This window comes from Martes martes (assembly GCF_963455335.1).
Source record: "Martes martes genome assembly, chromosome: 8".
NCBI classification, from domain to species: domain Eukaryota; kingdom Metazoa; phylum Chordata; class Mammalia; order Carnivora; family Mustelidae; genus Martes; species Martes martes.
Window position 1 is genome coordinate 100510433 of NC_137895.1, and position 141126 is coordinate 100651558.

The following is a 141126-nucleotide window of genomic DNA, read 5'->3' on the forward strand; positions in this document are numbered from 1 at the left end:
GGACGTTTGTTTCCAAATATAAATATTCTTTGTTTTAAAATTTTTTCCCCAGGATAGGGACACCCAGTGGCTCAGTGGGCTAAGCATCTGACTCTTGATTTTGGCTCAGGTCATGATCTCATGATTGTGAGATCGAGCCCCACATCAGGCTCCATGCTGAGCATGGAGTATGCCTGGTTCTCTCCCCTCTGCCCCTCCCTCTTGCTTGCACACTCTCTTTCTCTCAAAAAAAAAAAAAAAAAAAAAAAAATCCGGGGCGCCTGGGTGGCTCAGTGGGTTAAGGCCTCTGCCTTCGGCTTGGGTCGTGATCTCAGGGTCCTGGGATCGAGACCCGCATCAAGCCCCGCATCGGGCTCACTGCTCAGTGGGGAGCCTGCTTCCTCCTCTCTCTCTGCCTGCCTCTCTGCCTACTTGTGATCTCTGTCTGTCAAATAAATCAATAAAATCTTTGAAAAAAAAATTTAAAAATTTAAAAAAATAAAATTTCCCCAGGATCAATACCCATCTTTATATGGCTCTTGATACAGTTTCTAATAAAACCAGGGAGAGCCAGATGAAAACCTTTAGAAAGCATAAGCATTGGCAAAACTACCATAATCCTCCCATGTAATTCAGAATGAAAACAATACCAATTACATCACACTCCATATTTCCCTTTATAGTATTATCGCTAGTATGAAAAACGCATGATTGTTAACCAGTGGTCTTTCCTGCTAAACTTTAAGTTCCATGAACACAGGGACCTTGTCTATGTTATTCACAGTACCAGGCAAATATTAGGTGCTCAATATTATTGGACAGATGGATGGGTAATCAATACACCAAGGAGAATTTGAGAGACAAAGAGGAGGAAAACTGTTAAATACCTGTCCTTCAAACACCAACCCACCTCCCACACCCCAACTTCACACCTGGCAGCGGAACTCACACCCAGATCAGCTCCATTTATTCTTCGTACAAATTTTATTCATACAGTTTTATTTTTAAATCATTTACACATATTCATACAAAGAAAAATAAATTTCAGGATGGAACCTTGGGACCATGGTAGTTTAAAAAAAAAAATCTCTCTGATCATTAGCTACTGAAGACAAGGCAAGAGGCTTAGCAGTCATTTCTGGGGGTTAGTGTATCTCCCCATGCAGGGGACAGTTGAGAAGAGTGTCCAAGCTGCTCCCTCAGTCTTCACCTTGTGGAGGTAATATGGGGGGAGGGGTTTTTCAATGCTTTCCCCTAGAAACATTTCAAGAAGTACAACAAAAGGCTTATGGTAACTGCCTCTTTGCTAGGAATTTGGCAAGACTGTCATTTCGGAACCAACTTTCTAGAAGACTTAGCTCAGTTCCTACCCACAGGCCTTTCTGAGAGGAGGGTTGGCTGCACTCACCACACCCCCAGGCCACCTGCTCTTCCTCCCACCAGCGCCCTTGATCTGACCCCATCTGGTCCCTCCTAGGCTCATTCCACAAATACACCATACTCCTACCCTACATACAAACACTCTCTGTACAACTGACCCCAGCAACTCCTCAATAATGACGCCAGCAGCACCGCATGCAGCATTGTACCCAGAGAATCTGAACTACAGCCAGGAGAGGTCCAGGAGCAAGAGAACTATGAGCAGCCCTATCAGCTCAGCTTTGCTGAGCAAAGGAAACATTTCAACCCAACAGGCCAACTCCTAACATCCTGTCCCAGGTGGAGTCATCTCAGAGGTGGATGGTAGAAGAACCTACCACACAACTGACCAAGAAAGCTGTACTATTGTCAGTTCCCAGTAAGTGGGGGAAAGGACAGACATTATGAATGTGGTAGACCCTATCAGACATGGCAGCTGATGACAACAGTTACCCTAGATCTTCGGGTCCTACCAAAAAGCAGCACCAAGAAAGGGCATGATGAGCAGAGAGATCTGGAGCTCAATGTACATCCCTTGAATTACCAAGGGACTCAGAGATAACACAGCTCATTTCCTACAGTGATGTAGGAAGAACATGGACTAGCCCCCACCCACTACATTGAGGCAGCTCCTGAGGGGCCACACCGCTTGTGGTCATCAGCCCACCCCCTTAGTAGGCCCATTTGGGGAGAGGGAGTCATGTCCAGAGCAGGGACCCCTCCAAGCAGACACTCACAGGGCAGCCCATCCCACTGTCACTGGGGCAGGCCAAACATAGCTAGGAGGGTGGGCAGATCCCGGGCATCGGCTGCCCCGTAGGCATCGCTCTGGCCTAACATGGACAATGCCAAACGCAGGGTGCTCCAGATATTCTCCGACATGGCACCCCCTTCGCCCCGAGGGCCCCGGCTTTTCCTCTGCATGTTCAGGGCCTCCAAAAAGTGTTCCACAGCCTCCCTGTGGGGAAGAAGAAGGAGAGCTGGTAAGCAGAACATTACTGGAAGGAGGCAGATCAGCTGGCATGGGGAGAAAGCTGGGGCTGGTTAGTCAAACAGAGGATCAGAGAATGAGGAGCTAGGGCCAAAGGCAGGGAGAAAGAGTTCATTCACTAATTACTCCCTAGATGCTCTCACCGGTGAGCTCCGAGGTTGATGCAGCTGATGCCCAAGTTATAGCGGGACCGTATATAGCCAGGCTGTAGCTCGAGGGCCCGACGGTACGCAGCTACCGCTTCCTCACTCTGGTTTCCGTTGGCCAGGGTGGCCCCTAGCTTATTCCAGAGCAAATAGTCCTGGAATAGAGATGGGGAAGGAGTAGCGACAACAGTCAGGCTCAGATCCAACTCTGCCCATCCTCCCCGGGTCACCATTCTGTTTAGCTAATACATGTTACTCTCCCTTCCTTTCTTCTCAACTGTTCCCAGCCTTCTCCGCCCAATTCTCCCAAGGCAATCAGTATATGGAACGGAAGCTCCCGTGACTTCGAAGGTCCCAACAAATGATCCTTCAATAAGATGCAATCATGTGCTATTTCCATTCCTCCCCTGAGGCTCACATTGGGACGAACGCTGAGGGCAGCTGTAAAGCAGTCTACCGCCTTGTCATACTCCCCACTCAGGTTGAAAAGGACTCCTAAGCCACACTGCACATCCGGGTCAATGGATGTAGGGTCCAGGCGCACAGCAGCCAAGAAGAGCTCTTTCACTTCAAGAAAGAGGGAGCTAGATAAATAGGAAAGAAAAAGAAAAAAAAATGCAAAAATAGGTGGATGGATGTGTCTATATTCTTACCCTTCCAAAATAATTCCTTAATTCGTCACGCATATCCCCAAGATTCATCAATCTATCAGTCATCCTCCTACTCTCAAATTTCATTTTAGAAATGGGTTTTTCTGTTTCATCCCAGCACTGCACCATAGAATGCAGACCTCCTTCAAGTGCATCCCAGGCTTCCCATTCCACTCTGAGGTCCTTGATTATCAATCTAGCCAGGCTTCCAAAACCAAGGCCCTCCTTCTACTGGAGCTCAGGTTATCATCTGTCATCCCAGGAATCCTTCACTCACTCGGACAACAGAGACCCGAGGATGCGCTTGCTGGGGCCCTGTCCTGACCCTCCAGCCCCTTCTTCACCACGCACGACCAGATGGGCATAGGCCGGTGTGTAGCGCAGCCAGTCTCGCAGGGTTTCACAGGCCTGTCGCTGCAGGGACTCGTTGGTGAAGCTCACGGCCAGCGCCATCAGTGCTGTCCGGTTATCGGGCTTTAGCTCCAGACACCTGTTCAGACAGAGTGGGCAGAGCTGGTATCCGCAATGATGCTGGAATATAGTCATAGAATGCAGAGTCACAATGGCCTCACCTGCCAAATCCCTCAGATTAAAGACACAGAGGACTCCTCTACAGGGGTGTTATTGAAATAAATTACAGATACAAGAAGGAGAAGGTTTTAGCAGCCAAGGAACCAGTGAGGGTCCTACATACAAAATTAAAGCTGATGAAGGAATGGAACAAGATATCTCCAATTCACGCCAAACCTTAAGAGTCTCACCACAAGAAAACACTCTTGCTAGTGACCAAAAAGAAGACAATAATTGGGGTCTGGAATCCTATCATTCCAAAGGCTATTTACAGAGCCCAGGAACCACCTCACCCCACCGTTCATGTACTCACTTCCGCAGCGCACTGATGGCTAAGAGTTCCTGTTCATTCTCTGCCTGGGTGGTACCCAGATACTGCCAAGCCTAGAGAGAAGGTGTCAGATTCTATCACTGCATTCACCTTTCCAACCTCTCTTCCTCTGGCTGCCCCCACTCACCCTCTCACTCCTACTACCCCATCCCAGGCCATCACCCAGGCCCTAATCCATCTGCACGACTCTGTGGGGCTTCCCTCAAAACTGACGGGAAGTGGTCTCTCATATGAAGTCAGAGTAATGCGTCACTCACTTCCATGTGCTTAGGATCCTGCTGCACGGCTGCCTCAAAAAGCAGCACAGCGTTTGGCAGGTCCCCCTCCTGAAGTCGCCGGAGCCCCTCCTCAAAAGGCTGGGGGTGGTCACGCAGGGGGTTCTCCTCCTCAAACTGGTACCCCTAGAGGGAAAGGAAGCAAGTGAAAACCTAAGAAAGAGCCATCACAGTCAAAGCACCGGGATGGCACATGACAACCAGGACAGAGGTGGAGAAGTTAAAGGCCTCCAAAAGGTATCTGAATTAAATACGGGCAAATTTTCCATATTAGAAAGGAGATCATCTACGACCGCAGTAAATCCATTCAGTAACATGCTCATGCTGCTATCTCCTGAAAAGCTAATAGTCTACAAACTCTGACCCACACTGGGAATAAGCCAATTTTAGGAAGTCCTTATAGGCCTGTATTTCCACATCCTTGATTCTCACCACTGGACAGAACACATTTCTTACAGGATCTGCTTAAGATAAGCAGATCTTATGAGATCTTACCTTAGGAGATAAGCTCTCCTTAGCTATTCAAAGGGCACTTCCTATTTTCCTGCAACAGTATGAAAATGAATAATGGAAATGCAATTTGGAATGAGAGGCTGTACCACCCAGATGCCACTCTTACCCAGCTCGCAGAATCACTGTGTGCATGACTGGATAACATGTGTTCAAGCACTCTAAAAATTTTAGTTGTTCACTAATTTCACTCTTAGAAGCTACTAATATTAATCTCTATCTGATAGTAAATGAAAGCTAGATCCCAAAATCCTGATGGCAGAAAATGCTTCAGAAAGACAACATTTTCTCACTGAGGATTTCTCATTTGAGGAAAGAATTATGATGCTACGTGCAAAGCTCTGTCTACTGGTATTTCATATCAGGCAAAGAGTAGTAATAATAAGATAAAATGGGAGTCATTAGTAAGCCCCATGACTTGGGACAAGCAGATAAAATGTTCTTTTGGGGGAGTAAATGGTTACCAACACAAACACCACACCAGAATGAAAAGAAGATGCAAACTACCAGGCAGAGCCCTTCTAAAGGCAGCTAAGGACACGTAAGAATGAAACCATACATAATACAGACAAGAGCAAGGCCCCTTTTCACTATTACTGTGGAACTCCTAAAAAAACTGCCAACACTTAGACCTTATCAGCCAAGTTCTAAACCATGATAAGCGATCAGATGTAAATTATTTGTGATGAACCAAAATTACATAATTACAATGGAAGTCTAAAAAACAAGACATATTATAGGAGACGGATTAAAAATAAACATATTAAAAGTCTATGCATGTTGAGAATAGGTAATGTGCCTGGGATATCTCTGTACAATATGAAAACTTAGAAGGTAGAAAATTACCCTACACCAGGAATCAGCAAGTCTTTGCTGTAAAATGCCACATAATAAGTAAATAAATATTTTGTCACAACTACTCAACTCCACCTTTGGAGAGAGAAAGGAGCCACAGATAGGTAAGCAAATAAGTATGACGGTGTTCCAATAAAACCTTATTTATAGACAGCAAAACTTGAATTTTGTATAATTTGCACATGTCACAAAATAGTACTTTTCAATTTTTTTCAACCATTTAAAGCCACTATCACCTCACAGGCCAGGCAAAAACAGGTGACAGGCCAGATTTATCGCAGGCCATAGTTTGCTAACCCCTACTCCAAACTACCAGTTTACCAAATTCAACCTCAATTCCTATCTATCATCGATCCACGCCTTAAGCCACCCTGTAGGAAACAGAGATCACTGTCATCTATGACACAGTTTCATAATGAAATTAATTCCTACCTCTCAGAGCTACTGAGAGTATCAAATAAGAATATTCATCCAAGTCGTATTATCAAAAAGCATAAAATAGGGTGCCTGGGTGGCTCAGTGGGTTAAGCCTCTGCCTTCGGCTCAGGTCATGGGATCGAGTCCCGCATCCAGCTCTCTGCTCAGCAGGGAGCCTGCTTCCCCCCCTCTCTCTCTGCCTGCCTCTCTGCCTACTTGTGATCTCTCTCTGTGTGTCAAATACATAAATAAAATCTTTTTTTAAAAAAAGCATAAAATACTATTCATAAAATAGGTACTATCCTGAAAAGACAATGTAACACATCAAGGCCATCAGATTGCAACCACAGGGTTCCCTAAGTGCTCCCTCGTCTGTGCTATCTAGCCTCCTTGCCATTTTATCAACTGCTGATCAGAGAGGAATTGTTCACAATTAGAATACGTGCACAATGGGAACAAGAATATGCTGGAGGAAGCTTCAACAGCCCGCCAAAGAATGCAGCATGAGCTTATGATCACTGCTGCAACCTAAAATGTCTAGCCTGAGCTAGTCATTAGGTCTGATCCATTGTCTGGTCTACTCTGAAATCTCAAAGGATCACACAGCTTCTGCTCTTCTACTAAGAGTCTGTCCCATCACAGAAACTTCTCTTTATGCTAAAAGAATACACTATCTGGGGCGCCTGGGTGGCTCAGTGGGTTAAAGCCTCTGCCTTCGGCTCAGGTCATGATCCCAGGGTCCTGGGATCGAGCCCCGCATCGGGCTCTCTGCTCAGCCAGGAGCCTGCTTCCTCCCCTCTCTCTCTCTGCCTGCCTCTCTGCCTACTTGTGATCTATGTCTGTCAAATAAAGAAATTTAAAAAAAAAAAAAAAAAAAGAATACACTATCTGCTTGAGGTACACATGTTAAGTTGTCTTGAAAATTTAAGGACCGTCCAGTAAAAAATAGTATTTTTCAGAGACCCGTGAATTTATAGAACAATCAGGGTCAGAGTCACATTTAAAAGCAAAAAAAGCACTACTGACATATAATTCAGTAATAGTTAGAATAATGCCAGATAAAATCTGAATCGTTCATTATTAGTGAGTAACAAAGTAGAGCACATTTCTGTGGAACATTAATGCAAATATTTCTAGTCCTACATCTGCAATATCTCAAGGTATCAATGATATCAAATAGGGTTCAAAAATCTAAAACCATAAGTTCTGAATTTAAAACTTTATTAAAAAAATTATATTCCACTATTCATACAAAATCAGTGCTATATCTATATTTATCAAAGCACAGAAATTTCACCTAAAATTTATAATTTGCCATTTGTAAGCTAAGAGGACCTATGCAACTTACCAAATTGCTAATACAAATTAATAAATGTATTATCTCCAGGTATTACCAGTATTATACCAGGTATTACCTTGAGTTCTTCCTCCTCAGAATTCTATAGAAGAAACTCATTATGGCAAAACACAAAGCAGGATCCAAGAAGTAAGCTGTTTTCTACTAACAGGATAGCTCATAAAAAATCAAACTGCAATAGTAAACAAAACCCTGTTTTTCCCAGTACTAAGTTTTTCATTGGCTTTAAAATGCTAACCTTTTTAAAGTTATCCTGAACTTCACTCTTCTTTATCTTTGCACACACAGCTCACTGATGTCAAGATCTACCTCCAGCATTCAGCTGCACATCTCAGGCCCTGGTTTTAGCGCCAGAATCCTTTCCCAACCAGATCTGAGCTGGGAAGAGGCATCACTACTCACCTCCTCAGTTCCTGTTTTGCTTCTTTCAAAACCCAATAATTCTCTCCCTTCCCTCTCATGCTTCAACTTAGCAGTTCAATTATTAACCACATCCCTAAATACCCTACAACCTCAAAGTACATTTTTTTCTACAGTAATACCTCTGAAATAGCATACGCTTCTAAGTCTAAGTCTATGCTATGTATGAAACTAGATTATCTTTAACCAATGACTGGCTGGGAAATTTTCCTAACATTTTATTTAATATAATTCTTTGCAAACACCCCAAATTGGAACACATGGTCAGTACTTAGAGAAACAGATCAATTTTTTATAATAATTTTTTTAATTTTAAAATAAATTTGTGAGTTAAAAAAAGTAAATAGATACTAAGATGTGGCAAAAGAGACATAGTCTACCAATTACTACTCTCTACCAAAGGAATTACACCGATCCCCCAATCAACCTCCAAAGCAGAGCTCCACCTGTGATCTGAATGCATCACATGCGAATCTCTGTCATAGGTATTACATCACCGTCTTATCATAATTTGACAAGGACAGTCTACTATTATTAATCTGTATGTTCTAAGAATAAAGCATACCTTCAATTTCTAAAGAGGAGTGAGATAAGGGAATGATTCAGATTTCCTTTCACAGAAAGGGGCTCAAGGAAATAATTACTTGCAAGGAAGCACCCTTCATTCAGCATGAGAGGAGAAACAACATAACAAAGAAACCCTGTGATCTGAGAACGGAGTTCCTACCTTATCGTAGGAAGCAGACGTGAGGTCATCATAGTCAGAAAGCCAGGGGTGAGCCTCAGCGTCCCGTTTTGCCATCTCCTCCAACTCTGCCTGCAACTTGTCCCAGAAATCGACATCAGACTGTAAGGAAGGGAAGGCAGGTAGAAAAAGGAGATCCATCATGACCACCCCACTCCACCCTCAGCACCTCTAGGATGGCTTCCCTACGGCAGTAAATCCTAAATGTCAAAGCGTCTAAAAGCCTCTGGATCCTACCCCCAGATTCCAATCCTTCAGTGGAAGGTGATGGCCTGGGACTGGCATTTTTGACAGTCACCCACCCTAGCCCCGGCAGTTCTGACACAGAGTGTCCAGGAACACTACAAGCATACAATGTTCATCATCGGTGATGCTCACACGCCAACTGTCCAATGGAGTGTGTTCCCTTGAGGCGTCTGCTCCTGTGCTACCTGCTCTCACCTCTATAGCTGACTTGGCTCGTTCAAACTCCATATCAAGGGCAGCTGTGTTTACTGGTCTTGTGAACTGGTCAACCCAGGCCTCTGATGTACCCTGTGACAAAGAAGGATGGTCATACCACCACCAACTTTCTACCCACTGAACACCCACTGAACACCAGCAACCTGGACACTTCTGAGGACATTCTCAGACTCTCTTTCCCACCCGCTCAGGACCTGGATGCTACCAAGACACATTGGCAATAAAATCGCTTCCCCGTCTGGGACCCCTGAACACTGAACCCGAGGCCTGGGGCACCAGCTGGCTCTGAAGTGGGACTGGGAAGTGACAATGTCCTACCTGCTGCTGTATAAACTCTGCTGCCCACTGTTCTGCCTGAGCTCGGCCCGACCCTGCACCGGACTCCAGGGACACCTGCCCCTCGCCAATCTGCCGCACGAATTTCAGGAACTGGGGCACAGAGACACACAGAGGCCACTTGGGAGAGGACTTCCAGGTGTGAGCTCTCAACCATGCCCAAGAGACGCCTGCACTTCCCCCTCCCCCTGACCATCTCTAGCTGCAGACAAGACTTGCTAAAGACCCTGAAAAACGTCGAGAGCAAAAAGAAAGGGATTTCTGGCCTTAAAAATTTGAGAAGACACAGAAAAGCGAAAGGGTTAGTATGCAAGGAAATGAGGGAAAGGATGTTGGAAGGAAGAAGAAGGATCCTAAGTCTCTGTTCTCCAGACAGAAGGAATGGACTTCAGATCTTATTTCCTTCTCTTTAAACTGGGTTAAGAGAAGCTAGACTCTTGACTTCCAAGACCAGCTCTGCTGGGCAAAGCAGCAGTGGGATGTGGCTCACCTCGGAGTTAGCCAATTTCGGGTCATCAACCTTGGCCACAAAGTCACTGGCTGTGTGCTGCAGGTCCTCCTCGGGATGATATTCATCATACCTAGAACAGGTAAGGACAAACCAGTTCCACACACTAGTCTGACACCACCTTCCCCACACTACTCCCTACTCCCAGCCCATGGCAATCACAGTTCCTGAGTCCCAGGGCGAGGGTGGGGGGTGGGGAGGGGGGTTCCACTCTCTCATTAAGGACCTACAAATTCCAAGTTACATTAAAAAAGGACACCTGGGCAGAAGTGGCAAAGCACTAGCTACATTCTTTTATCCTTCCCTTTCCCAAATACCCATTTATAGAGAGAAGGAATACAGCAGTAGCCTCTAAAGTAAAGAGGGGACAGGGTGCATAAGCTAAAGTTATGAACTTCTGGTTAAGACACAGGATTCTTGACTCAACTGGATGTGAGACAAACTTCTAGTGTAATAATACAAGTGGGAACCTTAACACAGAAAAAGAGAGGACTGCAAGTCGGTTTGAGAATGTGGATGGAGGAGGTGAGGGAGGCTGGGAAAACCATCTAGTACTCCTTTCACAGGGATCCATCCAGAAAGAAGTAGCTGGACTCACCAGCGATCTGTGGCAGCTGATCCCTCAGGCTCTCCCAGCCACAGCTTCTCCTCTGACTGTTCCAGATACTCCTCAGCCCAGCGAGCAGGGGAAACAGACAAAGGATCTGCAAGGAACAGACGTGGAGAAATCACACAGGGCTCAGGGAGGGATCAGGGAAAGGGAGAGTACGACACATACTCTTACCCAAGCCAAAGCAGATGAGAGATCCTACTGAATACCTCAGAGATTCCTGGTCAAAAGAAAACACTACTGAATTCTCAATACACAACCTACTTCCAAGGGGCCTGAGGTGGAAGTTTATGGAGCTGGAAACAAGAGAACAAATGAGGAGACTCAGGAAAGGAGGACAGACCAAACCTTTTTGCTTGAAGTGTCAGAGACTTCAATAAGAAATAGCGGGTGCTGAGGGCCTCCACCTTCCTCAAAGGTACTGTGGCCAGCTCTTAAGGAGCTACAGGAGAACAGAAGAGCCCCTGCTTCTTAACCAAAGCTCTGGTGCGTTCCAATCGACAGAGTTCACCCTCTCCCAAGAAAACAAGCCTCATGTTTCATCTTAATACAACTACCTAGAGACTCTGAGAAGCAGAATGCGTGGCTAGAATTTAAAGATACGTTGGTCCACTCTTCCCATTGGATGTCTGTTCCATTTTTTTAGCTGAGATGGAACATGCAAGCATGAAAGTACATACAGTGCACCAAATGTAAGCGTGCTGCCTGATGAACCCCGACATGAGTGCGCTCAGATCACCGCCACCCAGATCAAGACGCAGGAGGTTTACTGCTCTCTCACAGGCTCCCGCAGACCGCCCCTCCCCCAGGAAAAAACACTAGTCTGACTTTTGATTCATTCTGAGGGCTATGTTTTTAAGTGTAATTCCAGAAACTGTCTCAGAAGCTCTAGTGACAAAGGGCATCACTGCAACATCATAATAAACACACCAAGGTGACAGATCGAACGAGGGCGCTGAACTCTTTCTCAACCTCCAGGACTTTGTCCTGAACTATTCCAGGGCCAGAAAAAAAAAACCAAACTAAAACAAAACGAAAGCAGTAAGACATGGTTCAAAGGTGCCCTAAAGAACAAGTAAACACACAGAAGTCAGGAGCCTCGGTATCCTTTCCTTCTGCTCTGCATCCATACCTTTCCACATCAACACTGAAGTGCTCGTCCTTTGTCCCCAATTTAAAGATCTGCCATTGCTTTTAACACTGAGAAGGCAGGTTCATCCTCTCAGTATTAAATATGTTAACAGAACTGTCTATTCTATTTACCGAGACTTTGCCTAAACAATTTCAACAAAGTAAACCCAACATCTGAGAAAGTAATGTCAAAATCTGAAAAAAAGGGGGGGGGCGGCGATCCAGACTCTCAAAATACACTTAATTATAAATAATAAATACTACTAATATAACAAAAGATGTGGTTGATGATTTTTTTTTTGATCAACCTCTTAACTTTAAGGACTCTCAAAATTTTTATCCAGATTCCCTCACCAGTTCTTACAGACAACATTTCTCCTTCCTTTGCCCCAACTAGACTGTTGGCTCAAGAGTGGAGACTTAGTAAGGAGATACCTTAACACTTAAGTAGATATTACAATGCCTCCTGGTCCCTTTGTCCTATTCTGTTGAAAACTAGCCACTCCTCCTCCTTACTCTCCAGTCACTCCTTCCTCTCAACTAGAGGATTTTGCGAACCCTACTCTGGCCACAAGTACTCCTCAAATTATAGAGAATACTGTTTCTGTGAAATGCTCCTTTCAAGGACAAGAAGCAATGGAAAAAATACAAACCACCTGGACTTTAAGAGACATGAGGCAGATTAGAAAAAAATCCCAGAGGTGAGAAAAGTCATCTTCAAACAGCCATGATCTGGTATTTTACCATATTAGCCACAAGCCTCAGAATTTCCTGGCACTGGAAACCTGCTCCAAAAAAGGAGTCAAAATGAAATGACCAAAAGAATTCTATTTGCCCTTCACGCTATTATTCAATAAATTCTTACAGAAAATGAGATCCTCTTGGATACCTGAGATTGAAACAATTAAGACCTACAGACAGGAAGGAACTATCCCAGGTCACATAAATTAGCAGAGTTAGAACCAACAACCTAGATACCAAATATCCAACTCAGAATGTTGTCTTAGTTTCTCATTGTGTGTTCCTTGGCATATCCAGCCCAAGCTCCAAAGTCAAAAACTCCGAACTTCCCACCCTTATCTGTAAAGGTTTCTGAGTTTACTAAAGAGCCCGATCTATGATAAAGAATGTAGGTTCCAGATCAGCCTACTGGGCACTCAAATCCCAACACCACCACTTATTCACTGTGCAAGGTACTTAACCCTTAAGTTTCCCTTTCCTTATCTATAAAATAGAGATAATAATAGCTACCTCATAGGGATTGTTATAAAGACCAAGTGAGCTAATGCACACATCAAGCACAGAGTAACGAATGTTAGTTATTATTGTCATTACTGTCTGCTCACAGCAAACCCATACCGAAAGTAGAAAACATCACAGTGAGATTGTTACTCCTTTTCATCCAGTCTCTTCGGCTGCTGTCAGGGGGAGATGGATTGGTACTCACCACCTGCTACTACTGTCTACCGCCCTTCCTAGGAAAGTTCGGGTTTCTCTCTCATGATTACCGCAGGAACCTCACACACCATGTTAGCTGAGGCTGTCTAAACTCAAAATCCCTTAAAGACGTATTTCATCCCTACAGCTGAGTCACAAGATGGAGCATTATTTGGCCCAGGAGATTTAAGGGCAGGGGTGGGGGCTGGATTGCATCAAGAAATATGGCAGACTCAAAAATGAGCTTCATGTGGTGATGGATTAATTCTGTAACTCGATTGTGGTGTTAGTTACCCAAATCTGCACACATGATAAAATGGCACAAAACCATAAACACACACAAAGGCCTATAAAACCGGTGTGATTTTTTTTTTTTTTTAAAGATTTTTATTTACTTATTTGACAGACAGAGATCACAAGTAGGCAGAGAGGCAGGCAGAGAGAGAGGAGGAAGCAGGCTCCCTGCTGAGCAGAGAGCCCCATGTGGGGCTCGATCCCAGGACCCTGGGATCATGACCTGAGCCAAAGGCAGAGGCTTTAACTGCCTGAGCCACCCCGGCGCCCCAAACCGGTGTGATTTAATAAACTCTATGGATTGTACCAATGGCAACTGCCTGACTTTGATACTGTATATAACTAACAGTTATGCAAAATATTACCACTGGGGAAAACAGAGTGAAAGATACACAGAACTCTCCTCTACATTTTTTTGGCAACTTCCAGTGAAACTATAATTATTTCCAAATAAAACACTAATGCAAGAAAAAAATGAACTGTCAAGGCTCCTTTTAAACTTGAGTCTAGAATCTTAACAGGGATTTGAAGATAAAAAGGATCTAAATATAACCTCCTTTCATCTTGAAGTCTACTTATCCATAAAGCAATTGGTAACCTATATCATCAATATAGTATCAGCCACAAACATTATAATAAAAAATGAATTACCAGAAAATTAATTTCCTTTAGCTTTCTCCCAGATCTCAATTCATTTGTTCAATAATTGTTCAAAAAAATATAGGTCCAGTACCTATAAAGCAATATACTGCTGCAATTGGCATTTTTATGAAGAGAGACCCCCAAAAGCTCAATTTCCCTTTCCAGCTTTCCATCTTCTTGCCTCCATGAAGCAGGCACAGTCCCAAAAGAATGTGTAAAACAGAAGAAATCTCCCAAAGAGGACTTAACAAGTTAAGAGAGGTCCAACTCATGTTTCTAAAGTTGTTTTTCACTTACAGGTTAAGGAAGCTTTCACTGATTGTAAGCAATTTTGATCATTATAACAAAAATCTCATCAATCTCAATGCTCATAGTAGCACTGACTTATTTTTTCTGAGTTACCAAAAATGACAGATGCCCACACATTACAAAAGAAGTCCCTCTACGATAAAGAGGTCGCATTTAAGTCTAAGGTTTGTATGAAAAACTGAGTTTATTTGGTGGAAGGTGTTTGTTACAACTCAGATTTTCGCTTGAGGCAGTTCCCTGAAGAAGAGTCTCAATGATAGAGTAATGGTTTTAAGTAGGGAGCATAGAGAATGTTCCTCAGTGACTCTGAACAAAGTAGTTAACCTTTCCAAATCTCAGTTTCCTTATCTATAAAATGGGGAAGGAATACCTACCAGCTAAGTGTAACCATGAAGACCAAACGAAGATTATCAAGTGCAAAGTACCACTAATGAAACCAAGAATATCTATTGTTCTACCTAAAACTCCCAACTTAAGGGTGGGAAAGGGAGTCACTATAAAAGAGATCAATAGCTTTTACTAAAGATGAGTTTTAGTTGTTAGATTTGGGATTTTTTTCCTAGAGAGAGAAAGCCCTATTTTTAGAGAGTAAAAAACGATGGCGGGAAAAAAACAGAGCTACCATTAATGATCTCGAGAATGTTCAAGAACTATGACGATGAATGCCTGAGAGTCTAGAATCTTTGTAACTTTTTCCATTTGTATTTCTTGTTATTCTTAATTTCTTAACTTGGAAAAAAGCTAGCAAGTGCTTCTCTTTGAAAGCAATGAGGAAGAGGAAAGCTGAAGAGAGAGAGTGCCTTTTCCCCATGCCCCTAATCAGACAGGCTTGGGGAAGAATCAATTCCAAAGGATAGGATGAGCATGGACACTCTCAAAGTCAGAGAACGGAAACGAGGCTGGGAATCTGAAGAGCTCCAGGTGCAGGTCTGGCAGTAGAGCACCATGGTTCAGCCAACTGGGTCTAGAATCATTCAAACCCAGAGTCAAATCCCAATTCCACCACTTACAAAACTGTATCACCTTGGGCAAATCACTTAATCTCAAAGCCTGTTTTCTTATCTATATGCTGAGAATATAAAACAGTAGCTACCTCAAGAATTCTCATAGGGATTAAACAGATAATACACTGAAAGTACTTAATACAAAGCCTAGAAGACGGTAAATACATAGTGGTGATTATTATGAGTATTTATTATTATCATCAGGATATGGTCTTTGCCCTTTAAGACCTCATACTTCAAGCCCTTGAACACAACTCCATTTTCTAATGCCCCAACTCTGTTCAAGAGGACTTTTTATTTTTTAAGATTTTATGTATTTGTCAGAGAGAGAGTGCACACACACAAGCAGGGGGAGCAGCAGGCAGAGGGAGAAGCAGGCTCTCTGCTGGCAAGGAGCGATGCAGGACTTGATCCTGGGACCCTGGGATCATGACCTGAGCCTAAGGCATATGCTTAACCAACTGAGCCACCCAGGCGTCCCTCTTCAAGATGACTTAATGCCAGAATCCCACTGGCTATGCCTAGCACTTCTTCCTGGGCCACACTGCCATCCATCCAATCTGTGGACCCACACCACCAAACTACAGTAATAAAGTCCCAGATAGCAAAGAAGTACCTAACTCCACGTGTTCTCTCTCCTCGTCCTCTCTCCCATTCTCTTTATATAGAAGCATATAAAGAGATACATAGATATAATTTCCAAAATCTCTTTCCCAGTTCAAACCCAGTCCCTTCTTTCATGTAAGTTCAATAACTCCCTACTACCACCTAAGGGGAAATCAGGTTCAGTGCCCTAGAGAAATGAGTCAAAAGTCCAGAAAAGTCACAGAAGCTGAAATCGCTCTATACCCTAAGAACTGGGGGCACAGAATCAAACTTTGTCCCATATGAGCCACTTACCCACGATAAGCCTCACCTGTAACTTCAGAGATGAATTCTTGGGACCAGTCTGTCTCATTATAATCCTGAGTTACATCCACAGCATCTCCAGCTGCAAGAAACTCCTGGGCCCAGTTCTCAGACAAAGCCAAGTCTGCCACACCAGGAGCTTAAAAGAAAGAGAGAGAACTAAGAAAAAAAAAAAAGAACGTGTATCATTCTATCATGCCTCAGGAACCCTGAGGGACATGAAAGCACTTTCCCTTTTATCTCCTTCTGCACCTCAGTTCCCTAATGCCAGCGGCATCCAAATATGGAATCCCCTTGGTCCCATCTGCACAGAAAATGGTGATCTGCCCTCCCACCAGACTCTGGACCCACCTCTCTGGGGTGCCTGGCGGAAGTTTGACTGTTCAATCTCCTGCATCTCTGCCAGGAGGTCATCCATCTTGAAGGTCTGAGGGGCACGGGACACAAGTGGTGCATTCTGGTCCTGGAGAAATTCAGCCACCAGCTGCCAGGAGAAAGATGATGACATGAACTCAGCAAGAGATAGGGCCCCATGAACGGGAGACAGTTACATCAAATACAAGGAAAGGGAAATACAGAAACTACAGATGTCAAAATACTCAGTACACTTTTAATACCAAGCAGGAGAAGAAATAAGGCAAATCTCTTTTGGTCAGGAAGCTCCAAAGAATGAAATATAAATGAGCCATGTTTAAAGTAAAAATACAATGGACAAAAGAAAAATGGAGCAGAGGAGACTGGTATGTTTACCTCATCTTCAGAGGCTACTCCCAAAGGCTTAGAGACCTAAGACAGAAAAAAAAAGGGAAGGATTATGATACAGTAATGAAGTCCACATACCCAACTCAGTTAACAGGAGTTAAGATTCCAGCTCTAGCATTTAGAGTGACCTTGGGCAAGTCACAAAACTTCTCTGAGCCCCAGTTTCTTCATCTACAAAATGACTGCCTTCATCTGTATAAGGATGTACAATGCTTAGTACAGTGTTAAGTAAATACTCATTAAGTAATAACTACTATTATCTGCAACACAACAGAGAAAGCAGTTATCCCAACGTGTTCCTCTGGCCCCTCTATCCCAGGTCACCCTTTTGAGTTTTCTACCTCAAGAACACTCACCGCCTCTGAGGCTGGGGCTCCTGGGGGCCAAGGGCCAGGCCTCAACCCCTCCTGCCGAAGGGCCTTGTCCTGGGTGAAGTGCCCAGCCAGCTTCATGAGTGGGTTGGCACCCCCGCATTCGGCCTCCACCAGCTCCCGCATTGCCATGGTGACCGCCAGCCCACTGCCGGGCAGAGAAGGTTTGGGTGAGGTCCGGCTGCCAGATCCTTCCTCAGCCCACACTCAGCCCATGTCTGGGGGGAGGCGGGCGAACGCCTGTCCCAGGCTGTTAGCCACTCGCCACCCTCCACCCCTGTGCCCTTTGCTATGGCCCCCACCTCTGCCAGGAGTCCGAGAGGGGGCCGGTGCCCTCCTGCCGCCCCCCTCAAAGGCCACCGCTTTCAGCGTGGACCTCTCCAGCGGCCTCCACGACTGCGGTCCCAGGCAGCGACACCGGCCGGCGGTCGCCCCCCACAGAGGAGCCAGAACCCCAGGGATCTAAGGGGGACAATTCCGCAATTGGGCTGTACCCGGGCATTGGACGAGCAAGGAAGAGGGGAAACGCCGCCACAGCGTGAGCCCAGTCCCCCAGACCCCTCGTGTCCGGCGAGCTCCGCGGGGACCCATTCCTTCCCACTAAGTCACCTGAGCCCCTCCCCCCATTCGGTGGGTGCCGGCCCACCCCTCCAGCGCTCCGGACCACCCATTTCCCCCGCCCCAGTAGCAGCTCCAGCTCCGCCCCCGGGACCCGCGAGGAACAGGCCCGGACGGGGGAAGACCGGGAACGCGTCCCCGCCGCCCCCTCGGGGCCCTGCGCTCACCGTCGCGCGCCGCGCCGCACGACCCGCCGGGGCACCTGGTGCGGGCTAAAGGGGGTGGGGAGGGGAGGGGGCGGGAAGCAAGGGGCGGGGCTCGAGCTTAAAGGGGCCGTGGCGGCCGCGCAGCCGTCACTGCCCTGCGGAAAGCTGTTTGTAGAGGCGGGGCCTTAAGGCCGCGACGCAGCGTGACGGAGGGAGCCGTGAATCTTAAAGGGGAAGAACGCCTTAAAGGGGAAGTCTTGGAGCGGCGACGCTGAGAGCATTCAAAAGGATCCTCGGCCCTAGGACAGGTTTGATGGGAAGCTCAAAGAAGAATGGAGCTAGGAGGGGCTTCCTGAGCTTTGAGGGAGAGCCAAGGGAGCGTAATCCTGGTTTCAGCCCACCCTGAGTTCCCTGGTGGCATATTGTGACCCAAGGGGATTCCCTGCCCTTTCTGGCCTCAGTTTCCCCTTCTAAAAAGGGGCTGGCTAGTCTTCCTAAGCCCCAAAGCAGGTAGGAGAAAGGCCCTCACACGGGAATTGCAAGGGTCAAATCCGAGGCGTTCTTCAGCCCTCTAAGGATGTCCACTTCCAAATTGCCTCTAGTGGGACGTCGTCACAGTCTCCTTGGAGACAGAGGCCTGCCCCCAATCTCTCTGCCACTGCGTAGTGGGGAAAATAGCACTGGATGATGACAAATTCCGGAGACTAAAATAAGGTCCAACGCATCCGCAGTCCTCAAACTGGTAACATACAGGGAAGGTGCAAGTGAATCACTCCTTTCCCCTCGTTCCTCCTTCACCCATCGTCAGGGTCACCATGGTGGCCCTATTGCCACTGCTCTAGACTGGGAAAGCCAGACATGATCCAAGAAATGATTTTTAATCACGGGATAAGCTTCAGGCCCCACCATCTGCCACAGCATTGGCTCTGATGTCAAACTTCAAGGTCTCCAGGAAAGAAACCCTTATATCTCACCGAGCTCCAAGACCAAGGGAGTCCTGGTGCCGCAAAGAAGGGCAGAAGGGGCTTGGGGCTGCTGGTCATTGAGCAAAGACAGGTTAGTACCAGAAGGAAAAGAAGCACCATCCCATCCCAGGGTGCAGGAGAGGAAACAGGTAGACAGCAGGTGGCGCCCTGGGCCACACTTGTTTCCTGGTTGTCCCGCAGATTTCAAAGGTGCAGGACCCCTGGGACCAGAGGGGCTTGGCTCTGTAAACTCCTCCCTGGGAAAATAAAGAAGCTGCTCTGACACCTCAGGGGAACAGAATGGCAGGGAAAACCTGGAGATTGTGCAGAATTTCTCCTTTTCCTTACCTTTTCACCATCCTTCAGAACCCCCACCCCACCCCACCCCTTTTCCCTGGAGAACACAAATCCCAGCCCTTGCATGTTCACTCTTCTCAGGCTGCCACTGTAAAGAAAATAACTAGTACCTAGTAAACTAAACTAACCATGCCGAGGAGGAAGGGACGCTCTGTAGCATGTAAAGGATCCCTGCAGAGGGGAATATTTAACTGAAAGCACATGATATAGTAGAATTTTAGAAAATCAAGGTAACAAGAAAGGACTTCCCGGTACCACTCAAACCATACCACACACATAGGCACCTGCTCTGCTAGGAGTTTAGTAACTGATTATCAATAATTCATTAGGTGCTCACCTCCTAGGAGATGATAATAATGATAATAACTGATGTTTATTTGATGCTTACTAAAACCCAGGCATTGCACTAAACACTTTATGGGCTGTGGTGCTTTTAATCTTCATAATACCCCTATGAAATAGGTATTTCCGACCCCACTTTGCAGATGACAGCCAAAATCACACAGCTAGGAAGTCGAAATTCAATCCAGACATAACTCCAAATACCTACCTGTTATGAAACACTGCCTCCCAGTCTCAGAGAAGCCCTGTTTATAAGTCCCAAAGAGCTTTGTCTCCCAGGCCATAGAATTCTGCACAGAACCTGGCTAGGGTTCTGTGGGACTCAAGGCTAGACTCAAGTCTAGAGGGACTCAAGGCTAAGAAAGGACTAATAAAACTAGTTGGGTGTTTAACATTCAATTTATTGAAGTTCTAGATTTAAAATACTAAGTTCAACTTTAAATTTTTATTCTATTCATTAAAGTAATGATTTTTTTTTAAAGATTTTATCCATTTATTTGACAGAGAGACCACAAGCAAGCACAGAGGCAGGCATGGGGGTGGGCGAGAAGCAGACTCCCCGCTGAGCAGAGAGCCAGACCTGGGGCTCAATCCCAGGACCCTGAGATCATGACCTGAGCCAAAGGCAGAGACTCAACCCACAGAGCCACCCAGGCACTCCCGTAATAAGTTTTATAAAATGAAAATTTCATTTCATACTTTAATTCTACTTATTCCTTTCTTTAAAGATTTTATTTATTTGAGAGAGAGGGAGCATAAGCGAAGAGAGGAGCAGGGGGAGAGGGAGAAGCAGACTCCCCGCTGAGCAGGGAGCCAGACATGGAGCTCCTTCCAAGGACTCTGAGGTCATGACCTGAGCAGAAGGCAGACACTTAACCAACTGAGCCACCCAGGTGCCCCAAATTCTTTTTTTTTTAATTTTCTTTTAACATTTTATTTCTTTATTTGACAGAGAAAGATCACAAGTAGGCAGAGAGGCAGGCAGAGAGAGAGGAGGAAGTAGGCTCCCTGCTGAGCAGAGAGCCCGATGCAGGACTCGATCCCAGGACCCTGAGATCATGACCTGAGCCGAAGGCAGAGGCTTTAACCCACTGAGCCACCCAGGCGCCCCCAGGTGCCCCAAATTCTTATTGTTTTAACTAATGATTGATTAACTCAAATTTAACAGGTTAAAGTTCTCCAATTTTTAAATATAGACTATATTTACTGTGTGCCAGGCATTGTTCTAAGCATTTTTCAATTATCAATTTATTTCATCCTCACAAAAACTCCATAAAGATTTTATTTATTTATTTGTCAGAGAGCAGAGAGAGCACAAGCAGGGGGAGAGGCAGGAAGAGCAGGCAGAGGGAGAAGCAGGCTCCCTACTGAGCAAGGAGCCTGATGGGGGACTTGATCCCAGGACCCTGGGATCATGACCTGAGCTGAAAGCAGACTCAATCAACTGAGCCATCCAGGTGTCGCTCAAAATAACTTCATAATAGCAACTATAATTCTACCCATTTTGCAGAAGAGAAAATCAAGGCACAGAGAGGTTAAATGATTGGCCCAACCTCATACTAATAAGTAGCTAGGGTGTGTTTGGAACCTACACCAGGATCACCCAGCTTTATCTGTAAAGAGCCAGACAGTAAATACTATCTTTTCAGGTCACACAGTCTCTGTCACAACCACTCAGCTCTGCTCTTATAGCATAAAGCAACCAAAGATAATATACAAACGAACAAGCATGGTCATATTCCGATAATATTTTTTATGGACACTGAAATTTGAATTTTATATAATTTTCACACATCACAAAAGTATTCTTTTGATCTTTTTTAACAATTTAAAAATGTCAAAACCATCCTTAGCTTGCAGACGGTATAGAAACAGGCAACAGGGGGCACCTGGGTGACTCAGTGGGTTAAAGCCTCTGCCTTTGGCTCAGGTCATGATCTCAGGGTCCTGGGATCGAGCTCTACATCGGGCTCTCCGCTCAGAAGGGAGCCTGCTTCCCCCTCTCTCTCTGCCTGCCTCTCTGCCTGCTTGTGATCTCTGTCTGTCAAATAAAAAAAAAATTTAAAAAAAAAGAAAGAAAGAAACAGGCAACAGGCCATAGTTTAATGACCCTTGACCTACATAATCTGGTTCCAGGGGCCATGCTCTTAAACATGACACTAGACTTCCCCTTTTTAAAAATAAAAATTACATTTCTTTAAATATTTTTAACTACGTGGCATTTAATATACATATATTTTAAGTATTTTGAATGCCAAGGCCAACAACCCTATCAGACAAAACCTTTCTAAATTAACCCAACCCTGTACATCTAATCAATCAAACTTATAAATATTTGTCCAATTCCCTTAGTCCTCTTAAATTCTCAAGTCTAAAATTTTACTTCCTAAATTGAAGGCTAGTACATCAGATTCTCTTAAACATCAAATATTTTAATTCATAAAGTCACTTACTTATACCTCTGGAAAGTAAATTTACTGGCTCAGGTAGGTCAAGGTTACTAGGCTAAATTTGGAACCATAGTAAAAGGTCCTTAAAAGTCAGAGATTTGAAAGGACAAATACCCAACTTTTGTAGCAACATGGACAGGACTGGAAGAGATTATGCTAAGTGAAATAAGTCAAACAGAGAGAGTCAAGTATCATATGGTTTCACTTATTTGTGGAGCATAACAAATAATATAGAGGACAAGGGTAGATGGAGAGGAGAAGGGAGTTGAGGGAAATTCGAAGGGGAGGTGAACCATGAGAGACTATGGACTCTGAAAAACAACCTGAGGGTTTTGGAAGGGGCGGGGGGGTGGGAGGGTGGGGGAACCAGGTGGTGGGTATTGGGGAGGGCACAGATTGCATGGAGCACTGGGTGTGGTGAAAAAACAATGAATACTGTTACACTGAAAATAAATAAAAAATTTAATTTAAAAAAAAAAAAAGTCAGAGATTTGAGACCAAGGCACACAAGACTAGGAGCTACATATTCCCAAGACAGTGCTGTCTGAATAACAAGCAAACACTCTCAGCCCAATTTTAGAGATGAGTTCTTTCTGCTGTATCATAGTCCCTAAGGCCATGTCCTTCAACTAATATGATACCTGACTCAAAGGTTTCAATTTTACCCAGTTTTTAGTGTCCCATTTAGGTGCATCTGATTTCTTTACTCAACTTCACTGGAGCAAACAAATTATTGTAGAAGTGTTAACTTCTATATTTCTTTTTGTTGGGGGGGCAGAGTTGGAAATAGGGAACCATCTTATCTGGTTTGATTCTTTAATTTTTAATGACATGACATGTAGCATTATGGAACCGTCCGTGCTCTGGAAATTGCAAATCAAGGTACTGTCTTTATACCCGTACATTTGGCAGGACATGTGGGTTATGATTTCCCCAGCCTTTCAGCCTCAGTACCATCACTGGCAGGGATAACTCAGTAGAGGAGGAAAGCTGTATGTATGGTGAAATGCAGCAAATCCCAAAGCTGCCCCATCTAAATATACCTGGACAAAAATCTCAGTTTGTTTTAAGTGTTCAGAATCATGAGATCTACTCACCCATTGGTGGAATTTAAGAAACAAAACAGAGGATCATAGGGGAAGAGAAGGAGAAATAAAACAAGACAAAATCAGAGAGGGAGACAAACCTTAAGAGACTCTTATCATTGGAAACAAACTGAGAGTTGCAGGAAGGGAAGGGTTGGGGGATTGGGTAACTGGGTGATGGACATTAAGGAGGGCATGTGATGTAACGAGCACTGGGTATGATAAAAGACTGATGAATCACTGAACTCTACATCTGAAACTAATAATTCACTATATGTTAACTAATTGAATTTAAATTAAAAAAAATAAAAAGAATATTGAGATCTAGATATACCTAAGTGTAGGTATATCTAGATATAGATATGTAGGTGTAGCCCATACTACCAACCTAGCTTTAGCTGCAAAGTACTCCATTTCCTGGACACAGAGCAGAGAATTCCCCCAGATAGCAATAAGGACTATGGTACACATTCCCTCTACCCCTGCTTATAGCAGAATTTTACCACCTTTAGAAATCCAGAGAAGTTTCAGAATATGTCACTCTTACCAAATCTAATTGGGAAAGTTTTGATCCTCTCTCCCTCAAAGAATGGAAGGAAGAAAAAAAAGAAGTCAAGGTTTTTGATTTGGGAGTCTTTCCCGAAATAGGTTTTGCTCCTTCTTCAGGATTTTTCACCAAATATCCATAGCTTCCATAGATAAGCAATGTATTTGTTTTCAGGAAAACTTCTGCTCTCGGAATAATGGAGTAGACATATTTTCTCTGTTCCTTCCACTTAAGTACAGCTAAAAATCCTGGACATTGTATGTAAAATAAATATAAGGAGATTCCAAAAGGTGAAAAAAAGAAAGCAGACTAGCTAGGGACCTCAATACCCAAGAAACAACATGGTAGTGAGTTTTATGGGTTTTCTTTTTGCCTCTTATATCCCAGACTGGGTGCTGGAAAGGTCAGCAACCTATTAACACCAACATTAACAGACCAAAAACGAGCTCCAGTAAAAGCCCTTCTCTCTCTAGCCAAAAGACAGGAAACGATTAGCCTGCAAAGACAGAATCTTCTAGACAACAATTGTGCTCCAGCAAAACACTAAATAAAAAACTGTGGCCCTACTCACACTCACACCAGCAAAGGCCAAGAGGTGGAGCCCAGATCTCCACCCTCATGAGGCTCTATCAAGATACCTACAGGATACCCTAACACCTACCATGGGGTGAAGTCAAAGAAGGCCAGGTAGGGAGCCCATTTGCACAGGCCAGTAATAAGGCTCTCCTCCATCTCCTGCAGTGTCAGTGGACACAAAGTGGGGAGTTGGAATTAATACCCCTATCCAGCCCCTCAGTTAAGAGCAGTCTCAGCCTCTCCATGTCAGTGGAGGCCAAATGGAAAACCTGGGCAGATTCCTCCTCAGAAACCAAGAAGTCCAGAAAGAAGCAGCACAATGTTTTTTAAGTGTTCAAAGAAAAGAGCTATCAACCCAGAATCCTATATTATTAGAACATATTAACCTTAGTTTTCTATTGTTGCTATAACAAATCATCACACACTTGGTGGCTTAAAACAACACAGATTTATTACTTTACAATTTTGAAGATCAGAAGTCTGAAGTTGCTCTCGTCAGGCTAAAATTGAGGTGTCAACAGAACTATATTCCTTCTGGAGGCTCTAGGGAAAAATCTGTTTCCTTGTCTTTCCAGATTCTAGAGTCTACTCATGTTCCTTGGCTCATGGCCTCCTTCCTCCGTCTTTAGCCAGCAAGGTCAGGCCAAGTTCTTGTCACCCTGCCTGCCATTTCTTTGGTTCTCTCACTTCTGCCTCCCTTTTCTAAAGGTTCTCATAAGGACCTTTGTGATTATATTGAGCTCCCTCAGATTATCTTAAATTCAGCTGACTAGCACTTAATTCTTAATTCATCTACAACCATTTTTCCTAAAACAATCACAGGTTCTGGGCATTATAACATGGACATCTTCTGAGGGACATTGTTCTGTACCATACCCAGTGAAAATATCCTTCAGGAATGGGGAAATTAAGACATTCTCAAAGGAATAAAATGAAGAGAATTTGTCATCAGCAGACTTACCCTAAATGAATGGCTAAAGGAAGTTCTTTGAGCAGAAGGGAAACAATAAAATTAAAAAAAGAAAACTGCAACATCATGAAAAAAAATAATACATTAAGCAAAAATATGGACAAATATAGTGTGCTTGAGTTTTCTAAAATATGTTTGATAGTTGAAGCAATGTTATACCACTATTTGTTTTTTGGAATAAGCATTAGGTAAAGGCATGAAACCTGGGATTTGAATCACCAGTCTCTCCCACTAGTTAGTTATATTCACCATCTATGAGTTGCAGTAACTTTGGCCCGACACCTCATTTTCTCATTTATGACCAGGGACAGGATAGGATTCATCAGATCTCTAAAAGGCTTCCATCTCTAAAATCTGTGACTATCATGCAGTGAGTAGTATCAAATGGACAGTAGAAGAGACAGGCAGTTAATTCACTAAGTCAGCAAGTATGTACTGAGCTCAAATCCCTATGCTAATTCCTTAATTCCTTATTATTGACACTGGTACTGGGCATTTACCATGATACTTACATTACCTTTAAATCCCCTCCCAGGGTTCAAACTTATCTATCCCTCTTTCACCACCACACACAAACACTTCCTGCCCTTAGGAACATTCCATCCCACCCATCTTCCCAACCCGACTTCCACTGAGACCTCTTCTACATTTATTGATTCTAAAAAGTATTAATTCATGGAAGTTAGAAGACCAGCCACAGACTAGGAGAAAAATTTTGCAAAACACATGCCTGATTTAAAAAAAAAAAAAAAGTGGTAGCAAAATTTTACCAAGAGCTCTTAAAACTCAATAAGAAGATAAACAGCCCCAATTAAAAAATGGGCAAAAGATCTGAAGAGACATGTTACCGAAGAAGACGTACAGATGGCAAGTAAGCACATGAAAAGATGGTCAACATTTTATGTCCTTAGGGAAATGCAAATTAAAATAACAAAGAGATACCACTACACACCTACTGGAATAGTCCAAATCCAAAACTCTGACAACACCAAATGCTGGCAAGGATGTGGGGCAACAGGAACTCTCATTTATTGCTGGTGGGAATGCAAAATGGTACAGCCATTTGGAAGACAGTTTAGAAGTTCCTTACAAAACTAAACATACTCTTCCCATACAGTCCAGCAATAGTGATCCTTGGTATTTAACCAAATGAACTGAAAACTTTTGTCCACACAAAACCCTGTACGTGAATGTTTATAATGGCTTAATGCATAATTGCCAAAACTTGGAAGCAACCAAGATTCCTTCTGTTGATGAATAGATAAACTGTGATGCACTCATACAATGGAGTATTATTCAGTGACAAAAAGAAATGTGCTAAAACTTAAAAAGAAAAAGAAATGAGGGGTGCTTGGGTGGCTCAGTCAGTTAAGCATCTGACTCTTGATTTAGGCTCAGGCCATGATCTCAGGATTGTGAGATCGATCGAGCCCCACATTGGGCTCTGTGCTGAGTGTGGAGCCTACTTGGGATTCTCTCTCTTCCTCTCCCTCTGCCCCTTCCCCTAGCTTTCATGCACACTCACACTTCCTTTCTCTCTCTCTCTCTCTCAAAAAAAAAAAAAAAAAAAAGAGCTATCAAGCCATAAAAAAGAAATGGAGGAACCCTAAGTGAAAGGAGTCAACTGAAAAGGCTACATACTACTCTATACGATACTATAATGGCAAGTACGTGACATTGCGCACTTGTCAAAACTCATAATATGGGGGCGCCTGGGTGGCTCGGTTGTTGGGTGTCTGCCTTTGGCTGGGGTCATGATCCCATGGTCCTGGGATCAAGCCCCACATTGGGCTCCCCGCTCAGTGGGAAGCCTGTTTCTCCTTCCCCCACATCCCTGCTTGTGTTCCCTCTCTCGCTGTGTCTCTCTCTGTCAAATAAATAAATAAAATCTTTAGGGGAAAAAAACATAAAATGTACAACACAAAGAGTGAACTCCAATGTAAACTATGGACTTTAGTTGATAATAATATATCAGTATTGATTCATCAACTATACCGAACATAATCGCACTAAAGCATAATAGGGGGAAGAGGGTATGAGAAGGTATATGTAAACTCTATATTTCTTACTCATTTTTCTGTAAAACCTGGAAATGCTTTTCTGTAAACTTAAAACTTCACTAAAAATTAAAGTATTAATTTTTTAAAATTAATAAATAGCAAAACAAATATATTAAAAAAAATGGTTCTGGGGGTGCCTGGGTGGCTCAGTTGGTTAAGCAACTGCCTTCGGCTCAGGTCATGATCCCGGAGTCCTGGGATCAAGTCCCACATTGGGCTTCCTGCTCTGTGGAGAGTCTGCTTCTCCCTTTGACCTTCTCCCTCTGAGCTTCTCCTCTCTCATTCTCTCTCTCTCAAATAAATAAATAAAATCTTTTAAAAAAACATGGTTCTGGGCACCTGGGTGGGTCAGTCGATAAGCCTCTGCCTTCGGCTCAGGTCATGATCCCAGGGTCCTAGGATCCAGCCCCGCATCAGTCTCTCTGCTCAACAGAAAGCCTGCTTCTCCCTCTCCCACTCTCCCTGCTTGTGTTCTCTCTCTCGCCATGTCTCTCTCCGTCAAATAAGTAAATCTTTTTAAAATATGTATATATGTGTGTGTATATATATATATGGTTCTTTGAAAAGTTAAGAAAATACATAACCTACTAGCAAACCTAGTCAGGGAAGCAGAAGGGGAAATTTAAATGCACAAAACAAGAAATGACAAGGAAAAAATAATTTTTAAAAAACAGGAAATTTTTTTTTTTAATTATGAGACTACTTCACATATCTCTTTTGTCAGAGGTTGGACTCCTTTGCAAGCTGACTTGAATGTGGAAATTTGCATGCACAAGGTTTATTGGGGAGTGCCTCTAGGATCAATATGTGTGGTGGAGCAAAGAAAGCAGGGCTGAGTGAAGAAAGAAGCTGAACTCCCGTGCAGTCCTAGCAGCATTCAGATAACTTGCCTTTTAGCTCCCAAGTCACCAGACCCAGAGGAGTGACCTAGAGAATACCACACACCATCCAGAAATGCCTGGTTTGGACTTGGGTGTGTCCCTTGAGAAAGGGGTGAGTGTTTTCCCTATATGGGAAGAAGGATAAGATGGATATTTTGCCAAAAATACCAGAAGAATGGACTGTCGTAGAAAGACTGCCAGCTAATTACAAAGCCTCATTCCTCCTCATGGGAGGAATGGGCATGCAGCCAAACTACATTTCCCAGCTTCCTCAGCTGTTAAGGTGGCCAGGGGACTGAACATGAGCTCACAGAACCTGAGCAGAATGATAGGCACTACTTCCAGGTCTGGCCTGAAATCCCGCCATGTGCCAGCCTCAGATTCTTGCTCTTTCCAGCGTGGTGCAGCCATCCATGCCTAGTGACCTTGGAAATCATGTGTCGAAAACGGCAGAGGCACCAGAAGGTATTAGCCTGAGATTCTAATTCAAAACTGATTAGCCCAAGCAAGATATATCCTAGAATCTAGGACAATACATATACAACCCAGACCCACATTTTCTCAGGTCCACAGTCCCTCATCTTAAACTCTTGGAGCTCGATGTGTCTCCATGTTCAAAACTTTGGGGATTTTAATAAGGCAAATATAGTATGTGAATCACATACCCTTTTGCTCACCAGTATGAGGCTATGCCAGTGACTATGAAATTAAACTCCATTGAAAGGATTTGCCAGTCAACAGGTTGGTGTCGCTGTTTTAATCTGCCAATCTTCAATCTTTCAATCTTCTGATTTTCAGTGGTCCCATCATGGTCTCTACTGCACTTTGAGGAGCCACCTCTCAGCTGTGCCCTGGCCAGGAGCTCTCTGGTGAGATCTCTGGTCTTCTCTGGGACACGTCTCCTCCATCTTGGATTTCTTTAGGTCCCACCACTGTTTCTGATTCAACAACTGACATACGCCACATTGTTGTGAAGAGCTATAATGTCCCGTGTGTGTGGAAGAGACTACTTCCGGTTACCTGGGTTTTAATAGCTAATTTATTAAAATTGTAAGTATAAAATCTGGTTTTGCTTTAATCTTTAAATTCAACTTACAAGTCCTGAAATTCTATTTATAAATGTGCCAAATGGTACATTTTAATCACTTCCACTTGTTCTTTGATTGGTGTTTAACTCAACTTGAACAGATGCAAATTTCCTTAACAATTAGTCCCATCCACAAACTTACTAAAATTTCCGTTTCAGACCGCATTCATATGCTTAATACATTTGATTTTTTATTTTTTTTTCCTCATTCGTTGTAATGGCCTGGCAAGGTTGGGTTAAAATCCTTACGTGTAAAATCTTTCTTACAAAAAAAAAAAAAAAGTTCTTATAACATAAGCGACTCTTACAAATCTCATTACTCAATTTACCCTGTTCAGATGTTCGATTTGTCTTAAATGTTCTAATACTGTCTATAAGCTTGAGCACTATCTTATAACTTTCAACTAAAAGTCATAACTCTAAAATCAACAGATATTCCAAGTTGAAAATGCAAAAAATAAACTCAGATTTGTAAACTTGCCGTAAACTTAACATCAAAATATTATTATTTACTTCACTATCTCTATACCAAATTTTATACCTTCTTAGAAGATCGGTTGGACTACGTCAGGAAGGCTGAGGCTATTAGTTCAAAAATTTAATGCCAATGAAACCATTAGTTATCAGATTGAAGAGCAGGACGGGAGCACCAGGCGGGCAAAGGGGCAGCATGTAGTCAGGATAATTCTCCCCAGTGAACTCACTGCAAATCCTCCTGGCAGAGCCTCCTGTGTGGACCGTAGGGCTGGGCTTTCAGTTAGACCAGCTCACAATTCACGTGAGTTCAAATCAGAGCATCTCTCACGTGCTACCTTTTCCCATCTTGGATAGATGAATGCCTCCTGCACCCCATCAATCTCTCAGCAAATTTCCCTTCACTTATTAGGTCTTCCATTCCTTCTCTGTTTTGCTTGTCTTACCCAATTCTCTAGCCCTGTCACTAGCCTCTTTTCTAATCCTCTAATTAAAGGGCATCAAATTCACATTAATCTTTTCCCATTCGCAGCCCCTGGCCTGACCTCTGATACCCCATGTTCCTTTCCTATGTGTCTAGCCTGTCTTCAAAGACCGTAAATCTTTCTTCCGGTGAAATCTATCCCTTCCTCTAGCTTAATCAGCCTATTTTTCTTTCAATTTCCCACCTTGGGAGTAATGATCTTAGCCAAAAGAGTAATGATCTTAGCCAAAAGGCCGAGAAGTGATTGTTGTTGTTGTTCTTAAGCAATTCTTCCCCACTTCTTGAGCAAACATGATTCTTAGAGCCAGAAAGTTCCAGAAACAGACCTTTTTAATCACCTTCCTGAGCCTTTGGGTTTGCTGTAAGTTCAATTATTTATCTTAACAGGAAAGTGGTATATCCCCTATATGTAATAAAGGAATCCCCCTTCTTTTGATCTTTTATTGGAAAGAAAAACTTTGCCAACCTTGGTAGGTGAAGCTGCAGTCTGGGTCTACAAGATTCAAATTCATGACCAAGGACCATCTACTTAACCAAAGGAGTATAAAGGATACAATTCCAGAGCCACCTTGAGATGACTGGAAGGAATTCCAGTCCTCCCCACACCCCATTCCCTTGTTGCATAACACAGTCCCCAGTGACAGTGAGAGGCTGACCAGGCACAGCCCACCTAGGCCTGTACAAAGTTGACACACAACCATGCTGGGGAGTGACACTTGGTCCACCTAGGCCTGCACAAAGTTCACACACAAACATGCTGGGGAGTGACACTTGGCTCCTTTGACATTTGAGGCCCAGCCTAAAAACCAGACTGAAAAACATAGCAGAACAAAAAGTTATTCCGTCCACCAACATCTGATGTGGAAAGACTGCATAGCTAAAATTCTGCCTATTTTGAAGTGAGATCAAAAGACCATCTCTATGTGAACTAATCTCTATGTTTGCTTTAACGGAAGCTCCAGGTCACCTTTGCCCATCTAGCCCAAGGTCAACTGCAGGAGTCAGCCCCTGTGAGCTCTTGATCACTAAGACCCTAGCAACTCCTGTTGCTGAAGCCCCCACCTATTAAAAAATAACCCTGTGCCCATTTAAAACAGCCTGGCAGCTATAAAGAGAGTCACTCTCCTATGGGCATGAGCCACAATAAGCTTTTGTAAGCTGCCAAGGTGAGAAAAAACCCAAGTGTGCCTGACTCCAAAGTATGTGTTCAAAATCACAAGCCTGGGCTTTGGGTGAAAGGAACTTCAGGGACCCTGCCATCCCCAAGAACTTGTGTTTCTAAAGACCCCATTGCCACTGGGGCCTGGGATGGCTTTGCCCATCTCCCGATAATCAATGATAATGATAACTAATGTAATATCCTGATTCTGAGTTACTACAGAAAAAGTCACCTTATTTAAGCCTCATTCAATCCTTTGAGTAAGCAATTCCTCCTTGTTAAGTGATGAACCAAAACTCAGAGAAATTAAAGACCAAGACTGGACTCTAAGTTGCTGGGATCCCAACACAGAAGCCTGACAGCAAAGCCCATCTCAACCCCTCCTCCTCACCCACCACCTCTCCTGGCAAGAGGTGCCCCTCTGGGCTTTAGGACTTTCTCAAAACAACAAGATGGCAGTTCAAGAGTAGGGTCCTGAGGTAGAAGGTCATTGACCCAGTGGTCTGTGAGGGGATGGCTGGATTTCCAGGGACAAGGTAGTGTGAACAGCCCAAGTCCACCTTGGGACTGGTACCCTGGTGCCTTGCCCATTTGTTGGGTGGAAGTTGCATTACCCGCTCTTCATTGCCTTTTGGACTCTATTCTCTGTAATGACATGGAATGAAGGAAGACTAGTCCCCCTCCAGTGGCCTGAGTAAAAACCAGTGGTCTTCCCAAATGTTGCTTTGGCCAGTTAACAACCAACTAGAGCCAGCCACACTGCAGCCCATGGAAAAAGGGCAGCATAATCCCAACCCACACACACTTGAGGAGAAAAGACTGCATGTGATTGGGGAGGTGGGAGAGGGCTGTAGAGTTGGGGTGAGAATTTGGGGTCAGGTCTTTGAGACTGGTTCCCTTATCCTTGTGGGTTGGAATCTTCACCAGGCCCCATGGGGTTCCTACTCCTTTCCTGACACAGCCAGCTCCGCCACATCCCAGTGCCTCTATCCCCCCTCCTCCCACCCACTGTTGCTATATTTAAACCCTCATCTGTCCTTTTCCTGTAGGATGCGAGTATTTTAAGGGAGTGACAGCGTGGTGCCACAGGAGAGGCAGTGACACCAGCGCTGTGAAAATAAGCATGCCAGCTCCTCCCCTCTGTCTGTCAGATGAACCCGCCCGCCAGGGACTCCCCCATCCACCTCCCATCTATCCCCTGACCCCTGCTCTGACTCTCTCCCAGGAGGGACCTCACTGGGAGCCCTCAGCAGGACTCCGGGAGAGGAGAGGATCCCCAGGAGGTGAAGCCTGGGAAAACAGGACCCACAGTACCACAGAGGTCCCAGCAGTACCACAGGGGGACCTAATGCACACAAACTCCTCCTTGGTCCACACTTGCAGACACTGCCATGAAACACCTCAGTGTCCAAGAGACTCACTGGATGGATCAACACACAGTCCAGAGGAGCCCTGAGGTGTCCTAAGTCTGGGGGATCCAGGGGACACGCTCTCAGGAGTAGAGATCAAAATCTGAAGGGAATATGAGATCTTCCATAGCTCCTAGAAGACCGGGAGCAATGTCGTCCTTCTCGACCTCTCCCAGCAAAGCCCCAGGGGTGGGGGCTAGTAGGTGGGGAAATGGAGGCTTCCTTACTGTTGCTGATTAGTGCGTCAGCCCCAAGGGTGCAGACTGGAATCCGAGACTCCCGAGGGGTCAGGCTGTGTGCTGTGTTTACACACCACCAGTGTGTCTGTGTCCCCCTGCCCAGAAGGCACAGGTGAGTTTTTAGGTCTCTGGTCTGGTAACAGGAAGAAGGACACACTCTGTTCTTGAACTGGTGGTGACAGCGTGGCTCTTCCCAAGGGCATAGCTTTTTCATCACACACCCTTCAGCAAGCTAATCAACTTACACTGCAGAGAATGGACCTAATGGGAAAACAGCCTCCCAATGCAGAAGGAAGATCTGAGTTAGGCCAAAGGAGATGTGTTCACTGTTTGTAATGAACTTGAGAACAGGCAAACTGGAAACCCTGTCCAAGGCCTGGCATCCCGAGGCTTTACCAGCTGCTGGGAGGGAGGTTAGAGAGCAACCTTCTAGGAGATCTTGAGCAACAAAATAAAAACCCATTTGGACTCCTGCCTGGTGCCCTTTCTCTGCATGATTGTAGTTGGCATCCTGCCTCACTCCTGATGCCTATTTGTGTGTGTGTGTGTGTGTGTGTGTGAAGCAGGTGGGGCAGGTGGAGAGGACAGAGATACAAAGAGACGGGGACAGAGAGATTGCAAGAGGTAGGGCGGGCTGGCAAGCAAGAGCAACAGTTTGGGGCAGGAGGCGCCCCAAGGAGTTCAAGGTCCTCTGTAGGCCTCCAGGCTCCTATTTCTACCCTCAGACTACACGACACATCTACCTGTCCAGTTGTCATAGAGGGAGATAGTGGTCACCAAGGCCTGAGATCTGCGGTGTCAGACAATGAGGGAGGGTGAAGAGGAGAGACAGGAAAGCTCACACCTATAAGAACTAATCGGTGATCCATGGTTCTAATTACGGAGCGAGTCTCCAAGAAACAAATGCAGAATGATACATATCAGGAGAAACCCCTGTTCAGTCCCCAAGACATGATCCGGGAAGACTGAGAGTCAGGCCAAGGTTGGGCAGATGTTAAGATTAGAAAGACTAAGTCACCACTTGCTCTGCAGGCTGTAGGAGTCAATACGTCAAGGACAGGGCTGGGGGCGGCGGAGTTCACAATTAGGTTACCCTCTCCTCCACCTGCTCCCTAGCGCCATGGCTTGAGCCAGCGGTCAATAAAGACCCCAAGCCTCAGCCACACTGGGGGGGCTCCAAGGACCAACACAAGAAAAATGGGACCCACTGCGTGGGAAGCAGTAGTCCCCAAGACCAGGGCCAGGGGAGGACTGGAAGGACGGCAACAAGGAGAAGAGGGAGGTAACTCACTAAAACTCTCTCTCCTACCCCTTTGAGAGCAAAGGCTCTCAGACGTCTGAAGGCTCTACCTATGGAGCCACCACCTGAGCTTCTGAGGGCCTCTTGGCTGACCAGGTCCGGCTGCCTCCCACTTGGTATTCCCACAGACCTCGAACCATCAGCTTGGCATCCAGGAGGCTGCTGGGGAGCATCTGCTGGGTGCTCTGTGCATGGACCCCCCCAGGCCAGAGGCCACCAGAGCCCCTCCTCCTGCTAATAAAGTCCTCTCTCAGTCTGAGAGCCACACATTATCCCTTTCTCCATATTCATGGAGCTCCTGCCCTTGCGCCAGGCACTGCGCAAGGTGCTGAGGATACAGCAGAAGCCTCGGGGGAGGCAGACAGGTGCCACAGCACGGGGGGGGGGGGGGGGTTGCCATAGTGAAGTCGCGATCAAGGGGCACCAGAGCACAGATGTCCTGGAAGGGAGCACAGACGTCCTGGAAGAGTCGACATCCAAATGGAGTCTCCAGGGATAGGTGGAAGACTGTGAGGCGTGCAAAGGGGAAAGGGCACATTGGGCACCGGGAACAGAACATGCAAAGACAGGACGGCACCGGAAGATCAGGGCGAGCTGGGAGAAGCGCCCGTGGTTCCTGCAACCGGAGCCCAGGGGCAGGGGGTGGGGGAGGCAGCCAGAGGGGGGCGAGAGGGAGGCAGGGCCAGAGACCCATCGTTAGAGGACCTCCCAAGGTTTCAGGACTTGACCCTGGCAGTGACAGGGCCACTCAATAGGAGAGCGGTGTAACCAGAGTTGCACTCTAGAAAGATCACTCAGACCCAGAGTTAGACGGGACTAGATCAAGACACCCCGGGACCAGGAGAACAGGTAGGAGGGAGGCTCTTTCAACAGATAGGCAACATGTGTATCTTGAAGAAGTAGGATTTGAGACAGCAGCAGCAGTAGAGGAAAGAGAAAGAAAGACACATCTGAGAGATTTTAAGGGGTAAAATTGACAGGGTCTAGTCACATTTGGACAGGAGGTAAGGGAGAGGGAGGAATAGAGATGGACCCCCAGGCTTCCCGCTTCCCCGGCACCCCGCAAAAGGGGAAGGGGATAGGCAACAGGGAGTAAGGAGAGCAGAAACCGGGGGAAGGATGGCTTTGAGGCACCAGTTCCGGGGGGGGGGGGAGAGGACAACAATGTGTAGTAGCACACAGGGGTGGGGAAAGGGTTTGGGAGGGAGACACACAGGTTGGAGGCGTCAACACACAGCTGGTGGAGGAAACCATAGGTAAGGTCAGGGCACCTGGCAGGGGTCAGACCAGGCCTGGATGGAGCCTGGGCTGGGCCAGTGAGCTCCATCTCCACCCAAACTGTGTTCCTGAGAACCATAGAGAACCGCTGTTGCTTGAAGCTCCTCATGGGGCAGGAAGGAATTCAGATGTGGATCCCTGGTATTTCCTGGGACAGGGAGGGGACCAGAAGGGTGCTCCCAATACAGTTCCCTCTTCTGAAATGAGCCCATCTTGTTCCTGCTTCCCACTACCTGGGAACATGAACCAGAGCCTGTTCTCTTATACAGAAAGTAGGGTCACCTGCCCTCTCGCCCTGGGTTCCTGGGCTAGAAGCTACAGACAGAATCTCCAAGTGATGGGGAGGGGCTGACAGTGTCTCCCCTGAAGCCCAGGCCTCTGGGGCATTCCCTGACTTGTCTATGCTTTTCTAGAGGGTGCTGGAGGAAGAAGGCAGTAGGGCCAATCGTGTCACAACCCAGTGTCCTGGATTCTGGAGATTTACCTGGGGGGTGCTCTGATACCCTGTCCCCTCACTTTGGCCCTGCTCAGAAACCCAAGCGGGCCCTGGGACCAGAGAGCCTGCCACCTACACAGCACCCACACAGGATGAGGCACGAGGCACGAAGGGCTTTTTCTGGTTGTTTTATTTGAAAACCCTAGGGTGTATCCCCTCCCTCACCACACCCATCCCCCTACCCCCACCCCAGGACATGACAATGCCACGCACACACACACAAGGCTGTGAGCTGCGCACGGAACACAGGGGCTGCGCTCACAGCAACATGAAAAAATATACATTATATATAATACCTGGGCCCCCCCCACCACTCTCCCTCCGCCATCCCCACAACCTGGCCATGGCCGGGTCACACAGGAAGGGGCAGGGGCTGTAGGACCTCAGGCAAGGGGAAGAGAGGAAAGAGGACAGAGAAGGAAGGAGAGTGGTCGAGATGAAGAAGCAGGGGTCCCCAGAGTGACGTGGAAAGACAGAGAGGAGGGAACAGAAGAGAAGCCATAAAGGCCCAGCTGAGGGAGCCCCAGGGAAGGAAGGCCTCCATGGACAGGAGAGTAGGGAAGGGTTCCCTTCAATCCCACCCCTGGCCACTAGTGACGTCCCCAGCCCCCATACAGAGCATGGTTGGTAGGAGAGAGACAGAGACCTGGGCGAGCTAGGGCGTCGCTGTCTTGGGGGCAGAGAAGGCAGCCAGAGTCTTCTGGGGAACGGGAGCCCAGAGGGACAGGAGGGAGGTGGGCTGGGGGCACAAGGGGAGGCAGATCCCAGCGGGGCCCACTGGGATTTGGGGATTAAAGGACGACTCATTCTGAAGAGCTCTCTCCCTCTTGGTCTCTTCTCTCAGAATGTCCTTGTTTCTTTTCTGGGGGTGTCTCTGTCTCACCGGGGCACAATTCTCTGTTCGGGGAGGGGTGCAGCCTTAGTAGCGGTGTGGAGGGGTCTCAATGATGCGTCTCTCGTTGCTGCTGGGGGAGTCTGCCGCCTCTGAGTCACTGCTGTCCTCGTCTTCCTGCTGGCCACCGGCAGCCCCCGCCACACAGGCCTGCCGATTCTGGTAGGACTGGACAAGGTGGGAGCAGAGAGCACGGAACTCAGAGGTCTGCACGTAGCCCAGAGCCTCTCCTGTGAGGATCGCACTCCCTTGGGCCCTCTACCCCACCCCCTCTACACCTTCCTCCTTCTCACCCAGGGCAGCTCAGCCTGGAACTTTCTGCCCAGGGCCTGGCCATGCAGATGCTCCAGCCGCATCCTGACTGTGGACTTGCCCACTTCCCAGTGCCACTCACCTCCATGGGGTTCACAATAATGGTGAGCGCTGAGTCATCCCAGAAGAGGTCAGGGTCCTTGGGGTCGCTGGAGGCCTCTGGAGGCCCGCCGGCCCCGGAGACACGGCGGTGGAGGGAGTGGATGCGCACGAGGCCCAAGACGACCATGAGCACCAGGAACCCCACACACACCACAATGATGAGAGTCGCCGCACTAGGGACCACTGCAGGGAAAGCATGCAGTGAGGGCACAGGCCGGGCACACCTGCAGGGACTTGGAGCAGCAGGGAGTGGGCATTGGCGGGGGGGGGGGAGCACCCGGGGGAAGAGGGAGTCCTAGAGTAAGAGAAGACAGGAAACCTGATGGCCCAGAAGGGGGGGAATCCCCTGTGCAAGCTGGAGGAGAAATAGAGCCCTGCTGAGAAGAGCAGGAGATAGGGAGGAGAGGGGGTCGAAGGGCTGCTGAGGCCAGAGGGACAGAGACAGAGGGAGGGAGGTGTCCAAAGCGAGACACAGGCGGGGAGGAGAGCTGCTGGCCCAATGCTCTCATGAGCAGCCCTATTCTCAGCAGACAGAGGGCAAGGATTGGAGCCTACCCAGGTCATTCTGCCTGTGCCTTCCCCAGGGGCCACTCAGACACTCAGCCTAGAGAAGAGGTACCTGGTACCCAGTGGGAAAAGGAGAGAGGCAGCCACACACACCCAACAGTGCAAGAGGAGAGAAAGTCCTCCTGCATCATAAGAGGAGAAGCAGCACCCCAGGCTGGGGGACAGGTCCCAGGGGCAAAGAGCAGCCCCTTCACTTACCCACCTGGACTGAGCTCATTCCTGCTCTGTGACACCTCTCTTCTTCCTGTGGGCTCAGGGCTCCTGGGCATCTGGGGCTCCTGCTCTTCCCAAATCTCACCCTGAGGGATACCCACCTCCCCCTGGGCCCTGTCTCGCCTCTGGCCAGGCAGCCTCACTTTGACGCCTAGGATCAGGGGAGCATGAACCCTGAAGGGCAGTGAGATGGGGAGAGGCCCGTGCACCCGCACGCGGACCTTAGAGCTGATGGTGGCAAAGCAGATGTGGAGGCACAAGCACGCACCCAGGAAGAGCGCGTGGGCACACAGCTGGACCAGAGCCACCACACCCCGCACCTGAGCCAAGACTCCGCCGGCCCATACCCCTGTGTGCACCAGCCACCTGGCAGCCTGCGCACACAGTGGGAGCAAAGGGATGCGTCTGAGGGTCTCCAGCAGGGCAGAGCAGAGCCATAGGTGCAGTGCCACCCAGCCCCCCACCAGCCGGGCAACCCAGGCCACCCCCTGAAGGCAGGTGTAAACAGCACAGACACAGGCTGTGAGCGCTACAGAGCTAGCAGCCGAGAGCACAGCCCTGGCCCCCTCCTGCACACACACGAGCAGCACCCGGAGCGGCAGGACGAGGCCCAGCAGGAGAGCCCACAGCCCCTCAGACAGCACGTGGAGGTGGCGAGCCCCCACATGTGTCCCCAGGCGGAGGGCCCGCATGGGCTGCTGAGTCACTGCACCCCACATGGGGCACACCCCCTGCTCACCGTTCGTGTGCACAGAAGCCCAGCCCACCGCAGAGGGCTCTGTGAGGCCCAGAATCTGGATTGTCCCGTGGCTACGCAATGATTACATGTAAGCATCCCATACACACACGCAGCCAGCAGGTAGATCTCCCGGTTCCAAATTTACCCACAGCCTTTAAGACTCACATGTTGAGAGACAAAGCAGAACGCAAAGCACAGGGCAGAGGAGCCGAGCACACCGGCTGTTGCAAAACCCCTCCTTCCCAGCCACCAGCACCTGTAGACTGCCACGAGCTCCAGGGCCAGCCAGGAGTGTGAATGTCCTGCCTGAGCAGGCACACCAGCCTCACACCTCCGGCAGGCAACCCTGATGGCCCTCTGCCAAGCTGGTCCCCATTCTGACCCGACCCATAACTTACTTGGGGCCACTTGCCAATGAGAGCCGATCCTGCTAAACAGGGCAGGCAGGCTCCCTGGGTACTGGCTCTAGGGCAGAGATGGCCAGCCCAGCGTTTCTCAACTGCTTAGGGACGGGGTAGGAGGGAAGAAGGGGACAGAGGTGCTTTTTCTGGCCATCTGCAGGAAATGGGAGACCTGGGAGGCCAGGTCTCCATGTCAGTGGGCAAGATCTAAGAGCAGTAATCCTGCCAAGAGATGGCCCCTGTGGCTAAGCCCAGGCTCCAGAAGGAGCAGAGAACACTCCCCCGACTCAGAGAGGAGGCCATCGCCGGCAAAGTTGCTCTAGGCGCCCAATGATGAAAAGCCAAAGTTTCTGGTTTGTGCCTTAATCAAATGTATTTGTTCTTCAGAGCCCAAAGCCCAGTGAAGAAAACGACAAGTTGATTGCCAGGAATAAGAAATGGCCCCATGAAAGACAAAATGCAGACCCTGTGTCTGCAGGCAAACAAGTAGAGTTAATTAATTTAAAATGAGCCTGGAAGCCAGCGAGATGGCAGGATTTTTAAATTAGCGACAGACAAAAATCAAGAGTTTATAAAAAGTGCAATCAACCTTCCTTGCTGCCTTAGATCCGAGCAGTTAATTCTGGCCTTGAATGACCTGCAGAGCCAGCAGGAAGAGCTGTTTTATCAAACAGCCCTTGTGAAATTTCTGGTTTCATTTGGTTGTGAGGACACTGTTGAAAGCCCTGTGCACAGCCCTGCTTGGTGCCCTCTTTCTGAAGATCCTTGGTAGAAACTTCTCTCTGCTCAGTCCCAGAACTTCCCTTGAGATACTTGTCGGCTTATATCATATGACTTTCATAACTGCTCAGGCTTCCTTTTGCTTAAGCTCAGAGACCAAATTCTGGCCCACTCTAGCAACCACATATATCTCAGGGTATGTATTTTGTGAACGGATTGCACTCCCCCCTGCACCTTATTCTTCTTTCAGAACTGTCCTTAGTTCACTCCCTAGTTCGTTTTCTATGCTTCCCTTATTTCCTTTTTTTTTTTTTCTTTTTTAATGTAGGCCCCATGTCCAGCATGGAGCCTGATGTGGGGTTTGAACTCACAACCCTGAGATCAAGACCTGAACTGAGATCAAGAGTTGGACATTTAACTGACTGAGCCACCCAGGTGTCCCTACACTTACCCTACTTCGTTGCATGTCTCCCTGCAAAGCTTCAGATACTTGTAGAAAACAAAGCAGGGAGACAGTTCCCAAACTTGCTGCACATTGGAATTATCTGGGGATTTTTAAAACCCACTGATGCCTGGCTCCCACCTCCATTCTGATTTAACTAGTATGGGACGTAAAGTAACCTAGGCACCAAGCACTTTTACAGCTCCCCAGCCGATCTGATGTGTATCAAAATCCGGGATAACTAGATAAATATTGTCTTCATCATCTTGCCTCACCCTTCGGAGACAACCTTATTCTCCCTAACCATGAACACCCCAAACCAGCTGCCCGCCCCCAGTTCTCAAATTCTCATTCTCTCTCCTGCCCAGCCAAAACCCCTTCTACCCTTCAGGGTCCAAGTTTAAACTCTACCTGTGCCCCCAAAACCTTCCCAGACTGTCCCAATTCACGCCGATCTTAGGAGCTTCAGAGAAATGAACCCCCATCCCATGGAAGGCACTACTATGTCTCCTTCCATTTCCCCCTGGCTAGCACAATTGGAAATGGCAAAGCCATAACTCCGTAACCCCACACTTGCAGTTGGGAGGGTTCGGGGACAGTCAGGAGGTGAGGGGAAGGAACACCGTGAAGAGTCAGAGAAGGCGTATGGAATGGGTACACTCAGGAGATGTCTGTCACCAATGGCTTTAGGTGAGCTATGAACTCAGCATCCTACTCAGACCAGAATAAGGGGAAAAGCAAAAGCAAGCTGCCTCTCTCAATTGAAATCTCATAAGGAAGTGTGGTTGGCCTAGACATCGGCTCAGAAGAGTGGAGAGGAAAGCTGGGTTTCACTCACACCCTGGAGCACCCCCAGGCAGCTTCAGGGGATGAGGGGTGAGAAACACGACCTGCCAGGCCAGCCAGTGTGGGGCAGCTGGCCACTCAGGGCACGAAGTTCTGTGGTGGTTCAGACAGGGATTCCTGGGGCGCCTGGGTGGCTCAGTGGGTTAAAGCCTCTGCCTTCGGCTCAGGTCATGGTCTCAGAGTCCTGGGATCGAGCCCCGCATCGGGCTCTCTGCTCAGCGGGGAGCCTGCTTCCCTTCCTCTCTCTCTCTGCCTGCCTCTCTGCCTACTTGTGATCTCTGTCAAATAAATAAAATCTTTAAAAAAAAAAAAAAAAAGACAGGGATTCCCTCCTCCCAGAAAACGAGGATTGAGAATCTCAGCCGGCCAGCAGCATGCCAATCCTTATCTACTCTGAGCCTAAACTGAGTAGCAGGACCCAGTATCCAACCCAGACAAGGTTGGGTGGGACGATTCCCAAGGAAAGAACTGGAGAAAGAGCTAGGGGATCATAATGGGGGAGAGGGGTGGAGAAGCTGGCCCCAAGGGTCTTTTTAACAAAAATGGGTTTAGCTTCCTCACAGGTCTCTAAAGATTGTGTGAAATTTCTATGAACCTTTGCAACTTGGTTATGCATCAAGCTCCCTCTTCACCCCTGCTTCCCTTCTCCCTCTACCCCTACCTCCAATTATTTTGTTATAGTGAGTAAGAACACTTACAGAGGCCCCTGCAGTTGTTTTCAGAAAGAGCAAGGGAGAAGGGAGCCAGTCCCAGGGAAAGGGAACACAAGAGACTCTAGTGGGGGCCAACCACTTCAGGGAGAAACAAGACAGAATCCCTGGGGGTACCAGGGAGTTAGCCTCAGTCAAAAAAGCCCTAGGAAGCCCTTGGAGCTCCTCCAAATTAGATTAACCCATAAAGTAATGAGAAAAGAAGGGAAGAAGGGAAGGAAGGAAAGAAGGAAAAGGAAAAGCAAGAAAGCATCCAACATAACCGGAGAAAATATGGAAGTCAGTGGTTGGTACACAGGCTCAGGATTCCTCCTGCCTGGATCTGAATCCTGGCTCTTACCACTCTCTAGCTGTATGATCTTGGATAAAGTGCTTAACCTCTCTGGGCTTCCATTCCCTTGCCTTTATTATTATTATTATTTATTTGATAGAGAGGGAGATCACAAATAAGCAGAAAGACAAGCAGAGAGAGAGGGGGAAGCAGGCTCCCTGCTGCACAGAGAGCCGGATGTGGGGCTCGATCCCAGGACCCTGAGATCATGACCTGAGTCTAAAGCAGAGGCTTAACCCACTGAGCCAGCCAGGTGCCCTTCCCTTGCCTTTTTTAAAGGGGATACCTCTAGTACTTATTTCATTTGTTGTTTGTGAGGACTAAAGTTGATGTGTGTAAAAGTCCATGAGCGTGGCACCTAGTACACATCGATGTGTTCACTATTCTTCTTATTAAATGTATTGCTATGAGCTCTGTAACTTTCAAAGTCATGTTTGGTAACATGGACTTCTTCCAAGGAAATATTTTCAGAATTCGTTAGGGAATTGCCTTCAGAGTCAGTGATACACCTTTTGACTTTTTTCAGAAGTGACAAATCTGGGCCCTCTGAGAGTAGGTTGTATGCTTAAAAACTTCAAATGACATCCAGAGCAACTCTGACAAAAGTGTCTGATGAAACTGGGTAAAACAGAAATGGGTCAAAAGCAAGATGTATCTAAGAAGAAATAAAAATAAATGCAGCGGCACCTGGGTGGCTCGGTGGGTTAAGCCTCTGCCTTAGGCTCAGGTCATGGTCTCAGGGTCCTAGGATTGAGCCCCGAATCAGGCTCTCTGCTCAGCAGGGAGCCTGCTTCCTCCTCTCTCTCCACCTACCTCTCTGCCTACTTGTGATCTCTCTCTCTCTCTGTCAAATAAATAAATAAAATCTTTTTTTAAAAAATTAAAAAAATAAATGTGTCACATAAATTGGCTTTGAAAGCAATTCTAAAAGGGATTCCAAAAATCATTTTCAGCATCGTCAGAATCATTTTGCAGCTTTTAATAATGTGGAAGAAAATCATTTTATATTAGGTGTAAGTACCAAGTTATAAAATAGTTTGATCTCACCTTTGTAAAAAGAAAAAAAAAATAGGCACGGAAAAAAACTGGAACATTAACAATGATTTCTTCTCTGAGATGGAATTATGGCTGATTTTTCATCTTTATACTTGTAGTTTCCAGTTTGTCTACAATTAAGCAACTCTTAAATTGGTAATTAAACTTTGCCTCACTGGTAAAGGACGACGGCCAGGGAACAAGATTGTCTGGAAGGGCAGCTGTCCATCTAGATTTAGTACTTTGCCTAGCTGCACACTTTGGTTTAGAAAGACTCATGACTTTCCAGATAGCACATAATAATACACGTAATAGCACCAACCTTCTCCTTGAGGATAGAAACTGTATCCAGCATATAATTCTTTTATGTTCCTAATAGCACTTTAAGACCATGCTAGTACACAGTAGGTGCTTCATAAATACTTGATAGCTTCACTACAGAAGGTCCCTAGGTGCAAGGCTACTTTGACATTGCTGGGGGATGGCAGCAGGAACAACAAAGGCACCTAAACCGCACACCGACTTTATGATTCTGTGCATGAGAGGCCCCCTTCCGAACCCCGCCATGAATGACGTAGGCTCATAGTCTCCCTGGTGGAAAGTTAGTGGACCACAGAGTGGTCAGTAAAGTCAGGCAGCACAGAGAACAGAACTGTAGCTCCGCTCCGCTAGCCTCCTCCCCTCCCAGTGGTGGAGAAGATGCCCGAGCCCAGCCCGTTCCCCACCACCGCCCCACCCTGCCTGGCCAGGCTCGGGCTTACATACTGGAGTTTCGATGGGAGCTGGCCAAGCTGTGTCCGGCCATCTCAGGGGGTGGCTGGTGACCACGGTGCAGGAACTGCTGGGAGCTGAGCATGTGGCTAGGGTGGGCCACTCGGTTCATGCTGTGCAGGACGTTGACCTGGGGAGGGAGAGGTCAGTGGGCACCCGCTTCTCTGCTCGCCCCACTCCACTTTCTAGAGCCCATCGCTAAGCCTGCCCCACAGCATCTCCTTCTCCACCACCGCCGGGGGGCTCCTCTGTGCTGCGAGGCCCACTCCCATCCTACTGCCTCTGGATCTCAGTCCACTACACCCAGGCTCCTCCTCGACAGCAGGGCAGAGAGCTGTGGAGGGAAGGAGACTCTCTGAATACCTCCACGATGAATTCGTTGCTGGAGTAACGACCGTTCATTTCTGAGCAAGACAGCCGGAATTTCCTGGCGTAGAGGGCAGCTCCGTGTCTTAGCCGGTAATGAGCCTGCCTCAGGATCTCTTCGTACACGGTGATGCTCTCCACCCCTGCGGGAGGAGGAAGCAGCTCAGGGCAGGACCCGCTCCCTCAGATCAGCTGACAGTACACACAGCCACAGCATGGGTCCATCCCGTCTCCTCCACAAGGGTACGACTTGAGTTCTCCCAAGAGATGTCCCCCTCCGCCCCCACCCCGGCTCTGCCTGACTGGGATAGAGTGACTGGGGTCCATTTCCTGCTCTGCTCTTCTCCAAAAGATCTGAGGCTTCTGGGTAGGGCAGAAGAGATGGCAATAAGGACACCCTGCAAGACAGAGGGAGGAGGCAAGCAGGAGGGAAACGGAGAGTAGAAAATACGGAAGTCCTCGGCAAGGCTCTGGAAGGGGATGGAAATGGGAGGGAACCAGTTATGACCATCTTCTCCCATCCTCCCTTAGGGAGAGTCCTGCAGAGAGGAACAGGCTTCCTTTCGAAGCCACCAAGTCATTGCTACTATTCACGAAGATGTGGGCACGTGAGTTAAAGCTCTAGTGTGCGCAAGAGATCAGAGAGGTGGAAGACATAGAGAAGGTAGCGAGGACTGAACAGCTGGAGGACTGGAAGCTCATCAGGGAAGACTGGGCCACAGGAGGAGGGAAACCAGGAAGAGAGGGGAGCCAAGGTATGGAGAGAAGCAGGGAGAGAGAACCACTTGGGAGCCCAAACCCCAGCATACCAGTACCTCCAGGGGCAGTCTGGAAGCCAGAGGCCCTTCCAAGCTGGAAAAGTGCAAGATAGCACTTGGCCACATCCCTAGGCCTGGAAGGAGGATTCTCTGGAACTCCCAGAGACTTGATCATGGGGAGGGGCACCCACAGAAAAAGAAGACAGGCTCTCAGTCTCCACTGACCAGCAATGGTGAGGTAGGCGGACGTGTTGGTGAGCTCCAGCCCTCGCTGCTGCAAGGATGCCATGTCCAGGAGCAGGCTTTCCCGCTCAGGGTCTAGGTCATCCCCCACCAGGGAAATCTCACAGCCATCCAGATTGTGCACGATCTCATCTGACATGCGTGTGTCTGTCACTGGATGGGAGAGAGTCAGCATATAAGTCACAGGCAAAGGGCCCACCTCGTGGCCATTCTTCCTCACCTTCCAGGCTCAGGCCCCGAGAGCAGTCAGCATCATGTTCAAAAATGCCATTACCCCCTCTTCCTCACACCCACAGGTCTCTTCCTGGCTCTCTGTCCTCGAGTAAATGGTTCTCGGCAAGCAAAATGCGGGATGAAGTCATTCCCATTTTCTAGCCCCAGATTTTCTCCCTCCCTCTGGTTCCAGACATGGGCCGCTTCTTGGGATGACATCACTCCCTGGAGTCATCCTTACCTGTGCCCTGCCAACTCTCATCCTTTTTGGCCTCCACCTGGTGAGAAATGGAGCAAGTGATTTGAAGATCAGGGAACAGAGGGATCCCCTCAGGTCCCTCAAAGTCCACAGCCGGGCGGGCAAAATGAGCAGTGCCACTTAGCAAGATCTGGGGAGCGTCAGGCTGAAGAACCACCACGTAGCCCTCCACTTCGGGGATGGAGACACAGGATTCCTCACTGAAGCACCTGTATGACAAGAGGGGAGAGAAGCAGCTTGTGACCCCAACACCTCATCCCCTATGATCCATATTCTGTTTCATCCTTCTGGGCCTCCATCTCTACAACAGAGTCCCTCATGTCAGGGAGAGGGAAGGAAGAGAGAGGGACAGTGTCTATGCAGCAGCATCACTAGCCCTCCATAGCAGAGCTGGAGGGAAGATAGCCTTCCTGGGAGGATGCCACTGCGGGAGATGGTCAGGGACAGATCAAGCAACCCTGACCTGCAGGGACGAACCCATCGTCAATGCCCTCACCCAAGATTATGGAACATCTATCAAACTTCATTCTACAAGCTGAACCTACAAAAATGTTTACACATACACAGTGCTTTACTCAGGAGATTTAAACTAAAACCAGTAAAATATGTGGCAGATACATGTCCAGAAATACTCAACAGGGGCGCCTGGGTGGCTCAGTAGTTTAAGCGTCTGCCTTCAGCTCAAGTCATGGTCCCAGAGTCCTGGGATCAAGCACCACACTGGGCTCCCTGCTTGGTGGAGAGTCTGCTTCTCCCTCTGCCCCTCACCCCGCTGGTGTTCACGCGCACTCTCGCTCTCTCTCTCTCAAATAAAATAAATAAAATTTTTTAAAGAAATACTCAATAACAAAAGTGGAGGGGAGGGATATGGTGGGGGAGCTTCTCCAAGGATGTCCTCCTCCCTTGGTGTGTCTTCCATCCATTCCCTTCAATATCAGAGAAACCTACTCTGGTAGGTGAGCTAATGTGACAATCTTGGACCAGCATCCATGGTCCCATGAAGACTCACTGACCTTGGTGCCAGGAGAAACTTCCTAAAGCACTCGGCCAAGCCAACCAACCCACAGGACAGCTCCTCGGGAAGGTGTTCCCGGGGTCACCTCTTTGCTTTGCCAATCAGTAAGAATGACACCACACATTCTCATCACACTCACTGGTTTCTGAAGCATTTGTACACATTATTTCATTCACTTTATTGCAACACGGTGGACTCAGGGTAAGAAACCAGAGAAGATCGAGCATCTTGGCCACACGAGAAATACGTGTCAGAGCCAAGGTTTAAACCTACTCTTCTCATTCCAAGGTCACACTCCTTTCACTGAACCACAGCCCACTATTTGGGGTCTGGGTTTGCACCAAATTTGTTTATAAAGAAGCACCCCTTGAACAAGCAGCCTTCACAAGGGAGCTGGTAGCTTGAAGTAGGACCAATGGTCCGTATGCCTGTGCGAACTGAGGGAGTGCTACTGAGCGTGCCTGGCTCGACCATGGGAGCCAAAAGGGGAAGAGAAAAGGGCAACCCCAACAGATACGATGAACTCAGAGCCCATGACGTCACCAGTGTCCACAGCCTGCTGAGTTCCTGCGCCACAAGGAGTGGGGCCTAAGAATCTGCATGGTCATCCCAAGGGGCCCAGATCAGAGCCTCTTGGAAAACATCAGCTGACCCTGAAAGCTCGGACTCCAACAGACATCCCCACCTTGTAGTGAGCAATCCAAAGGAGAACCAAAGGGCAACAGGGGGCCGGCCCTGACCCGAAGGCACTAATGATCTGGTCAAGAGCTCATCTATGGCACACAACCTCAAAGCAATGGCAAACGTCGTCACAATCATGTTAGTGGAACAAACAAAAAACCCTGAGAGTTTAGAGAAGCAGACGTGATTTCTGACTAGGACAGCACTGGGGCATTTGGCAAGGGAGCAGAGGAAGAGTCAAAAGAAGTAGCAGCTGAGCTGCCTTGGAGGACTTCACCAGGAAGAAGGTAGACCCTCGAGTGGATAGTGAGGAGTGTGCCAAGGGGAACAGAGGAACATGCGGCAGGAAAGCTGGGGTCAGATGGTTGAGGGCTTTGAGTGCAGTTTCTGAGTACTGGCCGACAGGAGGCTGTTGATATCTTCTATATCAGGGAAATAGGAGGATGAAAATTATCATGCGTGACCACTACTGACCCAGCCTCTGGGGGAGGGTGACCTGTAGTTAAAACACTAGAGATGGGTCAACTTGTGAGGAGGTTACGGCAATAGGGCAGGTGAGAGATAATCAGAGCCGGGGCTGGAGTCTTAACGGCAGGAATGGGAAAAAAGGAGAAAGATTCCCCAACACCCAGCACAGGCAGGATCAGGGTGACCTGGCCAACTGATGGGGCATGGAGGACAGACAGGAAGAAGTCCGAGATGACTCAGAGGTCTCCAGCCTGAGTGATTACAAAGGCGGAGACACCATCACAGAAACAGAGAATTCAGGGAGAGGGCCTAGTTTGGGTATCAGAAGTCATTATTCCACCTTCAGGTCATCTGTTGGAGGGGCTGGCAGAACTTCTAGATAGAGGTTATAGCAAGATATAGGCAGAGAGTCAAGGGCTAAGGGAAAAGGACAAAGTTAGACGAAAAGATGCGGTAGCCATTTATTCAGGGGTTAATGTCACAAACTAGATGGGTTTTCCAAGAAAGAGAGGATAAAAAACCTTAGGGAAAATCTGCATTGACCAAACAGTTGCAAATATCCAGCTCTAAATGGACAGAGATCCAAGAACTGAACTCTAGAACCCAGGGAAGCCACCCGGACTAGGGCGAGGCTATGTATCAGAGAAAGGGGGGTACTGTTAGGCCCCTGCCTCTCCCTCTTTCACAGTAGCACGAACACACACACACACACACACACACACACATCCCTCTATTTTCTCCAATGACCTCAAAGAAGTATTAGGCTAGCACTAACCCCATGGTAGCCTCATAAATGCGAAAATGTGAGCTCTCTTTCTCGACCTCCTACAGAAAATAAGGCCCCTTCCCTCTACTAAAAGACCAAAGTCAGGTTCCCAGCCCTTGGATTAGCCAAGGACACGAGAGAGGTAGGAGGAATTCAGATGAGTCCATGAACACAAGAGGATGTCAACCCCTCCCGCTACGGGACCCTCCCCTTGCAGAGCCCCACCCTGAGCCAGAGGACAGTGCCCTCCCTTCCAACAGGGTTCCTGAGTCTAGCAAAGACCATGAGCCAATTGCTTGATCTCTGGTGAGTTAAACCTTATATAACCACGTGACTGCCCTTGAACAGCTAGCATTCCAGCTAGAACATGGAGGTGGGGGGACCGTGGGGAGAGAACACTCAGCTCTGGTCTGTGCCCTCGTGACTCCAACTACCTGCTGCCTTCAGCTCCACACCCTGACCACACCACAGGCCTGCAGCACAATTCCCAAAAGCTGCAGCCTGCTCCTTCCAAGAGCTCTAATTGTGAGACCTGATAAGCATGCCCAGTCACTCTGCAGGGCTCAGAGCTCTCTCCTCTCTCCTCTCTCAACCCACCCTTCCCAGCACAGGGACAAGCCAGAGATGTTTATCTTCCTACTGCTTATGGAGAAACTGAGGCAGAGCTGGGGAGAAGGGACTGCTTGTTCAAGAATCCAGACTCCTGCATTGTGTAATCCACCCACTAGATGGCAGTATGTCCTAAAAACTGCCCCACAGGGGCGCATGGGTGGCTCAGCGGGTTAAAGCCTCTGCCTTCTGCTGGGGTGGTGATCCCAGGCTCCTGGGATCCAGCCCACCACCAGGGCTCTCTGCTCAGCGGGGAGCGTGCTTCCTTCCCACCCACCCACCCCACCCCCGCCTGCCTCTTTGCCTACTTGTGATTTCTGTCGAATAAACAAATAATATCTTAAAAAAAAAAAAAAAACTGCCCCACAAACATTGGGGGGTTGTTGGGGGAGGTGAAAATGCTTGCATATAATCACCCCCATTGGTGGAATAGGCGCTCTGCCCGGCATTGGATCTGGATTGTATCACTATTACACTATTACACTATTACACTATTACAGAGTTACAGCTCTGGTAACAATTCTGTGACTTAGATTCTATTGTCATGGCTGCCTTACAGCATTTGCTCAATGTGAATAGACTCTTATGTCCATAACTATTATGCCTTCATTATCTCTCAATCTGTATTTTAAACACCTACTATACTTAAACTGGAAATAATGTACAATTTTTATTTTAAAGAATTAAAATTATTTACTTAGATTTCAAAGGTCGGCAAACTTTCTGTGAAGGGCCAGACAGCAAATATTTTTGGCATTTTGGGCTGTACGGACTTTGTCCCGATTACTCAGCTCTGCCATGTTAGTGTGAAATAATATGCAAATGAATGCGGATGGCTGTATTCTAATAAAACTTTATTTACAAAATCAAGCTGTAGGCCAGATTTGGCCCCAGGGCCATTGGTTGCCAACACCCAGATTTAGATCATCTTATTTGACCTTGCAAGAACTTGATGAATCAAGACTAAAATAGGTGAAACAGCCCTAGCTATTTGCTCAAGTTCATCCAGGCAATTAGTATTGAGTCAGAATTAATGTCAGATCTCCCAGCTCCCAATCCTGAACCCTGTCTGTCCCACTTTATATATCAGCACAGAGGCATAGGGAAAATTAAAACCCCAAAGTCCCGGAAGGGTGGTTGGCAGAAGGAGTAATGAATCCGTTGTTTAACTCTGAGTGTAGTCCAGGCTCTTCCACAAATATTGCTATGTCAACTGAGCAGGTAGATCCGTTGAACCTGGGGGCCCCAATCTCCCCATCCATACAGTGAGGGAGGGGTGTCTAGCCCTGGGGGACCTCGAAGGCCAAGGAGTTCGGACACTGTCTGACTCTGCTCTGAGATTTGCCCTCCCCACCCAACACTCACTTGACGGCAGTGGTGAGGCGCAGGGGCCTGACGCCGGGCGTGGCAAAGCGCAGAGTATTCATGTAAGCCACGTGCTGCAGGGCATGGTTGAAGGTCTCCACATCATCCCCCTCCAGGGTGAGCAGGGACTGCGAGGGGTTCACGTGGACCTGGGCCCCAGACACAGACAGCTGAGAGCAGGACCGGGGGGCCATGGGAGAGGAAGGGCGCAGAGGAGGAGAGGTGGGCAGGGCTCGGGGGCTGGGGGCATGCCTAGAAGGGCAGGGCTAGAGGAAGGGGCTATACCTTCATGCCTTTGCCCAGGCTCTCGAAATCCCTATAGTCCAGCCCCTCCCGGCATGCATAGAGGCACTCGATGACCTCGCGGCTCTCCAGGCGGCCTGAGCGCACGCTGAAACCAGCCAGGTAGCCGTGGAAGTAGTGGTGGATCGGCAAGGGGTCTCCTAGGGCAGGAACACAGGGGCGGAGGGGAGGTGAGAGTGGGTGATGGGAGAGGTGCCTGGAGCAGGAAAGGGGGCAGAGAGGAAGGGAAGAAGGCTGGAGGAAGAGCATGAGAAGAAGAAATATGGAAATGAAAAGAAGAGACCAGGAAGTGAGGCTGGGAAACCGGAGAAAGGAGAAAGGAAGACCGAGAGGGAATAAATCCAAGGAGAGGAGAAGGGTGAAAAACAGAAGCCACAGAAATGAGAAAAGCTCCCAGGAGAGACAGAAAGGGAAGGATAGGAGTGGAACCAAAAGAAGGAAAGAGGAGCCAGTGGAGGAAAAGGTAGAGGAGGTGAGAGGGCGTGGTCATAGGGCATGCAAGGGGACCCAGGGGGACGTGTGGAGCTTCACAATTGCCCAGATCTCCCTGCCTGGGACCGCCTCCTGCCTCCCACAATCCGATACACTATGTGGAAAGCCAGCAAGAGAACTCCTCCACTTCCTTCTGTGGGCAGGAAGGGACACCCAGGATGCCACCAAGCTCCATCTGGCCTTACCTCACCAAGGGAGCCCTGCCTTGCAGTAGTTCGTGCAGGCTCTGCCCCCTGGAGGCCTGGGCAGTAGTAACTATGAGGCTGACTGGGATTTAGGGTTGGGATGGAATTAGAAGCACAGCACAGAAGGTTAAGGTGAGAACTCTCTGGTCTCCAGTTCTTAATCACAGAGTACCTTGTGTGGTGTCTGTACTGTTGTCTCCTCCCTTTTCCTTCTCTTTGTTCTTTTCCTCTGGAGGAAAAACAGAGTGGCAATGAGTTTAGGGTTGTGGGGACAGATTGGCAGTGAGGAAGAAGAGGTCCTCCCTGCTCTGTCCCCGTCTGCATAGGACTGGCAACCTGTCCACCGATGTTACATCTAATCTCTCCCGCCTCTGCTAGAGACCAACCCCCCAAGTATGTTGCTGAGAAAACACAAGGTCTCTGGTAAGACACACACACACACAAACACACACACACACGCACACATGCTCCCATAAGGAAAAAAAGAATGAAAAATAGCTTAAGGAAAACTGGTGACTCTCTTAATTATTACTGACCTCCAGCAAGGGAATGTACCGCGGAAGTCATCCCTTTGATGAAACAACATGGGCACTGCCCAAAGTTACACAAAGAGAGATTCCGGTGCTGCCTGAGGTGATGACTAGTTGAATAGGTTACAGATTGGGAAGAGGGGGTTCAGGGGGGTTTGTGGTCTTCTCCCCTGGAGATCTCTCTGAATCATCCTGCCCAACTGCAAGTCAAGCTGCCCTTGCTCCTTCACCAATAATCCTAAGCCATTAGAGTCTCCAACCTTCAGTGTCTTCACTAAGAAGCTCGAGGGGACTTACCAGTCCAGCAGGCCCCAATCATGAGAGCGGGTTCCCTTCGGGGAGGGTGGATGAGACCATTGTCATGGATGAGGGCAGGGTCAAATGAGATGCCATCGGCATAAAGTGTGACTGTGGGGAACTCCAGGTTCAAAGCATAGTGGTGCCACTCATCATCACAGACCTGGGGGGAGGGCAGCATAAGGGCAAGAACCCTCAGTTACTTTATCTTCAGGGAACCAATACAAGGTACTGCCCCTTCTCCTGGGAGACAGGGTACAGTCCCTCACATTCCCTGCTCTATCAACAAGTGAACTGCTGCTTACCCAGTTCCAGAAATAACATCCCTACCCAAAATCTTTCAGCACCAACCAAGTAAGTATCTAAAATTCCATTCTTCAGGCAAATCTCTAACACTATAAACGTTCCTAGGAGGAGGACCACACTATTTTGTGAATAAATTTTTGCCCAAAAATGTATGTATGTATGCATGCATGCATGCACTGGAAGGCCTAGAGAAGCTTGTAACCCAACAGTAAAACAAAGAGGCTCCCCTTGGAAGTTTCTCCTGAGGTCAGTCAAGATGAAGGTGGGGGATACAGGAATCAGGGGTAGAGAGTTCTCTGCCTTATCAGCTCCTAAGTGCTGGAATGTCTTAAGATTCAACCTACACTCGTCTCCCTTTTCTTTCTACATGCACTTCCTAGGAGTTACTAGGAAGTAACTGTTTCCCATGGGCTCAGATACCATAGTTATGCCGATCACTCCATAATCTACATCTCCAGCCCAGAGCTCTCCTGTGAATGCCGGGCTTTCCACTTGATGTCTCATAGGTCTCTCAGATTTAACACGTGCAAGACGGAAGTCCACACCCCTTCCCAGTCCCCACACTTCTCCCTGAGGCAGCATAAACGCTCCACAGTCCATTGAATTTCTCAAATGGATGACCTGCAGGATACCTTTGATCCTTCTCTTTCCCTTGCCTTCCACACCCAATCCGTCAGCGGCGCTGTTGATCCTAGGTCCACACAGAGCTAAAAGCTCTAGGTTTCTGTGCAGTTCTCTACACTGCCACGCATCAGTCAAGTCCTCAACCTTTACTGTGGCCACAGCGTTACCTGGATCCTTCCACTTTTATGTCTCTTCAATACATTCCTCCCATAGTTGCCAAGGGTACCATCTCAAAATGTAAATCTGATCAGATCACCTCCCTGCTTCAGACCCTTCAAAAGGCTTCCTGCCTCTCATAGGACAATATCTAAACAAACCCCAGCTGTCAAAGTCCACTGTACAACCTGATCACTGCTCATCTCTCCAACCTCATGTCCAGTCTTTCCCGCTTGTTCACTGTATTCTAACCCCAGTGGCCTTCTGGCCATCCTTGGAACATGCTGAGTGCTTTCCTGCCTCAGGGCCTTTGAGTCTGTTCTTCTGCCTGCCTAAAGCACTTTCTTCTCACCCATTTCTCATCCTTTAGAGCAAAACTTAAATTTCACCTCATCAGGTCTTCCCTGAACATCTGATCTAAGGCAAATTCCCCTCTCTTTGCCTTTCCCCCATTCTCTACTTCAGTCCCCTGCTTTCAGAAAGTCCCTTTCTTTCAGAAAATGTATTACAATTTACCATTTGTATATGACTTCTTACTTTTCAAAAATCTACCTCTCCAACTAAAATGTAAGCTCAAAGAAGGCAAAGATTTTGTCCTATCTTATACTCCATTGTATCCCCAGAATGAAGCAGAATGATAGAGCCTTAATTGATATTTAACAAATATTTGTTGAATAAATAAGGGAAGAGAAAAGAAAAGCAGAGTCATGTTACTAATATTAGCAACAAGGGGGAAGGATCAAGGAGCAGCAAATGGCGGACTGTCTCTTGCAAAGAGTGCCACAGAAAGCGAAAGCCTTTGTAGACAACCCTCAATTATCCAATTTGTGGATTTTCTAGACCTTCCTTTCCTTTTCTCTTTCTCCCACTTCCTGCCTTTTTTCAGCTATTTGCTTACTCGCTGCTCCACTGGGGCTTGCAAGAAAAAAAGGAGATGGGAACTCAAATTAGTTCCACTGTTTCTCGTGGTCAGCCTAGAGAATGAATAAAGCACAGATGGCAACAGTCAGCTGAAGAGAGAGTTTTACACATTTTTTGCCTGTTTTTATTTATCCTTCATAATCGCAGAGAATAGTAATGAAGATTAACATTCCTTCTGACTTATAAGGTCTATCACATCATTTAATCCTGCAACAATCCTACAACAACAATTCCTATTATTCCCATCTCATAGGCCAAGAAACTGAGATGTAGACATACCAAGGAGGATTTCGTGGCTAGTGAGTTGCCCTGGCCAGACTCAAACCCAATCTGCGTACCCCAGAATTACTTACTTTCTGGCTTACAACATGCTAACTGCTTGAGAGTCAGGGATATGTCTTGTGAAGGTTCTAGGTAAGAAAGGGATGAAATAAAACAAGGCAGAAAAGATGTTTGGTTGGGTATGATGTTAGTAGTAATGTGTTCCCAATTTCCTTTTAATCCCGGAGCGCTTTCTGCAGGATACAAGCCTTGGAAAAGGAGAACAAGAGAACCTGGGGGTAGAATGGTCAGGAACTGAAAATGCAGCATGAAGGGGGCACAGGGCAACCCAGAAAATGCCAACCCCTGCCCCAGGACCCTCCTTCCCTGGAAGTAAGATACACCCACCCAACTCTCCCAGGAACCTGGCACTGGCCTCACCTGCTCCAGCTTCCAGAGGAACTTGACTGGGCGGGCACTCTCAAGCAGAGGCCAATAGAGGAAGGCAATTCTACAGCCATGGACGGTCAGTGAGTAGTGAGAGAAGCCATCCTCTGAGGGGAGAGGACGGAGATGGGGTCAAACACAGGGCCTGAGGCAAGAACAGGTTCAAAGCCCCAGAGGGAGAGGACCCAGGATTCTCATCACTCTCTCAGGTGCTCTCCCTCCTGTATTCTCTGAAGTCTTCTTTCTTTCTCCCCCTCTGACACATACACACAGAGTCCAATCTAACCGATCACTAGGGCTTCTCAAGCATTCTGATTGGCCAAGGAGGAACACTGGCCCACCGGCTCCCACCCAGATTTCTATAGGTCCTCTGGTTGATGCAAACTCCATGTGTGACAACCCTTTTCAGGTCAAGAGAAGTGAGCTTAGAGAAGTAGCAGAAATAAAAGGTCAGGACAAGAGGGAACCGAGAGGGACTGACTGTGCCAATGCAGTTGAGGGAAGAGGGGAACTTGGAGATGGAGCCAACTAGCCCTTCTAAGAGGAGGACGGGATGGTGGTGGGAGCGAAAGAATGGGGTACACCACTATCCAAGCTTTTCCATTGCAGTGGACAGGCTTAATGGGAGTAGACTAGGGGACAGCCTACCACATGGTGGGATGTAGGGAGACTCAGTGATTGCAGGTGAGAAGGGCAGCGAGTAGTTCCATTGCACTTGGAGAGCAGTAGGGTCTCAACCAGTTACGCAGGCAGTAAGCCACCCAATATCAGGGATCGTCAAACCTAGCACTGCCAAGTTGCAGAGGAAGAGAGAGGAAGTGACCTGTCCACAGCCACAAACTGGGCAGTGACAGAGGCAGGATAAGAAGCCAGTTTCCTCACTCTCAGACCAGTGCCCTGGGGAAGGCTCACCATTCTGGACGGTGTTACACACGATGGTTTCCTCTTCCTTCTTGCCCTTGTTGGGAGTGACACCATGTTTCATCCAAAAGGACAGAGTAAAATGGTCACTGAGGCTGTCCTGGGGTCCAGAGCCTAGCCCGGCCGCGCCACCCAGGGGCACCTGCACAGCTTGGGTGCCATTGAACCAGTAGATAAGACTGCTGTCCTGGCTGTAGTGTACCGAGAGTCCCGCCGTCCAGTTGGCATTGGGGCCAGGCATGGGCAACAGATCAACCTCCCCAGGGGCAGCACCTGCAGAAGCCCCAGAAGGCACAAGTGTCAGAGCTGAGAGGCAGTAGATGGGGAGACAGGAAGCAGCCAGGGCAACAGGGACTGAAGGAGAGAGATATCCCCCAGCTAGTTCCATGGACTCTTCTGGCCTTTCGAAGACCCCAGAGGGTGGACCCCTCTTCTAGGAATGGCTTTCCAATTCACCCATTCTGCACCTCTTCCTCTCTCCCTACCATTGCTCCACAAGGGACCTGGTGATGGTCTTGTGCTAGAATCACACGTCTTTGCAAATGACATATTGATTTGCTTTGGAAGCCACAGAGTTAACCATATGCTATAACCTCTGCAGATAGCTACCCCTGCGGGTGGGCAAGGGAAGGAGTAAGGCAAGAGTCTTAGGAAAGAGGCAGAGGAGGGTCCGGGAGAGGACTGGAAAGGGGGAGGGCACACCCACCGCAGAGTTTCCGCAGGGCCCGCTCTGAGTAGTTGTCACGGTCACAGCCCTTGGCCACGTGGCTGGTCTGTAGCTCTATGGTCGCCTGAATATTCCAGAGAGGTTCATCACAGGTCTCCAGGCGGATGCCAGGGAACAAAGCCAAGCTCCCTGCACCTGGTGCATATTCAATCCTTTTGTTCCAGCCTGCATAGGGGCAAGGGAGAGGGAAGTGGAGAGAGAGGCGAGGAAGGCAGCCCCTCTTATCCATTCTGCCCTTGTCATGTCCCCTGACGCTCTTGGATAGACAGCTGCAAGCCTGCCCCTAAATATCTCTCCCCTGGCTCCTAAGCTAGCCCTCTGACTGTCAGAAGGGACAAGAAGGGAGACCCAGGGGAAGAGGATTCACAAGGTGAGCCACAGAGCAGAGCTCCTCACCTTGCCAGCTTGGTTTACAGGTAGGCTTCACCTGGATCTCCACCTCGGCATCATCTGCTGCCCGCTTCTTCCCGCAGTCATAAGCCGTCACCGTGAACTTGTAGAGCCTCTCGCCACTGTACTGCAGCTTCTCCGTGTTCTCAATGTTTCCTGGGATGGGTGTGGGGGAAGACAAAGAGGGTGAGGACCACTAGAGGAAAGCCTAGGGAGGCAAGGTGAGGGTTCACAAGTCAACTGGGCAGCGGGTGAATTAGGCAGCAGGAAGTTGGGAAGGGGGTGTCTGGGGGGAAAAGGACTTTACATTGAGAAGGAGGTTCTAGAATGAGGATCTGAGGGGCACAAGTGGAGAGCTCAGTGCCAGGGCGTTCTGATGGATGTGGGGTGTACCGGGCAGGGCAGCTGGGGCGGCAGGGGGTGGACTCACCATCATTGTCGATGAGGAAGGGTGTGTTGGGGGTGAGGATCTCATAGTAGCAGATCTGGCTGTACTGGGGGGAGCAGTCACCATCGATGGCTTCCACCCTCAGGATGCGGTCATACAGCTTCCCCTCGGTTACGGCAGCCCGGTACAGCCGCTCCACAAACACAGGGGCAAACTCATTGACATCGTTGACCCGCACATGCACCGTCGCCCTGCGTGTACCAGAGCAGGCGGAGGGACAGGGAAGAGTCAACCAGCCTCGAAATGCGAAGAGAGGCACAAGTAGGAATGCAGCTGGAGTCAGAGCTGGCAGGAACCAGTGTGCCCTGAGCCTAGGGCCACGGGCATGCCCCTCCCACCCCCCAGGACTCCAGGCCCCACGAGGAAAGGGGTGACTGATGTAAGGGGTAAGGAAGGGGACACCAGGGGACACCAGCAGTTGACTTGGAGGACTCCTGTACAGAATGCTATAGGTTGGGTGCCAAGACACGGGGTAAAACAGAATTTTATATCCAGTTGGTTTTTCCTCCACAAAAATCAAATCCAATAGGATGATCAAGGAAGACACAGAATAAAAGCAAATTAAAACCAACCAGGGTGGGGCGCCTGGGTGGCTCAGTGGGTTAAAGCCTCTGCCTTCAGCTCAGGTCATGGTCCCAGGGTCTTGGGATCGAGCCCCACATCGGGCTCTCTGCTCAGCAGGGAGCCTGCTTCCTCCCTTCTCTCTCTGCCTGCCTCTCTGCCCATTTGTGATATCTGTCTGTCTAACCAATAAATAAAATTAAAAAAAAAAAAAAAAATTAAAAAAAAAAAAAAAAAAAAAAAAAAAAAAAAAAAAAACCAACCAGGGTATAGGTTCCTGGCTGGCTCAGTCAGGGGAGTACCCAACTCTTGGTCTCAGGGTTGTGAGTTCAAGACCCCATTGGGTGTAGAAATTCCTTAAAAATAAAAATCCTTATGGGGCATCTGGATGGTGCCATCAGTTGAGCGGCTGACTCTCGGTTTTGGCTCAGGTCCTGATCTCAGAGTCCTGAAATCGAGCCCCACATTGGGTTCCCCACTCAGCATGGAGTCTTCCTGAGTTTCTCTCTCCCTCTCCCTCTGCCCCTCCCAGCCTCATGCTTGTGTGCGCCCGTGCTCTCTCTCTCTCTCTCAAACAAATAAATCCTTAAAAAATTAAATAAATAAAAATAAAATAAAATCTTTAAGACTAACCAGGAGAAGGGAAGTGATATTTACATAAAAGCCATAAATCATCTGACATGAGTGCAAGAGGACTGCTGCCTTCTGTGTTTCCATGTGCAATGTGCATGTCCAGTGTGCCTCCCCGCAATCTGGGCCCCTTGGGGCGAGCAGCCCTCTGCCCTTCATGCTGAGCCCTGCCCCTTGCCGAGATCTAGGCGCCCAGGTCTCAGAGGCAGGGTCCTACCTCCAAATGGGAAACTGAATCCCAAGGAGGCCTTTATCACCGGTGCCTCTTAGCAGCCCAGGAACCCTGACTACCAATCTTTTTCCCATTCTCAGATGAGAAGTTAGCCGGGCACAGTCATAGGATTCTCAGGCCCCAGCTTCATTCATGCTGGAGCCCTCTCCTGCCCACCCTCACACTATGCATGAGTTTCCCATGCGTGTGAGTATATGGTGGGGCAGGTGGAAGGAATCAGGACATGGGCCGAGGTGCTCATCGTCCTTCTCTTTCCCACCTCATCATCATACCTCCCATGTGCTGAGCCTTTCTCATGTATCAGCGCTGTTACACGCTTTTTACATAAACCATCTCCTGTACCCTTCACAGCAAGCTAGGGAAATAGGGATCATCATGTTCCCCATTTTACAGAGAAGTAAAAGCAGATGCAAAAGGGCTAAGTAAGTCGCCCAAGGTCATAAGAGGCAGAACCAGAATTAGATCCCATGTGTCTACTACATGTTTCTGTCACCTTGAGTGAAGGCTCCTGGAGGACAAGGCCCCTGTCCCTGACCCGATGAACAGACAGGGGAGGGGGTAGGTATCAATGACAGCATGGGCAGAGGACGGTGAGGGGCTTGGGAGAAGAGAGGGGGGGCCCAGCAGCAGGGAGCAGGGCACAAGGGCTTCCTCACTTGTGGGACTTCTTGGTGTTGGCCCCGTCTGGGCCCTCGCCGCAGTCGTAGGCCTGGATGGTGAAGGTGTGCTCCTTCTGGGCCTCACAGTCCACTGGCTCCTTGGCCCGGATCAGCCCTTCTCCAGTTGCTTTGTCCAGAATCACGGCCTCAAAGGGCACCCCGGACCCATGGAGCCGGAAGCCACAGATCTCACCTGGCCCAGGGTGGGGAGGGAGGATGAGGCTCTTTCTCCTTCGCCACTTGCAGCATCTTCTTCCCAGCCTCAACCTCCCTGCCTTGGGTTCAGCTTCACCTCTCCCTCCAAACCCCAGCCCTTCTCTTGTACACGTGAAAGTGTTAATCATCAGACGTACAGCTCCAACACCAGCTTCCCCTGAGCTGCAACCTCTCAGAGCTACTGAGTCTGAGATCTGACAAAATCTTAGTGGGATTAACCCCTGCCTTCCCACTTCTTTCTCTCTGGCTCCCTTTACTCAGCCACCATCCTTAAGCCTACTGCTACCACTTTGCCACGGCCTCTTCCCCACTTCCACTGCTCTCCCTCCAGGGACTTCCTCCCCTCTCCTCCCTTGCTCTGCCTTCCCAACCATTTTTCTCTGCCCTACCCGCCTTGCCATCCCCCAACCTCAATCACCTGCATAGCGCAAGGGGGCATCCTTGTCCAAGGCAAAGAGTGGTGGGTTCAGCAGGACCGTGTTGTCATTCTCCATGACGATGCCTTGGTATTCTGCCTCGATCCATGGCTTGTGCTTGTTGGCTGACCCCACCCAGGATGAGGACAGAAAGCACCTGTGAGCTCACCCTCCACTCCCACGCAAGCCAGACACACTTACACCTGTGAGCTGACCCTCCACTCCCACGCAAGCCAGACACACTTACACCTGTGAGCTGACCCTCCGCTCCCACGCAAGCCAGACACACTCCAGCATTATCACCCTTTCCACCCGCTGCAGAAGCACCTGCAGAAGGAAGGGCTGAGGACAAGAAGTCAGCATTAAAGGAGTCAGAGTGTCCGTAAGAGGTCACAGGCACCTTCTATGGCAGGATAGGTAGTTTCCATGGCAACAGCCTGCCCTGGGGGAGGTGGGGGACCACTATCTCCCCTGGGAAACGTGGTCAGAGGGTGAAGAATTTTCCTTAAGGATTTCAAGTGCTAGAGAGTGGAGACTGGAGATTCAGGGAGCGGTGGTGAGCCATCAGAAGGCCCTGGGAAAGGGAAGGCATAGATTAAGGGCAGAGTTGCGATTAGAAAAAGATCTAGATGTTTCCTGAGATCATGAGTGTTTACCCTCTCCACGGCCACCATCAACCCATTTCAGTCCTGATCCCTCCACTCTGCACTTCTCCCAGCCAAGCCCCAACCTAAGTCCATCCAACCTAAGAGAAGGGAAAATATAGGACAGAAGGAGGGGGACAGAGAGGGGCAGGGATGGAGCAGGGGAATCAATGCCAAATGACTGGACCCAGCACAGCCGACATCCTAAGGGATTATCGAGCTGGCCTAGAAACATGAAGATCCCCTCCCCGCTTCTCATCCCTACACCCGAGAGAGCACACTCACAGCAAGCACAACCCTGTGTCCCCCCCCAACCCCACACTCCCTGAACCCCACTTCCTATACAGACTCATGACTTCATTTTACTTCTTGCCTACCCCACCCCTCTTCCCTTCAACCACCAGCCAACCAGGATGGATGCGGGACCCACTCAGCCTCTAGATTTCCCCATCTCCTGCCACACTCAGCTCGCTCAACCGTGTCTCCTCTCCAGGACCCAACTCCCACTAGCCTGATGAGGGGCTTCGGGGAGGGCACAGTGTGTTCCCTTCCCCTCTAATCACCCGCCAACCCAACTGTCACTGCTTGCTCTATCTAATCCCACTGTGCCAACCACCAGGCTCCCAAAGCACATTCGTGATGGCCTATCCGTGGAACATGGGTGGAGGAAGACAGATCATCAGAGGGAAACTGAGTCACGAAAAGGAAACATGCCCAGTATGTGACAGTGAATAAAAAAGCCTGATTTCCACTCTTTCCTCCAACCACACCACAAAAAAGCCTTCTGGTACCGGAACGCCTGCCCCTTTCTTACAGATGACCACCAAAACCCCCTTGTCTAATGGCAGAGGAGAAAGCCACAAGATGGTGCTCAGGAAGCAAGCACAGGAAGTGGCAGGAGGCTGAGAAGCTGGGCTGAGGTCAGAGACTGAGGCGAGGAGCCTCAAGACGAAGGGCCTGCGGAGCAGCAAGGCCCGCGCTGGGCACCCCCTCCACGGCTCGCCCCCAGGTCTCCCTGCTCCTCTCGTCTGGGCCACAGACTCTCCTGGTGTTCATTTCCTTCACTCGCTCCTGGCTCCCTGCCCTTCCTTCTTTGACTTGCCCTTCCCCCTCTCCTCACCTGTTCTTCTTGCCTCCCCTTTCAGTCTTCTCTCTTTTTTTTGCCTCCACCTTTACTCTCTTCACCCTCTGTCTCACCGCCTCCCACGCCTCATCTCCCTCCTCCTTCTCAGCTTTCCCTCTCACCACTCATTAAGCGCCCCCCCACACACCCACTTCTGCCCCTACCTGCCTTTCTCCACCTACCTGAGCCCTCTTCCCCCAACCCCTCTCTCCCTGCCCCCCTCTGCCTTCGTCCCTCTCATGGCCTCACCCAGCTGAATCTCTCTGCTGTCTGCCAGAGAGGGCAGCTCTGGTAACCCCCAGCCCAGCTGTATGCAGGGTACGGATCCGGAGCAACACGCCAAAACATACGTGCTCCGAATCGCTGAGCTGCAAGGAACTGTTTCTCCCCAGGATGGGATGGAGATGAACCAGATAGATCTGTCACACACCCTTAGTGCGGGCACACCCCGGTGAACACGGAGAAGCATCCAGAGATGTGTCTCACCCTTCGGGGTAAGCCCTTCTGACCTGAGATATCTCCCACAGGCAGAAATTGGAGGAGGGGGAGACGGAGACCCCAGGATGGAAATGAGGATCAAATGGGAGCCAGAGAAGCACATGGGTAGAAACAGCCCAGAGAGGACGATGTGGAGAAGAGGATGTGAGGGAGAGAAGGGGCAGCTCTCAGAAAACGGATGGGAAGGGGAATGGTCCGAGGAACCCACACCTGTCATTTGCCAGAGAGCTCAACAGCCCCTGCTCACCCCTACCCTCCCCCATGGCTCTGCCAGATATCCCTCTTTCAGTGCCCCCCTTCCCCCACCTCACTCACCTTTGTTGCAGGAGCTGGAGGGGAGCAGGGAGGCCAGCAAGAGGGGCAACAGCAGGAGGGTCATGGTGTGGTGTGGGCAGGGCAGGGCCAGGCGACCGCTCGCCCCCAGGAGCCTGCAGCCGGCTGATTCCACCTTGGGGGAGGGATGCAGAGGCTCTCCAAGGAGGGGAGGGAAGACAGCGGGCCGCAGGGCAGGGACAGAAAAGAGCCTGCCGCCCACACTAGTCCATAGAGCAGACCTAGACAGACCCCAACCCGTGTGGCTGAGGTGGGGGACTTGCAGAGGCTTCCCGTTCGCTCTCGAGCCGGGCGTCCTCACTCTCTCCCTCATTCCCACCCCATCCCCGCTACTGCAGGATGACGTCAGCACGGCCAGGCGAGGACTGATGGGGCCGCTAGCCAATCGGGTGGCTGAGGGGGGGGCCAGGTGCTGCAGGGGGGGAGGCAACCAATGGGACTGGGGAGCAGGGGCGGGAGACTGTGGTAGGGCTTTTTCCCTAGACTGCAATTTGGGGGAGCAAGGAAACTGCGGGGGCTGGGGCGGAAGCTGGAAAACCGTAGAGGGGGTGGGAAATAAGAGGGGCATCAGAAAATGGAGAAGCTCTATAAGCCCCGGGGGTGGGAAATGGAGACGTCAACGGAGACCTGAGGGAGGCGAGGAGGGGCAGTACCACGTCACCACCACCACCCCCCCCCACCACCACCATCACCACAACCAACTCTGCATTAACCTCTTTTCACAGCTCAGCCCATCAGCAGGTCCCTGCTGCGTGCCTCCTGGGAGCCTAGAAGCAAAACCCACAGCCTGAACCCAAGAGATCCTAGCATTTCCGTTCTCAGCCCCAGGTGTCTGAGAAAACCATGGGATGGTCAGCAGGGAGGTGGAAAGTATTCTGGGACTGGAGAAAGAGTGAGAGGTTTGTGTGTACACACACACACACACACACCTGTCCAGATGATTCACTCCTAGGTGGGATTTTTTCCACTGCCTGGGCTCCCTGCCTCCCTCTCCCCAAATTTCCCATCTTAAACTATGATGAACCAACCCAGCTAATTCTGAAGCCAGGGAAGTTGGTATGTTTGAGAGAGAGAAGGGGCGGGGGGGGGGGGTGTGTGTGAAGGGAAGATACACAATAATTTAGGCAGCCCCCACCGTGGTAATGCATCTGATAAGCATGGGCTGTCCAAAGACTGGGGACCGGAGGTGATGGTACCATCATTGACTTCAGAGGGAGAGGGAAACCCCTGGGTCCAAGCCAAAATGTTCCAGAATAGCCAACAAAACTCTCTCACTTTCTACTCCAGACTTCGAACTCAACACCTTGTCATGCTGGCAAGCCCTTCTGTGCTTGGGAAGAGCAGTTGCTCTGCCTCCTTCCTCATGGCCCTACAGGACAAAGAGTCTGGAATGCCAGAGCTGCAGCCCCAGCTCAGGGAAGCTGTCTGAGGGAGTTGTGCGAGGCAGCCCTCTAGCACTGCCTTCACCGTGGCTCCTGGCCAGCTGACTATCCCCCATCTTTTTCCATTTCTTCCCCCTGATACCTTTCAGGATCCTGACTCAGTCTTGGGATCTCAGGATATTGTTAGAACTCATCCCCGGAGGAGCCCGAAAGCCCCCGATCCACACGGCAAGACCTGACCTCAGAGCTCAGGGACATTTCCCAAGCCTGCTGAAAATGGGCTGGAAGCCAAAGCCGACCTTTGAAAAGGGTCAGGTCTTGGATGAGTGACAGCCCAGATTCTGCTCCAGGTTCCTTCCTCAGGAAAAGTCGGGGTTGTTACCAAGTGGCCAAGTTCCTACCCCTCCCTCAGGCTCCAGGCACCAGCCTCAAACTCAATATGGGAGGAGGGAGGAAGTCTGGTAGGAACTCTTATTGCAGCAGGATCCAGCCCTATAAAAACCCTGGTAAGCATAGACCTTCACACAGCCTGTGTGTGTGTGTGTGTGTGTGTGTGTGTGTGTGTGTGTGTGTGTGTGTTTAGGCTAGCCTGGACTCTCTCAGCCTCACCTGTCAGACAACACCCACTACCTCCGCACCCTGCCGGCTCTAGTCTCCAGAAAGCTCCATCTCCAACTTGGCCAGCCCAGACAATGCCTCCCAACCTCACCGGCTACTACCGCTTTGTCTCCCAGAAGAACATGGAGGATTACCTCCAAGCCCTAAGTAATGGCCTCACCCTCCCAGACCCCTTTACCTCCCCTTTTCCCCTTTCCCTCCCTGTCTCTCTGTCCCATGGAGAAGAGGGGGTGCTGGGGTTGGATGCTATGGAAGGGTTCAGGTGGTGGCACCGGACTTGGGATCCATTTCTAGCCAGGGCATTGGTAAGAGTCAGTCTACGGTCCCAGATCCAGCTCAGGGGTGGCCCACAGCCCCACAGTGCTGCTGCCGGTGGGGGAGCCCCCCGGGCGGCTTATAGGAGCCCCACTAAAAGACCGCCCCCACAGACATCAGCGTGGCTCTGCGGAAGATAGCCCTGCTGCTCAAGCCAGACAAGGAGATTGACCACCAGGGCAACCACATGATAGTGAAGACCCTCAGCACGTTCCGCAACTACATTCTGGAATTCGAGGTGGGAGTTGAGTTTGAGGAGGATCTAAGGATCGTGGATGGACGAAAATGCCAGGTACTTCTCCTCAGGCTTGGGGGAGGGCACGTGGGCGAGCAGGCAGGTGGCTCTTAACGATCCGGGGCAAAACAAAATGCCTTCCCCCCCCACCCCCTCACCCCCCACCCCCCCCACCCCCGCCAACCCGAGCCAGAGAGAGGAACCGCTACAGCAGGCTGCGGAGTCCCCAAGGTAACAGTCCCCCAGCCGCTCATTGCCAGCCAAAAGGACGAAGAGGGCAGGTCACCCCAACCCAAAGAAGAAATGGCTCACCCTCTAGCCTGTGACCCTGTTGGTCACTGTAGAGTCTCTATTCTCTTAGCTTCTATGAGTCCCCTTTCCTCTATTTCTTTCTGCTTCTTATGCCTTCCTTTTGGTCTCCTTTGCAGACCCTAGCTCTCCTATGACTCACTTTAACTGGGGTTTCCCCCAGTGTTTTGTTCTTGACTTTCTCTCTTTTGTCTGTGCACCAAAGCATGGGCTAAATCATCTATACCCATGCTTCCTGCCACCATCTATAAACTGTCCTTGACATGGATTCTCCAGCCAGAGCTGCCTCCTGAGCTCCACGGTGAAGTTTTCATCTGCCTATATGTTTCCATCTGCATGCCCCAAGCTCAAAGCCAAATTTATTATCTTCCTACCCAAACTGTTCCTGCTTGTATATTTACTGTCTTCATTAATGGCAATAACCAGCCAGACCACAGACCTGGGAGTCACAGGAGTATCTTCTGTCCCCTTACCCCTCCACCCCAACAACCACACACACACACACACACACACACACACACACACACCATCTAGTTGGTCAGGCAGTCTTCATAACTTCTCTTCACTGTCCAGTATAGTTGCTACTAGCCATATACGGCCTTTGAACACTTGAAATGCAACGAATCCAAACTTATAAAGTGTGTTATAAGCATAAAATACATAGTGGGTTTTTGAGACAATACCAAAAAATGTAAAACATCTCAGTAATTTTTATTTTAATCACATGCTGAAAAGATAACATTTTAGATATTCCACATTAAATAAAATGTATTATTAAAATTAATTTTACTTGTTTCTTCTTCCTTTTCTAACACAGCTATTAGGGATTTTGCATTTTCTAATGGACCTTGTGTTCATGGCCCATTGTATTTCCACTGAACATTGTTGATTCTTCCTAGCCTTTCTCTAGTGCCACCTTCAGTCAAGCCCTCATTTCTCGTCTGGTGCCTGAATCTGGCCCCCCAGTCTTAATCTTTCTCTAACCCACTCTGCATACTGTAGCCACAAGGATTTACCAAGGATGTAAAAGTGATCATGAATGAAACCCTCTCAGAGACAATCCTTTACATTCCAAATGAGGTCTGTAGCATACAAGGGTCTTTCCCACAAACACTCTAGTTCAGAGCCACTTACAACCATGTGCCCTTCTTTCTTACCTCTATGCTACTCCTTCCCTTGCTAGAAATTGCCCAGTATCTCCAATCTAACTAACTCCTCACTTCCATGAAGACTCAGCTCTTGCCTCCCCACTCCCATCCCCAACCCTTGCCTGGCATCACAGGCACCTGTTTCCTGCTCTGTCTGACCAAGATTCTGAGCTCCTTGGTTAGCAGGGCCTATCCTATGGGAGGGTTTGATAAATGCTGGTTGGAATGCCCAGGCCCACGCCACTCTGATTGAAATTGAGAAAGAAGAGAGATTCCCTGGTGGGACTCCCAACGAATCCTCTTCTTTCCTAAAAGACCCTCTAGTCCAGCTGGAAGTGTCCAAAGGACAAGGTCTTTGTTCTTTATCACCCTCCACACACACACACACACCCCCAGTTTTACCCCTGGTTATCCTGCTCCAGGATACTTAGCAGTATCTGCCCTAGAAGTCACTGTAGACAAACTGTGGGCTCCCTTCTGTGCCCTTTGGGAGTTGGGGAGGGGAGTCCTGCGGAATCAGAGCAGCCATCTTATTCAGAATGAAGGGGCTGGAGCTAGACAGTATCCGCTGTGGTGTGAAGAGGGCAGCCCAGCCAGAGTGAGTTGGATGCATTTGGGGTGTTCAGCCCCCAAATCTTCCCTTATTCCTGCTTTCCCTATAGACCATTGTAACCTGGGAGGAGGAGCAGTTGGTATGTGTGCAGAAAGGGGAGGTCCCCAACCGAGGCTGGAGACACTGGCTGGAGGGAGAGAAGTTGTATCTGGTAAGCTGGGTGAGGTCCGGGAAGGGGGCCTCCACCTAGGACTCAGCCCCTTGCCCAAATCAGATCAGTCCCTTACTCTACTCCCTGCCCCCCCTCCAAGGAGGGCAACCAAGAAAGGAAAAACAAAAGCCCTGGGAAGAGTAGAGAGAGGAAGAAATCCAGGGGCCAGGTGGACCTTGGCTACAAGTCAGATGAATGTCCATAAATTGTGACTAGAGATGGAGACTAGCCATTTCACATTCCGTGACCCAGCTCCCTTCCTTCCTCTGGGGTGAAAAGTTGAAGGTGTGGGACAATGATACGATTCCCCATATATCAAATGCTCTAGCTGTCGTATCCTGAAGGACTAAACAGAGCTCAAGGACCTCGAGAAAGGAACTCCGGCTGGGAAGAACCTTCTTTCTCTCTTCTCATTATTCCCACTCTGTCCCCAGGAGCTGACTGCAAGGGATGCTGTGTGCGAGCAGGTCTTCAGGAAGGTCAAGTAGCCAGAGAGGCACTGAGGGCCCCTCCAGACTGCCCAGGTCCCCATCCTCCTCTTGCTCATACCCCTTGAAGCCCAAAGTATCCCAGGTCAGCAGTCCCTTCCTTGGGCCACTGACTCTGCCTCTGGGCCCCTCCTCCCCCCTCCCCATGTTAATCTATAACTTGCAGCCCCCGGGCCAAAGTCCTTTTCCTCACACTCCATTGCCCAACTCCTGGCCTCAGCTACAATTCCTGGTGTGGCCTCTTGGATGACAGAACCAGGCAAAGGGGAAAGACCCCTCGAGAACAAGGATCTCAACTGTCTTTAGTTCATGTGGTCCCTTATCTTCCATCTACGAAAGAACTGAGCTTTGAGCATTTGGGGACAAGTGAGAATTCAGTCCTGGTAAAACTTTTGGAAACCTGACCGGGGTTCAAGAATTTAAACAGGAACTACTGGTAGAATCTTTTGTCTGCTTCCTGTCCTTATTCTCGAGAAAGCCGCATGTGCTCAGCAGAACCAGGCCCAAGGCAAGCCCTCACCCACACAGAGTTCAACAGACCTGGCTATCTTGTATTTCCATGCTGCATTTTGAGGAAGTGGGATGGGACAGGGCGAGACCTTTGTCTAGTGCTGGAGGAGGTTATGAAGCTTCGGAAGGGTGACCTGGCTTCCATGTCTGCCTTGGGAAGGATAGGCCGCAAGAAGGCTAGAAAAGATTGAAAGGAGAGACAGACGGAAAACACAAGGCCAAGGCTAGGAAGGTGAGGGACATGGGAGTGTAAAGGCAAAAGCAGGGAGAAGAAGGACATGCCTGGTTATAGGGACCCTCTGCTTGAAGCCAGCAAGGCTGGAACAGAGGATAAGACCGAGAAGGGAGAAGAGCAAGGCCCCTCCCTAAGGGTCCCAGAATACCCTGGAAAAGAGCCCAAAGGGCAGGGCCTGTTCTGGGTCACGGCCAGCTCCTGCCTTTGGACACCTCCCCACCTCCAGGGGCATTGGTCCTTTCAGAATAAAAGTCCTGTGGGGCAAGAGTCAGGGAGAAGAGGGCTCAGTGCGGGATGGGGTCAGAGCCCGACTGTGTGGGAGGTAAGGATTGCTGGAAAGTCCCTGGCCTGTGCTTATTACATGATCACCCCGCCCCTCTTCCTGCAATGGTTAAACCCCTACACGTTCAAGACAATCACTAGTTTGGAAAACACTGATCTTACTAGACGTCCTGAAATGAGTTTGGAAAAGGAAAAGAAAAGCACTCAGAGTGGAACTGAATAGCCTTGTTCCCGGCCAGCTTCTCGGCAGATGTTCCCAGTGGAGTGGGGAGTAGAGAGCCCTCCTCTGGACAGAGCCACCCAGCAGGAGCTCTGGGGACTGCTGGATCCTACCTTGTCCCTTTCCAAGGCACAGTGAAGCCAAAGGAAGATGCTCCATGTATAGTTACCCATTGCCTAAGTCATGAGGGCAATGCTTTGTCCTCGCCCCTCTGAGCTCACAGTGCAAGTTCAAGCCTCTCCCCACAGGACTGTGCTCTGTGCCCTTCAGGTTGGCCCAACGCTCCTTGCTGCAGTCTTGCCAGAGGACCTGACCCGGAAGTTTGGAGGCCCCATGGTGACTGTCAGGTCCAATCTAAACCCCTTCAAATCTCCCGTGACATGAGCATCAAGCCATCCACACTGCAAATCCACATCCTTCACTTGACCTTACCTCCTCAGGAGCCAGGGTCCAACAAGAAGCCTAGAGATCCCCCAAAGGAGCACAAGCAATTAGAGGAGAACTGAGCAGCTTCAGAAACATCACCAAGGGGGTGGGCAGGAGCAAGGACCTACAGGGGCAGGAGCAAGGACCTACAGGGACTGGTAAGCCCGCGCTGCTGTTTCCCCTGTGGGCCGCAGGGGGGCGCTGATCACCGCAGTGGGAGTCAAAGAAATACCAAGTTTAATCCTCCCTCCCGCCACCTTCTTGAATTTTCCATTTCCCACCAACACACACACACACACACACACACACACACACACACACACCATACCACCACCACCAATTCCCAACCTGCATACTCACCCTGACAAAACCCCAACCTCTCATTCCAATCAGCCTTCTCCATCTGTCCTCGGGTGGAAGAAATGATTACCAGGGCACCAGCTGGGAAAGAAGGGAGGGAAATAGCCCTCCCCGCCCCCAGCCTGTCCTGGAGCATCCCACGCTGCGGATCCAGAACCAACTTTGACTTTGTTGACCAGTGTCCTAGCCCCCAGGGAGATGGTCAGCTATCCAAAATGTTTATTTCCATGTGAGAGGGAATAATGGCACCCTTCTAAGCCAGCCCCGTACCAGGCATCTACCCCACTCCCTCTTCCTCAGGCCCAGATAGCACCATATGCTCACAAACTTCTGGCCTGAACTTCAAATGATCCTTTGGTCTCAATTCCTTACGTCACTACAGATCCCTCTTCCCAGAAGAAAGTGACCAATGGTGGAAGCACCAAGAGCAGGTGTATGCTTGCTGAAGCAGAGAACCACATGCTGCCCAAGGCCTCGGGCTCCGCATTCTGGTAGGAGACCAGAAAGTAGGCAGGAGCAGCAAAGTCTAGCCAAGTACCCCTCCCCACTGCTCCTCCCACCTTGAGCCATGATCTCCCATGTGACCCCCCACCCCCACCCCACATGCCCAGACCTGCATGTTGAAAAGAAATCTCAGGCAAAAGAGGACCTTCCTCAACTCTTAAGCACAAAGGCCATCCCAGCCAGGAGCTCCAACCTGTAACACGGTTGGACCCCTTACTGGCAGCAGGGGACCCTCAGAAGCCACTGCAAGTTCTGGGATCCCAAGAGAGAGCAGAGGCCTGGCCATATTGACCCCTTTCCCCAACACAAATGTTACACCCTACAAGGCAGGAACAACATCTGGTCTAGGTTCACATACCCAAAGGCTACTATGAGACCAGAAGTTCCCAATATAGCTAAGGATGGTCTGCTCCTTCCCTCCTGCCTCTCCCTGCCATGGGCTCTTCATCCTCTGGAGCGTGCTGCTCCTACCCAGCCTGGGAACCCCCTCTAGCACCGCCACTCAGCTCTCTGGGATGTCTCCCCTGACTTTCCTGGGCTATAAGCCCCTCAACCACAGCAGGACCCATGCCATCAGGGCCCCCAAGGACTGATCTGGAGTCATCCTAGTGCTATACCCATGATTGTGGACAGGTGAGGATGGGGAAGACCTTGTAGGTATAGCAGGGTGTGAAAGGGACTTGATGGCCAAATCAGGGAGCTCTGTGAAGGACTCTGAAAGGCTGACCTGGATTTGCATCAAGGGAAGGAAGGAAGGAAGGGAGGGAGGGAGGGAGGGAGGGAGGGAGGGAGGGAGGAGGAGAGGAAGGAAGGAGGAGGAGAGGAAGGAAAGAAGGAAAGAGAGAGAGGTGGAGGGATGAGAGAGGGAGAAAGGAATGAAGGAAGAAAGGAAGGAAGGAAGGAGCAAGCCAAAGCCACTGAGGCCAAACATGCAAGCAGTGACCCTGCGGGACCAGGGGCCAGAAACAGTACCCATCAGGCCCTCCCACTCCTCCTCTAGATCTCAGCCAACAGGATGGCTCTGCGCCAGCTCATGGGCACCTACGCTCCACACTATACACCCACCCTCACCAGAGGCCATTTAGATTCCAAAGGCATCTGAATTCTTCTAATTGGCCTCTGCATGAGATGGACCTGACCTTCCAGAAAGAACAAGGAGACCACTGTTCTCTCCAGGACTTCCCGGCCCACCACCTAACTGGGGGCGGACCTCCTGCCTTCCTCCACCTACCCAGTCCCACATTTCACTTCCCTCTGCCCTCCCTTTTGTTCTGGCCCCTGCAGAGAGGGGCATCCCTGGGAGCCCCCTTTCTGTCCCCCATGACCAGTGCCCAAGCAGAGAAGGTCAGCAGCCTAGCCAGGCCATTGAATTTGTGGATAAATCACTTGCCTCAGAAGTTCTAGGTCAACCTCAAATCACACCCAAAAACTGGGGAGGAGTATTACGCAGTGGTCAGGGGAGTAGGCTTTGGTGTCAGACTGCCCCATCTTACTAGCTGTGTGAGTGTATTCAAGCACCAAATAAGCCACTTCAGTAAAAAAAAGACATCTTTGCTGACCACACAAAGCAATTCCAAGAGCATTTCCTTCCTCCGAGGAATTTTGTGATGATTCCATGTAAAATCACTCAGCATAATGCCTGGAACAGAGAAAGAACTGATGAATCTTGGCTATTATTAGTTTTGTTATCTCTTACCTCTTCACTTGCTGATTGAAATTCTCTTTAGCTGGAAGCAAAGGAAAAGGCGTCACCGCCAGTGCCTCTGAGGTCACAGAGTGGCTTATATTTATACCGAAGTGTTCCGTGATACCAAAGATTTAGAGATAGTATCGCCTTCCCCTTGGCTATTCAGGCAGATAAAACATCGGTCTACTCCGGGGTTCCAGAACCAGAACCTCTCCCTCTGTCCTGTGTCCCCCTCCTCCCCATGAGGACAAATGGGCCATCCTAGACTGGGCCACTCCAGTGCTGGAATCTGGACGGCTACTTCTCCTTCTGCCCACTAGGCTTCCAGAAGCCTTCAGTGGCCAGCTGCAGGTGCGGCCACTTTCCCTTGACAATCCCCCCCCACCCCCCTTGCCTCACTCTTCTTGCCTATGGAGGCCAAAACCAGCCCCACCTTGACCCCTGCCCTGGGGCTTTTTCTCATGCTTCCCCTTTGCCTGAGAGGCCTCCACCCACCTGCCCCAGGTCCCCTGCAGAATATCTCGGGTCCCCCTGGAGCACTGGTGAAGCCCCAGCAACCCCTCCATTCAAGCCTCAGTAGGGCTTCCGCAGCCCTACTGACCGTCGGGTGAGCCAGGAGGTGGAGGGTCCTGGCAGCATTAATGGCAGTCTTCCTTCCACGCGAATGTGCACATCCCTCCTGAGTCTGTCTCACAATGTCTCTTCCGCGGAGGACAGTGTGTGGGGAGAGGTGTGTGTATTGCCCGTGTGGGCCTTTTCATCCCCTGTTCTACAAGACTGCTGAGAGCCAGCCCCTGCTCTTCTCTTTCCTTCATGCACATAACAATAGCCGTGGGTATTCATTGACCTAAGCAGACAGGCGAGGCAGAGCTAAAAGCCCTACTTGAGGAGTCATTTATTGCCACCTCGCTGTGTGATCTCCGGCAAATTATTTCATTTCTCTGTGCCACAGAACTCGTTCTGTTCAGCCTCGATGTTCTATGACTGATCTACTATCTTGACTTCCACACCCACAGCCTCCCCTTGGCTTCCTTTCTCTTTCCCCACTGTTTTTAGAAAAGCTTTGCTCCCTGCCCTTGACCCAGCAGTCGGGAAATTGTCATCCTTCATGTAACTGAAGTCTCTCCTGCAAGGCCCCCCGCGGGAGAAAGAATCCCAACATGGGAAGGAACAGCTAGATCACAAAGCATTCTCTCTTTGAGGTGCCCCCCCCAACCTCGGCTGCCACTCAGTGCCCTGTTCTGCTTCCCCACCACTCAGTTCTTACTGAGTAGCACAGATCGGACAAAGGTGAACCATTTAAAATAAGAGTTTAGGAAAGTCTTGGAGAAAACAAAAATGAAATAGAACAGAGAGTAATATAGGAGTTAATTATCTGAGGTACAAATGCAGCCTCACCCATCAACTCATTGTGGATGGAAGGGATGGTGCAGAAGATGGCAGAACGGCCTTGCTATTAACAAGCAAAGCACACACACAGTATGCTTAAAGAGTTCTTTACTAAAGGACTTTATTTCAGGCTTGAAAGTCCACACAAAGCCCATGGGACATGGGAGATTTGGAACTGGAATCTCCAGCCTCTGAACTTGTCCCTTTAGACAATCTGTTGATGTGGGACCATTATCCTAGATTCTTAAGACTCATGCTACGGTTACTGTCCCTTAGGTTGGAAAAAGCATTCTATTTAGGGCTTCTCCTTGCTTCTCTTCCTTTCTCCTTCTCGACAGCTTCTTGGTCCTCTTTAACTCTTTGCTATCTTCCCAAAGCCTCACCTCTTTGGTGTTTGGTCTCCTGTAGGTCGTACTTTGATCTGTATGGTCCTGCTACTTGGTGAGGACGAGTGAAGGAGCCCTTCAGATCTTAAGCCCTTAAGATCAGAGCCCCCAACGGCACTCTGGCTTCAGGTTAATGCATCTGAAAACAACCATACCTAGCAAAAATAACATCCTACTAACTGGTATTCGGCATTTATTGTACTAAAATAATATGTCTATTTCTGTGATACCCGACCAATCTGCAAGGTGGCCCTCAATGATCCCTGCTTCCTGGCATTCCCGTTCTTGTGGAATTTCCTCCTACACTGTGTCGGGGCGTGGGAGTGACCTGCCCACGATCATGGGAGGGAGCCATTGTGGAAGCAGAACCTCCAGCCCCAGTCACACCTTCAGAAGAATGCAGCCCTGGCCAACACCTTGACTGAAGCCTTGTAAGAGACTCAGCCAATGTTACTCATCGAAGCTTCTTCTGGATTTCTGACCTTCAGAAACTATGTAAAATAATACATTTGCTGTTCTAAACTGCTAATTGTATGAGTGATTGATTACCCAGCAAGAGGTAACTAACACATCTTCTCAGCTTTGAATTTCATCGCAAATGACCCTCTTCCCAGCACCATAGCCTCAATATTTGCCAGGTTGGCTAAAGGACATGGGCAAGTAACTTAGGGCAGTAAAAATCTGTCCAGCCACAAAAAGATCTGGCTCTACACTCAGTGTCCTAGGCCCTTCCATCCCAGCCCTAGGCCCACACACCCCCTGAGTCTCCAGTGCCAGGAACCCACATCTCAGTGTCTGCCCCCCTAGAAGCCTAAAGAAAATGAAGTTCAGAGGTAGGCAGGTAGGCAAGTGCCTCCTTTCTTTCCTCTGTTAGCTCCACCTGCCGAAATACTTTCTGAGAATCCACCTTTTCCCTAGATAATTGTTAAAAAGAATGTCCAACATCTTTAGGTAATACCCCCCCACTTTTACATATGTGTAAACTTACCTTGTGGCTTTAATAGGACAAATGCAGCAGAATACAACTCAATAAGCCTCACAGCATTAGAGAGATTGTACATCTAGGGGCAGGGAGAATATCTCAGATAGCATCAGATCTTTGCTGGTGGGAATCTAATTGACAAATTCTGCAATGACAGAGCATCAGGGTCCTGAGGACCAGCAGCAATGAGCAGAAGGTGGTGTCCAGACATACAAGGCGGAGAGCCACATGTGGGTGGCCAGCCATCCCTTGCAGAGTAAGGAAACTTTGGAGTCCTCCCTAGCCCTCCAAGGCCAGCCTGGTGATACTGGAGCCAAAGATTTCTTTGTTGAAAAGAGGGAGGGTGAAACAGAGAAACACAGATGGGAACGGGCTATTGCAGAGGCCAGCAGGTATAGCCAAATCTGATGGCTGGAAAGAGGGGGACACCAGGAAAGGTGTTTTAATGGCTCTCTGTTCTGCCATGCTCTCCCCAACAATCTTGGCTTATGGGCAGCCATTGAGCCTGCTGTACAGTAACCTCTGCTGCCACTGAAGAGAAACAGAACGCACATCAGGTCCAGATCTACTACCAGGGACCAAAGCCCTATTACTTAATGAAGACAAGAGAGGCTGGTGGGCCCCCAGGGAGGACCAGCAGAGCCCTCTCAAGGACCCCTTGTATTCATAGGCCTGCTTTCTCTACCCAACAGTGAGGATCAGAGTCACCTAACAATGGCCAGAACTCTCACTACGGAACAGTAAATGGGGCAGGGCTATCCTCGGGGTAAACTTCACTCCCTCTCCCTCTGGATCAGGAAAACAGGAAAGGAGCTCAGACATCCTCTCTTGGAGCATCTGCCCCCACCGCCAACCTCAGCTCCTGGACCTGCCTATTTATCCCATGTTCTCTTCCTCCCTGGGCACCTTCCTTGGAAACGCCAATGCCTGGCTCATCTTCTTCCTCTCTACCTCATCCGTGAGCTTATCCTACAGATACAGGTGCCCGGCATCACGCTCAGTCCTGGGGATATTGAAACCAATAGAGCAGTCCCTCCCTCAAGGAGCTCACGGTCTTGCAGTTATGGTACATCAAGATGAGTGCTAATGTGTGATAAACACAGGGAAGTCATCTAACCCTGATTCCAGGAGGGCTTCCCAGAGGAGGGAACCCACGAGGGGGAAGTAATAATAACGGATGGCCTTTCAACTCATTTACTTCTCTCAAGAATCCTATGACATAATGTTACCCTTACTTTACCCGTAAGGAAACTGTATTGTCAGGATTCTCCAGAGATTTAGGATAAGGTATTGGCTCAAACAATTATGGAGACCGAAGCAGGTCTCGTGATCTGCTGGCTGCAAGATAGAAACCCAGGAACGTGGATGGTGTAATTGTAGTCTGAGTCTGAAAGCCGAGGACAAGGGGAGCTGATGGCATAAATCCCAGTCCAAGGGCACAAGACCAACGTCCCAGCTAATCCTCCCTTCTTCTGCTTTTTGTTCTCTCCAGGCAGGTTCTCCATGGGTTGAATGATGCTCCCCGATAGTGGGAGGCCCACCTGCTTTACTCAGTCTACCAACTGAAACGCTAACCTCTTCTGCAAACACCCTCACGTATACACCAAGAAACAATGTTTTAATTAGTTTTCCAGGCATCCCTTGACCTGGGCAAGTTGACACACAAAATTAACCAGCACAAAAATTAAGGAACACAGAATCCCTTGCTAATTTGCCAAAGGTCACCTATCAAAGGCAGAGTCAGGATTCAAACCCAAACAGATTGGTTCTAGAGGAGCCTGACCACTTAACCCACAACTTATCAATCTCAGCACCATTGGAATTTTGGGCCAGATAATTCTTTGTCGTGGAGGTGCTGTCTTATGCACTGTAGAATGCTTAGCAGCATCTTTGGCCTCTGTCCACTAGCTGCCAGGAGCACCCCCACAGCTGTGAAAGCCAAAAACTTCTAGATATTTTCAAGTTTTCCCTGGGGAGCAAAATTGCTCCTGGTTGAAAACCACTGACTGGCGATTTTGCTACTATCCTGCCTTTCTAAGTAAGATATTTATCGAGTGTTTACCAAATACCAGACACTGTCCAAAGACATTTTGGTTATTAGCTCATGTAATCCTCACAACACCCCAATGGGTACAATTGTCTTCATCTTTCTTCTACAGGTGAGGACTTTTCAAGGCACAGAGAAACTGCATAAGCTGGACATGGTCCCAAAGCTTCTAAGAGGCAGTGCCTGGATTTGAACCAGGCGAATCTGACTTAGAAGCCGACTCCTTTAGCCTCTGTGTTATGCTATCTTTTGGTCTCTGAGACCTGGAAAACTCTCAGAACTGGCCAAGGAGTCATGGGTGCAAATACAAGGCAATGTTTAGCAAGAGGAAGATCACCAGTGAGGCTGGAACAGATATGACAGGAGGGAACCGCAGGACATAAGGCAAGCAGAGCCCAATTACGAATGAAGAATGGGCCACGACAGTCAAGTAGCTTGGGCTTCACCTTATGGATCAGAGGGTGCATTCATTGAAAGGTTTTAAGCGGGGGAAGAGCATGATCCCTTGATGCTGTAGACAGACGGCTGACAGAGGAGTCCTGGGCATATTGGAGGGAGGTAGACTGGAGGGCCAACACAAGTGGCTGACACTCCTTCGGGACTGATTTATCCTCTTCCCAAATATCCCTAACCTATGGGCATCGAGGCCCTAACTTGCATACTTGAGAAGACTTGGGGAGAGTGGAGCTTGCCAGACAGACTCAACTCTTGTTAGAATCACTCCCATCCCCTAAATATCATCCACAGCACCATTTGTTGTTGCTGTTGTTGTTGTTGTTGTTTAAGAAATTATTTATTTATTTGTCAGAGAGAGAGCACAAGCAGGGGGAACATCAGGCAGAGGGAGAAGCAGACTTCCCACTAAGCAGGGAGCCCAACATGGGACTCAATCCCATGACCCCAGGATCATGACCTGAGCTGAAGGCAGACGCTTAACCAACTGAGCCACCCAGGCGTCCCTGCCCACAGCTCTAGTGTCCATTAGGAACGGAAGCCCAGGATCTCAGTCCAGCTGACCCTGGCCTCCTCAGCCCCCTCTGCTCTCTACACATTTCCTGTACCTCTCTCCTTACCTGATTGGGGGGCATGAAAGCCCCAATGTGTCCTGGTCCAGGGCAAGTTGTCTAAAGACAGGAAACTGCCCCCCCTCCCCCGCCCGCCAATCCAGGGTCTCCCATGGCTGTTTGGATTCCAGCAAAGAGCAAATTCCTCTCCAAATGCTGGGGTCTAACGGAGGCTGCCGGGAAACCTCCCTGGTCTGGGAAAGCCATCACTGTTCCTCCTAGGCCCTTCCCCATGCAGGACAGCAGGTGGCAGCACCAACAGGAATTTCAAAATTTAAAACTAAAACTAAAAATCCAAACTGAAAATGTTCTCCTGCACTCCTGCACTCACAGCGTGTACTCCCTCTGCTTCCTTTCAGCCCTTTCACAACCTCTCTGCTTCTGCCCTCTGCCTCTCCTTGGTTAGTGAGAAACAAAATAGAATGGACCCAGAAGCAGATGCAGAAGGTGTAAGTGAGAATCCGAGACACGGCGGGGAGACGAGACAGCGGGCTCTCGGCTTGTCTTTAGGTAGAAGCCCCTCAAGGCTGAAAGGATCTGTGCCTGGCCCGAGTTTCTATCGAAGGACACAAAGTCCTTCTTCATTTATCATGCGGATTAAACGTGACCCCAGAGCCAGTGTCCAGCACCATCTTCAGGATCCATGGCCTCACCCTTCTGATCTTGTCTGGCTTAGAAAGAGCCGCCTGGACACATTAATGACTCTAAACACATTTATTTCATAATTATTAAAGTGATTTAATAACATTAAACAAATTTCACTAAACACAGAGACCATTTTGGGTTTGTTTGTTTGTTTGTTTTAAGATTTTATTTATTTATTTGTCAGAGAAAGAGGCACAGCGAGAGAGGGAACACAAGCAAGGGGAGTGAGAGAGGGAGAAGCGGGCTTCCCGCTGAGCAAGCAGTCTGATGTGGGGCTCGATTCCAGGACCCTGGAATCATAACCTGAGCTGAAGGCAGATGCTTAAACGACTGAGCCACCCAGGCGCCCCCAGAGAAACCGTTTTTAAATCACCCACATCCCTCTGCTCTAAGACGGTCACGTTCATTTCCAATTGTTCTCGTGGCTGTTTTCTATTTTTGTGCACATGGTGGACTTATAATTCACAGCTTGCTTCCTTTCCCTCCTTCATCCGGTCCTCTCATCTGTCGGGGGCCCACACACAGCACAGATGAGGGGTTTGCTCTTCAGGGGCTCATGTTTGGCCAAGGGAAAGGGGGACAAAGTAGTTGATTGAAGGACTAGAAATAACTAATTGTCCCAGTTTGCGTGGGGCTGAACCAGTTTTAGTCGTGAAAGTCCTGTGTCCCAGGAAACGGCTCAGTCCCAGACCAACCAGGACGATTTCTATAGGTCACCCTGTTTGAAACGGTCCTGCAAATTAAGCCAGTTCAGAATTCCATTTCAATTTAATTGATAGATTGGCTTTGTAGTTCTACTTCTTTGCTTTTCTTTTTTTTTTTTTAATTACTATATTGTGTCTTATCATATTGTATTCAGTGAATTATATTTATTGTGTAGTATTTCTAGTGGTTGCTTTAAGGCAGCTTTTCTCAAACTTATTCCCCTTACAAACCGAGATCCTCAAAGAGCTTTTGTTTATCTGGGTATATCTATTCATAGTCACCATGTTAAAAATTAAAACAGTGAACATCTTAAAATACAAGAATACACAAATACACGTCAGGGGATGATCTCGCCACACCACATGTGGCCTCTGCTAACTCCGTGGTTCTCTCATGAGAGAAAAAGAAAAAAGCAAAAAATATCTGGGTATTTTTGTAAAAATAATTTTGACCTCACAACCCCTCCCCAACCCCCACTGAAAGGATCTCAGGGACCCCCAGGGCTTGCCAGACCACAAGCTTCGAGTCTCCCTATCCTTAGCTTTTCCATCTCCTTAGAGGAAACACTGAAGAACCCCAGAACTGTAGGGGTCCACCACTTTCCACCATGCTGTGGTTTTCATGTATGTACATCTACCTATGTTACAAACCCCATGATACCTGTTACAATGTTTGCTTTGAACAGGTATGCCTTTTTTATTTAAGATGAAAAGCCAGATTTTCTATTTAGCTACAAACTTACCATATAAGTCTCTTCACTGCTCCCTGCAGCTCTGTCTTCCGCCTCAGACTCGTTGCCTCCCAGCCCGGACACTCCCTTTAGCATTTCTCATCGTGCAGGTCAGCAAAGTCTCCCAGTTTTCTCTGATCTGAGAATAGTTTTATTTCATCTTAATTCTGGAAGAACGTTTTCACTGGAAAAACAATTGAGTTGACGATTTTGTTTCTTCCAGAATTTTTAAAGACGTTGTTCCACTGTCTTCCAGTCTGCCCTGTTTTGGATTAGAAAACAGTGACATTGAGAATGTTTTCTCTGTGTGCAGTGTGCCCTTTTCCTCTGGGTGCTTTCAAGATTTTCTCTTTACTTTTAGCTTGTAGCAGTTTGACTGTGATTGGCCTAGATGTGCTTTTGTTGTTGTGGTGGTTGTTGTGGTTGTTTTTCCATTCTGCTTTGAGTTTACCGAGCTTCCTGAACCTAAAAATGTTTGTTTTTCACCAAAGGTGGGAAATTTCCAGCATATTTCTTTGAATATTTTTTCTTCCTCGTTCTCTCTCTCCTCTCCTTCTGGAAATCAAGAACACATATTAGAGGGTTTGGGTTTGTGTGTGTGTGTGTGTGTGTGTGTTGTTGTCGCACAGATCCCTGAGTTTCTGCTCATCTTTAAAATTTTTTCCTTCTGGGGTGCCTGGGTGACTCAGTGGGTTAAACCCTCTGCCTTCGGCTCAGGTCATGATCCCAGGGTCCTGGAATCAAGCCCCACATGGGGCTCTCTGCTCAGCGAGGAGCCTGCTTCCCTTCCTCTCTCTCTGGCTGCCTCTCTGCCGACCTGTGATCTCTGTCTGTCAAATAAACAAATAAAATCTTTAAAAAAAAATAAAATAAAATTTTTTCCTTCTGATCTTCAGATAGGATAATTCTATTTATCTATCTGCAAGTTCAAGGACTCTTTCTTCTGCCATGTCCATGCTTCTATTACGCACCTCCAGAGATCTTTTTAAATTTCATATAGTGCATCTATGAATTCTAAAATTTACATTTGGTTCTTTTTAAACGTTTTTATTTCTCTGCTTATCTTTCCTGTCTTTTTCCTTTAACATGGGCATATTCTTCCTTGCATCTTTGCATGCCAAATCCTTGCGCACAGATTCCAACACCCGGGTCATCTTAGGAGACATCTCTGTTGTCTTTTCTCTTGAGTGTGGTTTGCATTTCCTGTTTCTTCATATCTGGAGTAATTTTTGACTGTATCCTGGACACAATTGGGGGTACATTATAAAGACTATGGACTCTGTGTTGTTCCTCCAAAGAGTATTGATTTTTTTTTTCAAGTAGGTAGTTAGCTTGGCTTAACTCAAACTGCAGACTATCTTGAGAGAGCAGTAGTTCAAACATTTTTTTAAGATTTTATTTATTCATTTGAAAGAGAGAGGCTGCACAAGCTGGGGGGAGGAGAAGAGGGAGAGGGAAAAGTAGACCCCCTGCTGAGCAAGGAGCCCAGACCAGGACGGGGGCTCGATCCCAGGACCCTGAGATCATGACCTAAGCTGAAGGCAGACTCTTGACGGACTGAGCCACCCAGGCATCCCTTGTGATGATAATTAAGAAGAGTGTTAGCTCTTCCTCAGACATGCTCCTCTCCCCAAGGCTCCAGAGCCCAGGTCATCAACTCCTGGCATTCTTCCCATGTCCCCACTCCCAGATGTGGACAAGGGTACCATCCAACACAGCGCCAGCCCTGAGGAGCCCTGTATCTGCGTTGATGTCATAATTGCTTGGGTAGCCACTTCTGCTTTTCCTGCCAGGCTACAAACTACAGAAGCCACCGAGCTACTCAGCCCCAGCCCCACACAGGCCTGCAGCACCCAGCTGCACAGAGAGCCACCAGGCTCCCGCTCACCCCAAGTCCCTGGAGGCTTTGTCCCCTGACCCCCAACACTCACTGCAGCCACGTCACCTATGTGGGACAAGAGCAGGCCTTCATATTCGAAGTGTTAGATTCTTCTGAACAGGTTCCGTGTCCAGGCTCCGGGCTGCCCAAGACACCAGAAGCTGTATGGCCATGCCTCTTCCCACCCAGCCTCCCTCCACCCAGGTCTTGAACCCCTGTCCACTAGGAGAGATTACCCAGGTGCCCCCAGAACTTGCCCAGTTTTAAAACTGAAGGGTCCACATCCCAGGCAAGCCCTCAGTCCCAGACAAGTCAGAACAGTTGGTCACCCGGTCTGCCTTGGAGTTCTCTTTTAAGACCTTTCTCCTCCAGAGCATCTCTAAGAGAGTCTTTTCAGAAGTGCTAACCTCCAGAATGCACCCCTCTTAGAAGGGAGAACAAGCTCAGGAGCAGAGTCCGATCCTGCCCATACAGACTATCATGGAGGAGGAAGGATGCTCTGAAGGGAAGTGAGGGATGAAGCCCCAGCTCTGACTGGAGCCTTACCTGGTTTCTTCCCACCAGATGGCTCATGGACTGGGACCATTGTTCACCCCTGTGGATGTGTCTCCGGTTTCCCAGATGCTCCATGTGGCCCTAAGAGTTATTACATAAGAGGGCAGGTTTCAGTGCTCCCAGGAAAGGGGAGAAACCCTGGCCAGGGGGGCCTGGTCCTCAAAAGATGGATGAGGGAGATCATTCCCAGGTGTGGTAGGTGTAGGTGTATGAAGGCAGGCAGACTTGATACCAGGACTGCACCTGGGAAATTGTGTCTGTCTTGACCCTCTCTCTCTTGCCATCCCCTGACAGCCATGAAGCATGGCTCTCCCGAACCCTTTCAGCCTGGAAAAAACAAAGCTCCAGAACATACCCTGTTTGGGTCTGTACTTGGCACATTTGTGAGGAGCCATAGTACAAGATGCAAAATGGAAGGAACAATGGATTCTTCTATGAAAGGTGTCTGTGTGTGTGTGCGTGTGTGTGTGTGTGTGTGTGTGTGTGTCTAGAATGTAGGACCAAATGCAGTATAAGAATTTCCATACAGTCCACATACCTGGAACACCTGGTACATAGTAACATTCAAGAACTACTGGTTGAATAAATGAATGTGTCTACATGTGCATGTCTTGGGGTCTGAATAGTAAGTTCTTCTTAGGCCTGGGAGAAAAAGGAGTTGAGACAGATAGTTTCCAACCTATATGAGGAATTCCTTCTAGAACAATCCAACTTCCAAATGAATGCTTTCATTGAGCAATCTGTGGGGGAAAGGTCTCAGCTTCAAAACCCCCACTCTCTGATGATGACTGTTTTCGGCAAGACGGTCTACACTGCTGCCAAGAGGCAGAGCGAGGCACACTACTACTCCACTACAGTGGTTTTCCTCACACCAAACATACTGAAAATCTCCTGCACAATCTTATTTTTGCGTGTGTGTGTTTTGAGGACTCCTCCCTGCCCTCCCTTCCAGCCTCTCTGGCAGGGTAGAAGCAGGAGGATTCTTTGGGGGATATTCCCAGTCTCTTTCTCATGATGAGTTCTTAGGGGTTGGTAGACAGACGGGCGCCTGGGTGGCTCAGTTGGTTAAATGACTGCCTTTGGCTTAGGTCATGATCCTGGAGCCCCGGAATCGAGTCCCGCATCGGCTCCCTGCTCAGTGGGGAGTCTGCTGCTCCCTCTGACCTCCCCTCTCTCATTCCCTCTCTCAAATAAGTAAATAAAATCTTTAAAGATAAGGAGGGAGGGTTTAGTAGACAGACCTTAGAACTTTGGGGCAAAGCCATCCCCTCCCATCTATCAGACCTGAATACCTGAAGATGATATTTTTTTAAGTATTAAAGCGAAGGGAGACTCTGATTTCGGTGGAGAGGTGGGGAGCAGAGGTATGTTGGTGAGCATGTATCCTCCATGTGATTTCAGAGGGGTATCGTGTTGCCCACGAGAGCATGCTAACTGATGTAGTGGGCACAGAGCTGCCAGAAAGGGCTCTGGGCACTCAGGGCTCAGACTGCGATAGTGGTCACAGTGACAACCAGTGACAGTGAGTGGGGCTGGGGACAGGGAGATCTCATGCAGCAGGGTCACCATATTGAAGAAGTTGCAAAGCATCTTGCCCACTGATGACCAGACAGCTTATTGTCTAAACCAGGACTCTTGTGAAAGGGAAGGAGGACATTAGTAATAATTACACTAGGACAACCAGCGTGATCTGGGACTGTTCCAACCAAACTGAGACATATGCTCTCCCAATAGATGACCCTATAGAGTCTTCTTGGGGTTTAGTCCACCAAAGCTACAAAGAGAGGGAGGGTTAGTGCCCTCGTGGGTAAAGCACTAGCAACCTTATTAAGGCCATCAGACCTCCTCAGGGGGAATTTCTTCGAATAGAGTGAATCAGGGTGGGTGAAAATAAATGCAAAAGCCGCCAGTGTTTTCAGGGCTGATGGGTGGTTAGGTGGGCATGTGATGGAGAAGCCATAGTGAAGCATGATCAAAAGAATATGACAAAGAACATCAGAGACAAAGAACACAATACTCGGCCCCTAAGCCTTGTGATCCAGGGGCTGGTTCAGTGTTCCTTCCTCCGAGGGCAGATCCCTGGGGGCTCGTGCCAGGGTCCCTCTTGTTCCTGGGCAGGTCCTGGAGGTCCTAGCTTTTTGCCCGTCTGCAGGGGGCAGTAGAAGGCTTCCTCTCCTGGGGCTCCATTTGCTCCTCCCTCTGCTGCCATAGGCACCAAGTGGCCCAGCCTGGACTCCTAGGGGTCCTCGTTCTTCCCTCCACACGCCAGGCAGACCACAGTCAGCCCTCTCACAGGCTCTGACATCCAATGAGCAGGCAGGACCTGAGACAGCGGCTGTATCTTAAGATCGCCAAGTCAAGGCAGGGTGGAGGAGGGCAGGCCAGGAACCAAGGAGGGGTCCGCAGAGGGGAATTCTACTCCCTCGCACCAGAGCCTTCCTCTCTCCACTATGAGGCGGTGGGTGTCCTGGGGCTTCCACGAGGCCATCGCTCCTCACCCCAGAGCACCCAGTCTGGAAGAGCAGGGCGGGGATAGAAACAACCACAGTCTGGAGGGTGATTAATAGAGAACTGGGAATATAAAGAAATAGAGTCTTTGAAATAGAGAAGTTTTTAAAAATGAGCAACTGGCAGGACCCCCACCGAACTTTCCTTCAGCTTCTTCAAGTTGAGTCTGGGTGTTGGTGGGTAAGAGGGCTTCTTTTTTTTTTTTTTTTTTTTAAGATTTTATTTACTTATTTGACAGAGAGATACCACAAGTAGGCAGAGTGGCAGGCAGAAGGATAGGGAGAAGCAGGCTCCCCGCTGAGCAGAAGCCTGATGCTGGGCTCGATCCCAGGACCCCGAGATCACAACCTGAGCTGAAAGCAGCTGCTTAACCAACTGAGCCACCCAGGCACCCCTGAGGTCTTCTTGATCTCAGAGATATCCACCCTCAACTGGGGTAAAAAACTGTCTCCAATATTTTAGCTATTCCTGAGCCAGATGGCAAGGCTGTCTACCCTAGAGATTTTGTAAAGGTTATGCTGGGAATTACTATATTTCCAGTGACCTTTTGCCTCCTTCCGGAGCCTTCCCCAGCCACAGCCCTGTTGCCTGGCCCTTGCCCTGGAATAAATGCACCTGTCTCCCAATTATAGATGAAAACCAGAATGTGTCTCATTTTCCATTTGTTAACTTTTTCTTTTGCACATTTTAAGCTTCTCAGTCCTGCCTTTCCCCCCCCCTAAGATGAAATTCTGGTGCTCGGTTTTAAAAAGCAAGCCCCCTAAATGCTCACCAGATAAATCTCAGCAAGACGAGAACATATTCCCTCTTCTCCTAGAGTTGCAGAAAATCAGACATGATTCTGCTTCATAGAGTTGATGCTGATAAAGTGGTAAATCAAGAACATTCAGTCCCACTGGTGTGAAAATATGTAATCCTGTTCCGTGTTATATTTATATCATCTTTGGAAGTGTAATTTGCACAAAGGAATCTTCTAAGACACCAGCAGACATCCGAGAAGGTGGCTATATGACCGATACAATGTAATTTATAAACCTTGAAAGTCTGCAACTCCAGCTGGCCGTTGATAACTTATTTGTCTGAAAACAATATTTCGTTTATTTATTTTTTCTATAGAGAGAGCACAAAAGCAGGGGGAGGGGCAGAGGGAGAGAGGGAGAGAGAGAGACTCCCAAGCAGGCTCCATGCCCAGCATGGAGGTGGAGGCGGGGCTCCATCGTACAACCGTGAGATCATGATCTGAGCTGAAACCAAGAGTCGGATACTTAACTGACTGAGCCACCCAGGCACCCCTGAAAACGATATTTAAATTAACCTCTTTGATTTCAAAGAGGCATAGAGACTTAGGAGATTCTTGTTTGTTTGTTAGACCAGAAGAATTCCTTTGGGACTGCCTTGTCCTTTCAGGCATAAAAGTAAAATCTCATTCTTCTGTTTGTCTTTTTCAAAAAGTTTAAGAGTGTGGTGATTTGAATGAACAGGGGGAGTCCTTGCCCTGAGATCTACCAGGAAAGCTGGGAACCAGCCCAGTGGGAAGAGCTAGAAAAGGAAGAGGGGAAGCAGCACAACCCCAAGTTCAATGAACTTGAGGGGAGTTGGAATGTGTGGCCCATAGCAGCCCTACCCTAAGCGTGATGGAGGACAGATGTCCTGATCATGATATTTGGGGTCACCATCTCTACGGCACCATTACTTGAGAGACAATAAAAATTCTCAAGTTCAGGGGCACCTGAGTGGCTCAGCCAGAGCCCAAGCATGTGTATTGGGCTCAAGTCATGATCTCAGCATCCTGGGATCCAGTCCTGCATCAGGCTCCCTGCTCAGAGGAGAGCCTGCTTCTCCCTCACCCTCTGCAGCTCCCCCTGCTTGTGCTCTCTCACTCCTTCTCTCTCTCTCTCTCTCTCTCTCTCTGTCAAATAAATAAATAAAATCTTTTTTTAAAAAACTTCTCCAGTTCAGTAGGAAGCTGCCTTCTCAAGCCAGAGGGTCTCCAGGAAGTTGGGGTGACACGAGGCTCAGAAGAGAGGAAGCTGTCGGAGCTAAAGCTTCAATCCAGGAGGAGGAGGAAAGCAAGAACACAAAGGCCTGGAGAAAGGGAGGAAAGAGGCGGGGGTGAGGGACAAATAAAGGAAGAAGTAACAGAAGGAGGAGAACATATGACCAGGGACCTGAGCAGTGTGGGGGCCCAGAGGAAAGGTTACTTCTGGAACGTGGGTGAGAGGGATTGCCCACCAAGCTCCCCCTGGGACTAAGGATGGAGGCAGGATGCTCTGGGACTGAATGGAACCCAGAGGGAGGCTTCAGAAGGAGCCTGGTCACTCGGGTGACCCAGGGAGAGCGTGGAAGGAGTTGTTTATTGCCATTACAGGATTACACAATATTATGGGAGTATACCATTTTTAGTAGTTTGTATCTTTAGATTTTTCTCACTCTGTTACTAGATAGCTGTGCTACAAGCCTACGTGTTTTGTTGCCTGTGTGGGGTAGAGGAGGTATCCTGCAGAAGAAGGGGAAGCAGGGAAAGTTGGGTCCCAGAGAGGGGTAGCAGAGGAGTACTTAGCAAAGTGATGGAGGCACGGGAAGAAGGGGTGTTTGAGGGTCAGTGTGAGAGGGCAAGGGAAGAAGCCGACTAAGAGACTTTCTACCCATATGGTCAAGACTCAACCATGCGTGTTTCGAGGTCACGTCCATGGAGCAGGCACCATGTTAGCCATCCGCAGTGGCGAGCCAAGGAGCCATAGTCCTGGTGTTAATGGAGCCTGCTAGCTGGCCTGGCGTGCTGTCTCGGAGTGTCTCTAAGGGTTTCCGGAGAGCCTCTTAAACGAAGAGTAGACCAAGAGCTCTGGAGTGGCTGAGCAGAACCGTGTGACAGCCTTTGTGGTGAGCAGAACCGGGAGACAGCCATTCCACAAAGACATCATGTGCTATAACTCTGAGCCCCAGACGTATGCAAAACTTCTAGATGGAGCTGGAGTCCACAACAGGACGTGACCCTGGGCCAACTAACAAGGATTCGCCCCACATCTGCCTGCTTTCCTCCATCCCCTCCCATTTCACATCACAGCCCAGGGGTGGGGTGCTGCTCAGAGCTGGTGTCCCAGGCCCAGGTGCATGTCCTCAGGGAGCAGGCTGTTGCTCACTTTCCACATACCTGCCTCCTTTGAGGACAGAACCCTGTGCCTCCACAAGGGCTTCGCAGCCCTTAGCAAGCTACAGTGAGTGTCTCTCCTGGGGGAACAGGGAGAGCAGGCTTTGTCCCCTGCCATGGCCTCTGGTATTTGTCTGAAAAAGTTTGAGTCTGGGACTGACAGGGGCTGTGGGCAGGACTCAAAAGACTACCTAAGCAAGTGCCCTCGCCCATGCTTGATGAGAGAGGAGGAAGGAGCAGCTCAAGGTCACGGATCACAAACTTCAATTTCTATAAGAGGCAGTCTGCTAACATCAATGAATGGTAAGGTCATGGAGGGAAAGGTATGGCCCATTAAGGTGACAGCCTTTATGCAGAAAGACCCACCCCTACCATGTGATACAGGCATGAGGGAAAAATCAGCTGTGAACAGTACAAAACAGTCATGACTTGGTGCCTTCCCTGCCCCCTGGTATTTTCTGAGGGCAAATGGGGTTGGGGAGGTGTTTTTCCTCTAAATTGTGGCGGGCAAACTATTCCTGAATCAGACAGCAGGTGGCGCTCAACCCAGAGAATTAGGAAAAGGGAACTGTGGACAATTACTTAACTCATTTCCAGTAACTTCTCCCTCCTCCCCTAGCAGGGCCTTCCCCAGCCCCACCTCCCGTTCCCTGGCGTGGGCCACGTCCGGTTGCTGGTCCCAGATGTCCAGTTCCAGATGCCTGGTCTCGGAGTGGGGAAATGACCACTGGAGAAGCTCCCACTCCACAAGCTGCCCAGGCAAGATGTGAGTGTGCCCACGGAAAGCCCTGGAGGAGAGGACAATGGCGGGAGAGGGGAAGGTGGGACCCAGGAACCTGCGTGCCCACGTACACACCCGCACCGCACGCGTACACACACACACACACACACACACACACAGAACCAGTCCAGGGACTGGAAAGTTGCCTGTAGCCACTAGCAGCCTTCCCTGGAGTTGGTCAGACTCCCTGATCCAAGCCAGGAGAATGACCGTATTTAAATTCCCCTCCCTCCTACCACCACGGCTCCCCCAGGTCCCCGGGTGGGACTGGGACTTGCCGAAGCAGAAAGCAGCCCCCTGCTTTGATCGAGACTGTCCAGGGACATGAGCAATGGTGGGAAACTCACAGTCCACACTCCAGCTGGCTGGGAGGCTGCAGGAATTGGGGTGAGGGACCCTAAGGGAGGAGCCAGCAGGTGCCCAGGCCTCAAGGGCAGAGGCCACAGCTGCAAATGCCTCTGCAGGGCCTCTCTACTTCCCAGCTTCACCTGCCCCTGCCCCTCATATTTCCACAGGCCTCAGGCCATATGCGTATGGCCATAGCTCACTCTCGCCCCCTCACAGGTGGTGGCTACTCCTCTGGGGAGTCCTCCAGGCTTGCCCCACGCAGGGCTCCGTGCTCTTGGCCCAGCAGCTACCCCAGCAGCTGACATCGCCCGGGTATCCAGAGCCCTATCTCAGAGGCCAAGAGAGCACCACTGACATCGAGGCTCCTGAGGGCTTTGCCGTGAGGCTTGTGTTCCAGGACTTCGACCTGGAGCCATCCCAGGACTGTGAGCAGGACTCTGTCACAGTGAGCTGCAGAGGGGGTCCTGAAGGGACTCTGGGGAGGGAGCCTCCTTGCCTGGAGCCCGGAGGGAGGGGGACATGGCTGTGCGCTGAATGGCAAAGGATGGATGAAGAGCCTAAGTCAGGACCACAAGCAGCTTAGCTAGGAGGCTGGGGTCTCACCCAGGCTGCTGCCTTACACCAGCAGTACTGCCTGCGCCCAGGCTACCATCTGGGTTCCACAGAGCAAGACAGAGGGCGGTGGGGCAGTCTCTGCCTTTGGAAGTCATTCGGAAGGACACACACACATACTGCAAAACCCTGGTGTCAAAGAGCAAGGACTGGCACATTAATCAGTAAAGATCCACCAAGTGTCTGTGGAGTGCAGGCTCTGTCTGATCAGGAAGCTGGGCCCAAGTAATAGCGAAAGCTTAGGTGACTGTTCAAGTTGCAGGATAGGGACCCTTTAAAAAGAGCACTTTGCATTATCTTTTGGGTGAAATTTCCTTCATAGCAAAATAACCCATGCACAGAGTTCTTGGAAAAAATGAGTATATGACAAGGCTTATGATGAAAACCACAGTCTCCAGCCTTCTTCCCAGCCCCAGTGCCTCTCCCAGTGGCAGGGCCTGCGAAGCCGGAGCTGCTCCATCTGGCATTTGCTTCTATGTATATAAATAACTGCTTATTGTGTTACTTTTTTGCATCTGAGCACTTAATTTCCAACTCTAGAAGATGAGGACTCTCTTTACCTCTCTTAGACCTTCAGTGCACTTCCCCACCCCACCCCCCCAAGCTAGCATTATTAGCATTTTTAGTTATTTATATTATCATGACTTTAAAATACTCCCTTCTTTTTTTTTTAAGATTTTTTAAATTATTTATTTATTTGACAGACAGAGATCACAAGTAGGCAGAGAGGCAGGCAGAGAGAGAGGGGGAAGCAGGCTCCCTGCTGAGCAGAGACCCTCGATGCAGGGCTCGATCCCAGGACCCCAAGATCATGACCCGAGCTGAAGGCAGAGGCTTAACTCACTGAGCCACCCAAGCGCCCCTAAAACACTCCCTTCTGAGCACATGGTGTACAGTAATTATATGTCCTTCTTTCTCTGGCTTTTGGGTCTCCCGGGAGTCAGTAATCACATGGAGTTTTTTGGATTTTCTGGTTTTGTTTTGATTTTTAGTTTGCTTAGTTCTGTCTGTAACTAAGCGTCCCCAGACTCTTAGCCAGGAGAGTAAATCTCCTCTCGACGGAATCAACTACAAATCTCAATCGCTTGGTCCTGCTTTGTATTGGTGACATTCCACCTGAAGATCTTGTGATGATTTATCTCCTCAGTATGCGTTCCTTGCTCTCCAGAGCCTCATACGTTCTGGAAGTCCCCTTCTCCCTCCTTCTGGGCATTTCCTGTACCTGTCCTGTGCTGGAACCGAACCCCATACCATTCTCTTTCCCGGTTTAGGCCCTCATTTTGGAGGAATACATTGCCCTCCAGAAAGAGCGTGAGGGAATAAATTGTAAAGGATCTTACATATCCCTGAATGCCTTGGTTTGACCGTCACAGTTGGTAGATAGTGAATTTGGGACGCAGCCTGGGTTACAAGCCATTTTCTCTCAGAATTTTGATGATACGGTCTGCTTGCTCTAGTGTTGTTAAGCCCGGTACAAGTATGATTCCTGATCCTTCGTTTTTTCTCTTTAGAACTTTTGGAGCATTTTCTTTATTGTCAGTATTCTAAGTTTCCATTGTGATGTGCCCTGACACGAGTCTTTTTGTCCTCATTGTGTACAGGGTTTTTTTAATCTAGAGACTTTTTAGAAGATTTTATTTATTTATTTGAGAGAGAGAGAGAGAAAGCATGGGGGCGGGGGTGGAATCAGAGGGAGAAGCAGACTCGTTGCTGAGCAGGGAGACCCATGAGGGACTCAATCCCGGGACTCTGGGATCATGACCTGAGCTGAAGGCAGATGATTCACCCACTGAGCCACCCAGGCATCCCCAGTCTAGAGACTTTTTAAATTTAGTCCTCAACTCTGGGAATGTGCTTGTAATTTTTTTTTTTTAGGCTTCTGAGCCTATGTCTATTTATTTTTATCTTTATTTTTTATTTTATTTTACTGAAGTGTAGTTGACATACTATGTTCCCTTAGTTTCAATTGTGCAACATATTGAAAACAATTCTATACGTTGCTCAGTGCTTACCCCAATGAGTGTAGTCACCATCTGTCACCATACAACGTTATTATAATATTATTGATTATATTACTTATGCTGTACTTTTCTTCCCCTCATTTACTCATTTTTTTAAGTTTTTATTTAAATTCAGGTTAGCTAACAGACAGTGTCATATTAGTTTCAGGTGTGATTCAACACTTCCATACAACCCCTATTTCACGCATTTCCCCCACCCACCACTCTTGTATTATTTTTTAAATAAGTTCCAGATGTCTGCTTTATTTTCTCTTTCTATAGAAAGGGAAAGTAAATTTAGCTGTTGTAAATTCCGGGCTGATTCTCCAGTTTTGTTACTCCATTCTGTTCTGTTTTCCATCTCTTTTTGTTCCACTTTCTGGGAGGTTTCCTCATTTTAAATACCAACTTTTTTTTTAAGATTTTATTTATTTATTTGACAGACAGAGATCTCAAGTAAGCAGAGAGGCAGGCAGAGAGAGAGGAGGAAGCAGTCTCCCCGCCAAGCAGAGAGCCCGATGTGGGGCTCAATCCCAGGACCCTGAGATCATGACCTGAGCCGAAGGCAGAGGCTTTAATCCACTGAGCTACCCAGGTGCCCCTAAATACCAACTTTTTTAAAGATTTTATTCATTTATTTGAGAAAGAGCACAAACATAGGGGAGGGGCAGAGGCAGAGGGAGAAGCAGGCTCCCCACTGAGCAGGGAGCCCATCATGGGGCTCCATCCCAGGATCCCAGGATCATGACCTAAGCCGGAGGCAGCCTTTTAACTGAGCCACCCATGCACCCCTTAAATATGAACTTTTTATTAAATTTTTTCTGCTAATGTATTTTTTCATGTCTAAAAGCTCATTCTTATCTTCTCAAGGTACCTTCATATAGAATAGAGTTCTTGTTTCGTGGAGCCAGTAGCCTTCCCTCTACAGGGATTATTTTTAAGTGTTTCTTCTGTTCCTTGTATTATCTCTTCTTCATCCAGGTTCCCTTTTATTGTTCATTTGTTTCGATCTCTGCTTATCGCGTTAGAAACTTCCCTACAGTGTCTGAGAATCCTTGGCTGTCCATATTTAAGAGTGAAACACTCGGGGGGCGCCTGGGTGGCTCAGTGGGTTAAAGCCTCTGCCTTCGGCTCAGGTCATGATCCCAGGGTCCTGGGATGGAGCCCCACATCGGGCTCACTGCTCGGCAGGGAGTCTGCTTCCTCCTCTCTCTCTGCCTGCCTCTCTGCCTACTTGTGATCTGTCAAATAAATAAATTAAAAAAAAAAAAAAGAGTGAAACACTCGGGGCGCCTGGGTGGCTCAGTGGGTTAAAGCCTCTGCCTTCGGCTCAGGTCATGATCCCAGGGTCCTGGGATCGAGCCCCCACATCGGGCTCTCTGCTCAGCGAGGAGCCTGCTTCCCTTCCTCTCTCTCTGCCTGCCTCTCTGCCTACTTGTGTCTGTCAAATAAATAAAATCTTTAAAAAAAAAAAAAAAGAAAGAAACACTCAGCTGGCCCTGGATGCTGTGCGTGAATATCTAAAATTTGTGAAGCTACAGGTTTGACAACAGAGTTCTTGACAAGGTGACCTATTATTTGTGCTATAGGGGGACCTCCCAAACACTAGCTTGCTGAAGTATTTTCTTTAGCAACAGCCCATCTCCAATCAGAATCCTTGGTCTCCCGCTCAGGGTGGCCAACGTTCTGGCCAGCAAGCAGAGGAAGGAATCCCATTATTTGATACATAGACTTTTACAGAAGCCCTCTGTTTTCCACACTGGTCTTCATCTCCCCTGTCGAGTGTGCTGGGGGACCCTGACTCCCATGTGTCTGGCTCACACTCGGGTCTTATGCCAGGGTGAGCGGGATGCCCAGGGTGGGCAAAGGGACCTAGAGTTCTGAGGTCTCCCCACGTCGGCATTCCGTCAGTCCTTCTTTCATGCTCAACCTCGGGGCTGCCTCGTTACCCCAGCTTCTGAAACGTTCCCAGGTTCTGTGGTGAGAGCCTGCTCGCTTTATGTCGGCTTCCACCTTCAAAGACCCGTTGCTGTTTGTACATCTCCGTCCCGTCTTCCAAAACGTTGACAGCCCTCCCCTGCTGTCACGTGCTCTCACTTTCTTGCCCTGGGTCACAGCCCTTTGCTGTCGTGTTGGTGGGATTTGAGGTGGGAAAGGAGATAAATGCATGTGTTTACTGCTTCAGATTTTGCTGGAAGTCGGGACTGTATTTAACTCAGCCCGTGTCTGTGGAGCACCTGCCATGACCCCTGCTCTTCTCAGTCATGGACAGTTTCCAGCTTGGCCCAACGCTCCCCGGTCATGGAGGGAGTTCAAGCTCAGGAAGAGGATTCTTCCCTCCTCTCCGCTCCCAGAGCAAGTTGCACAGACTCTGCAAATGCAGAACTTAAGAACCTGGAGCCCAGTTCGGTTCTTGCTCGTCCGTGTGCTCCACCGGCCTGCGGGCCGCTCAGTAGCACATCTGTGTGTTCTTCGTGTCTGTGCCGCCAGCACCGGGTACAGTGTCTCACACATAGAACATAATCAATACCCGGTGAATGAACGAACGAATGAACGAACGAATGAAATCCAAGCTTCCGTACTACTTTGCTAGTTAGACTCCCTAGTCGTTTTAGTCAACAACTCACGGGGAAGGGTATGAAGAAAACCGGGGCATTTAACAACCAAGTCTGTCCATGAAGGACAGTTTCCCAGGGGAACATGCTTCTCCCCCAAGAGGTGGGTCTCTTAAATAGGGACATTAGATGCAGGGATGTCCTAAGGAAAGAAAAGTATTGGGACGTGCCTGAGCAAGACATCGCAGGTGATGGAAAACTTTTCTTTGTGCCAACATCCCCCCAGTTACTATGATCACGGAGACAGATATGAGCTGGAGGGAGCCTTAAAGGAATTTGAGATCTGGGGAGAACGAGAGACCAAAGAGGGTATGTAGGTCAATATGAAGTTCAGAAATCAGGTGAGCTGACCAGTGAGCTGTGTGCCCAGAGAAGAGAGGCGGCGTGAAGCATGGGCCAGGGGAACTCCTTCCAAGGGGCCCTTCCTCGGGTTGGGGAGTCCACATGAAAGGATTTGAGCAGGGGTGAGGCAGTCAGAAGGAACAGAAGTGGAGACAACCAGCCTCAAGGATATATTGAAGCAACAGTAGCCAGGGTACACACACTGTGTACATTTTGCCTGAGGTTTCACAGGGGGAGCTTCCCTTACAGTTTCTGGGGTAAGAGGAGGAATGTTCCAAAAGAAGAAGAACTGGAAAGGCTAGGAACCCAAGGGGCTCTGTCTTGGCATAGTCTTATTGCTTCACAGACGTTGGCCACAGGACATTATTCGGACAAGTGGAAGGTGATGAGGGTGGAGGAGGAGAGAAGGGAAGGACTTAGGTCTGCATATTTGTCAATTCAAGGCTGTGGTCCTCTAGGCTACCATTTGGAGCATCAGGGGGTCAGCGGTGAGCAAAACAGATGTGGTTCATGCCTTCTTAGAATCTATAATCCAGCAGACTGTTTGGAGAAATCCTGGGGTTCCCAAGGAGCTTCTTGAAAGTAGGTAACCACGGTGAGCTTTATGAGATACTTATGGTAGGCTAAAGAAATAGGCTGGTATCTGGTCATGGATAAAAGAAATCTGGGAACCAGTAAGGGGACAAGATGCAACTTGAGGAAAGCTCCCCAAGGAACAGCTTCTGAACCCCAGAGGTGTGCAGACCTTCTAGAACATGTGACCCTGTGGTGCACGTTCACCCCCACACCCGCCTGCCCACCCTCCTTTTTCAGATCACAGCCAGCGGGATGGATCCAAGCCGGTTCTGTGGGCAGCAGGGCTCCCCGCTGGGCAGCCCTCCTGGACAGAGGGAGTTTGTATCCCCTGGAAACCGATTGCAGCTGACTTTCCGGGCCCCCTCCTCCTCTCAGGACGGGAGCACTGACCTCCACAAGGGCTTCCTAGCCCTCTACCAAGCTGTGAGTGAGTGTCCCTCGTGGGTGTGCAGCCTCTTCCCGGGGCCATGGCCCCTGGGGTCCTGAAGGGACACGTGGAAGCTTGAGTGGCGGCTCCGCACCGAGCTGTGCCCCTGCTGCTAAGCAGCCCGATTAAAGAGGCAACCGTGGCTCAGCAGTTGTTTCCATGCAGATTATAGGCTGAATGCTTGCAGATCATCTCTTCTTTCAAGAGGAGCCAAAAGTCCAGATTTTTAAGTAAAGTTCTGGATTTTCAAATGGGAACCCAGATTTTTTTTTTCACAAAATAATGCATGTACATGATAAATTTTAAAAAATAATAATATCATATGGTAATAGAGTAAGAAGTAAGTCTTCCTCTCATCTCTGGCCCTTAGTCCCTGGCTACCCTGTCCAGAAACAACTCTGTTGCCCATTTCCTGGGTGCATTTCCAAAGACACTCTACGCCATTCAAATATACATATTGTTGTGCGGTGGGGAAGGAGGGGCATACGTAATATTCACAATGTCTTAAATCTAGCATTTTTCACTCAATAATATGTCTTTCTTTTAAAGATTTAATTTATTTATTTGAGAGAAAGTGAGAGCAAGTGAGAGAGAGAGAGAGAGAGAGAGAGCACAAGCAGGGAGAGGGAACAAAGAGAGAGGGAGAGGGAGAAGCAAATTCCGGGCTGAGCAGGGAGCCCAACTCAGGACTCGGTCCCAGGATTGTGGGATCATGACCTGAACCAAAGGCACCACTTAACTGACTGAGCCACTCAGGCGTCCCTCAGTAATATGTCTTAATGAGCATCCCATATTCATGTGGTTAAGAGTGCCCAATTCTTTTTAAGGACCCTATAGTATTCCTTTGATGGATGCGTATACTGTATTTAACCAGTCCTGCATTGATACTGGGCTGCCACAAGCCAGTCCTGCTGTGGGTATACCTGCATATACGTCTTTGAGCCTGTGTATGAGGCTAAATTCTTAGAAATGGGGGCGCCTGGGTGGCTCAGTCGTTAAGCTTCTGCCTTCAGCTCAGGTCATGATCCTAGGGTCCTAGGATCAAGCCCCACATCGGGCTCCCTGCTAAGTGGGAAGCCTGCTTCTCCCTCTCCCACTCCCCCTGCTTGTGTTCCCTCTCTTGCTATCTCTCTCTCTCTGTCAAATAAATAAAAATCTTTAAAAAATAAATAAATAAATTCTTAGAAATGGAAATGTTAGGTGAAAAAGCATTTGCAATTTAAGTTTTGGCATGGCTACATTTCCTCTCAAAGAGGTTTCACTAACATGTACCAGCTAGCCATGTATGAAAATGCCCGTTTCCCCGTACCCTATTTATCACAGTTGTTCTCCTTTTTTTTTTAATCATTTTTTATCATTGATGATCTGATCAGTGAAAACTAGTTCAAGTGTTCTAAATGAAAGACTGTGCAAGTCACACTAAATATGGCCCCCGGCCAGAATCAGTCCCTGGGCTGCCAGTTCAGGGTCCTCCTGACGACTGGTTTCCTACAGGAGTGAACCACAGTCCGCCCATCAGTGCACCGGAGGACAACCCCTCCCACATCCAGAACCACTGCCGGGAGCCCTATTATCAGGTAGTGCCAGCAGGTGAGTCCCTGCCAGCTTGGGAAACTGGCTCCTAGTTGCCTCACTCCCACCAAGAAGGCAGAGGCACTCTGGGCACCTAGCACCCCCACCTCCCAATTCTGAACCTGTTTCTCTGCCTCCCCTCATTTCACTCCTCAGGGACACTCACCTGCACACCCCAGTTCCCCTGGAAGGAGACACAAGATAGAGAGGAGCTTCCTCACTGCGTACCTGGTGAGTAATGACCTCCAGCACCAACCCTGTGGCCCCTTCCTGCAGAAACCTCAGCTGTACCTGGGGCCCGTGGGAGTGGGACACAGAGGGTTAAAGGAAAGCCTTAGGGTAGAGAGGGAGAGATGAAGGCAGAAGGTGGAGAAGAAGAAGGGGACCAAGAAGGCCCAGAAAAGGAGAGGCAAGAGTCTTGTCCCTTACTCAGAATCAAGAGATAACTGAGAGAGTACAAGCATAGATGAAGTCCATCACAGGGGACAGTAGAGGAGGAGAGGGTCGACGAGTAGAAAGAAGAGAACCCCATCTCTTGGGATGGTCTGCTTTAAGGATACGCAGACAAGCTCTCTGTCCCCAAAATACCTCCCTACCTACGTGTCACAGTGCCAGGAAATCCACCATGCTCTTAAGACTTTTTATTAAGACGGAAGTTATGTAACGGAAAATTCACCATCTTAACCGCCTTGAAGTGTACCATGCAGTGATTTTTAGTATATTCACAAGGTTGTGCCAACTTACCGCTAATTCCAGAACAGTCCCATCACCCCAAAGAGAAGCCCAGCACCTCCGACTCTAACCTCCCCCACCCCCTGGAACCACTAACCTACTTTCTGTCTCTGTGGATTTGCCTCTTCTGATTGTCTTCTATAAAGGGAATCAGGCAGCACGTGGCCTTTTGTGTCTGGCTTCTTTCATTTAGCCTGTTTTCAAGGCTCATCCATGTTGTAGCACAAGTCAGGATTCCATTCCTTTCCATGGATATACCTTAATCCATCCTCTTGTTCATCCATTCATCCATTAAAGGACATTTGGGTTGTTTCTACTTTTTGCCTTTTAGGGATAAGGCCACTATGACCATTCGTGTACGAGTTTCCATGTGGACATTTTTTCTGTTCTCCTGGGTGTGTCCCCGCAAGTGGAATTGCTAGGTCACCTTCCACCTGCTGGTTTAACTTTTTGGGGACTTGCCAGGCTGTTTTCTGCTGGTGCTGCGTCCTTTTACATTCCCACCAGCAAGATACGAGTGTTCAAGTTAACTGTTTTTGAAATCCATTTTTTTTTTTTTTTGAGTCAAAGATCACCTTTCTAACTCGATCTGAATGAACTTCTCAGATCTCGCTCCTGACCATCAGAAAGCTCTCGGTCCAGGCTGGTGCGGTGTTCGGGGAGTGGGCTGGGGAGCAGGTGATGGTGGGAGAGGTCCACGATGGAGGAAGGACACAAACTGCTTGCTGCATGATTTTGCTGGGGATGGCCCCACCAGAGTCTGAAGAAGTGGCCTTCGAATGTCTGAGGGATGGGGGACACAGGGGAAGGGGACCAAGAGCACACTTCTCAGTGATGGGTCGGCCTGTCCGATCACTGTATTGTGTACCTGAAACTAACATAAGCTGTGTGTTAATGATGCTGGAATTAATTTTTTTAAATCCTATTATTAAAGTAAAATAAGAGAGATTCTTTTTAAAAAAGAAAGTGTCCAGGAAGCGGGGAGGAGAGCGCTTCTCGGAAGCAGGTCTGTAACAAATGCTCCTTGATGCAGCTGCTGATGTCACCTGTACGTGTCTCTTCTCTCCCAGTCTGTGGCCGGCCGGTCACCCCCATCGCGGAGAACCAGGAGGCCCTGGGTCCCTCCAAGGCCAAGCCCGGCAACTTCCCCTGGCAAGCTTTCACCAACATCTACGGCCGCGGGGGCGGGGCCCTGCTGGGCGACAGGTGGATCCTCACGGCGGCCCACACCATCTATCCCAAGGACGGCGTCTTCGTCGGGAGGAACCGGAGCGTGGACGTGTTCCTGGGCCACACGAGCATCGACGAGATGCTGCGGCTGGGGAGCCACCCTGTGCGCCGCGTGGTGGTGCACCCGGACTACCGGCCGCGCGAGTCCCACAACTTCGACGGCGACATCGCGCTCCTGGAGCTGCAGCGGAGCGTGCCGCTGGGCCCCGGCCTGCTCCCGGTCTGCCTGCCGGAGCGCGAGGCCCTCTACCGCAGCGGCGTGTGGGGCTTGGTCAGCGGGTTCGGCGTGGACAGGGGCTGGTTAACCACGGAGCTGAAATACACAAGCCTGCCAGTGGCCCCGCGGGCCGCCTGTAGGGCCTGGCTCCGAGAGAGGCGGAGGTCTGAGCTGTTTTCCGCCAACATGTTCTGTGCAGGGGATGAGACGAGGCAGCAGAGTGTCTGCCAGGGGGACAGCGGTGGCGTCTTTGTGGTGTGGGATGAGCGTGCCCATCGCTGGGTGGCCACGGGCATCGTCTCCTGGGGCGTGGGCTGTGGCAAGGGCTATGGATTCTACACCAAAGTGCTCAACTACCTGGACTGGATCAAGGCTGTGATGGACGGGAAGGACTGAGCCAGGGGGGTGCTTGAACAGTGACACTCAGCTGGGGACAACCCCTGTCCCCCAGGAGAGGGTGAGGAGGGAGGATGCGGCTCAGGGATGGGGATGGGAGCAGGGAATCCCTATTCTAGTGACTGCTGCCCCGTCCCAGGTGGTAGAGAACACCTCCTCCTTCCCAGTGCCCCCTCCTTCTCCTCCTCTACCTTCCTTCCAGGGAAGCACTGGACATCTTAGCCAGTTTCCCTTTAAACTTCATCTCCTGCAGATATGGCTTCTTCTGTGCTCTCCTGGGAGACTGTCACCTTCTCACCCCCCAGTTCAAATGGGGTATGGGGGATGTGGTTTTAATTGCTTTCATTTCTGAGACATTCCCAAGCCCCTCTAATTGGCCTTCACACTTTGAAGCTATTGGTTTCCCCGCCACCAAATCTCCTAGCTGCAATTCTAGTAAATAGCCCATTTTGGCTTCCGTGTTCTGCGTACCAGACACTTCTTGGGTTATTTCATTGACTCCTCACAGCAAGTTTGCCATGGAGGTGTTATTATCCACATTTCACAAATGAGGAAACTGAAGCCCAGGGACATAAAATGTCTTTACCAAAATCCACAGCTGGGACAGAACTGCCAAGGCCATGTGCTTTCCAGGACACTGCAGTACCTCACAATTGTCCTCAAGACCTACTGTGCTTCCCCTTCCCAATCCCCACATCCTCACAGGTCCTCCCTGGGAATTCCTGCTTCAGTAAAGATGACAACACCTGACTCACACTTTCCTGCTGGCCCCATCCCCTGAACACCCCAAGCTGAGCCCAGCACTGGGCTGGATGGTGGGGCTAACACCCCCCAGCATGGCTGGACACCCGGGTCTGGGCTCCACCCAAGAAGACCAGCTCTATAACACTTAATAAGGTCTTGAGGTGATGTACCGTGAAAGACACAAGTCAAATACGATTGTTCAAATGGAAATAGAAAATTAATGCCATAAAACAGAAGAGAGCAAATTTGCTAGCGTTGAAGGTCAAGTCAGCTACCTGGTTAAAGGTTAAGTTGATCTTTGAAAAAGAGCAGGTTTCAAAGTTGTACATACATGCATTTTACTTCAATTTTTCTAAACCATTTTTAAACCTAAGTATAAAAGACTATTAAAAACACCCAAAGGGGTGCCTGGGTGGCTCAGTCAGTTAAGTGTCTGAATTTTGGTTTTGGCTCAGGTCGTGATCTCAGGGATGTGGGATTGAGCCCCCTCTAGGGCTCTGCGAACAGTGTGGAGTCAGCCTGGGATTCTCTCTCCCTCTGCTCCTCCCACTTGTGTTTGTTCTCTTTCTCTCTCTCTAAAATAAAATAAATAAATCTTGGGGGACCTGGATGTCTTGGTAGGTTAAGCATCTGCCTCCGGTTCTGGTCATGATCCTGGCGTCCTGGGATTGAGCCCTGCATTGAGCTCCCTGCTTGGTGGGGAACCTGCTTCTCCTTCTCCCTCTGCCTGCTGCTCCCCCTGCTTGTACTCTCTCTCTCCGTGTCAAATAAGTAAATAATAAATAAATAAAATCTTTTAAATAAATAATTGAGAACACCTTAAAATATTGATCAGAAGTTGTTTTAGGGGGTGCCTGGGTGGCTCATTGGGTTAAAGCCTCTGCCTTCAGCTTAGGTCATGATCTCAGGGTCCTGGGATTGAGCCCCACATTGGGCTCTCTGCTCAGCGGGGAGCCTGCTTCCCTTCTTCTCTCTCTGCCTGCTTGTGATCTCTGTCTGTCAAATAAATAAATAAAATCTTTAAAAAAAAAAAGTTGTTTTAGGTGGTGTAATTTTGGCTGTTTTTCCCCTATTCTGTAGTTGCTAAAGTTTGCTAAATTTTATTTAATGAGCATGTATTCATTTTATTTTGTTTTTATTATCGAAAAAATGATGTTTCTCCCTGCCACGGCAGAAAGTGTATACCTATATGGCTCTAGATGGATCTAGATGTCTAGATCTATCCACATAAGGTTACCTACCATTACTTTAAGAGAGAAACTTTTGTTCCCCAGAACCAAAACCTGAGAGGAATAAACAGTAAAATAGACAATGTCTTTGATACCGGTCTTGAAACCAGTGCGGGAGTAACCTTCATATGGCTCTTTCTTCTTTCTGTCCTTGGTATAAGTCAAGGGTATACAACAAATGTGCAAGTAAAGGTTCCTTTGAGTGGCCAGGCAGAAGGAAGGCAGAGCTGGGACTGAGCTGATGAAGCCCAGGTTTGTCACTTGCAGCCGTGTCGTATTGTACCAGGACAGAACTCAGAACCCCTGCAATGGACAGGAGAACTCCAGCTAAGAATTACCCTGTTGGATCACCTACTCCTTACCTGTGATCTCTGCCATTCTGCCCCCACTATGAGCCCGAGACACACATGCACACACACAATGCTGTCAAATGCTAATATGCAACTTTCTAGACAAGATTCCCCTTCTTGGGATGCCTGGGTGACTCAGTCGGTTAATCGTCTGCCTTCAGCTCAAGTCATGACCCCAGGGTCCTGAGATCAAGTCCCACATCAGGCTCCTTGCTCAGCGGGGAGCCTGCTTCTCCCTCTGCCTGACGCTCCCCCGGCTTGCTAGCTCTCTCTCTCTGACAAATAAACAGAATCTTTTTAAAAAAAAAAAAAATTTTCCTTCTTTCTCATCTCCTCATTAAGTCCTTATCCTTCTCCATTTTTTTTTTCTTTTCTGACCTGCCAAGGTCGTGGGTCATGTCAGGAATTATGTCCTGGATCAGCCCTGCCATCAGATTCCTTCCTCAGCTCGGACATACAGGCCTGCAGGAGGGACCCCCCACACCTTGGTTGACGTGGTATCTTACTGCACCTGCTCTCTCCCCACATTCAGAGTGGACTGGGTCACTGCCTCATGGTGAACCGCCCCACCTTTGTGAGTCCTTGCACTCCATTGCTTGGGTAGTGCCTGGCCTATTAAACAGGTAGGCCATACATGGAGGGATGAATGGGTGAGTGGGTGGAGGGAAGAAGGAATTAATCTATTTGGAGGAACAAGCAGGACAGACTACAAAGGCCTACAATGCGGAGGCCAGCTCTGCCTGGGCCTCCCTCTGGAATCCATCGCCACACGGTAATTGAGCCATGAGGAATTAAGGAAGAAAGGCTTCCACAGAGAGCAGACTTTATGAATTGGGAGACTCTGGCCTGGGGCACAGGAGGCACCCTCCCAGAGCCCTGGCTTTCTCTCAGAAAAGACCAAGTCACTGTGGGTCCACAGCCACACTGTCTGCCTAGCCCTAGCCAGCCATGACACTCAAGGGTTCAAACACTTGACCAGATGCGGAGAAGAAGAGGATGTCTCTACCCTCCCTCAGCTTCCCTTGCCTCTCTAAGAGCCAAGTTCACTGGCAGGTCTGAGTTCACTGAAGTGAGGAGGAAGGGTCTTAAAACAGACCCGAGTCCTGCTATAGGTTTCACCCTGACATAGGAATCCGTGTTCCATGTTTAGGGTCATTCATGGGGAAAGTAGGCTGGGGCCCCAGTGCAACCAGACTCCGTTCTCTTCTGTCTGCTCCTGCCATGCCCTCTCTGCCCTTGGTTCCTGTCACACTACCCTGGGCATTAAAACCCATTCCTGGGTGACTAAGGGCAGGAAGAACCAGGTTAGTGGAACAGGCACCGCAGAAAAGAGAATCCCCTCCTCAACTGCAATTTCCATTGCCTTTGGCATCAGAACCCCGTAAAGACAGCAGCAGTCCCCAAAGAAAGGGAGAATACAGATCAGATTTAGAAGCCGATAAGTCTGGGCTTCCTACCAAAGTCTCCTCCATTCTGAAAATTCGGGCTGTCTCCTTAGCCCTTCCCCAGACACGCCAGCAGGTGGCCCCACCATCGGGGATTTCAAAACCAAAACTACAATAAACTTGAAACGGACGGTTTTTTTTTTTTTTCTGTTTTGTTTATGCAAATAATTCATCCCCTACAACATTCCTCCCGGAATGGTCCCCTCCTTCCCCTCCACAGTCATTCCCTCCCCCTTGCCTCCCCTGCATGACCGCTCTCTCCTCAACACAGAGTGGATGAAGACGCGGCCAGGAGAGTCCAGGATCCAAAAACGGGCCTTGAGAAATGTGAGTAAGGCTGATGGGCCCCCGGGAGGGAGGGAGAAGCCAGAGGAGAGAATCCTGGGCAAGGGAGGCAACCCTGCTCCCAAATTCATTCAGGGAGACGGGAACACCCCTCCCTCCCCACATACCTTACCTATTCCCGCAGCCGCACGCTTGCACACGCAAATGCATACCCCCCCATCCCTCCTCCTGAGGAGGAGAACTTAGACCCACGAGGCAATGGCCATGTTCCCTTCCTCCTCCCAGCTCATGGCAGGGGAGCAGCAAGATGAAGGGATCCACTGTACCCCGGAGGGGTGTGCTCTGTGCATGACCCCATATTCCATAGGCCTTTTCTCCCAGAGGCCTTTGCTGAGCCTTTGGGAGCCCCATCAGAGATCCATGACTGGAAACCCTCGCCCTCCATTAACTGGTCCCAAGCCAGCCCTATTCCGAGAAGAGGAGGGGAGTGGGGGAGAGGGCAGGGGAGGAGGATGGGGAGGGAGGTACAGAGAGGATGATGACCTCTAGGCTGGACATTGCCCCAGGGGGAGGAACCACCCAATGCAGTGGCTGCGGGTGACCAGCCTCTCCTCTTCACCACCCCCACCTAGAACAACTCTAAGAGGCCTGGAATGGCCAGAGAGAAAATGCCGAGCAGTATGACCATCCCAACCCCCACCCCAGTCACTGCCCAAATGGCAGGGGTGCCGCACCCCCCCAGCACTGGACACCCACTTTCTTGTCGGCAGGTGGCTCTTATATCTCCTGGGGCCCGTCCTGTTCTGCTGTGTGGGAAGCTCCATCCCCGTTTCACAGAAGCTCTTTGGGGAGGTGACTTCCCCTTTGTACCCCAAACCTTACCCCAGCAACTTTGAGAGAACCACTGTGATCACAGTGCCCACAGGATTCAGGGTGAAGCTCGTCTTCTGGCAGTTTGACCTGGAACCTTCTGAAGGCTGTTTGTATGACTATGTCAAGGTAGGGGATAAGGTTGGGAGGGCAGAGGGAGAGCTGGGTGTCTCTGGGAACTGAGGACTTGTGCTCTAATCACCCTGAATAGCATTGCCCACCCACGGACACAGCCACAGCCACAGCCCCGCAAGGGCTAATGGCCAAGTGGAGTTCGGACAGTCTGATGACACCGCAAATGGTGCGTCCCCTGGATTTAGAGGCCCTCAGGGAGCACTGAAGGGAGAAGCACAGAGTGGGAAATGCACAGGCCCCACTTCCAGGAAATTTACTGTCTATAGGAGTCAGAAAAACCTTCCCCAACGGCTGACTTGCTGGGAGTCTTTGGAAAACTATTGCGCCTCAGTTTCCCTGTTTCCATGTAGAATGTCACCCTGGCTGCCTTCCTAAACAGGAACACAGCAAAGAGAACCGTGAGGGGTGTTAGCTCAAGCATAAGCCTGAGCAAGGTCATGGGCTCCTTCCCCCTTCTCTGTAACAGTCAAGTGTGCCTTCCCGGTCTCAACTTTCTGTATCAGTGAAAATGAGATTCGAGATTCAGGATTTCTTTTTTAAATTTTTTTTAAAGATTTATATTTATTTACTTGACAGAGATCACAAGTAGGCAGAGAGGCAGGCAGAGAGAGAAAGAGGGAAGCAGGCTCCCTGCTGAGCAGAGAACCCGATTCGGGGCTCGATACCAGGACCCTGGGATCACGACCTGAGCCGAAGGCAGAGGCTTTAACCCACTGAGCCACCCAGGCGCCCCTCGAGATTCAGGATTTAAGTAGAGACCACACACACATGTAGTAAATACCATCCCCCAGAGACCCTCTGGACGTTATGACTGAATAACATGAAAACAATCCGTCTTCTAGCCCGAGGACCGGAGAAGTTTGCAGGGTTGGGTAGGGGGAGTCTTGGTGGCGGGGATGGTGAGGGATGGGATGGGGACAGGACATCTGCCACTTCTGAGGGGTTAAAGAACCTGTGAAGAAGGAGATAAGGGAAGCTCGGTGATGCTGGCCTGTGTGGAGACTGGAGAGGCTCCCGCTCAGCTATATCAGGAGGCACGGCAGGACGTGAATGGTTTGCATAAGGTGAGGGGGGATAAGTGGACAGAAAATAAAGCAGACCTCTCCGGGCTCCAGGGCTGAAGGGAGGCTCAAGGCCTGTGGAGACAGCCAGGATTCCAGGGGAAGATGAGCCCAGGAGGTGGCGGAGACGAAGAAAGGCCTGAAACATGCCAGAGGACAGAGAACAGGGAAGGGGCGATGTACCAGGCACAGGATAACATGCCAGGAGTTAGACACCGAAGACTCAGAGGAACAGATGAAAGTCACCGGGAGAACAAAAAGAAAGGGAGTCATGGAGGGAAAGTTTACAACAGCCAGAGCTCCATGGGTGGAGACCCAATGGCAGCCGGTCCAGCAGTGGGGAGCACCACTCACTCTTTGGGACAAAAGGAGGACTTTCACTGACCTTCCACACAGGATGTGTCTCCTCAACCGCTCTTTCTTCCCACCTCTCATCCTTTCTCTACCAGATCTCTGCTGACAAGAAAACGCTGGGGAGGTTCTGTGGGCAGCTGGGTTCTCCACTGGGCAACCTCCCAGAAGGAAAGGAATTTATGTCTCAAGGGAACAAGATGCTGCTGACCTTCCACACGGACTTCTCCAATGAGGAGAATGGCACCATTATGTTCTATAAGGGCTTCCTGGCCTACTACCAAGCTGTGGGTGAGTGGCCCCTGGGTCCCTTTTTTTCTGGCTTTAGGCATGTCGTGTGGGGACTAGAAAAGGGGAATCTTGAATCCACTGAATTCCACTGAAATCCACTTGAATTCCACTGAAGCAGGAAGCCCAGCCTTCCTTACTCTTCCCCTCAAGAGAGCTTTTTCCAGGAGAGTCCTGCCAACCTGGGTTCTGTCACCATGGGGCAGTTCCCAGAAAGCCTTAGAGTGGCCAGAAAGTGGGGCGCCTGCATGGCTCAGTCAGCTAAGTGTCTGACTCTTGGTTTTGCCTCAAGTCATGATCTCAGGGTCATGAGATTGACCCCCGTGTCAGGCTCTGCACTGGAGCCTGCTTAAGATCCTCTCTCTCTCTCTCTCTCTCCCTCTACCTCTCTCCCTTCCCACACCCTCCCCCCCACCAAAAGAGAGAGAGAGAGAGAGAGAGAGGCCTGGAGTTCCAGGTGGCCAGGAGATGATTTGGTCTTTAGGTCTCTGGGGATTAACCTCTCTGAGAGCAGAACCATGAGAGAAGTCCCCGACGGCAGGAATTTAGCCCTTCCTTCTGGAATGTCTTCCAGACCTCGATGAATGTGCTTCCCAGAGCAACTCAGCTGAGGAGACTCTCCAGCCCCAGTGCCAGCATCTGTGTCACAACTATGTCGGCGGCTACTTCTGTTCCTGCCGCCCGGGCTACGAGCTTCAGGAGGACAGGCATTCCTGCCGGGGTGAGCTTGGGGCACCGCGGGAGTGAGGCAGGGGGCAAGCAAGGGTGTGCAGGGTCGGCCAGAGAGCCCTCCATGACCCCCGCCTGGCTCTGTTCCCCCAGCTGAGTGCAGCAGCGAGCTGCACACAGAGCCATCGGGCTTCGTGGCCAGCCTGGAATACCCCCAGCCCTACCCCCCCGACCTGCGCTGTAACTACAGCATCCGCGTGGAGCGCGGCCTCACCCTCCACCTTAAGTTCCTGGAGCCTTTCGAAATCGATGACCACCAGCAAGTACACTGCCCCTACGACCAGCTGCAGGTACAGCCATCCTGCTCCCTGAGAGCCTCCCTGCCTCCCCTCCCCCTCCCCTCATCCTCACTTCCCACTAGATCCTCTGGCCAACTGGGACAGGAATGGCTGAGCTCCCTCATGGGCAGGCGCGGCAAGCGGGTCCTGGGGATTCCTCTTCTCCTCCAGCTGAGAACATGCACACAAAGCAGAATTACCACCACCACCACCATCCCGGCCCAGTGGGGAAACGTCTGAGTTGGAGAGATGTCCCCCACTCCTTCCCCTTTCCCCACCAGATCTATGCCAACGGGAGGAACATTGGCGAGTTCTGTGGGAACCAAAGACCCGCTGACTTTGACAGCAACAGCAATGCGGTGGACCTGCTGTTCTTCACCGATGACTCAGGGGACAGCCGAGGCTGGAAGCTGCATTACACCACCGAAAGTAAGGTTGCCTGGTGGCCTCTCTCACTGGCCAGCCGCGGGGCCGAATCAGGAGGGCCGAAAGGAGGACAGCAGCTCTGAAATAAACATGTGCTCTGGTCTCCCTAACAGTCATCAAGTGCCCCCAACCCCAGACCCTAGACGAGTTCACCATCATCCAGGACCTACAGCCTCAATACCAGTTCCGGGACTACTTCATTGCCACCTGCCAGCAAGGCTACCAGCTCGTGGAGGTAAGAGCCCAAGGCCGATGGGGGAGAGTGAGCCCAGCCCTCCAGGAGCATTTCAGGTGGGTAGGTCCATCATCAGACTTAGGCTCACTCCTAGCTGGATTCACACGTGTTTGAGCTGGAGGACCAGTCACCTGGTCTACCTGCTCTCAAACTTGACCGCACATTGAAAACACTTCAAATTTTTTTAAAAACCCTGGTGCCTGGGTCCTCTCCAAGAGACTGATTCTGTTGGTTTGGAGCGCCCCTAGGATTACTTACAGCTACACAGGTGATTTTTTTTTTTTTTTAAGATTTTGTGTATTTATTTGACACAGAGAGAGAGAGCACAAGTAGGCAGAGCAGCAGGCAGAGAGAGAGGGGGAACCAGGCTCCCTACTGAGCAGAGAGCCTGATGCAGGGCTCGATCCCAGGACCCTGAGATCATGACCTGAGTCGAAGGCAGAGGCTTAACCCACTGAGCCACCCAGGTGTCCCTACCCAGGTGATTCTGATGTGCAGCCAAGTTTATAAACTACTGGCCTAACCTAGTAACAGTCGGATGTAGGAAATGAAAGGCAGGGTGGAGTACAAAGAGTGACTCACTCAGCATCATGGTCCTTTTGTACAGACGGGACTAGAACCACATCTCCTACCTTGTGCGTGCCCCGAGGACTTCTTCAGGCACCATGGTGTTGTCACCTTGGGCCCACTGCCCTGTCCTCAGCTTTGCAGGCTCAGGAAGCCCCATGGTTTCATTGGTTAATCTCACAAAAGCTGGTAAACTAAAAAAAAAAAAAAAAAAAAAAATCATACAATTGGAGTGACCCCTGGGGCTACCAAGCTTTTTTTTTTTTTTAATTTAAAACTGTGGGGTTCAGGGGCACCTGACTGTCTCAGTCTGTAGAGCATGCGAGTCTACATCTTAGAGTCATAAGTTCGAGCCCCACATAGGGCATGGAGCCTATGTAAAATAAAGTAAAACAAAATAAAATTGTGGGCATCCACTGAACAATAGTGGAAGCAGCCAAGAGTCTAGAGAGAGGATGGTCAGGTCTGACAATCGGCCCTTGCTCTGAATTTCCGCTGCATGACTCAGTGCTCCCATCTGCAACCTTGGTCTGAGAAGAACAAAGGAGCCATGTCCACAGGGGTGCTGAGGTCTGACAGCCTGAGAGATAGCCTTGCATTCTCGGCTGCTCCGGGATAGGAAAGGCAGGAAGGGAACCACAGGGCCTCCTTGCGCTAATGGCACCTCTGTCTCCGTCTACCTCTTCTCGAACAGGGAGACCAAGTGCTGCTCTCCTTCACAGCTGTCTGTCAGGATGATGGCACCTGGCATCGTGCCATGCCCAGGTGCAAGAGTAAGTCACAACTCAGCAAGTGTCTGCCCCTCGGGAGCCCCCACCCCACCCCCAGCCATGGAGACCTAGGCTGTGAAAGGGAGAGCCTCCCCAAAACACCCTCCCCCTCACTCATCCCTTGAAGCCTATGGCCCACCTCAGGGGCCAGTGAGCCCTCATCTCTGCAGTGTCAGCGGGCTCTGCCCGGAACTGAATCTCACTCCATTTATTCCAGTCCTTCACAAGCGCTGCACCGCCCCCCCTCCCCCCGCCCCTCCCCGCCAACTGACCACATTTCTCTAAGGTTCTCAGCCTGTTCTGTGGGCAGAAAACTCAAGTTCTTCCCACTGATGTTCCCATACCGTCACTCTCAGATCTCATACGGCCCTGTGTTCTCTCCAAGTCAAGGACTGTGGGCCACCCAAAAGCCTGCCTAACGGGGCCTTCAGTTACACCACCACAAAGGGGGTGAACACCTACCAGGCCCGTATCCAGTACTCCTGCCAGGAGCCATATTACAAGATGCATACCAGAGGCGGAATCAGCGAGACTGCGAGAGGTAGGGGCCCACGCAAATGGCAGCCTTCTCCCTTCCGTCTTCTCAGGGCATCTGAGATTTTCCCAACATAATGCCTAGGGGATGTATATTGAGGTATCTGCCCAGGATACTGGCTTCAGGAGCCTGAACTACAGGGAGTACAGGGCCAGGAGGCGTCTAGTAGGGTGAAGGAGGCGCCTGAGCTGATTCAAAGAAAGTCTTAAATCTCACAGTTAGCTCCCCCTCACCACGGCCATGGCCATTACTACTGCCACGCCTCGAGCACCATCATTATCCCCACCTCCACCCGCCCCACCCCCAACAGCGCCACCACCATTACCGCTCCCCACCTCCACCCTCCATCACCCCTGCTGTAGCCCCCATCACCATCATCATTACCACCACAACCGCCACAACCACACTACTGCTATGTCAGTAGGACTCCCCCCAACGCTCTCCCCACAGAGCCCCCAAGCTACTATGTTGTGATTCTTTGCCTTTAGGTTTACTGAATGACTCTCAAATGCATCTTTAAAACTTTTCTTTAAAATGAAATAAATCACATGCTTTGTAGGTTTGAAACATCCAGAAGAAAAAAGAAAAAAAATCGTACATATAGATTATATGGTATTCTTTAGGCTTTGAAGACAGACCATCTTCAGTTTGCATCTTGGTTCTGGAACTTCGAAGTTACATGACCCTGTGGAAATTATTTAAGCTCAGTTTCCTCATCCAAAAAAATCCCTGAAAGTATCACCGTGGCACTTCAATGAGATAATGTAGATAAAGGGCTTAGCGACAAGCATGGCGCACTGTCAGCGATCAGAACAGGTAGCAGCCATTATCCCCTACCATCCCACTACCAAGATGCAATCACTGATAAGATTTTCATACGTTCCTTCCAGTTCTTATGTCTATTTTCACAAATAGGAATGACATCAAACATGGAGTTAAGTATTCTGATTTTTTTCACTGAACATTAAAACAAAAATATATGTAGGGACCCTCTCAACACCTCCCATATTCCATCCTTACGTTATTTGAACCTTTCCGTTTGATCCTTGTCGGTGTTGGTTCCGAATCTCCCGTCTCCCCGTCCTGCTCATTCAGTGCTTGCTGGCCTCTGAGACCTGGTTTCCCTGTCTGCCACCTCCCAGCCTGATCATAGCCCCCTCTTCCCTCAGGGGCCTATACCTGCACCGCGGAGGGCATTTGGAAGAATGAATGGGAAGGATCGAAGATTCCTCGGTGTTTGCCAGGTGAGTGGAAGCCCTCTGGAGCCCTCCCCAGTGACTTCCAGCCCTGCAGGACCTCTGGAAAAGCACGCACAGAGAATGGAGACAAAGTGAAGGGAGAGGCACTCCAGCCTGAGGTCAAAAATAGACAAAAGGAGTGAGGGGAAGAGGGAAGGAGAGATTCCAGGAGAAAGGGAGAAAGGAACCCAGAGAACCAGACTGGGTCCTGACATTCCTACTTTCTCACTGAGCAGATGGGAAGTCGGGGAATTAAAAGAGCAAGAAAACGCCCAGGAAGAAATAAACAAGAACAAGAAGAGGTTGACTAGAGGCCAAAGGCAGGGATTTGTGGGAATGGGAGGAGAAAGAGGAAAGAGCCCAGAGCCAAAAGACAGGCTATAGGGGGAACTAACTGACCACAGAAGGGAAGAAGGTGGGCCTAGCCTGACTCATCCTTGCCTTCCCTGTCTCTCCTCTCCAGTGTGTGGGAAACCCGTCCACCCTGTGGAACAGAAGCAGCGCATCATTGGAGGGCAAAAAGCCAAGCTGGGCAACTTCCCCTGGCAGGCCTTCACCAACATCTATGGGCGAGGGGGTGGAGCCCTGCTGGGCGACCGCTGGATCCTCACAGCTGCCCATACCCTCTACCCCAAGGACCACGACAAGGAAGGCAATGCCACTGTGGACGTGTTCCTGGGCCACGTAGACGTGGAAGAGATCACCAAGCTAGGAAACCACCCTGTCCGCAGAGTCAGTATCCATCCAGACTACCGCCAGGACGAGTCTAACAATTTTGAGGGGGACATCGCCCTCTTGGAGCTGGAAAATAGTGTCACCCTGGGCCCCAACCTCCTCCCCATCTGCCTCCCCGACAACGAGACCTTCTATGACAGGGGCCTCATGGGCTACGTCAGTGGCTTTGGGATAATGGAGGAGAGGCTTTCCTATGACCTCAAGTTTATCCGTCTGCCCGTAGCTAAGCGGGAGTCATGTGAGAACTGGCTCCGGAAAAATAAGAGGAAGGATGTGTTTTCTCAGAACATGTTCTGTGCTGGAGACCCGTCTCTAAAGCAGGATGCCTGTCAGGGGGATAGTGGAGGGGTCTTTGCGGTGAAGGATGAGAACAGTGATCGCTGGGTGGCCACGGGCATCGTCTCCTGGGGCATTGGCTGTAGCAGGGGCTACGGCTTCTACACCAAGTTACTCAACTACGTGGACTGGATCAAGAAGGAGATGGAGGGGGAGGGCTGAGCCCAGAATTTACTGGGTCAGAATCCAAAGAGCAGTGCATTAAAAAAAAAAAATTATCTGACCCGTTATTGATAACCACTAAGAATCCATATTAAAATCACTGATGCAGAAAGACACCGTGTGAAATAAATGCTCTTTTCTATAACCCCGTCCCTGCTCTTCACCTAAAATGACCCAAAAGTCACCTTTCTTTCCTCCAAGATTTACAGAAGATATATTCCACAATCTCTACTTATCATCATTCTCTTCCATTTTTTGTACCATTGGATAATTGAAACCCTTTCCAAATAAAATTTTATGAGAAATTCCAGTGTGTGAAATGAGTTAAAAGTAGTATTTAATCAATATAAAAATATTTAATAAGACCATATTCAAAATACTTAGGAAGGCAGGGGCGCCTGGGTGGCTCAGTCAGTTAAGCATCTGATTGTTGATCTCAGCTCTGGTCTTGACCTCAGGGTTGTGAGTTCAAGCCCTGCATTGGGCTCCACATTGGGTGTGGAGCCTATCAAAAAAAAAATAAATTACTTAGGAAGGTAATGGGAACAAAAAAGTTTATGCACACATTTACAATCAAGATTTTTTGAAAAGATTTTATTTATTTATTTGAGAGAGAGCACGAGAGTGGGGTAAAGGGTCAGAGGGATAATGACCTGAGCCGAAGGCAGATGCCCAACTGACTGAGCACCCAGGTGCCCCAATAACAATTTATTTCTATTTTTGTCTTGATTGTATGATATGAAGAAAATCCTGATTTTCCCATGCAAGTAGTTCCAAATATAACAGGTTTTTTTAAAAGCTCGCTTTCCAATCTCTAAATATTTCTCTCTCTTTTTTAAGGACTTTATTTAAGTAATCTCTCCCCCCAGGGTGGGGCTCGAACTCACAACCCCAAGATCAAGAGCTACATGCTCCACTGACTGAACCAGTCAGGGGCCCCTCTAAATATTTCATAAGAGAGGAGTGGTATGAAATTTTTGTTTCTCAGTTGAAAGATTAACAATATTTTCAAAGAATTTGTATTATTTAAGACACATTTAAAGGTCAGAGAAGGGCCCAAAACTTGGGATAAGCATTGTAAGTGTTTATAATAGAATATTACCATGATGTTATTGCACAACTGACTCTTCTCTTCTAGACTTATTTGAACAACTTCACCTGAACTGACACACACAGGCCTGAGTTTAAAAAGACTAATGCAGGGGCACCTGGTGGCTCAGTCAGTTGACCACCGGACTCTTGGTTTCAGCTCAGGTCATAATCTCAGGGTCTTGAGACTGAGTCCCACATCAGGATTTGCGCTCAGCCCAGAGTCTGCTGGGGACTCCGTCTCTCCCTCTCCCTCTCCCCCTGCTCATGCTCTTTCTCTAAACAAACAAATAAATAAAATCTTTTTAAAATAATAAGAAATAGGGGCGCCTGGGTGGCTCAGTGGGTTAAGCCTCTGCCTTCAGCTCAGGTCATGATCTCAGGGTCCTGGGATCGAGCCACACATTAGGCTCTCTGCTCAGCGGGGAGCCTGCTTCCCCTCTCTCTCTCTGCCTGCCTCTCTGCCTACTTGTGATCTCCCTCTCTCTCTCTCTCTGTCAAATAAATAAATAAAATCTACTAAAAAATAAAAATTAAAAAATTAAAACAAATAAAAAATCGAAAGACCGTGCAGAGTTAAAGCCTTCCCAAGTACTGAGAATTTTTAAGTTCAAATGCAGGTCTGTAATCCCTTATCTGACACCCTCTGGGCCAAGTGTCTTTCAGAATCAAGATCTTACAGGTTTCAGAAATGTAACATACCGTCTCTTACCTACTGTCTGCCGGCAGAGTCTAGGGCAGCACTCTAGGGCAACAAAGCGGAGGAATAATTCTTCTGAAAAACATTTGAATATTCACAGTGTATGAGATAGATGAAGATTCTAAATAGCTAGACGTCGGGTCAGGTTTTATCACGAAGCAACTTGTGGTGCCCAATTAGAACACTCTCAGCTTTTAAGAGCACTTTAGATGTCAGGATTGCAGACTTCAGGATTGCGGCCATGGCAGAAATGACCGGAAAACGAGTTATGGTATAATCTACACAAAAGCATCCGCTAGTGGTATGCAGTGTGTTTGAGGAGCACACGCTGATTTCAGGAATTCAGCCTATTTCAGAAGGGAAGCCCCTCCAGGATTCCAATGGAGACAGGAATGGAGTGGGTGGAGGAGCCAGAAGTGGTGAGAACAAAACCTGAAACGAAAATGAAAATACTGAACTATTTCTAAGGTTCCTGGCAAAGTTAAGATTCTGAGTCCTTTGTCCCTTATTGTAGTCATTAAAGGGACTGCTCTGATCCTCCTGGTTCCGGCTCCCCTCCTCCAAAGTCCTGTGCAGCTTATCATAACTTCAAGTGTGCCAGAATAAAAAATAATAATAATAATAATAAGGCTGAGGGGTGCCTGGGTGGCTCAGTCATTAAGCATCTGCCTTGGGCTCAGGTCATGATCCCAGGGTCCTGGGATCGAGACCCACTTTCAGCAGGAAGCCTGCTTCTCCCTCTCCTACTCCCCCTGCTTGTGTTCCCTCTCTCACTGTGTCTCTCTCTCAAATAACTCAATAAACTCTTAAATAATAATAATAATAAGGCTGAAACCAATGTCTTGTGAGTAGACATCAGAAAAGAAAATACAAATTAAGGTTAAGCTCTGGGGCTTAAGCTAACGCATAGAAAAAAAAAAAAAACTTAAATTAAGACACCATCTTGGGGTGCCTGGGTGGCTCAATGGATTAAGCCTCTGCCTTGGGCTCAGGTCATGATCTCAGGGTCCTGGGATCGAGCCTCACATCGGGCTCTCTGCTCAGCGGGAGCCTGGTTCCCCCTCTCTCTGCCTGCCTCTCTGCCTACTTATGATCTCTGTCTGTCAAATAAATAAATAAAATCTTTTTAAAAAAAAGACACCAACTTTTTAGCTGTAAGATTGGCAATGACAATATACTCTGTTGGTGAAGATGTAAAGAAGACAGTCATGAGTTACTTGTTGGAAAGTGAATAGTACAAACTCTGTAAGGACCAAACTGGCAACATGAAAATCAAAACCACAAATACACACGCCTCTGACCCAGCAATTCCACTCCTAGGAATTTTTCTCACAGATAGTCTCACCTATGAGATAAATGACATAGGTACAAGGTTAGTTACCGAAGCATTGCTTATGATAGCAAAGTATTAGAATCCTAAATTCTGAAAGGTCTAGTACCAAAGTTGCAAGTATATTATGGAATACAATGTAGCCATTCAATCTCTAATTGAAAAACATAAAAAGCAGGACACTGTGTATAAAATACTACTATTTGTATAAAAAGGAGGAGAGGGTATTCATTGCTCTTATAGGCATAAAATATTGCTGGAAAGATATACAAGAAACAATGATGGATTCTAGGGGAGGGCAGGAGAAAGAAGAAAAGTTATCACTCTATGCTCTTTTGATCTTTCAAATTTTGAGTCATGTAGATGCTTTATCTAGTCAAAAAATAGAGAGATGAAGCTCTATTAAAATATTCTTTAATTTTAAAAAAATTTCAAAGGGGTAACTTCATTGAGTAGGTGGACATTTGGCAAAGACTGAAGGAAATTAGATATTCAGAGCTCTAGGAAAAGGTGTCCCTGGAAGCGGAAACAGCCAGTGCAAAGGTCCTGAGGCAAGAATATGCTTGATTCATTAGAAAATTGCAGAGGCAGCCAACGCAGAATAATGTGAACTTCTATTTTCAAAGGCTCACTCTGGCTGCTGAATTGAGATTAGATTGCAAGTGGGAAAGGACATAAAGAGGACCAGTTAGGAAGCAATTATGGTAATCCAGGCAAGAACTGATGGTAGCTAGACCAAGTGGTAGCAGTGGAAGGGATCTAAAGTAGTCATATTATGGATAAAATTTGCAGGTGGAGCCAGTAGGTTTCCTAATGGAATAAATATTGGAGATAGCTGAATAAGAAAAAAGAAAGAAGTCAAGATTACAAGAGGAGCAGATCTGATGAAAAACCTAAGGAGGTCCCTTTTGCACATGTTGAATTTTAGATGCAATTATATTAGGGCCAGGATGGAGTAACAGGGATTAGATTTACCTGCCTTCTTGAAACAAACAACAGCAACAACAACAAAAACATCAAATATATGAAACAATAGTTCTCAAGACATTAAATTTCAAGTAACAAAGGACAGGAATTACCCTATGATTGCCCCAGGTTAGTGACTCGAGAGAGTTTCCAAGCGGAGGTACTGGAAGGAGAAACCCAGGTAGCACTTAGCTGACTCCCTAAGTTGAGCCAAGCGTGCAGGGAGACCAAGGCTCCTGAAGTTCACAGAACTGAGGATCAGAGACAAGAAAGCCACAAAGAGAGAACTCCAGAGATCTGCAGAAGAGCCCTACAATTTTCTCACCCATATGTGAGAAAATTATTCAAGGATAGAGGAAAAAAGCTGTATGACACAATTATATGGAAGGGTAGCAGGCAATCAGCAAGCGGGGGGCGGGGGGGGGCGGTGAGGGAGGGAGGGAGTGGGGAGTGCCTGATCCCACCAGCCAGACTGAATTCATGGGCATTAGGTAGTGGATACAGAAGGGTATTGCCTCAGGGGTAGGAGACAATTAGCCCCTAGATTAAATGCTGCTCTGGTCCTATTTAACAAATGTTAAAAGCCAAGACCCAAAAGGACCAAACTGTTTCCAAGTAACTTAACGGAGTCCCAGAACAATGCTCTAGAATATTTACAGAATTACAAAAATATCCAGCACCCAACAAGATAAAATTCACAAAGTCTGGCAACCAGTCAAAGAATATGAAGCATACAAAAAAGCAGGAACATATGATCCATAATGAGAAGAAAAATCCATCAAAGCCAAGCAAAAACCGACAGATGTAAGAATTAGAAGACTGATGGGGCACCTGGGTGGCTCAGTGGGTTAAAGCCTCTGCCTTCTGCTCAGGTCATGATCCCAGGGTCCTGGGATCGAGCCCCGCATCGGGCTCTCTGTGAAGCGGTGAGCCTGCTTCCCTTCCTCTTTCTCTGCCTGCCTCTCTGCCTACTTATGATCTCTGTCTGTCAAATAAATAAATAAAATCTTTAAAAAAAAAAAAAAAAAAGAATTAGAAGACTGACTGGACATTAAAACAATTGCTCTAACTTCACCATGTGTGCTCAGAAAATAAATGTCCATTAGACACCCAGAAAGAGATGCTGAAAACACTATTTGATGTACAAATTTGGAGTTAAGAGGACAGGTCTAGGGGCTCCTGGGTGGCTCAGTGGGTTAAAGCCTCTGCCTTCAGCTCAGGTCATGATCCTGGGGTCCTGGGATCGAGCCCCACATCGGGCTCTCTGCTCAGCAGGGAGCCTGCTTCCTCCTCTCTCTCTGCCTGCCTCTCTGCCTACTTGCGATCTCTGTCTGTCAAATAAATAAATGAAATCTTTAAAAAAAAAAAAAAAAAGAGGACAGGTCTAAGCTAAAAATGCAAAGTTTGGTGTCATTGGTAGGTAAATAGATGGGTGTTTAAAGCCACAGGGGTCCAATAAAGGCACCAAGGGAGTGAAGATAGATAGAGAAAAGAACCGAGGCCTACACCCTGACGCACACCATTATAACAGTCTGAGATAACAGGAAAAATCAGCCTAAGGAGGCTCAGAAAGTGTGACTATTACGGAATAAATATGAATCTCAAAATTTATACGTTAAAGCCCTGACTCCAGGGTGCCTGGGTGGCTCAGTGGGTTAGAGTCTCTGCCTTCGGCTCAGGTCAGGATCCCAGGATCCTGGGATCGAGCGCGGCATCGGGCTTTCTGCTCAGCAGGGAGCCTGCTTCCTCCTCTCTCTCTGCCTGCCTTTCTGCCTACTTGTGATCTCTATCTGTCAAATAAATAAATAAAATCTTTAAAAAAAAAAAAAAAAAAGCCCTGACTCCAAACATGAAGGTATTCAGAGTTGGGGTTCTAGAAGGTAATTAGGTTTAGGGGAGGTCATGAGGGTGGGAGAAGAAAGATCTCTCACCTCACACAGGCACCAAGAAAAGGCTAAGTGAGTGTGCAGCGCGGCCACTGTCTTCAAGCCAGGAGGAGGGACCTCACCAAAACAGAATCTGCCAGCACCTTCTTCTTGGACTTCCCAGATTTGAGAACTGTAAGATACTGCTACCCAGTCTTCCATCATAGCAGCCTGAGCTAAGACAGTGACCACCGAAGTAGGAGGAAAACCTGCAGAGTTCAGAATTTTGTTTTTGTTTTTGTTTTGTTTTTAAGATTTTTTATTTTATTTATTTGACAGACAGAGATCTCAAGTAGGCAGAGAGGCAGGCAGAGAGAGAGAGAGGAGGAGAAAGCAGGCTCCCCGCAGAGCAGAGAGCCCGATGTGGGGCTCGATCCCAGGACCCTGGGATCATGACATGAGCCGAAAGCAGAGGCTTTAACCCACTGAGCCACCCAGGCACCCCGAGTTCAGAATTTTGAACCCAAGAAAAGAAAATGCATCGAGGCAAAGGACTGATCAATTGATTGAGTGAGCAAATGGCACTGATAGGTCAAGATGAAGACTGAGGATTGATCGTGGGATAAAGCAATGCCAAGGTCACCGGAGAGCTAGAAAAGCACAGTTTGATGGAATGATGGGGGCGAAAGCCAGACTGGAGTTGGAGAGAGAGTGGAAGAAGAACTAGAGACAGAAAGTAAAATCAGTTATTTTAAGGAATTTGTTGCAGGAGGGAACAAAAAAACAGGGGAAGCTATTAGAAGAACGGGATTCGAAAGAACGGGGTTTTTTTATTAGTTAGAGAAGTAAGAACGTGTCTATAGGCTGATGGGAATTACGTAACAGAGAGGGGAAATGACGATGGTGGGTGGAAGTGGGGGAGAGACAGAATCCAGTTGGAAGCATGGGTGTGTTACCTACGCCAATAGACAGGCAAGCAGAGTCTAAGAAGTTGGCATTTCACCAGGGGTTCTTCTCTAATTCTTCGTTTGTCCTGGTGAAGTAGAAAATAAGGTTATTGGCTGAGAGTGCGCATGAAGGATTTGGGGGTTTGAGGAGAGAGAAGAAGGAATGAAATAATCACCAAGGAGAGTGGGAGAGAGAACAGATTAGGGAATTTTGGTTCCTGGGAGCATTAAGGGTCCACTTGAGACTCATCGTCATGAATTAAAATGAGATGGTTCTTCTCACCCTTGTGAGACAGTTGTAGGAGGTGGGCTGTGTGTTTTCGCCCTATCAGATGCACCAATAAAGGCATAGAGGATGCAGGTTTCATTTTGCCATGCGAATATATTGAAGCCATAGAAGGGCACAGGAGACCAGGTTGTATGCAAGAGAGCTATTCTACTGAATTTAAGCTGGGTAAAGAGGAGATCAAGTACAGAGAAGGTAATGGACAGTAAATATGCAGTAGGATTGATGTATTGAGGGTTCCAGTATTGTAGGATATAGGAAGTGTAGACCTATAGGAATTGACTTGGAAAAATAAGAGGTGGTAGCAAAAGAATGGGGTATGCAAAGTTGGGGTAATAGAAGAGGTTGCAGTTACTGGTAATGAAAAGGTCTAAGGAGGCATGACCATGTGGGGTTGTGGCTGGGGTAAAGTGGAAGATGAAAGCGTTGGAGAAGAAGATTTGTGGAACTATAAAGCCAAAGCTTTAGAAGGCTCACCTCTCTGTATTTTGAAATTGCCAAAAACTATGACAGGGATAGTGCTAGAAAGACAGTGAGTCGGGAACCAAGATCACTGAGAAATGAAGGGAATGAGCCAGGTTCCAGGAGAGGACTACAGCCATGACTAGATATAAATGATACAGTCTGGTGCCATGAGCTTCAGCACTCAGAGGCTGGGAAAAGATGAGAATGGTCTATACATGGTAATGAGGCTGAAGGGGTCACACTGCCAGGCCCTATAGAAAGGAGGCTTTGGGGGAAAGACAGTCACCAACTGAGTAAGTTGCTAAAGGGTATAGTAGCTCAGCGAATTCACTCTTGTGTCAAGGGGCCCAGTGTCTTTCTACCCATGGTCACTTAGCAAGCTGCTTAACCTCTCTGAGCCTGTTTGTCTCTAATAGTATCTCACACCAGTTTCATTCGATATTATCTCATACAAATATTGAAGAGTTAAATGAATAAGTACATGAAACAGACTTCGCAAAGTGCCAGCCATTATTGTAAGCTATGCTGGAAGATGTCCTTCTGGTAACTTGCTGCTTTAACTTCCATAACCAGAGGGCAAAGTCTTTCTCTGTGACTGTGATCTGAGAATCACGCTTTTTACCCCTTTACCCTCTCAACACACCTTTCACTCAGTCTGATGTAATGCAATAAAAATTACTACTATCATTAAAGGTGTAGGAACAGGAAAGTAGTATGATTTCCAGAGTCTCAAGAAAATTTTGAGCCCCCCACACTCAAGAAATCCCTCCCATTTTTGGCTGGCAGTTGAAATGTCATTAACAAGGAGCAGAAGTCCTTCAAACCTTCCGATAGAGGTCAACCTGATGAGTTGATTTCTATCTATTTGCACTGAAGGATAAAAGATGGTAGTGAGGACAGTACAGGATTCCCAAAGGGGACCCAGCTGCCGAGGACCAGCAAAGGAGGTTAGGGTCACCTAAGACAAACTAACACAACTTCATAAATTGCTGGGGGAGGAGGAAATGTTTTTCATTCACAAGTAGAATGACTCCCCATCACACACTCCCAAAGTGGAAGTAGAGTTCACCGAGGCCCAACTGACATGATTATTGTTTTCTGAAATCTCTCTCAGAGTTCCTCTGGCCCGTCTCCAAGGTTCACTCTTCCCCACACTCATACCTGTGCTTGGTTCCATGAGAAGATTAGAGTCTCTCCTTTGGGAGTTCTTTGGGACATTGGCCTCTAGTGATTGCAGGATTTTTTGTTTCTTTTGTCCTGGGTCTTTCCATGTACTCAAGGACTATTTGCTTTTTATTTTCCTGGCTTCTATGAATTTTTATTCTAGACATTCTCTCTCTCTCTCTCTCCCCCACTCTCTCATCCTGTTGGAAAGCTTACATTCCTCTTGTTTTTTATCTAAAAGAGATCAAGAAACATTGTCATTTTACTCATGAATAGACGGATACTCAGAAAAACCTGAGCATATTATGCCAAAAATATTTCGCAGTCAGTCCCAAGGAGCAAGGACAAAAAATAATAATAATTTGCTTACATGCTAAGCATAAAGGGAGACAGAGATTGCAACAGTCTGTTTAGAGTTCAGACTGAATAAAGTGACTAAAATTAGAACTAGTGCCTCACTGGCATTGTTGGTATCCTATGTCCTTTATATTCCCTTGTAGTAAAACAGGCCCTGCACTCCAGGAAACAAGACCCATTAGGGAACTCTCACTCTGAGTTTCTGCTCTCCCCTTTGGAATTCCCCCCACTGTGGTCCTGTTGCCACAATTTCATTGCCTTCCATCGTTTATCTCGTTGCCCTCTTTCTCTGGCTGAAGGGTTGGCACACCAACCCTTTGGCTTCTTAGCACAACTGAGAAAGTCTGAATCTTTCAAAACTGTCTTTTTAATTGAAGAACAAAATTAAAAGTAAAAGAGTGTGACTCTAAAGGGGCAGCCTAAAGGAATTCTTTGTGGTAATGGAACAGTTCTGTATCTTGATGACACTGGTGATTATGAATCTCCTCAAGTGATAATTTTATAATTTTGCAATCTCACACAAGACTACACACACACTTTGTACAAATAAGTTTCCCAGGTTTGATATTGTGCTATAGTTACATAGAATGTAGCCATTAGAGGAAACTGATGGAGGCTACATAGGACCTCTCTATGTTATCTTTGCAACTTCCTATCAATCTGTATTTCAAAAGAAAATGATTTTTTAAACCATCATGAAAATATAATTGCAGAGTTCATGAATTTGACCAAGATAAATAAGTTTCTCTACCCATTTTCAACAACAGATCATCCCTAAAGAAAATCAATAGGAAACATTGATTTCAGATGCGTCCAAAAGACATTGACAGAACAACCCACGCAACAGCAACAGGGTACACATTCTTCTCAAGCATACATGGAACATTTTCTGGCATTGATCACGTGTTAAGTCACAAAAGAGGTCTTAATACGTTTAGGAAGATTAAAATCACGGGCACCTGGGTGGCTCAGTCATTAAACGCCTGCCTTCGGCTCAGGTCATGATCCCAGGGATCCCTGGGATCGAGGCCCACATCAGGTTCCCTGCTCCCCGGAAGCCTGCTTCTCCTTCTCCCATTCCCCCTGCTTGTGTTCCCTCTCTCACTCTGTGTGTGTGTGTGTGTGTATGCGTGTCTCAAGTAAATAAATAAAATCTTTTAAAAAAAAGATTAAAATCATATCAAGCATCTTTCCTGACCACAGTGGCAGGAAACTACAAATCAATGACAAGAAGAAAACTGAAAAATTCAAAAATATGTGGAGATTAAACAACATGCTTCTGAATAACCAATGGGCCAAAGAATAAGTCAAAAGAGAAATCAAAAAATACCTCGAGACAAATGACAATGGAAATACACCATGGCAAAACTTATGGGATGCAACAAAAACACTTCTAGGAGGAAAGTTCATAGCGATAAACGCCTACATTAAGAAGCAAGAAAGGGCTCAAATAAACAACGTAACTGTATGCCTCAAGGCACTTGAAAAAGAATAAACTAAGCCTGAACCTAGTTGAAGGGAGAAAATAACAAAGGTCGGAGCAGAGATAAATAAAATGGAGACTAAAAAGGGGAAAAGAAAATGAAACTAGGAGCTGGTTTTTTGAAAAGATAAACAAAACAGACAAGCCTTTAGCTAGCTTTACCAAGAAAGAAAGAGGACTCAAATAAATAAAATTATAAATGAAAGAGGAGACATTACAGATGATAACAAGAACAAAAGATCGTAACAGACTACTCTGAACAATGTCTCACGATCAACTGGACAGCCTAAGATGAAATGGATACATTCCCATAAACATGTAATCTACCTAGGCTGATTCATGAAGAAATAGAAAATATGAATATACCAATTACTAGCGAAGAGATTGAATTGGTAATTTAAAAAAAAAACTTCCAACAAAAAAAGCCCCAGGTCCAGAAGTCTTCATTGATGAATTCTACCAAACATTTAAAGAAAATTAACACCAGTCCTTCTCAAACTCTTCCAAAAATAGAAGACGGAACAGTTCCAAACTCATTTATGAAGCCAGCTTTACCCTGGTACCAAAGCCAGATAAGAGAGTATAAGAAAAGTTCAGACCAATATCCCCGATGAAGAGAGATCCAAAAATCTTCAACAGAATATCGACAAACCAAATACAGCAGTACATTAGAGGGATTATACACCATGATCAAGTGGGATTTATTCCAGGGATGCAAGGACAGGTCAACATCCACAAACCAGTGGAATATACCACATTAACAAAATGAAGGATAAAAATCGTATAATCATCTCAATAGATGCAGAAAAAGCATTGACAAAATTCAACATCATTTCATGATAAAAATTCTCAAACTGGGTATAGAGGGAATGTACCTCAAATAACAATATGCCATATATGACAAGTCCATAGCTGACATCATACTGAACAGTGAAAATCTGAATGCTTTTCCTCTAAAATCAGGAACAAGACAAAGATGCCCACACTCATCACTTTTATTCAACGTAGTACTAAAAATCCTAGACAAGGCAATTAGTCAATATAAAGAAATAAAAGGAATTCATATTGGAAAGGAAGAAGTAAAACTGTCTCTATTTCCAGATGACATGAAATTATACCTAAAAACCCCAAAATTCCACCAAAATAAAATTGTTAGAACTAATCAATAAATTCAGTAAGGTTGCAGGATGTAAAATTAATATAAAAAAATCTGTTGTGTGTCTATACACTAACAACAAACTATCAGAAATTAAGAAAACAGGGGTGCCTGGGTGGCTCAGGTGTTAAGCATCTGCCTTTGGCTCAGGAATGATCCCAGGGTCCTGGGATCGAGCTCCCTGCTGAGCAGGAAGCCTGCTTCTCCCTCTCCCATTTCCCCTGCTTGTATTCCCACACTTGCTGTCTCTCTCTCTCTCTCTCTCTCTCTGTCAAATAAATGAATAAAATCTTTAAAAAAATAAAATTTAATTTAAAAAAATAAATTAAGAAAACAATCTTATTTACAATATCATCAAAAAGAATAAAAAACAGGAATAAATCTAACATACACCAAAAACTATAAAACACTGATGAAAGAAAATAAAGAAGATACAAATAAATAGAAAGCTATTCCAGGCTCATGGACGAGAAGAATTAGTATTGTTAAAATGTTCTTACTACCTAAAGCCACCTATAGATTCAGTGTACTCCATATCAAAATTCCAATGGCATTTTTTACAGAATAGAAAAAAAAATTCCTAAAATTTATATGAAACCACAAAAGATCTCGAATATCCAAAGTAATCTTGAGAAAGGAGAACAAAGTTGCAAAACCACACTTCCTGATTTCAAACTATATTACAAAGCTATAGCAATTAAACCAGTATGGTATTGGCATAAACACAATGACACAAAAGAGAGAAGCCAGAAATAAACCCACACCTATGGCCAATTAAGCTTTTAAGAAGGAGCCAAAAACATACAATGGGAAGAGGATGGTCTCTTCCATAGATGATGTTGGGAAAACTGGATTGCCACATGCAAAACAATAAAACTAGACCATTATCTTACACAATACACAAAAATCAACTGGAAAAAAAAAGGTCTTTAATCCTAAAGATGAACATAAGACTAAAACCATAAACCACCTAGGAGAAAATATAGAGGGTAAGCTCCTTGACATTGGTCTTGGCAATGACTTTTTTCATTTGACACCAAAAGCCAAGACAACAAAAGTGAATATAAGCAAGGGGAACTACCTCAAACTAAAAATCTTCTGCTCAGCAAAAGCAAGCATCAACAAAATGAAAAGGTAAACTACAGAATGAAAGAAAATATTTGCAAACCACATATCCAATAAGGGATTAGTATCCAAAATATACAGGGAACTCATACAACTCAAAAGCAAAAAGGGAAGTAACCTAATTTTGAAATGGGCAAAGGACCTGAATAGACATTTTTCCAGAGAAGACATACAAATGACTCTCGGGTACATTAAAAAGTGCGCAGCATCACTAATCAGGGAAATGCAAATCAAAACCACAATTAAAAATCACCTCACATCTGTTAGGATAGCTATGAAAAAAAAGACAAAAGATAACAAACACTAGCAGGGATGTGGAGAGAAGGGAATGCTTGTACACTCTTTTTGGGAATGTAAACTGGTACAACCACTATGAACAACAGTATGGAGGTTTTTTCAAGTAATTAAAAATAAAAATGCCCGGCGCCTGGGTGGCTCAGTGGGTTAAAGCCTCTGCCTTCGGCTCTGGTCATGATCCCAAGGTCCTGGGATGAAGTCCCACATCAGGCTCTCTGCTCAGTGGGGAGCCTGCTTCCTCCTCTCTCTCTACCTGCCTCTCTGCCTACTTGTGATCTCTGTCTTCTGTCAAATAAATAAATAAAATCTTTCAAATAAATAAATAAAATAAAAATACATATGATCCAGCAGTACCCCCTCGGGGTATGTATTCAAAGGAAACTAAACCATTATCTCAAAGAGGTATCTGTACTCCAATGTTCTTTGCATCATTATTCACAATAGCCAAGGTATGGAAAGAACCTAAGTGTCTGTCAGGAGGTGAATGGATCAAGAAAATACGGTGTATATTACATACAATGGAGTATTATTCAGCTTTTCGGTTTTTTTAAGATAGTATTTATTTAAGAGAGAGTGAAAGCCAGAGAGAGCACAGAGGGAAGGGGAGAAGCAGACTCACCACTGAAAGGAGAGCCCAATGTGGGGCTGGATCCCAAGACCCTGAGATCATGACCTGCACTGAAAGCAGATGCTTAACTGACTGAGCCACCCAGCATGCTTATTCAGCTTTTTAAAAAAAGAAATCCTGTCATTTGTGACAACATGGACAAACCTGGAGCACATTATGCTAAATGAAATAAGCCAGAGAAAGACAAATACTGCACAGTATTGCTTATATGTGGAATTTCAAAAAACTTTTTTTCAAGTCAATGTCATAGAATCAGAGAGTGGAAGAGTGGTTGCCAGGAGGTGAGGTGTAGGGGAAACAGGGAGAGGTCGGTAAAAAGGTAAAAGCTTTCAGATATAAGATGAATAAAATCTGAGGACTCATGCATAACAAGGTGACTACAGTTGATAACACTACATTGTATAATTGAAATTTGCTAAGGGACTAGAACTTACAGTGTTCTCACCCAAAAAAATACTTTTAAGGGCAAATATGTGAGGTGACAAATTAATGTGATGGGGGAATCCTTTCACAATATATGTGTATAGGATATCATCACATTGAATACTTAAAATATTTTATAATTTTGTCAATTATACCTCAATAAAGTTGAAAAAAAACAGTTTTCTCATATTTTTAGTTAAAAAAAAAACAGGTATGCAGAAAGTGTAACATCACATTTCTACAGAATATGTTGTCACACTAAAAGCAACTTTGGAGGATCCCAAAATCCTGCCAGCGCCTTTTGTGCTGATCCATTCAATTCCTTCCATTAAGTCCTTCGGCCCCTGGGTACCATCTTTTCTCCCTGTCATGAGAAATTGATCCACCAGTCCATTTTCTTCTGACCAAAGAAAGGTGACAATTCACCCGCTTTTTAAAAGTTGTTTTTTCCTGAGTTTCAGGTGAAGCAGACACACATTGTTTTCCCAAGTGAGGCATAAGGCCACATGATTGATATCCTTCAAGTCACACTGAATGATTCTCCAGCCCTTCTAGGCCTTGGTGATGAGTTCTTCCTGGCTCTGAAGTCTCTGATGATGATTCATTGAGAACCCCTCTCCGCCATTCACTCAGGGAAATGATCCTGTAGTGAAGTTAACTATAACCATCCTGCTGCATAAGGCAGTAACAGTGAGGGGATTCTGTCACTAATGCCCAAGTCATCTGCAAAGGAGTAACCCAAAGAGACTGAAGATCCTGGCGTAGATGGATTTCCTTTATCTGTTGCGTGTCTGATTCTAGGTTATTTTTTCGTATTACCTCAATTATTTAAAAAGAAGGACAGTTTCTACAACATGAGGAAGTTTCTTAATATTTTTCTAATTCTTCTCTTCTCTAGAGGAATCACCCTTCTCCCACCCAAAACATGATAGTCCAGGTTATTCTGTCAATTCCATTGCATATGTAATGACAGGCAGGTAGACAAGGGTGGTTATGAGGTACACAGTCAAGGAATAATGGCTTTAAGCTGTTTGGTTGACTTGACACTGTCCTTCCAAGATTCCTTATTATAATCCTCTGTTGATTCTTCAGACCTTTCAATGACAGTTCTGTTGACTTCATCATATGTTAACTGCCAGTCTAAGGTCAATCATTGAATGTAGCCCTGTTGGTCTACTAAAAATCAAAGTCATTTCCTGATGGGCCCCAAATACACACCTCTTGGCTTCTGGTGAAACTGCTCTCTGAAAGCCTCATGTCCCATTCAACAGACCAGAGAGAGTCCTCCTCTCACTCCCAGTCCATGGCTTCCATAAGACACCCTGTTGGGGCAACTGCCGCCCTAGAGAGGCTTCCTGTCCACGGTTCAAGAACAAATTGGCCTCAATTATGTCATCATTTTCATTACTAATCAATTTGTGGTGAAGAACAAGTTGGTTTTGTTTTGTTTTTAAATTTCCATTCCCTTGGAAAAAAATAGAAGGGAGAGCCTTGGGTGCATCCTCACCAGAATTTTCAGCTGTAACATCTTGGCACAGAGTTTAACTCAAAGAAGACATTGTTGTCTGACTGACAAATTGATCAAAACCATGAGGAAAGCAGGGGCGCCTGGGTGGCTCAGTGGGTTAAATCCTCTGCCTTCGGCTCGGGTCATGATCTCAGGGTCCTGGGATCAAGCCCCACATCGGGCTCTCTGCTCCGTGGGGAGCCTGCTTCCCCCTCTCTCTCTCTCTGCCTGCTTCTCTGCCTACTTGTGATCTCTGTCAAATAAATAAATAAAAATCTTTAAAAAAAAAAAACACGAGGAAAGCAGATGAGAGCATGTTCAATTTCTTTTTTTTTCATTTTACTAAGTTGTAATACTGTGTTATACAAAAAAATAATATTATATAAATGTATTAAAAGAAAATTAATTTTCAAGAGACTTCAAAACAACTTATGTCTCAAAATTTTACACTTAAAGTTCTTTTTTTATATACACTTTTTTTATTAACATATAATGTATTATTTGGTTCAGGGGGACAGGTCTGTAAATCATCAGTCTTACACAATTCACAGCACTCCCCATAGCACATACCCTCCCCACTATCCATTACCCACCAGCCCATTTCCCCCCACCCTCCTCCCGTCCAGCAACCCTCAGTTTGTTTCCTGAGATTAAGAGTCTCTTATGGTTTGTCTCCCTCTCTGGTTTTGTCTTGTTTCATTTTTCCCTACCTTTCCCTAGGATCCTCTGTCTTGTTTTTCAAATTCCTCATATCAGTGAGATCATGTGATAATTGTCTTTCTCTGGTTGACTTATTTCGCTCAGCATAATACCCTCTAGTTCCATCCACGTCGCTGCAAATGGCAAGATTTCAGGAGTTTTCGATGGCTGCATAGTTATGCTTAAAGATCTTAAACAGCCAGTTCTGTATGTGGACTTCTAAATGAGGCTCAGGTTTTTTTCATGAGCTTCAAGAGCAAACTATGGCACTTGTGTTGGTGGTGTCCATGCTGATTCACGATAAATCTCAGCTGGAAGAGGGGAGGAAATCTGAACTCCCTGTTTTCATGACAATGCAGTACGAGCTGCTAGATGCCTGAACCGCTACGACACAACAGCCTTTCATCACCCTTCTCTGCGGCTCAGGTCTTGATGCGGAATAAGACAAGTCAGCCAGAACTGGGTTATAACCATGATTTATTACAAGGAGATAGCAGACACTGAGTATGATAAAGTAAATGGAACTTCAAACAGATAAAGGGGAATCAAAAAATCAAGGGTATGCCCAACCATAAATTTCAGAGTCAGAACTGTAACACCAGACAACCATCAGGAAAGGGGAGTCCTTACGGAACAGTGTAAGATAGGAGCACCCTTCTCATGTTGTTATCCATAGTTGGTACTCAGGAGAGAAGACCCCACAGATTCAACCACACCAAATGACCGACACGGTGTAATGACCAAACACTACTTCCAGCTAGGTACCCCAATAATCAAGGTCTATTTAAATCATACTCCCAAGTCTTCATTCATTCACAGTGAAATAATGGGAATATTGAAAAGAACGGACACCAACAGATTGGTCATAGCCCTTGGAGGGCCATGTAGCACATCTATGCATTAGTCTGTTCTGGGGGTACTATTTTCCTGTATTGTCTTCGTTATCCAGTCAATGTAGTTCTGCACTCGGGTATAGATTCCGTACGTTCCACACTGGGGGCCCCAGGACACCAGACCAGCTACGTAGAATTTGAGGGTCTCTTCATCGGGAACCCGTACAGCAAAGGCTCCGCCACTGTCCCCTTCACAGCTATCAACACCCTTCTCCCCCCCAGCACAGATCATGTTATTCGTGAACACATAGGAATTTATATCCACTTTGACATTTTTACCTTTCACCTCGCGGCACTTTTCTAAGGGAGCGACGGGTAACATCGCCCCTCGGAGCAGGATCACATGATCTCTTCCCTTTGTTCTGCCCCACCCTGAGATCAGTCCCAGGTCTCCCACTGAGGGGTTGTACTCTGAGGAGGTGCCTGGCAGGCAGATGGGGGAGACAGTGGGTCCCATTTTCACCGGCTCTCTAAGCCGCACAAGAGCAATGTCATTGTCGAAGTTCTTCCGCGTTTCGGGCGCATCCAGGAATACCCAACCCGGATGAATGATCACACGCTCAGCTGTAAGCATCTGGGCTTTTCTCAGTTCTGAGGTGACGACTGAAGTGGACCCAACGTACATGACCGGGTCACGGTTCCCCTCCACGACGTGGGCAGCTGTCAGCACCCAGTACTCATCGATAAGAGCCCCCCCAGCCCATGGGTTCTCAAAGAAGACTTGCCAGGGGAAGTTTTGAATCTCTGCCACGATTCCTCCAAATATCCTCTGTGTTCCTTTAAAGGGCTTACTGGGAACACCACAGACTAGGAAGGAAGAAGAAGGCGGAGAGAAAGCAAAAAATAAATTGTTGGCCTCCTGCAAATCCTCCAATCACTCAAAAACCTGCCAGGCTTCCGAATTCTCTAGCACCATACAGCCAACCTTGTATTCGGTCAGCTATCTCAGTACCGGATTCATCCTGAATGTATCACCAAACAACTCACTTTTCCAAAGCCACAGGCAGGCCTGTGGGAGAGACATGTTTAACTGAAGCAGCGTATGACTTCCTGAGTCCAAATGAGCTAGGGCCTCAACGCTATGAACGGCCCCTCTAGAGGCACACGTCGTCCTAGCTTCGGCCCATAGGGACAGGGGCCCAGCTGGAAACAGTGCTGGGAAACTCTGCTTGCACAGATGGGGGAGGAGGCAAGCATGCCACCATCTTATGATGCTTATGATGCCCGGATGGAGAGTTTATCGCCTTCTTTGCTGGAGTCCTAACTACAGCTGAGTGCCTCCCAGCAATCCAAAGGAAGGAGGACAAAGAGAGGGTTCTCTTCTCTCCTCTTTCATCTCATGGCCCCACTGATTCCAGGTTTGATCACCTTGCCATCACCAAATGCCACTAAAATTGAATTTTATTCCAGAGGAAGTCAGCTTACCTAAAATCTCTCTGTAGTCAGCCTGGATAGACTCTGAAGTCAGCATAAAAGGCTTTGGACCCAGACAGACCTGGGTTCAAAGCCCATTCCTGCTTCCTGCTAACCCTGTGAACTTGTACTCAGTTCACTCCTCTGTGAAATGGGACTACTCATTTCTCAAAGGGTTGTTGCAAGGACTGGAATGAGATAATAAATGCAACTAACTAGCTCAGCCCCTGGCTCTCAAGAACACTGTGGTTACTACCAGGATCATTATTATTATTCCGGCTTTGCCTGAAAGCCTTCTATCCAATTCTGATCTGTCTGCAACTCCTTGTTTCTTTCATTGCTCCATATCTGGGTGCCAGATAGACATGCACATAATAACTGGGCAAGTCAGGTGCCTGGGTGGCTCAGTGGGTTAAGCCTCTGCCTTCAGCTCAGGTCATGATCCTGGGGTCCTGGGATAGAGCCCCACATCAGGATCTCGGGGAGCCTGCTTCCCCCCCCCCCACTGCCTGCCTCTCTGCCTACTTACCATCTCTCTCCCTCTCTGTTAAATAAATAAATAAAATATTTTTTAAAAATAATAAATAACCGGGCGAGGCAACTGGTCTCATTTCTGCGGGTGGATTCCTCACTCTCAATTTTTAGGTCTTGTTCTTAGGGATTACCAAACCTAACCGGCGCCGAATCTCATACCAACTGTCACTGGCTGATTTCCTATTTCCCGTCAGTTGGCCTGACTCATTGCGATGGAGGAATTCCCCAGCTCCTGGCTGGCCCACCACCCAGTGCTGTCTCCACCTCACTGAGCTAGATAGACTCTGTTAGGTCCAGATTGTTAAGTCCCTTCCCAAGAAGATTGCAGCGGCTTTCAGACAGTGGCCCCACACACCAGCCGCCGCGCCCACACTCCCTTCCCTGTGCCAGGGCCCTGATTACCTGGAACACATTTCGGCAGCTCCGCGCCCAGCAATTTGTTGACCCAGCTCCCGTTGCCAGCGCAGTGATACTCTCCTGGAAAAGCGCAAGAGACACAGGACACACAGTCACCACCACATCTCCTCTTTTCCATCCCCCCTTTCATGCAGAGCCTCAGCTCCTCTGGGATTTGAGGAGGGGACCCAATCAAGTCAGCTAGAAGGGAGTCTTAAGAACACTCTCTGCCCCATCCCTCTGGCCTTCATCCTGCCAAGGGAGGGGAAGGAACAGTCTCCAAATCAGAAGAGGGAAAATCAGAGAAAAATTGGAAAAATGCTTCAAGTGGGAAAATGAATTAAATTAAAAGGGAGGCACCTGGGTGGTGCAATTGGTTAAGCATCTGACTCTTTGGTTTTCAGCTCAGGTCATGACCTCAGGGTCATGAGATCAAACCCCACGACAGGCTCTGTGCTCAGCTTGACATTCTCTCTCCCTCTGCCCCTCCCACTCATGCTCTTTCTCTCTGTCTAAAATAAATAAGTAAATCTTTAAAAAATAATAATAAATTACAAGCAATGAGGTGGTACATATCTTGTCTCATCCGGGCCTTCATCTACGCCTACCAAGGCCTCTCCCTCAAGAAGGCCAGTCCCACAGTATGGTGACTTAACACTGGAAGCATTGTTCCTGTAAGTTCTACATTAAATAATTGGTGAAAAGCTGGGTAACCACATGAAAATGGCTATTGGAGGGGGAATTTCCACCACAGTTGGGAAGCTGAGCTCAGTGACCTCTGTGGATTCCCTATGGAGGATCCTATATCCACCCCCATAGGCAAACTGTATCTTTAGACTAAGCCAAGAGGATAAACAAAGTCCATCCCATCGCCTTCATTTCCCTCCAAACTCTCTCCCAACCCAGGAAGATTGTTCTGTTTCCTCTCCAGCACTCTTATTCTTTCTCCCCTTTTCTCTAATCAAAGAAACATACCGCTTTCTTCATCTTCTAGGTAGTAATATGGCTCCTCACAAGTGTAATGAATGACAGAGCCAAATAAAGTATGTTCTGGATCTTCGACTTTACCATTCCGAATGGGTTCAGGAGAGCCACAGTCCACGGCTAGAAGAAGAAGGCAGGCAAGCGATGGTCAGGACAGCCACTTCCTTCTTGGAAGAGTCACTGAGCCAGCTCCATCCTCCCAGCTGCGTCCCTCACTCCTTCCCACACCCCACATCTGCGAGCCCACCTGCGAGGAATCTCCCCAGACCACTGAGTCCTGCCAGTTCAGATAGCCCCTTGAAAGCGACAAGGAGGAACCTGCTTCTCGGTGGTTGGTGGAGGCCTCTGAAGAGGCCAGGAATGGACTTCTATGGCACTACTAACTCTACCAATCCCCAGCCTCTTTCTTTGAAAGAAAACTGCTAGTCTAGCCAGTCTAGGACCAGATCTGGGCTGGCACTTCATGGATGGCTTCCCTTAAAAAAAAAAAAAAAAAGTCCATGGGATGCCTGGGTGGCTCAATCGGTCAAGCGTCTGCCTTCGGCTCAGTTCATGATTCCAGGGTCCTGGGATCTGGCCCTGCACTGGGCTCCCTGCTCAATGGGGGGGTCTGCTTCTCCCTCTCCTGATTCCCCTGCTTGTGATCACTCTCTCTCTCTCTGTCAAATAAATAAATAAAATCTTAAAAAAAAAAAAAATCCAACCCACTCTCTCACAAGCCTAAGAGGAAAACATGAATTTGAATCTTAATGAACTGATCTTTTAATTCCCACCAAAGGGGGTGGAAAGAGTCCCATTTTTAAAAAAATACATACGTTGACATTTCAGTTTGGAATTACTCCACTTTCCGTTACTTTGACAAGTAGAATAGAAAGATGTCGAGCCAACACTTCCCTGGAGAATAATACACATCACCATTAATTTATAAGGAGAGACATGGGAAATCAAAATCAAAAACGAAATTGATCTCTGGCCTTGGATCAATGAGGAGTCCTGACCACAAGAAGCTTGGGGACATCTTAGCAGAATGACCCAAAGCACCCAGGAGTTGAGGCTAAAAGACAACTCTGCCCCACATATCAGAGCCCCTTCCCTAGGAAGACTAAGGTAGAAGGAGAATGTCAATCTGGCCATGACTCACAAGGAAGGACTAAAGATCCTAAGGGGTTCTGTTCACAGAAAAAAAAATTGCTCAAACAAGGACATTCAGTAAACCATTAGACAATTCCAGTATGGTCATCCTGATGTAGGGATTAGGGAGAAGAGCCTAATGGTACCTTACCTGTACAACTTCAAATCCTTCCAGACAGGTTATCTTTACCACATCTTTGAACACATATTTGGGTTTCTCAGGCTCCCAGAAAGAATTGGCAGTAACTTTTTTGGGACAAGGGATTGCTTGGAAAGGACAGGGGGGAAAAAAATTACCAAAGAGTTGGAGAATCTCAATTCTATTTATATCATCCTCATACTTTCTGAAATCATTCAATAGTCCTTAATCCTGGTGCCTAACATTCCAAAGGAGATGTCTAAAATAACATGCATGACATCCTCCAGGAAGAGTCACTGAGCCATTTCCATCCTCCCAGCCATGTTAGTACACACTAACTAGCCATCCCAAGTTGTCCGCACCTGCAAGCCAGTTGAAGGATTCCTAGAGTTTTGGGCATTTTTACAACCACTGACAGGTTTAGATCTTGCTGAAGAAGTTAAGTCTCTCAGGATACCTAGCCATATAACAATCTACCTGTTTGGATTTTTACATCATCCGAGGACTTTGATAGCACCAAAGAGCAAATTCTAGGTTACTCACGATCTCCGCGGTAACGAAGTTTCCAGCCCTTTTTTTGCCGTGTTTTGTCAGTTTGGAAGATGACATTAAGAGTGTTACTCTTGGTTTCAATATTTAGTGGCTCAGGGAATCCATTACCACAGTAGGGACCAAATTGCTTGTCTCTTGCAACAAACTAAAAAGAAATGAAATGATGAAATCAGAGGAGAGAAGGGACTAAAAGAAAGAGGTATGATGGAGGGGATAAAAGTAAAGGAGGTGATAAAAGAAGCATCAAATAAGGAGGGGAAGAAACGAGGAGACAGAAAGAAAGAGAATTTGTCTTTGAGGAGAAATCTCCGCATGAGATGGGAGGAAAACTAATCACTCATCACGCACAAGTAAACTGTCAGGGCAGTGGCCCTCCAAATCAGCTGGTTCCACATCAAAATCTTCCCTCCGCATAGTCACCACCACTTGGTATCCCTCCTCCAACAGGATCTGATATTCACACCTTGAGTTCTCTGGGTATGGATTGGGATAATTGGGACTTGCAATCTCCCCAATGAGTGTAGTGAACACATCCCCACTACAATTGACTAAGAGAGAAAAAGAAAAAAAGACAAATCAAATACAGAGTCAAGCAAAGGAGATCCTGCCCCATTCTACGACTCTTCTCATGAACTGACCATCCCAGACTGGAGCCCACACGCCACAATTATATACCCCATATGAATCAATAGAGATACCCAATGCCTATGGGGCTTCCATCACATTGCTGGTGATAGAGCCCCTCAGGCTTAAGAACAGTCCCAGGCAGACTCTCCACATGCATCTATCTCTCCTCTCCAATCATTTAACTTGGCCCTGTGGGCTTGTCTTCCTCCACTCTTGTGGCTCCTCCCCAGCTTATGGGTAACTAAAGATAGGTGCCAAAGCAAGGCTGAGGCTAGTCAACATTGGAAGGGTCAACAAAGCTGTAACCAAAGCCTCAAGCCACTCCAGATCCCAGGGACATGCACTCCACTTGATGCCAAGGTCACCTCCACAATTCTTCATATCATCATGGAGGAAGTATTCTGGGGGGCAGGAGCAGAAGTAACCACCAATGAAGTTGTTGCAGAAGTGGCTACAAGGGGCATCTGCGAAGTCTGTGCACTCATTTATATCTAGAAAAAGTAGAGAAAGATTGAGGTCAGGAACAAAGACCTAGAAGGAAGAATGAGTTTCAACCCCAAACTACAAGGGTAAGAAGAGTAGGAAAGGCCTGTTGCTAACGTGAATAGACGAATCACATCTCAGGATGGTATTATAGTCTACATTACACTTCTGAAATACAATTGTGGAGCTGTGCCCTGCCATCGCATGGTTATAAGGGAGCTCTCAATGGGAGAGGCCCTTGGCCCTTCTCACAAATGGAGCATTTCAGCTCCAGAGACAACACTCTAAAGGCTGAACGTGATGAGATGCCTTTTGAGGGGAAGAGCAATCAGTGCGCACACCACTCTAGAGGATTCGGGCATTTCCGTCTAATCTAAACAATAGTTAGGCCTTATGAGATGATCTAACTTCACTTTAACCTGGAGTTAGGCGTAGAAGCACACCAAATTTGAAGGTTTGTTTGCCATTGGGTGGGTTTGAATATGGTGCATTCCCCGTGTGATTCTTGGCAAGTTACTTAACCTCCCTGGTCCTCACTTTCCATATCTTTAAGTGGAGATCATTACACTTACTTTGAAGGGCTGAGGTGAAGATTAAGTGAATATAGGTAAAATTCCTAATACAGTGCCCAATGTATAGTGGTTCTCCATAAATTACTATTTATTACCTATTTTTACCATTATCATCATCACCACTGAGATACAATCTTGTGTTGGAATTTCACAAAGGCAATTCATAGACAGACCCAAGCCCAGTCAACACTTCCTAAGAGTTACAATCATGAACAGAATCCTTATTCACGGAATCACTCAGTGTTCGTTCTGCTTCTAATCTTTTGGCTGGATCACTAAGGCACATAGAGAAGGCTGAGCCTTACCTACAGCAGCATAGTAGGCAGCAAACCCAGTAAAACGCTCTTCATTGGAGAAATCTGACTTAAAGACCACCTGGAGTCTGTTGTAGGGGACTTGGAACTCTTCCACAATTGGGGAGCTGGGATTCTTGCTGGTCCTCCGCCCACAGAGTTTCCCTTCTTCAAAGTCTCCTGACATTATCTAAGAGGAGAGTCAAAAGGAAGCTAAGAAAGGGTAGTATTTCGGCATGGAGGTCGGAGAAGGGGACAGAGAGAATGGAACATTTCACTGCCACCACCCCAGCCCTGTCCTTTATGTGCTTATCATAATATACCTGCACTGAGTCATATGCGCAGTTCTCTGACAGCTCTATGTCCAGATGGGTGAAGTAGAGATGGATCCCATACCCTTCGGGAACTTCTATATCCCAAGATTTCTCTATCTCATTGGGGTACGCCTGAGGATAGTTAGGGGACAGGATCTCTCCATACATAGTAGGCTCAGCATAAACTGATGCCAAAAGGGAAAATAGGAAAAAGGACCTGGAAAAAAAAAGCACATATGGAGAGGGGTGACCCAGGTACTACTGGCAGACTAGTGCGGTGCCCTAGCATTTGTCATGGGCAGAAGGGAGGGGCAAGGGAGGGAAATAGGTAGAAGGGAGGATGGCAGCAGCACATGGCAGAATCTTAGGCTGGGATAAAGCAAAAAGGCCTAGGTCAAACCAAAACCTGGGCTTCAGATATGAGCTGTTTGCTTGAGAAGATAAAGGGAGTAGAGACCATGGACATCTCTGTAGACTCATGATCACTTACCACATCTCTGGAAATTTGTTCATCCCTGGTGAACAACAGCACGCCTCTAGGTCCTGGCTCTCTGCGCCAATGGACTTTGGAGCACAAGGGTGGGAGGGCTAGCCGTATTTGTCAAACAAACACAGGTACTCGCTTTGGTGGAGGGGGTCACCTGGGGTTCAGTGTCACCTTCATAACAGTAACACAAAAGTTAAACAAAGCCACACACCAATCACCACACGATGCCTGTCCTCTCACACCCTCCCTGGTTCTACCTCAATTCATTTTCTAGAGTAAAACTCAATCTTCTCCTTCTCCCATTGCTTCTCTGGACCTTCTCCCAGTTTTTCTCCAAAAAAAATGAGCGTATTCTCCCAATTTTCTCCTTGTCCTCCCTCACCCCCACCAGTGATCCCTGTCCCCTCTCTACCGGTCTCTCTCCCGCCCTAACAAAACAATATCGCCATTTCCACTCAGGTTTTCAGGAGTCTTTCCCCATCATGACTATCCATCTAGCACATTTCTCCCTCCTCTTTTGGCAAAGATCCCCTTCATCACTTCACACCGGCTCTCTTTACTACATTTATGATGGTGCATTTCTGTGGGTGCTCCCAATGACCCACAGATGGAGGGATGAGCTGCTTTTACTAGGGGAAGGCAGTGACCTTGGGAGAAGTGGTCTGAGACAGGGTTGGGTGGGGAATGAGACAAAGGGCAGCTGAATGACAAGAAACACAAAAGGAAAGGAAAGGTACCCCCTCAATTTCCTACATTAATTTTCCAGGGTTTGGGGTGTTTTCCTTTACTAAAAAAGATGAGATATCTTTCCACAGTTCCTCAAAGAGTCTTGCCAAAAATGTTTCTAAGCCTGAAAACGATGGTAAGTAGTGGGGTAACAGCGACGGAAGGGAGGGGCAACCTAAGAGAAAGAGGTTGCCTATATTCTGCCCCCTTTTATTTTGTTCCTTCCAGCCCTCCATCTTTGCCCAAAACCTTCCCGTGTGAAGTTCTCTGCCTTTCTTTTTCCTTCCATCCAAGCCCTGCTCTTCAATTTTTAAGGTTTTTACCTTCAGAAACGGGCGGGAACAAGTGGGTAGGTCCCTTCTCTCGTGCCAGTGGGCATGCTGGGCAATCCTGCCAGCTCCCAGGGAGAGCAGCACCGGGCCTGGACGCTCCCTCTGCAGGAACCACCGCTGGCCTCTCAGTCCTGGTTCTGTTCCTATGATTCTCTATCCCAGTGTGCATGTCTGAAATTCCCTGATCTAAACAAAGAGGGGGCTGGGAGACCATGATAAGGGAAAGGGTAACTCAGCCTTGATCTTGGAGCTCCCTCTGCTTTTGAAACAAGAACTGCATACTTATGTCCTCCGAGGTCCCTCCATCCAGGGCTCCAGGGACGGAAAGGAGTGGGGAATTCCACCAATTGCTCAATGTTCTTTTCTAGCCAAAGGGTGTGTTAGAGTTTTCAGGGAAGTCAGGTGATTTGTGGGAAAAGGAGGGGATTAGTGCTGTGGGGGGGAAAAGCCAAACCCAGAAAGTCCAGCCCTCCAACAGTGTATGAATCATGACTTAAGGGAGAGTACTTACGAAAAATGCGGGTCATCTCTGCTCCTAAAGCACACTTAACGGTTGGATAATGACTTAGACCTAGACCCACATCTCCAAACATCTGCATTCTATCTACCAGTCAAGCCCCGGTTCAGATACAATCCAGAATCTCTTACCCATAACCTTTGGGTCCAAATGGGTTTCAAAATCCAGAATTTTATAGATTTTAAAAAGACAGTGCAGGGGCACCTGGGTGGCTCAGTGGGTTAAAGCCTCTGCCTTCAGCTCAAGTCATGATCCCAGGGTCCTGGGATCAAGCCCTGCATCGGGCTCTCTGCTCAGCAGGGAGCCTGCTTCCCCCTCTCTCTGTGCCTGCCTCTCTGCCTACTTGTGATCTCTCTCTGTCAAATAAATAAATAAAATCTTTTTTAAAATATATTTTTAAAAAAACAGTGCAGTATGTGGCCCAATATTAGGTAACACCTCCTCCCTTCCCTCCCCTCAAGGGGCTGGAATAAGGCTCCATTATCAAACATTAATATTTCTGCAGCTAGGGCGCCTGGGTGGCTCAGTCATTAAGCGTCTGACTTCGGCTCGGGTCGTGGTCCCGGGGTCCTGGGATCGAGCCCCACATCTGGCTCCCTGC

At 48.1% G+C, this 141126-nt stretch overlaps 6 protein-coding genes across 13 annotated transcripts; 3 read left to right on the plus strand and 3 right to left on the minus strand.

Moving 5' to 3' along the window:
• Positions 1–940: 940 nt before the first annotated feature.
• On the minus strand, positions 941–18266 carry PEX5 (peroxisomal biogenesis factor 5). 8 transcript variants are annotated; one of them, XM_080810058.1, is made up of 16 exons: positions 18226–18266; positions 17426–17588; positions 17058–17093; positions 16659–16791; positions 16315–16446; positions 10570–10675; positions 9954–10044; positions 9446–9556; positions 9107–9199; positions 8648–8767; positions 4344–4487; positions 4069–4139; positions 3463–3675; positions 2954–3119; positions 2533–2690; positions 941–2356 (listed from the first exon to the last, which is right to left on the minus strand). In XM_080810058.1, the coding sequence occupies exons 2-16, from the start codon at positions 17570–17572 to the stop codon at positions 2155–2157; spliced, it is 1923 nt and encodes a 640-aa protein (XP_080666184.1). In that variant the 5' UTR covers positions 17573–17588; positions 18226–18266; the 3' UTR covers positions 941–2154. The 8 variants fall into 8 exon arrangements, with proteins under 8 accessions (XP_080666184.1, XP_080666183.1, XP_080666185.1 ...); XM_080810057.1 differs by lacking the exon at positions 18226–18266 and adding an exon at positions 17743–17902; XM_080810059.1 differs by lacking the exon at positions 18226–18266 and adding an exon at positions 17743–17883 and having other exon boundaries at positions 8648–8743.
• An 18209-nt stretch (positions 18267–36475) lies between these two features.
• Positions 36476–63744, minus strand: CLSTN3 (calsyntenin 3). Its single transcript, XM_080812218.1, has 18 exons — positions 63490–63744; positions 60912–61034; positions 60275–60470; positions 58178–58386; positions 57754–57903; positions 57337–57522; positions 56622–56903; positions 55704–55816; positions 52995–53157; positions 52340–52396; positions 51473–51630; positions 51188–51336; positions 46266–46492; positions 45794–45964; positions 44808–44953; positions 44439–44574; positions 37650–37852; positions 36476–37423 (listed from the first exon to the last, which is right to left on the minus strand). Exons 1-18 carry the CDS (start codon positions 63551–63553, stop codon positions 37283–37285), a joined length of 2874 nt encoding a protein of 957 aa, XP_080668344.1. The 5' UTR covers positions 63554–63744; the 3' UTR covers positions 36476–37282.
• A 1672-nt stretch (positions 63745–65416) lies between these two features.
• RBP5 (retinol binding protein 5) lies at positions 65417–69213 on the plus strand. Its single transcript, XM_080812238.1, has 4 exons — positions 65417–65654; positions 65936–66114; positions 68177–68278; positions 68713–69213. The coding sequence occupies exons 1-4, from the start codon at positions 65582–65584 to the stop codon at positions 68764–68766; spliced, it is 408 nt and encodes a 135-aa protein (XP_080668364.1). The 5' UTR covers positions 65417–65581; the 3' UTR covers positions 68767–69213.
• A 20466-nt stretch (positions 69214–89679) lies between these two features.
• On the plus strand, positions 89680–102435 carry C1RL (complement C1r subcomponent like). Its single transcript, XM_080811542.1, has 6 exons — positions 89680–89794; positions 90374–90602; positions 96540–96729; positions 98224–98319; positions 98458–98532; positions 100104–102435. Exons 1-6 carry the CDS (start codon positions 89712–89714, stop codon positions 100874–100876), a joined length of 1446 nt encoding a protein of 481 aa, XP_080667668.1. The 5' UTR covers positions 89680–89711; the 3' UTR covers positions 100877–102435.
• A 2392-nt stretch (positions 102436–104827) lies between these two features.
• On the plus strand, positions 104828–113955 carry C1R (complement C1r). The gene is made up of 11 exons (XM_080811541.1): positions 104828–104971; positions 105700–105928; positions 107445–107637; positions 108209–108355; positions 108457–108653; positions 108923–109070; positions 109181–109302; positions 110564–110642; positions 111025–111180; positions 112344–112418; positions 112876–113955. Coding segments are annotated over exons 1-11 (2118 nt in total). The 5' UTR covers positions 104828–104969; the 3' UTR covers positions 113646–113955.
• Positions 113956–130592: 16637 nt separating this feature from the next.
• C1S (complement C1s) lies at positions 130593–140173 on the minus strand. The gene is made up of 12 exons (XM_080812061.1): positions 140000–140173; positions 138954–139121; positions 138473–138680; positions 138162–138339; positions 137167–137292; positions 136523–136722; positions 136166–136319; positions 135635–135750; positions 135168–135246; positions 134344–134472; positions 133375–133449; positions 130593–131832 (listed from the first exon to the last, which is right to left on the minus strand). The coding sequence occupies exons 2-12, from the start codon at positions 138974–138976 to the stop codon at positions 131033–131035; spliced, it is 2088 nt and encodes a 695-aa protein (XP_080668187.1). The 5' UTR covers positions 138977–139121; positions 140000–140173; the 3' UTR covers positions 130593–131032.
• Between the last annotated feature and the right edge of the window lie 953 nt (positions 140174–141126).

Coding starts and splice junctions, on each gene's coding strand:
- PEX5 (XM_080810058.1), bottom strand. CDS start 17,572: ATGGCAATGCGGGAGCTGGTGGAGGCCGAATGCGGGGGTGCCAACCCA. Junction 17,094..17,425: donor GAGCCCCAGCCTCAGAGGCG/GTGAGTGTTCTT, acceptor TTTCTGTCTTAG/GTCTCTAAGCCTTTGGGAGT. Junction 4,488..8,647: donor CGTCTGCTTCCTACGATAAG/GTAGGAACTCCG, acceptor CTTTCCCTCTAG/GGGTACCAGTTTGAGGAGGA.
- CLSTN3 (XM_080812218.1), bottom strand. CDS start 63,553: ATGACCCTCCTGCTGTTGCCCCTCTTGCTGGCCTCCCTGCTCCCCTCC. Junction 51,337..51,472: donor GCCTGGGCAAAGGCATGAAG/GTATAGCCCCTT, acceptor TCTGGGGCCCAG/GTCCACGTGAACCCCTCGCA. Junction 37,853..44,438: donor CAGCTCCCATCGAAACTCCA/GTATGTAAGCCC, acceptor CTTTCCCTGCAG/TGGTCCCTAGTGCGGCGACT.
- RBP5 (XM_080812238.1), top strand. CDS start 65,582: ATGCCTCCCAACCTCACCGGCTACTACCGCTTTGTCTCCCAGAAGAAC. Junction 65,655..65,935: donor GGATTACCTCCAAGCCCTAA/GTAATGGCCTCA, acceptor CCGCCCCCACAG/ACATCAGCGTGGCTCTGCGG. Junction 68,279..68,712: donor AGGGAGAGAAGTTGTATCTG/GTAAGCTGGGTG, acceptor CTCTGTCCCCAG/GAGCTGACTGCAAGGGATGC.
- C1RL (XM_080811542.1), top strand. CDS start 89,712: ATGTCCAGTTCCAGATGCCTGGTCTCGGAGTGGGGAAATGACCACTGG. Junction 90,603..96,539: donor GTGAGCAGGACTCTGTCACA/GTGAGCTGCAGA, acceptor CTCCTTTTTCAG/ATCACAGCCAGCGGGATGGA. Junction 98,320..98,457: donor TTATCAGGTAGTGCCAGCAG/GTGAGTCCCTGC, acceptor TTCACTCCTCAG/GGACACTCACCTGCACACCC.
- C1R (XM_080811541.1), top strand. Junction 110,643..111,024: donor TGCCATGCCCAGGTGCAAGA/GTAAGTCACAAC, acceptor GTTCTCTCCAAG/TCAAGGACTGTGGGCCACCC. Junction 112,419..112,875: donor GATTCCTCGGTGTTTGCCAG/GTGAGTGGAAGC, acceptor TCTCCTCTCCAG/TGTGTGGGAAACCCGTCCAC.
- C1S (XM_080812061.1), bottom strand. CDS start 138,976: ATGAACAAATTTCCAGAGATGTG. Junction 136,723..137,166: donor TGATATGAAGAATTGTGGAG/GTGACCTTGGCA, acceptor TTTCTCTCTTAG/TCAATTGTAGTGGGGATGTG. Junction 131,833..133,374: donor GCTGCCGAAATGTGTTCCAG/GTAATCAGGGCC, acceptor CTTCCTTCCTAG/TCTGTGGTGTTCCCAGTAAG.